The sequence below is a fragment of the Tasmannia lanceolata genome, unplaced genomic scaffold, assembly GCF_043159265.1.
Source record: "Tasmannia lanceolata isolate RefF3 unplaced genomic scaffold, GAP_Taslan_0.1 ptg000002l, whole genome shotgun sequence".
NCBI classification, from domain to species: domain Eukaryota; kingdom Viridiplantae; phylum Streptophyta; class Magnoliopsida; order Canellales; family Winteraceae; genus Tasmannia; species Tasmannia lanceolata.
This window is the reverse complement of record NW_027518679.1, coordinates 44,038,980-44,146,999: the sequence shown is the minus strand read 5'-3', so window position 1 is coordinate 44,146,999 and position 108,020 is coordinate 44,038,980. Positions and strand designations below refer to the sequence as shown.

Here is a 108,020-nt window from a genome sequence, read left to right as displayed (position 1 = left end):
ATTCGTGGTTAGATGTAATTCGAGTCCAATAACCAGTTTTAGACTCACAATCTGTTGTCAAAATTCAAAACAAACAGGCTTTGTTCATTTTCAATTTTGAAAACCAATTTTAGCTCCAAGACAGGTTATTTAACTCAAAATCACATTTAGGCCATGTTCGTTTCAGATCATGACCACTGTTTATGAGTCCAAAACCAATTATTGGACTCAAATTTATGTTTGATTTTGATTCCAATCATCGGTTTTGGACTCACAATCTGTGGTCATAATCTTAAACGAACGGGGCCTTAATTATGAGTTCAAATGTCTAATAATCAGTTTTGGACTAACAATCAGTTGTCAAAATCCACAACAAACATTTCCTTAGCAAGTTGCTAAGCATGGAAACATCAACTTCAAGCTAGTTGCGAAAGGTTTAATAGACCTCATACCACTTGCTAATGTGAAAGTTTCAAGGCCTTGCATGACCAATAGATTTCTAACAGTATCAATGCTATGGAAAGGGTGCCCTTACTAATTTTTCATGAGTAGAGGTTTTTCTTGGCATGCAAAATTAGAAAGAGTTGTTGGCTAACAGCTTTAGTCTTGGAGGAGCATGGTTTTAAATTTCGGCCGAAATTTAAATTCGACGAGATTCAAAATTTTGCAAAATACAAAATTTCGGAATTTCTGATAGAAAATGTCATTTTTTTTTTTAAAGTGTTACAAAATTACGGCCAAAATTTCAGAAATTTGGTCCGGAATTTCAAGTTGGATTACCAAATTTCGGCCTGAAATCGGTACCGAAACCGAAATTTAAAACCTTGTGTATTAGAGAATGAAATTAAATCAAGATCAAATATTCTGAGATTAGAAGATTTGGTTTGATTAGGGTATATTGGTTGGTTGGGTTTGATTAGGCAAGTGAGTTTGTGCAAAAGTTTGCTTTGTATAGCCTATAGCTCCATGTTGTATTTGGATAATAGCCTTAAATTAGGAATGACACCCTTTTTAGCTTGTCTTACGAAAAGCTAAAGCAAACAAAATAAAATAAGATAAACTGACATGTTGCAAACTGCCTAAATTTATGGGTGTCAGTACCAATGAACTCTAGTTAATTCTCAGTCACATCAGGGCAGATATCATTTATAGGGCAGTCATAACTAACAGAGTTCGTTAACTTTTATGCTTTTGGAGTCAAGGGTTGCTTCTCCACGCCTTCGTAAGTTAACGGAAACTGTTTTGTTAGGGGGGGGGGGGGGGGGGGGCGGGGGGGTGTGGAAAACCCAGTAAAATAGTTTGAAAAACATTCATTCAAGCCCCTCCCTTGTATTTCCTTTTCTTTATAAATGCTTTTCACCTAGACCAAACATCATCTTATATGCACCCACCTTCCTTTGCCAGAACTAAATTTTCCAGCCCAAAAAGAGCTAAAACCTGAAAAGGGTCTCTCTCTTTTACTCTTGTTTCTACAAAGTAAATAGTTCTTCCAATTCAGATCCTTGAAAATTCATCAAGAAAAAGCACCCCATAATGAATCTTCATGGTTGCCATGGTCTTCCTCTCTGTGTCATTTCTGGGATCACACATCGATTCCCACTCTCTAAGGAGTAACCATCTCTCTTTCTCTCTATTTGTTTCTCCCTCTCTCTCTCTCTCTCTCTCTGTTTGATATATTTTTTTTTTATGTTTTCATGTTGTGCAGGATTGCAGATCATGATAGAAGGAGAGAAGCCATGAAAAAGAGGAGATCTAGAGATAAGGTGTTAGAGAAGGAAAAGAAAGGGGGAGTAGAAGATCTGGAGGTGTATTATATTCTTTGTGCAAGGGCAGCTTAGGATATAGGAAAAATAGTGTGTAAATTTCTTGTCTCTTTCTAAATTTTTATTGGAAAATTAGAAGTGGGCTTTGTGGACTAAGATCTTCTCTTTTACAACCATACAACGAGGAAATTAGTATAGGTTATTGATATTTGCACTACTATGCTTGGATAATTGCACTAACTCAGCTTGTCTTTTCTTGCTTAATTTGTTTTTTTGAGCATTTTTGGAGAGGGGAGTGATAATCGACTCCCATATAACTTAAATCGACCCACCATGTGTCTATCTCTCTCCTCTTTCTCTCTCTAACCAGAGGAGAGAGAGAGAGAGAGAGAGTCGATTTAGGGAAATGATATTTTGGATAAAATCCATCCCCCTCCCTCCCCCCCCCCCCCCCCCCCCTCCTCCCCACAGGCAAAGAAAAACGTTAAAGGGGCTGAATTTATCCTCAAGCAGTGAACTACTCTCACAGAAACCGTTAAAGAGGGGGATGTTATCTGTTTAAGGGGATATCAGGGCCCTCGATTTATCACTGCCCTTTTGGAAATTCTGATTACCATTTGACAGCTGGTTAAGTAGTAAAAAGACAAGGTGAGTTAGTGGGAATATCAAAACATGGTATTGCCACTATCAATAGCCCTAATATATCCTTAATCGTTAATTTATCAAAAAGTATAAGAAGGGAGGTGTGCCATTATTAAAACAAGGGAGTGTAAAATCAAGCTTCTTCTTGTTATCTTGGTTGGCTGTGAAGTGTTCTTATAGCTCCTCTTCCAAAAAGGGAGGTGTGCCATTATTATGAAAGGGAAGGGGACCGAGATAGACCGCACCCAAAATTACACGGAAAGAAAAAGAAAAAAAAAAAAAAAAACGAAAACAAGGGAGGTGTGCCATTATTAAAACAAGGGAGTGTAATATCAAGCTTCTTCTTGTTGTCTTGGCTGGTTATGGAGTGTTCTTATAGCTCATCTTACAAATACAACATCACATGGACACAAAGGTTTACAATAAAACTATTTGCATGTAATAGAAGGGAAATATGATATTTTCACTCCTTTTCCAGCATTACCACATGCATTGCTTGTTTTTTCCTAAAATTGATGATACTGTAACCTCTTTTTCTTTGTATTATTGTCTTGGTTGGCTATGGAATGTTCTTATAATTCATCTTACAAAGAAAGGTTTTTGATGGGATTGAGCCTCTAGATCAATGGTTAAGGCTTAAAGGGGTGAGTTATAAAAAAAAAAAAAACAATGGTAAAGGCTTAAAGGCCTTCCACCTTGAGGTCGAAAGTTCGATCCCAGCTTACCTACTACAAAATAGAGAGAGGGGTGTGACAAAACTAAAACAAGGGTGTGTGATAACAAATTAGTTTTGTTGTCTTGGTTGGTTATGGAGTGTTCTTATAACTCATCCTATAAATACATCATAACATGTTCACAAAGGTGTTTTACATTAAAAACGATTTGCATTGGTTGGGAAATGGTATTTCCACCCCCTTCTCCTGTATTACTTGTTCTTTTTTCCTAAAAATGATGACCTTTTTCTTTGTCTTTTCCAGAAAATAAAATAATTTCTAGGAAAAGACAAACAAAAGGGGTGGAAATATAATCACCCATATATTTTCTTCAAATGGTTTTGGAGTTAAATATGATTATTTGCACATAATAGCTATAATATTCCTACAAATGATAGAGTGGATGGCTTTAAAGAGGCCTTAATTAGTGTCCTATTTACAAGTGAGATTAAATTAAAATAACTTTATTTGCAAATAATGACCAATTTTGATTGCATCCAAAGTGGCCCTAAGTTCATAGCTATCCACGCAAAAAAGGAGAAAGGTTACATTGAGAAGTCATATCTAGGTCCACCCATCCACTTTATAGTACCATGACATTGTTTCAAAGCTCTTTGATTCTCCCAAGTTATGACCGCATCAACTGACTACTCAGTTGTGTCGTGCTTAGTCGACTAGGATTTGCTTTGGCCGTATTTTAGGTTGCATCTGCATTTTAAAATACTGACTCTCTTGAATATGACCACATTAGCTGATTACTCAGCCAGGCTGTGCCGAGTTGACTAGGACTTGCTTTAAAGATATTTTTTGGCGTCCGTAAAAGGACTAAAACTTGGTTCTTTTGGGACAAAGTTTAGAGGAGTGCGCTTTTTTCTTTTTGGGTCTCTACAAAGACTAAAACTTAGTATTTTCGAGACAAAGTTGGAGGATAATTTTTATTTTTGGGCCTTTACAAGGACTAAAACTTATTATTTTCCAGAAAAAAGTTGGTTTTGATCTTTACGAGGACTAACTTTTTTTTTTTTTAGTTTTTTCCAGAAAAAAGTTGGTTTTGATCTTTACAAGGACTAACTTATTTTTTTCAAGACAAAGTTGGATGATAGTTTTTCTTTTGGGTATTTTCAAGGACTTCAATTTTCCCAGGCAAACTTGGATGTGAATTTTCCTTTTTGGGTCTTTAGACTCTTTACGAGGACTGGTTTTCTAATCCTGGTCTTAACAAAAGGGCAATAGACCTAGGGATGCATCTCAGGTCGGGTTCAACCCAACAGAAGTCAGGTTGGGTTGGGTTCAAGTCGGGTTCAGGTTGCGTTTTCCCAACCCGGGTTGAGTTCGGCTCAGATTTGGGTTGAGGGCAACCCGACCCGAGTGAAACCTGACATTTTTTTTATCATTTTTATAGTAACTGTAGGAATTTAACCGGGTAGAACTCGCCCCTAAAAGCTAGCTGTTAGAGGGAGGGTGCCCATTCCCTCATAACCCAACCCCATCCCCATCACTTTACCGATGTGGGACTATTTGCTTTTGCGTGGAACTCCAACAGTAAGGTTAAAATCCTCGGGTCGGGTTCAGGTTGGCCTCAACCCGAACCCGACCCGAGTTGCACCCCTTAATAGACCCTCCTTTACCTATCTGTGTAAGCCATTTTCCATATAAAAAAAACTAGTTTGTATGTGTGTCCATCAGGTGGGCTCCATCAGTTTGACAAAGAGAAAAGGCGATTTTCTTCGGAACAAAATTGAGAAGTATTAGGTGTGGCACTAATATCGTTTTCCAACGAACATATAACCTAGTTTTTATGGGTTTGAGTGTTGTGGAGCCAAAAGAGTAATGAAATTGAAGTCTCATCCTCCCAAATTTAGGAGTGGGCCGGGGGGAGCAGAAATCACTTAGAGCGACTCCGATTCGCTTCTAGAATTCAATGCAAAATTAGAATATATATTTTGCCAACATAAATCTTTCATTTTTGTTCCTCACTAAAGCGGAATAAGGGAAGAATCTAATCTTTTGAGGTTAAAGAACATTTAGAAGGGAGATTGTGATAGAGACAATTCCCTTTAAATTATTGTTGCTCTTCACGCGTGAAAAGGAAGGGAGATCGAATAAGATGTTGCCTTTCTAGGAACCATGTATCTAGACATTTTTTTTTCATTCAGAGGATCTTCACTATCCATCACATCCAAAACCATGTCCAATAGATGATCATATCCTTTTCATCAATCCATTTTTTGCCTCTCATGTACTTTTTTCTTATTTTTAGTCATAGTTTTATAATTTTTTGGCCACCTATATATCAAACAAAAACTTTAATCGTCTATAGGTAAATAAGGATTACATGACTTTTTTTCATAGTTGCAAAAAATTAAGGAAAATTTCTTCTTCTATTTTTTCCTTACCTCTAGATTCATGCAATGCATGACACCCATGTCTACGTGTGCCGTACGTTAAAAAGTAGAAATAAATTACATAAGATGAGATTTTATATATATATATATAAAATCCCTTGGGTACGCAAGCTGGGTTTGAACCCCGAACCTCTAGATCAAAGAACAAAAAGGCCCAGAGCACCGAAAAGCCCTTCGGGGAAGATCTCGGTAACCTCAATGTGCCTCCCGGGAAAATCCCTTGGGGAAAATCTCGTAGTTCCCATGTTGCTCCCGCGTAGAGGGGCGAGATTGTTCACATTGCTTCCGCGTGAGGGTGAGATTGTCAGGGTTCCAAGCAAAAGCAACTATCCTACATCGGAAAAAGTAAAAAGGATGTGGATGGGGCTATAAGGACTCGGGCACGTTCTACCGAGGTCCCAACATGCCCTTGATATTTGATCCAACAGCAGCTGAGTTTTATAAGAAGCTCATCGCATAATTTCTCACATAAGAAAGGTAGATGTGGTGGAAAAGGTAGATGTGGTGGAAAATGCCTAAAATTTATGGGTGCGTTCTAGGCTTACAAGAAAATGCTAAAATCCTGTTCATTTTAGATCCTAGAGGCCAAAAAAAAAAGGTTCCATGAATGAGAGACAGTGGTAAAAGGTGAAAAGAACAGGCAGAGAGAATCTAAGCGAGAATATGGACAAAGGCAGTATGAGAATATGAAGGTGGGTGCCGTTGTACTGTTTCCAGCTACAACTTTCTTTTTCCGTCCATGTCCAATCACTGCCTTATTCAGTGTATTTTCCCAAGGGAAATGATATATTTGCCCCCTTTTTTTTGTATTTGGGACACCCCTCCATCCACTGTGTAAGGGTAGTCATAATAAACACACACACACACCTACCAATCAAAAATAATAATAATAAATACACAAGATGGACACACACCTACCAATCGAAAATAAAAATAATAAATACACAAGATGGGGCTGTCCCGTGTTTAAAATGGGTGATTATATCACTTCTCAGGCTACGATGTCAAGTTCAATGGCGTGTCCGAAGTTATGATAATCGGATTGGAATGGAGATTGTTCGAAAATCTATCCGTTCGGGGAAAATAGACATGGCTTTTCACTTCCGTTTTTTAACCTTTCTTCATGTCTTTTGATTCCCAACAGTTATGGATGATTTTCAAACACAAGGGACACCTTGTGGATGATCCAAAACTTTTAAATCGCGAAGATGTGCAATCTAATGGCCATTGTTCAAACCAATCTGAAGGTACTTTGAAATGATGTTTTTAACATTCTAAAGGGTACTTTGAAGAGATAATTTTCACATTGAAAAGACATCTGTGGCTCTATAAAAAGAGCAGAAAATCTGTCTTTTAGAGGAAAAAATAATTATTGCTGCCCCACTCTTGTTTACTCTCTTGGTTTTTAAAGATTGAGTCTTATGAAAACAGTACACTAAAATCGTTTTACTGCAGAAACAGTTTTAGTGAATTTATCTAAGGCTGTCATTCTTAAAGGGATTTTGGGTTTGATTCCACTATTGCAAAGTGTTATCAAACATTTGTAGGATGGTCCTACAAGGCTTCATTGTATCTTGGAGACAATTCAATGATTCCTGTTGCACACTATTGGTGGGGGCGACTGTTGTCTTAAGGAAAGCGATTACGCGCTTTGAAGCATTACTACTTTTGATCTTAAATCTCCCATAAGCCAACGAATTCTACCAATGGAAACAACAAAAATATATCAGAAATAATCACGATTGGAAATTGAAAGGACAACAATCATTTGATGTTCGAGAAATTATATGATGCCCGACCGTCAAGTCACGTTATGGTGGTACTTCAAAAGTACCACCCTTGATATCTTATACAACAGCAGCCTCTTAAAAAGTGACGGTACTTGACGGTCGACCACCATATAAAAACTCTTGATGTTCTATGCGTTGTTTAAGAAAAGACAAACATGCTTCAGAAATAAATGTTTTACCTTCCAAAAAAAGCTAAATGGATGGATTTGTACGGGACTTGGAGGAATCCATTTCGGATTGGAAACACCCATGTCCATTCAAATCCCTTTTTGATTGGATTGGATTCGGAGCGTTCTTTAGATCCTACATATCATGTACATGTATAAATCACAATCCATTTTAAATCGGAGCGTCCATCAAAGTGTCCTAGTAGGTCTTTCTTACATTGTACAAAGTTAAAATCATAACAAGAGGGTGCGGGCAAGGGCAAGTGCAAGCTGCAACGTGGGATGCAGTTGGTTAGGGACAAGATCAATGATTATAAGAGGAAGAGAACAGGGTAACAACACTAGAGAGAGATGAATGACAAATATTGAAAATAAGATTCGTTCAAAAAAATGCATAGCTTTTTTTTAACTAAAATACCACTGAAATAATACTTATGGTAGGTTTACAAAATAGTGACCCGTAAGATTCCAGGTCATTTGTGATCTGGCCCGTACGACCCTGACCCGTACGGGTTGGGTGAAACCCAGCCCAGCCCCCGTTTGCGAGGTCTAATATTTTGATATCAGCACAACTATATTTTTTGATATTTCACAAACCTTCTTGTCTTTTAGTATTCAAAGAGCCATCAAAACTCAAAAGATTATTAGTTATTACATTGGGAAAATTACATTTACACCCCCATCTAGTTTCTGACACATCCACTTCTACCCCTTTAGTTTAAAACGTGACAAATACACTCCTGTAGTTTCAATTTGTATAAGCTAGGCCCCCTCAGTCGACAGTTCGTCCATAGATTGAAGGGTTAGGATAATCCGATGGAGCTGATTTTTTGGGCACACCCTATCTATGTCAAGGCCCATCAAATGAACGCTTTGGATAATCCAAATAATGTGGGTCCATACCTGAATCCAAACACTACCAAAAACACAGTGGGCCCACATTGTTTGGATGATCCAAAGAGTTCATTTGATGGGCCCTGACATAGATAGGGTGAGCCCAAAAAATCAGCTCCATCGGATTATCCTAACCCTTCAATCTGTGGACAAACCGTCGACTGAGGGGGCCTACCTTATACAAATTGAAACTACAGGGGTTTATTTGTCACGTTTTAAACTAAAGGGGTAGAAGTGGATGTGTCAGAAACTAGAGGGGGTGTAAATGTAATTTTCCCTATTACATTTCCCAAAAATCTTTGAGGAGGGGTTTGTGCAAATATCAAAATATGGTTCTGCCGTTAACATTTCCCAAAATTTAACCTTCTTGTCAAATCTAGGATTCAGATTTTGTGGTAACATCTGGTTCGCGATCCTAAATAATTTTGGACCATAGGATAAGGATCCAATGGACACAAATCGGATGCAAGTTTTGTGCCTAAATCCTATCCATTAGAGGATGGAGGTCGGGTTCGGGTCGGGCCAGGTTGCCAAGGCCTCAACGCTTACCCCAACCCTCGTGCTCCAACATATTGAACTAGGGCTGCCAATGGATCTACTTATTGCAAGGGACTTGCTAGGCAATTTTGCGGAAAGCCATATCGGGGCTGGCTTTTTAATGATAGAACAGAAACCGCGGATGAAATAAATGAATAAGACAAAATCCGCCTCTCACGATGCAAAAGCCAGCCAGGAAATAGCTTTCAGTGAAGCATATATATATAAGGCGAGTATTCAGAGATGCCCTTTGCAATTGAATAGGGCGATGATAAATTCGCACCCCGATGATTCGCACCAGCTTTTAACGTGAATTGAGGGCAGCTCCTCAAATTGAAGGGTATAGAATCATCCACTTGGGGTACTGCCTATCGTAGGCTCAAAAAATGAATGGTTTAGATCATCCAATAATGTGGGTCCGCGCGCCTTAACGCAAGAAACTTGATATTATTATAAAAGTCTTAATTAAATTTAATAACTATATGTAATGTCAAATAGAAATATATGTTTCTATACCATTGCCTGCCACCAGGGGAGGGGAGAGATAAAATGTAAAAAACCTGCACACAAACATATAAAAATGAGAAAAATATTAGAATAGAAAAATAAATAGCTAGCACCGGTGAGATATACGATAATTTAGCTAGCTAGCATAATATTAGAATAGAAAAATTAATACCTAGCAGAGCAAGGGTAGAGAACGTAATGAGAAACGTAACTGGCACTTATGATGATGCATCAATTATCAAATGACTATCTATATCCGCACTTCTAATGATGCATCAAAATATCAAATCCTATCATACCGATAGTAGAACTCCATATCAACATGTTGTACTGGATCCTCATCTTCCTCCAGTACCTCAATCTCTCCTTCTATGGGCTCATCTTCCTCTAGTTCTACAATCTCTCCATCTATGGGCTTTTCTTCCGGAGGCTCTTGTTCTACTTGATCCTCATCTTCCTCTAGTTCCTCACTCTCTCTGATGCTTCTGTGGGCTCTTCTGCAGGGGACTCTTGTATAGGGGGTGCGGGAGGAGGCCCTTCAATGCGGGCAGGAGTATGGAAGTGTAGATTGGATCCACCAGACTAATGATATGATGTATCAAATCTAGTAGAATTAAAAAGTATTGAATTAGTGAAGTGATGTGAAAAAGTAGAAAACAAATTCTGTGTTAGAAATATATGCCTAGGAAGGCCCTTAGCAAGACAGACTTGAAGAATCGCTTTGCGCACGTGAACTGGAAATAAACAGCAATTTTAGATTTGAAAAACATAGTTTATTTTTTTATTTTTTTAAATAGTAGAATATATTTAAAAAAGTTACCGTTTGTCCATTCGAATCGGGGATGAATTCCATAAGAAAGTGTTGGATTTTGTTCCAAGTAATAGTCTCAAATTATCAAATTAAACTTTAGGCTTTAATGGTGACTTTTCATATTCGTTGAAACTCCAAAAGTCATGACTTAGATAAGTGAATGAGTTGGAACAATGAATCTATTTAATGGTTCACATTCATAGATTCATGGTAGCTTTGAAAGCAATTCTTCATATTCCATGACTCTTTGGTTAACCGATTAAGGTGACTCTTGGTTTTGAGTGCTTTCATTAGTAATGACTTATTAAAGATTCATCCATAACACTTGGAATTTTATGATTCCATGAATAGTCACATTCAATGGGTGTCCCCCTTCAAGGAGTCTCTTGGTTTTCCAAGTAGACCTTTTGGTTGCTATTTGAACTCTATAAATAAAGGTCTCATTCCAACATCCAAATAGACAAAAAAAAAAAGACTACTCTAGAGCCTCAAAATAGTAGAAAGTGACTGATTTTACAGAGAACTTGCCTGATTGGATTGTTGAGCAGTGTATTACAACAATCTATTCTCCTGTTGTTTCTGGAGGTGGTCGGTCAAGTGACCCTTGCACTGGAGTTGGGCCGAATAACACTTTAAGATGGGCGTTCGAGGACGTACGGCAGTATCGCAATCAAATTTGTTTGACATCCTCTGCAATAATAAATACCTTTTTATTTGGCTTCCTCCGATATCTCATTTTTCATATAAACAAAATTTCAATAACAACCTGAGATATACATAAGAACACAAATAAAAAAGTTAGAACATTTTAGTGCTAATAATAAATCTATATAAGAATAGATTGTAAGTGTAAAATAACAAATATAATTTAAACTATTGATAGGTGTAATAGGAAAGACCTTATTTATCAAAGGGAAAGGTGTGCGTACTCGGTCGAGTAGATAAGCTTATCTACTCGGTCGGGTTAAAAACAGTGGGGGCCCACATTTTTGGGGTGATCCAAACCATTCATTTGAAAGGCCCTTACCTAGATAGGGTGTCCACAAAAAATCAACCTCATAGGATCATCCTAACCCATGCAACAGTGGAGGGAAAAATGGGGAAAAATGGACAAACACAGCTTGTCCACAAATCTGCCCATTTTTGTAATAATCGGTAAAATATATATATATATATATATATATATATATATATATATATATATATATACAAATAAATAAATAAAAAATGGCCTCATAGGTGGGTAATCATCGGCCATTACTCATTTTTCCCCGAGTTAATCGGGCATGAGGACATCTGGCATAATGGGGCGTACGCGATTCGAACCCAACGCTGAGCGAGGATTGAACGGCTTCCTACCACTAAACCACCATCCCAGATGTCAACTAAAAATGAGTAGATACGTACACATATTAAAAATTACCAATAGTCACTATTCACAATAGTCACTATGCAAGATTACTATGCAGAAATACTACGTAAGATTACTATGCAAGTTCACTATTGAGATAAACTATTCAAAATTACTATTCACAGTAGGACCCGCCGAGTACTATTCACAAGCGGGTCCCACCAACAGTGGGTCCCACATCAGCGGGCCCCACACAAGCGGGTTCCCTATCTTTTGATTCTCTTTTTGCTTAACTTGATGTAAGGGTTTTCTTCCATTGATTCTCTTTTGCTATATGTAAGGGTTTTCTTCCATTGATTCTCTTTTGCTATATGTAAGGGTTTTCTTCCATTGATTCTCTTTTGCTATATGTAAGAGTTTTCTCCATTGATTCTCTTTTGATATACTGGATGTGAATATTTCATATTCTTTTATTCTCTTTATACGCAATTGTTATAAGAGTTTTTATCCTTCTAAGATCCACAACTGATCTTATGATACCCTAATTCTGGATATGGACTGAGTTATGATATGATGACGGGTGGACGCGTTATAGTCCTCCATGTGCACGTGGGTAAAGACAACTCTAGAGAGTGTAAATCTAGAGGATTATGAGCCGAGGTATGGCTATGAATGGGCCGAGATATGGCTATGAACGAAAGCATCTATGCTTAATGAAGTCTATATATATAATTCTTGATATCAAGTTCTGTAAGTTTTCTCTATACGTTTGGAAAGTATGTTGTGCTTATTCTTTCTTTCCATGTTTATAATGTGAGATGTCCTATCTGCAAAATATCATGTTCTTATGAGCTTGACAATTCTACATCACTTGTTGTTTATACCCTACTGGGCTATTTGAGCTCACCCCTTTTTCCTTGTTTTATTGTTCCAACCCCAGGTGAAGTATAGATGAAAGATGAGGAATGCTAGAGTTGAATCCAGAACTGTTCTAAAGGACAAATATGTTTTAAATATGTATCAACTATGTCTTGAATTAAGATGTAATAAGTTAGACCTAATTTCTGTAAACCCTCTAAACGTAGTTGTTGTATTTGAGATCTTGGGAATAATGAAAGTTTTTGAGAAAGATGATGTAATATTCTTCTACGCACCGAGTTGGTATTTCCAAAAAAATCTGGGGCGTTACATTTGGTATCAAAGCGAAGTTTAGTCGGTTTTGGAAATTAGGATTCAAAAAGATATGATTAGAATTTACCCTATCTTAAGTTAGAATATGTTAACTATACCGCTAGTAGTTGGTTAATATAGAACTTATGTGCTATTTATAACTTCTGTGATACTTCTATAAATGCTTTTAAATATGAGTTATAATTTAGATTACTAACGTGATACTATGATATGAAGATGGCGGAGAATCAGGAACAGATTATTGCAATCGAGGCTGAGACAAGGAGGGGACGTGGCAGGCCACGCAAAGAAAGGCAAGCAAGAAACGAACAACCTACAGCCAACGCTAGAAACAACAACGCAGGAAATGATGCCATTGCCACTGCATTGGCACAGCTAGCCCAAGCAATGACAGCAAACATGAACCAACAACGAGCCCCATCTGCTCCACTTCAAAACGAAGGAGCTATACTGGAACAGTTTATAAGGCAACATCCTGCTGCCTTCTCGGGAACTACAGATCCCTTAGAAGCTGAAAGATGGATTCACTCCATCGAAAAGATCTTTTCGGTGATTGACTGCACCAGCCAACAACGTGTAAGATTGGCGACGTATAGATTGGACGGTGATGCGGATCAGTGGTGGAATTTAGTCCGAAATACAAAAACCGAAGAAGAAATGAACGCAATGTGTTGGAATGAATTCAAAAGAATCTTCCTCGAAAAATACTTCCCACGACCACTAAAAGCTCAGCTAGTGAGAGAATTTATTTCATTAAAGCAAGAAGAGGGAGAGACAGTCTCCCAATATGAAGCAAAATTCACAAGACTGGCTCGATATGCAACCCACCTAGTGACTGACGTTCAAAGTAAGGTGGTCAAATTCCAATACGGATTAAAGCCTAGTGTCAGGCGGGTATTAGCAGCTTTAGATTTTCAAAGCTACGAAGCCGTGGTGAGATGTGCTTTGAAAGTGGAAATTGAACATTTGGACTTTCAGCAGTCCAAAAACAAGTTGACCGGCGTAAAGAGAATGAATGAAAGCCAACCAGGAGGATCTGGAACAAAGAGACCTAATGTCAAGGAAGCAGGAGACCAGCAACATTGCTCAAAATGTGGAAAGAGATATGGAGGTGTCTGTTACGCGGGGACATGAAAATGCTTCCAATGCGGAATGGAATGACACGTGGCAAAGGACTGCAAGACGGTCCCAAAATGGGAACAAAATCCAACTTTGACTCGGAACAGTCAGCCAACCCTCAAGCAGACTCTGAATGCTCACCCAGACATCAAGTGTTTCAATTGTAACGAAATGGGACACTATTCAAATCAGTGCACCAAGTCTAGAGCAGTAGGAGGAGGTCGACAACAACAACAACAACAACAGCCAAGGGGACAGGCCCGTACTTTTGCTATCACAACTGCTGAAGTGGAGGCAACGAATGATGTGGTGACAGGTACTTTGTCTGTAAGTTCGAAGAATGCACATATATTATTTGATTCTGGCTCTACGCATTCTTTCGTTTCACCAAAGTTTGCCAAGCATTTGAGCATACCACTTTAGAAGTTAGATCTTGAACTTTCTGTTAAAACACCTGGTGGAAATTCTCTAGTTACATCAGGAGTTTATCGAGCATGCTCTGTTGATATTTGTGGTAGAAACTTATCGGTAGATCTTATCTCCTTACCTATTTTAGAATTCGATGTTATATTAGGAATGGATTGGTTGACTTTAAACCATGCCAACATAGACTGTTACAGGAAAGAAGTCAGGTTTACTATACCTGATCAACCCCAACTTGTATATAAAAGCCTTGACAGAAACAAAACTCCAGCACTAATATCATCGTTGCAGGCAAGACGATTATTAAAACAGGGCTGTGAAGGATATCTCGCTCAAGTTCAAGTTGTGGACACGAGTAAAAAGAAGATGAAAATGGAGGACGTGCCTATTGTGCAAAAGTACGTGGATGTATTCCCTGACGATCTACCAGGAACCCCACCGAATCGAGAACTGAAGTTCTCTATCGAGCTAGTACCGGGAGCAAATCCAATATCCAAAAGACCGTATCGAATGGTGCCGATAGAATTGGAGGAACTAAAGAAGCAACTGCAAGAACTATTAGACAAAGGATTCATCCGGCCCAGTGTATCACCCTGGGGAGCTCCCGTCCTGTTCGTAAAAAAAGAAGGATGGATCAATGAGGCTGTGCATTGATTATCGAGAATTGAACAATGTCACAATAAAGAACAAGTACCCGTTGCCCAGAATCGACGACTTGTTCGACCAACTTCAAGGTGCCATGTACTTCTCCAAGATCGATCTCAGATCTGGTTACCACCAACTGAAAGTAAAGAAGGAAGACGTTCCAAAGACGGCGTTCCGCACACGATACGGACATTATGAGTTCATTGTCATGCCATTCGGACTAACGAATGCCCCAGCCGTATTCATGGATCTAATGAACAGAGTATTTCACGACTATCTTGACAAGTTTATCGTGGTGTTTATCGACGACATTCTTGTCTATTCTAAGAGTCGCGAAGAACATGAGGAACATCTGAAGATTATTTTACAAACACTTCGACAGAAGAAGCTGTATGCCAAATTCAGTAAATGTGAATTCTGGTTGCAGTAAGTGGCGTTCTTGGGTCACACAGTCACCCGAGAAGGAATTTCTGTGGATCCAGCGAAGACTAAAGCCGTTGAAGAATGGCAAAGACCCACGACAGCAACAGAAATTCGGAGTTTCTTGGGACTTGCCGGCTATTATAGACGGTTCGTGGAAAACTTCGCTCGATTAGCAAATCCATTAACGAAATTAACTCGGAAAGGCATGAAGTTTATCTGGACCAAAGAATGCGAGGAAAGCTTCCAAACGTTAAAGAAGAGAGTCATCAGCGCACCTGTGCTATCATTACAACACCAACCGGAGGATTTGTGATCTACAGTGACGCATCAAAAGAAGGGCTCGGCTGCGTATTAATGCAAAATGATAAAGTTATAGCTTATGCATCACGCCAACTAAAATACCACGAGCAAAACTACCCCACGCATGATATGGAATTGGCGGCAGTAATCTTTGCACTGAAGATCTGACGACATTATCTCTACGGGGAAAAGTGTGAAATTTATACTGATCACAAGAGTCTCAAATACATATTTTCCAAGAAGGAGCTGAATATGAGACAAAGAAGGTGGCTAGAGTTACTAAAGGATTATGACTGCACCATTCATTATCATCCTGGAAAGGCGAATGTAGTGGCAGATGCATTGAGTAGAAAAACTTCCGGAACCTTGGCAAGAATGCTAACCACTCAAAAGCATTTACTCCAAGATCTGAGAAAACTGGATATGGAAATAGTAGAACCGCGAACCAAGGGCTACATAGCACAGATGGTTGCTCAACCATCACTATTGGAGAAAATCAAGGCCACTCAAGTCGACGATCCTGAATTACAAGGAAAGATCGAAGCAGTTCGGAAAGGCAAACTTTCCGAATTCAATGTTGATAAAGATGACATCTTAAGATTCAACACAAGACTGTGTGTGCCCTCCGATCCAGAATTAAGAAGGAAGTTGCTAACTGAGGCACATAGTTCGGCATTCTCCATACACCCAAGGAGTACGAAGATGTATCGAGATCTTCGGACCCATTATTGGTGGAATAATATGAAGAGAGAGATTGCTGAGTTCGTGTCTACATGCTTGGTTTGCCAACAAGTTAAAGCAGAACGACAGCTACCAAAGGGAGCCTTACAACCACTAGAGGTGCCTATATGGAAGTGGGATATGATAGCAATGGATTTCGTTACGGGACTACCGAGGACTACGAAAGGAAATGATGCAATATGGGTCATCATTGATCGACTGACGAAGGTAGCTCATTTTATCCCAATACGAGAAAAATTTTCCTTAGATCAATTGGCGAAGCTCTACATCAAAGAAGTAGTCCATTTACACGGCATACCAGCATCCATTGAGTCTGATCGTGACCCGCGCTTCACATCTAATTTTTGGAGGAGTATACAAAAGCATTGGGGGACAAAGTTGAACTTCAGCACTGCCTTTCATCCTCAAACAGATGGTCAATCCGAACGGACAATTCAGACACTGGAGGATATGCTTAGAGCTTGCATAATAGACTTCCAAGGTAATTGGGACCAACACTTACCATTGGTTGAATTTTCTTATAATAACAGTTATCACTCTAGTATAGAGAGTGCACCCTATGAAGCTCTCTATGGTAAGAGGTGTAGAACACCGACATGTTGGGATGAGGTCGGAGAAAGAAAACTTCTAGGCCCAGAGTTAGTACAAGAAACTACAGACAAAGTACATATGATCCAACAACATATGAGGACGGCTCAAAGCAGACAGAAGAGCTACGCCGATCATCGACGTCGAGACTTGGAGTTTGTAGTGAGTGACCGTGTATTCTTAAAAGTATCACCTTGGAAGGGTGTGATAAGGTTCGGAAAGAAAGGGAAGCTCAATCCCAGATATATTGGACCATACGAAATACTTGAACGAATTGGACCAGTAGCATACCGTGTAGCTTTGCCACCAGCCTTGTCACATGTTCACAATGTGTTTCACGTCTCACTTTTAAGGAAATACTTGGCGGACCCATCACATGTACTGCAAACAGAACCAATGCAGTTGGAACAAGATTTGTCTTATGAAGAGCAACCACTACAAATCCTTGATCGAAAGGAACAAATTCTTCGGACAAAAAGAATATCACTGGTGAAGATTCTGTGGAGGAGCCAAGCCACCGAGGAAGCAACATGGGAACCAGAGGAGGAGATGAAACAAAAGTATCCTCATCTATTTACTTCTTAAAGTATGTAAAATTTCGAGGACGAAATTTTTTTAAGGGGGGTAGAATGTAATAACCGGTAATATATATATATATATATATACAAATAAATAAATAAAAATGGCCTCATAGGTGGGTAATCATCGGCCATTACTCATTTTCCCAGAGTTAATCGGGCATGAGGACATCTGGCATAATGGGGCGTACGCGATTCGAACCCAACGCTGAGCGAGGATTGAACGGCTTCCTACCACTAAACCACCATCCCAGATGTCAACTAAAAATGAGTAGATACTTACACATATTAAAAATTACCAATAGTCACTATTCACAATAGTCACTATGCAAGATTACTATGCAGAAATACTACGTAAGATTACTATGCAAGTTCACTATTGAGATAAACTATTCAAAATTACTATTCACAGTAGGACCCGTCGAGTACTATTCACAAGCGGGTCCCACCAACAGTGGGTCCCACATCAGCGGGCCCCACACAAGCGGGTCCCACATCAGCAGGCCCCACACAAGCGGGTCCCACATCAGCGGGCCATACACAAGCAGGTTCCCTATCTTTTGATTCTCTTTTTGCTTAACTTGATGTAAGGGTTTTCTTCCATTGATTCTCTTTTGCTATATGTAAGGGTTTTCTTCCATTGATTCTCTTTTGCTATATGTAAGGGTTTTCTTCCATTGATTCTCTTTTGCTATATGTAAGAGTTTTCTCCATTGATTCTCTTTTGATATACTGGATGTGAATATTTCATATTCTTTTATTCTCTTTATACGCAATTGCTATAAGAGTTTCTATCATTCTAAGATCCACAATTGATCTTATGATACCCTAATTCTGGATATGGACTGAGTTATGATATGATGACGGGTGGACGCGTTATAGTCCTCCATGTGCACGTGGGTAAAGACGACTCTAGAGAGTGTAAATCTAGAGGATTATGAGCCGAGGTATGGCTATGAATGGGCCGAGATATGGCTATGAATGAAAGCATCTATGCTTAATGAAGTCTATATATATAATTCTTGATATCAAGTTCTGTAAGTTTTCTCTATACGTTTGGAAAGTATGTTGTGCTTATTCTTTCTTTCCATGTTTATAATGTGAGATGTCCTATCTGCAAAATATCATGTTCTTATGAGCTTGACAATTCTACATCACTTGTTGTTTATACCCTACTGGGCTATTTGAGCTCACCCCTTTTTCCTTGTTTTATTGTTCCAACCCCCAGGTGAAGTATAGATGAAAGATGAGGAATGCTGGAGTTGAATCCAGAACTGTTCTAAAGGACAAATATGTTTTAAATATGTATCAACTATGTCTTGAATTAAGATGTAATAAGTTAGACCTAATTTCTGTAAACCCTCTAAACGTAGTTGTTGTATTTGAGATCTTGGGAATAGTGAAAGTTTTTGAGAAAGATGATGTAATATTCTTCTACGCACCGAGTTGGTATTTCCAAAAAAATCCGGGGCGTTATAATTTTTTCCCCCACTGTTGGATGGGTTAGGATGATCCTATGGGGCTGATTTTTTGTGGACACCCTATCTAGGTAAGGGCCTTTCAAATGAATGGTTTGGATCACCCCAAAAATGTGGGCCCCCACTGTTTTTAACCCGACCGATTAGATAAGCTTATCTACTCGACCGAGTACGCACACCTTTCCCTTTATCAAATATATATATGAGGAAAATGATTGTGAGCTTGAAGCTCATATAGCTTATATGAGCTTGAGGGCCCAAACACATACGTCCCACATTGTCTGTGGTGATCCAAACCATTCATTTGCAAGGCCCCATCATAGATAGGGTGTGTACCAAAAATCATCCCCATTGGATAATCCTAACCCCTCCAAAAGTGGAGGGCAAAAATGGGCAGATTTGTGGCAAATGGTGTCTGTCCATTTTGCCCTCCACTTTTGGATGGGTTAGGATGATCCTATGGAGCCGATTTTTTGTACACACCCTATCTATGTAAGGGCCTTTCAAATGAATGCTTTGGATCATCCTAACAATGTGGACCCACATGTGTTTGGGCCTTCAAGCTCATATAAGCTATATGAGCTTCAAACTTATGGTGAGCTTAAGTGCCCCAATCACATGGGTCCCACATTTTCTGTGGTGATCCAAACCATTCATTTGCAAGGCCCTATCATAGATAGGGTGTGTACCAAAAATCAGCTCCATAGGATCATCCTAACCCCTCCATTTGTGGAGGACAAAAATGGGCAGATTTGTGGACAAATAATGTCTGTCCATTTTGACCTCCACAAATGGATAGGTTAGGATGATCCTATGGAGCTGATTTTTGGTACACACCCCATCTGTTTAAGGGCCTTTCAAATGAATGCTTTGGATCATCCTAACAAAGTAGGCCCCAATGTGATTGGACGCTTAAGCTCACCAACACTTTCCTCATATATATATATATATATATATATATATATATATATATATAATTTGTTTCTCATAAAAAATCACACTAATAAATTTGATAATGAGTCGCATCTAAACTATTATAAATTTTCTTGGAGCAAAGTAACTTACTTAAATTGTATTTATTATCAAGCATCATTCCACTTAGTGCTGCAACAGGGTCGGGTTTTTCAAAACCCTAGCCCAACCCTGGATCCCATTATCTCGGCCCTGACCCGCGTGACCCTGAGTCAGGGCCTAAAAATCTCAACCCATTGCCCGCCCTACAGGGCTCAGTGCTGGTCCTGGCCCGCCCTGATTGGCCCTTATTGGGCAGGGCCGGGCCGGCCCTACTTGACCCTAGTGCAAATACCTGTTAAGAGTGCCAAAAATAAAAGCAACCACTTATCATAGAGAACAAAATGATCAATAAACAGAGAAAGGGAACAAAATAAGACAATATGAATTCAACAACATGACGGGCAACAGAGACAATTAATAATAATAATCTAAAGAAACATCAATCCAAGATAATAGAAAACATTAGCAAAAGAAACATGCATAGATGGTTCAATTCTATAATAGAAAACTTAGGGTCGGGTCGGGCCGGGTCAGGGTACCCGAGGCATTAACCCAGAACCCGACCCGACCTGAGTCAGGGTCTTAAAAAATGAATCCTGACCCTGTTCGGGCTCAGGGCGGGTCAGGGCTGACAGGGCCAAACTTGCACCCCTAATTCCACTTCTTGTTACAACCTATGGGCAAGTAGCATATGTATAGATGGAATCACATTGAAAGAATGACTTTATTTCCTCACCACATTTTATGTGTGTTTTTAAAGTTTTTTTGGGGCCTATAACAAAAGTATCTTTTATCTGAGAATACTCGCCACATTTGATGCATTTTTTATGGTTTTTTAGAGGCCTGCAATAAAAGTAGCATTTAATTGAGAAGAATGAAAGAAATAAGTTGATTTACTCATCACACTTGTGTTTTGTATAGTTACTTGGAGGTGGTTACTATTAGCTAAACAAGTTTTTTCAAAGAGAGGGAGCCTTGTAATACTATTTTGTAGAAAAGAAGATATATAGTTGCGGAGTGATACCATTCCAAAAAGAAAGTTGCAAAATGATCAACAGAAAAATTATTAGTCAAGTCAGATTTTTACACTTGTACCGATAGAATTATGTATACCAGAGAGGATATATTGGGTGAGAGGCTCATTGCCATATAAGTGTTTAACTCTGGTGAAAAGTGCAATTTACTTCTTTTTTTCTTTGAAAAATCCAAATAAGGAATTTAGGCTTCAAAAATTGGATTTAGGGTTCAAAAATTGGATTTAGGCTTAAAAAAACCCAAAACTAACCAAAGAGGTTTTCCTAAAACCTTGCAATGCTGAAAAACTCAGCAAAGGAATTTTCGAAAACCCTGTTACGAAGAAATCCCAAAACAACGAGTAGAAGGCCGATAAAACAAGAAGAAAGCATGTGATGAAGCAAAATATCACTGAACAAAAAATCAAAAATAGAAAATGAGATTGGGCATACGTGAACAGTGCCTCTCGAAGATGAAAACCGGAAACCCTATTTTGATCGTCTAAAAATCAAAAAAAAAAAAAACCCTATTTTGATATTTTCGAAAACCCTATTTTGATCTTCTTGAAAACGAAAACAGAAAACGATATTTTCTTCTACTCAAAAAACGAAAACAAAAACCCTCATTTTTTATCTCGAAAATGAAAGCAGAAAAACCCTATTTTGATATTCTCCAAAGGAAAACTAAAAGCTCTATTTTAATCTTATAGAAAACCAAAACAGAAAACAAGAAAGAGAGGGAGAGGGAGAGTACCTTGAGGATTGAATCAAAACTTTAGGCTCGAGAGTTTGAAGACGATGGAGGTTGACGCACAAGCTTGGGCATAATGGGAGCGCCTCTCCAAAAGTTGGAAAAGTCTGGGAAGTAGATATTCTCGATTTCTGAGGAAATCAACAAAACAACCAAATTCGTATTTCTAAGAAAACTTTGGGCTACCTTTCCTTTCCTATCCGTCTCTTGGAAATCAAATGAACAGAGCCATATTGGAAATGATATTTCCACCGCCTTTTTTTTTATCTTGAAGTGAAAATGACTTCAGTTTTTGGAAAAAGCCAAACAAAAGGGTGTGAAAATGCATGAACATTTTAGTTTAAGGAATGTATACATACAATATAGTTATAAAAAAATAGGGCAATGATAAATCGACCCCCAAATATCTTAAATCAACCCCCTATGTGTCTTTCTCTCTCTTTCACTATCGAAGCGGGGCAAGAACCAAAGCTTTAGAGTTAGACCTATGGGCGGACGGATTGACATGGAGCAGCGACCTCTCGGTTGGGCTAGATTCTCGAAGTCAAGCAGGCAAATATCTTAAATCGACCCCCTATGTGTCTTTCTCTCTCCTCTGGGTTAGAGAGAGAGGAGAGAGATAGACACGTAGGGGGTCGATTTTTTACTACCCAAAAAAATATTAGAGGGTAGTTTTGTAAAATAGTATAATAAATCAAGATCTAGGACTGTCCCACATGCTTTTATTAGTTGTTTATATCCTATCCGAAATAATTTCAGATCCTATGATAAGGATCCGAAATGTGTCCATGGATCCTGGTAATGTGTTGCCTCTTGGACCATCTGGGTCCATATTGACACCGATCAATTCCCGTGTTCATTTGATTTGTAGCATCTAGATGCTACAAATTCAATAAGGCCTTTTTTGATCCACATGTAAAACATTTGTGAAGGAATTTTTTTTCTTGGGAAATTTCTTTCTTTCCATGATTTAGAGGATCAAGAATGATATCAAGGGATTTGTTAGGGACCATCACAGAAGGCATTTCGCGGACCGGCTGTTGGATGAGAGAGCAGACACATGGTCTCACTTTTCAACAGATGTTGGATGAGAGAGCAGACACATGGTCTCACTTTTCAACAGATGTTGGATGAGAGAGCAAACACATGGTCTCACTTTTCAACGGATGTTGTCTTATTCATTTAATTCATCCTATGTGGCTGCTCTCTCATGCAACAGCCGGTCCGCCAAATGCCTTCTGTGATGGTCCCTAACAAATCCCTTGATATTATTATGATTAATTTAGTGGTTTTTATCATAAATTGAAGGTCCCTCCATGTAAAAATTGATTAGGGTCAGTTCAAGTTATCTTTTCTTATATTGGCACTACCATGTTCTATTAATTGCACTAACTCACCATGTATTTTCCTTTTTAATTACCTTGTGAGACCTTTCTGGGAATTGTGATAACCTTTCACAGCTGGTTAAATATCAAAAGACAAGGAGATTTAGTGCAATTAATAAATCATGGTTGTGCCAATATCAGTAGCCGTTTCCTTTCAAAGCTTTTTCAGAAAATTCCTGCAATCGAATGGGCCTAGAAGTCCACTGATCCAACAGTTGAGGCCATTCATTATTATTGGGCCATCCATGGTAGGACCCACCATTTTAATGTTGTCGATCATCCGATCTGCTATCTGAGATGCACTTTACCCTCCTATAGAAGTAAAAAACGCCGGTGATTTATACGATGTAAGTCCGTATTATCCTGTATTTTTTTTTCAAAAGGTACTATACACACCCTACACCATAGGATGATCCAAACCATCTATTTGATAGGCCACAACGTAAATAGGCTGTGCTCCAAAATGTCATTTCCATAGGATGATCCTAGCCCCCATAGGATGATCCTAGCCCTCCTATCCACATAGGAACTGCCTATGGAAACCTCTATATAGGGGGGGGGGGGGGGGGGGGGGGGGCGGGGTGGTGCAAGCGGTATGCACTATTAGAAAAATACTGACCATACAGGCTCACACCATATAAAGGAAATGCATATTATGGAAACCTCTATAGACGGGGCGGGAGATTTTATATGGTGCAAGCACTTATAGTGGGGCCACACTATAAGATGATCCAAACCGTCCATTTGATGGGCCACAACGTAAATAGGTTATTTCCCAAAAATCATTTCCATAGGATGATCCTAGCCTTCCGATCTATAGAGGTTTTCATAATCAGTTCCTCTATAGATCAGAGGATTGGTATCATCTTATGGAAATGATTTTTTGACCATAACCTATTTTCGTTGTGGCCTATCACATGGACGGTTTGGATCATCCTATAGTGGGGTCCATACAGTACTTTTTAAAACATAAGGGACTACAAGGGCCCGCAAGGGGTATGATCATCCTTTGGAAATAATTTTTTGGGCACAACCTATTTATGTTATATAGCCCATCAAATGGACGGTTTGCATCATCCTATAGCTTGGCCCCTACAGTACTCTTAGAAAAAATACGGGACTATAAGGGCCCTCATATTTGTGTTCAAAGACTCAGAATCTGTTGTACGCGGCTGAAGGTTGAGCAATGGCGAGAGCTTCACTCTTTCACTTGCTTCGTGCACAGACGAGGCTTCTTACAATTAGAAACCCTAAAACAGGTTTTTCCTTTTCTTCTTCTTCTTTATAATCGATTTTCTTCTGCTTCGCATTCGCAGTGTTATTATGTTTCGATTAGGGTTTTGGCTGTGGTTTTTATGATAAAAGTGATTTTTTATGTGTTACTAATTTCTTTGGGTCTATGGGATAAGTTAGTTGCCCTTTATTTGATAGGATCTTATCATGCAGGTAGGATAAGAGTTTTTTCTGTTAGTCTTTAGAATTAGCACGAATCTTTGGATAAGGGTTAGTGGTTCTATTTTTTGAATTTTTATAAGATTAGGTCTCTTGGTTGTTAAGTGGGTTTATTTGATATAAATACGTATAATATGCTATTTTTTTTTTAAATCAATGAAGAAATTGTCCTAGAAATTGTGTCTTTGAGCACAAAGGAGGACGGACCCTTACCTCCAGGTGGGTCAAGAGGCTGATCTTCCCTCTAAGAAGATCAATCTCATTGCAAACCGATTTGGGTTCGTAACAATTGGTCAGGAAGCAAATCGGGTGAACAATGGATCATTAGGAGGAGACAATGAGAGAGATCAAAAGGCATCTAGCTTTCACTAAATTCCTGTTGCGATCAAATGGCATCATCATTTGGCCTAAAGCTAGAGGAACCTCCACGCCTGAAGAAGGTGAGTGAAGAGTTCAGCGGGAGTAGCATATGGAAGGAAGGCTTGCTTGCACAGAGAAAAAGAAATGATGAAACAGAAGATGGGGAAAAAAGAAGAGAAAGAAAGCAAATAGAAGAAAAGAAAAAAACACAGAAAAGTAAGGCATCGATTATTTTCATTGTTGTCGACTCCGACAAGGTCGTCGTCAGTAAATTTGTCATTCCTCTCAACTTGTCCAATGCCATCAAGAAGATCATCGCTCACAACCATCCGTGCATCAACATCCCAATCATTCCAAAAAACACAATGAAGGAGCTTTGATGAATAGATCGGTTTGAAAATGGAGCCGTCTCAACCCTCGATGATGATGTAAAGAATGACGAAGAGAAGAATAAGTGGAGAGAGGAGGAAAAAGAAAAAGAATTTAGAAAAAATAAGAAATAAAAATATTGTAAAAATATCATGATAATATCATGATATTTGACGTTAAACATGAAAATATCGCTATATTTTTAAAATACAGGGATTGTTTCGGGATATTGTCTTTTTATCAATATGCCGTGATAAAAACGCGATATTTTGAAAATATCAGAGATACTTGTGGCATAGTGACCCTGGATGGGATACGTTAGTTGCTTGTTATTTGATAGAATCTTACATGAAGTTAGGATAAGAGTTTTGTGTTAGTTTTTAGAATTGACTCTTTGGATAAGGGTTAGTGGTTCTATCGTTTTGAGTCTTATAAGATTAGGTCTCTTGGTTGTTAAGTGGGTTTATTTGATATAAATAACTTGTAAGTTGTAATCTGTCTTTTTTTGGAATCAATGAAGAATTTTTCCCAGAAATTGTGTCTTTGAGCACAAAGGAGGATGGACCCTTCCCTCGAAGTGGGTCAAGAGGCTGATCTTCCCTCTAAGAAGATCAATCTCGTTGCTAACCGATTTGGATTAGGTAACAGCTAAATATTGCGTTAATGAGGTTTTTAACCTCTTCTGGTCAAGTTCAAGCCTTCTCGGAAAGAAATACAGCTTATGTCTGCCCTATATGGCTATTACCATTCAAAAAAAAAAAAAAAAATGTCTGCCCTATATTTGTCTCCCACATCTCCCGATTCCAGTCAGATCCAATTGATTGATCTTTTGCCAAATACTAGGGTTTGCCACATTCAAGTATCAATCAATTGTTGCGGCACTATGCCGACTTTAGGGTGAAGAATGAGGTTTAAATGGATTGTTTTTGTATGGGAAATTAGACCATGGGTTGTATGGTGAAGGGGATTTTTTATTTGCAGCATGAAACTCTGCTACAAAAACTCATATAACGATGAATTGATAGACTGATAGTAATAATGGCATCTCTTAAGTAGATGTTTCCAATGGAAGAGGCCAAATGGAAACAAAAGACTATATTGTCAGCTAAAGAAGGAAGATACATGACTCTTTCTTCAAAACAAAAGAAAGAAAGAAAGAAGGGAGATCATATCTATCTTCTTTGATAACGTGGATGAGAGCCTATTAGGGTTCTTTGCAAAATGTGAATTAGGGGTTTTGATTTAGGGTTTTTATCAGGTTTACATCTTCTACAAATCCAGTTTCTTTCCATTCAAAAAAAAAAAAACACAAAAAAACTAAAAACAGAAAACAAATCCAGTTTCTAGTACAGCCTAGTGTTAGGGTTTGCATTTAGGGTTTTTATCGGGTTTGCATTTTCTATAAATCCAGTTTTTAGTGCAGCCTAGGGTTATGGTTTCTTCTTATCAGATTTTCCCTGTTCAACCGAATCTGATGTCTTCCTGTTTCAGCTCTGAGAAATTCCGATGGCCGGAATTTTGGGAGCTGGCACAAGAAGGGTTCAGATTGTTTTTCCGGTAATGGCGTCAATTTCCTTGCTCATTTTCATTGATTGGTTCTCTCTCTCTCTCTCTCTCTCTCTCTCTCTCTCTCTCTCTCTCTCTCTCTCTCTCTCCCCCCATTTTTTTATCAAGCTATTGTGCCTCCATTAATCCCAGATAAACTGTTTTTGGTGTTTATCTGATTCATGGGAGGCCAACACTAATCAAGGAAGTTTCGCTGATAATGCCTTCTTATTTTTCAGAAGGTGTTTTACTAGTAGCTGGCCTTACATTATATGGTCCATTTCGGATGATGCTTCATTGATGCTTATGTATGTAGCATTGGGATGGGTGATCCTTTATTTTTGGGAATGACAAAGCATTGGGTTGGTAATCTGTATTTTATAGAAAGTGCTCTTTCCGTCCAATGGTTTGCTTATTTTCTTTTTTTATTGGTGCACTTTTGAAGTGGTTTCTTGTCTTTCTTTGTTCTTGTTTTAGGTTATTTAGATTGAGTTTCAAAAAATAGTTTTTTTTTTTTTGATAATTGTGTTTTTTTTGCGGGGATCTTTTTCATCCCTACTGATCAGAAGGTAGTAGTTCTTGGACCTGATGCGAAAATTGAAGTGTGTTGGATATTGGGATTTGATTCTTTTGGTATAGATTTTTATGATATTTGTGGATGTGTTCTCTTTAAGTTCAATGTGTTGGTAGCTTTTAAATTTATTCTGAAGTTGATTTTTAGTTTTACCTTTTTAGTTCTTTTCCATTTTTCTGGAGTCTTACTATTGCAGGGAATACTCGATAGCAGGTTATGATATTTCCTACTGATAAAATACTGTTTTCAATGGATGTTGAGAAAAAACTGACTAAAAAAAACTTGATGGGTTGTAAGTTTATATGAAAGGACTTGGCTTATATTTTTTTAATGATTTTCCATTTTAACTGATTTTCTTCAAGTTTAACGGGTTGCTAGTTTTTAGGGTTTGCTAGGCCATTTTGCGGGAAACCATTTCACGGCTCACTTTTGCTGGAGGGAACAACCACCTCAGATGAATTAAATGAATACGACGAAATCTTCTTAAAAGTGAGTATGTGTGGCCCTTCTCTCCTGCAAAACTTAGATGCAAAATAGCTGTCCGTGAAATTGCCTAGCAAATCCCTAGTTTTTACAGTCTGTTTGGTTGCACAAAAGCCAGGATGGCTTAAGAGTTTTGCTTGGCATTTGGGTGCCACATCAGCAAAAGCCCTTGTTTGGTTGCCAATTTAGTATTGAAATCCCTAGAGACTAACATGGATGTTTCTTGGTTAATCATTGCTTGTCTACTGATGGGTCACCCTTGTCTCCTCCTATAAAATCCAAGCCAAGACCACATAAAGTGTTTTTTTCTTGGATTTCTTGGGAATGATGCTCTCTCTCTATTGGTAATAACACACCCTACCACTACGAGGTTGACAACCAAACACTATTTACCACTATTCTACGAGGTAAGTTCCAGTTAAATCCTATGCTTGCCTCCTCCCTATTGACTACTTACACTACTACTTTACGAGGTAAATACCTGCAACCAAACAGACTTAGTCTTTCAAAACTTGGCCTCAGATGAGAACTTGGTCAAGGTAAAAAGGAGTCGTCCTTGGTGAGTCAATAATTGACTGGGTCAAATATTCATTAACTTGGGCGAGTTAAAGGAATTTTGGTGACTTGGTAGGGAAAAACTCAAGACTTGGACGAAGACTCAGCCAAGGTAAAAGGGAGTCGAGTGTGGAAAATCGACAATTGACTTAGGCAATTTGGTAATAATATCTTCAAATCCTGCCGTATTAGATGAATATAATTCTTCATTTGTGCTCATTACTTTATTACTACTTCTAAGCTTTACTTATCTTCACTTCAATTGGGAGATAAATAGAAAAGAAAAGAACCATTGAACCTCTTAGAGCCATAACTATGTTTTTTATTTGATCGGTTCAGCCCTACCTATCTTCTCCTTTTTTTGTTATCTGTTGAATTTAGGTTATCAGTCAATTTATTCTTTACTAGCATTTATCCGTATTGACACATAGAGCATGTAACCTTATTTCCATAACCTTTGGCTATTTTACTTCATAGAAAATCATAACTCCCACCTAAGTCTCAAGACCTTATCATAACTCAGATATCCTGCCAATGATTCCATTCATACTTATATTTTTATTTATAAAGACCTGGAAAACATGCTCACATTGAAACCATATCAAATTTAAAATTCAATAGAATATTCTTCCCACTTTAGGGCCCATTTAAATATGTTTCTTGCACAATCGTCCTACAAAAGATACATCAAGATTCGTAGCAAGACTAAAGGTGTAGAAAACATTGGGGAGAATATAGGTCTACCACTTTCCTGGGTGAGAGGCACTTTAACCATTTCTTGAAACAACATGAATACCGTGCTTGGGGGCATGTTCAACTTTTTTAGAACTATCATTACTAGGATCCAGTTCAGTTAGTGTAACAACATTGGGACTGATTTTTATATCACTTCTTGATGATGAGGTTGCTTTGGAGGGTTATGCTCATATGGTAATAGCCCTTGCGATAGCGGCATTGAACTTGTGGCACATCCACATTCATTGAAACAACCTTTCCACCTTTAATATTCTTATTAAGTTGTGCAAAGAATGGTAACCCCCACCCCACTAACATGTATAATGTCATCAAGAACACTCAAATATGGTCTCTTCTGCTATCAACTCTGCTAGAGCTTCTCGTGGTTGGTTTGGGACGCTACGACAAAGAGGCTCGAACATTCTCAATCATAGCCTCATCGAGTCATCGATATTCATTAGACAATATTCATTAGACACTGGCGATTGCATTTCTTCAAATCAGAATGGGCAGCTTGCTTTGAGAATGCTGGATCCATCAATGACAATTCAGTCCATTCAAGATTGAGGTTCACAATAACATGATAACAATATTGACTTGAAATCTTGAATAGAATTTCCCATGTTTAGGAATCAAGTTGTATCGATAGCTCATCTTTAATCCATGAGAGCTATCGTACACGAATACTTGTGCAGGCGCAACGTATGGTGTTTGAAATGACACTAGTGATACTCATATTGGATACTTCATGGATACTACTGTTGGTCGGGATAACTGTCTTATTTCGAATATATGCATCTTTCTTCAAATTAACTATTATGGTTTTTGCTTGCTAATGTTGCAATATTTACGGTTATAGTTTTGAGTATGTGTCTTATAATTGTTATTAAGGTTTTAAATCTCGGTTTCGGTTTCGGTCATCAGCGAAACCGAAACGTTTCGGTTTCGGTACGAAATTTCGAACGAAATCTTGGAAATTTCCGGAACGTTTCACCGACATTTCGGGTGAAATTTTGTACTTCACTGAAACGTTGGAAATTTCGGTATTTCGCCGAAATTTCGGAAATTTCACCGAAACGAAACGTTTTTGCCGAAATTCCGAAACGTTTCGGCGAAGTTTGGTACTTTTCCGACTCACTGTGAATTTCGTTTTGTTTTCCACCGAAACCGAAATATTTCGGCCGAAATCTAAAACCATGTCAAGGTTTTAAATCTCGGTTTCGGTTTCGGTCATCAGTGAAACCGAAACGTTTCGGTACGAAATTTCGTACGAAATCTTGTAAAAATTTCACCAAAATGTTGGAAATTTCCAAAACGTTTCACCGAAATTTCAGGTGAAATTTTGTACTTCACTGAAACGTTTCACCGAAATTTTGGAATTTCACCGAAACGAAACGTTTTTGCCGAAATTTCCGAAACGTTTCGGCAAAGTTTGGTACTTTTCCGACTCACAGTGAATTTCGTTTCGTTTTCCACCGAAACCGAAATATTTCTGCTCGTTTCGGCCGAAATTTAAAAACATGATTGTTATTTTAAATTTATTATTAATTCTATCTTTGAAGTTAAATCTAGTTATTTGTATGTCTTGTGTCCTTATCTCAAGCTCATATCCGCATCTGTGTTCGAGATTTTGGAAAAATGTCAAGCAGTGCCTCCTTTCTGGCATCTGTATCCATTTTTGTATCTAGGTATCATAGGTGGAGAGTTATAAACCAAGAGAAAGCTTACTCAACTGCAATAGTGATAGTGTGATACTCATATTGGATACTTAATGGATAATTCTGTTGGTCAGGATAACTGTCTTATTTTGAATATATATGTATCTCTCTTCAAATTAACTATTATGGTTTTTTCTTGCTAATGTTGCAATATTTGCAGTTATAGTTTTGAGTATGTGTCTTATAAATGTCATTTTAAATTTATTATTGATTCTATCTTTGATTTTAACTCTAGTTATTTGTACATGTCTTGTGTCTTATCTCATGCTCGTATCTGCATCTGTGTTCGAGATTTTGGAAAAATGTCGAGTTGTATCTCCCATCTCGTATCTGTATCCATATTCGTATCTATTTATCATAGGTCGGGAATTATCAATCAAAGCTTACCCGTAGGATATATTTCTTTCCCCGTAAAATCCTTGTGAAACAAATACAAATTTATCAATGAAAAATAGATTTTGGGCAATCATTGGTTTTACGCTTGTGGGCTGTAAACAACTTGTGGACATCGAGTACAGAAAAAATTGTGCATAAAATTTTCGGGAGAGAGGGAAGTAGAAGGCGAAGGATGAGAAGGAGAAGAACAGGAAGAAGAAAGTTTAAACGTTGTCAAGGGATCTGAAGCAGAATTCTCTGCTTTAGTGGATTCATCTTTCAAGGAATCGATCATCTTCTGGCAAGATTCTTGTGAGATTCCGGTAGATCTCTACAAGAAAGCGGAATTGAGTTTAGCATCTCACCATATCTAAGAGGTGTCTAGAACATCGTCTCATTATTCCAGTCGAAAGGATGAATGAAGGATAGAAAATAGCGTATGTAAACACAACGATCAAAGGGGGAAAAAATTTACAACTACAAGAACAAAAAAGAGAGATAGCTAAACTAAAATGATTAATGGGATATAAGGATAAAGGGATTGAAAGATAGATGAGTTAGCGTCTAACTAACCTTCCCGAGGCATCTCACCAAGGGTTCCAAGCCGTCTCACCATGGATTCAAGTAGTCTCACCTTGAAGTTGTGGGAGTTCCTCATGATTTGCGCAAAATCAAATGAACCGAACTTTTATTCAATATTCTCTTCCTCAAGTTGATGGCGCTAGGCCTTCTTCAATATAAGGACTTTTCCCACAACTTCTAGAGACGTCTAAGCAACGGAAAACCCTACATGTGGGCTCTCTGTTACTTAAACAATTAAAATCCTATTTCTAGAAAGTTCTCATTTAAAACCACATGGAAATAAGAACTAGTAACAACGTACTAACATGCGGGTAAATGGTGAAACCCCAACTAAAGAAACTACTAACACTCCCATTTACATCAAAAATAAAACCCTACATGAAAACAATATGCCTACAAGAATAAGAAAGCACTAAAACACTTCTAACGGGCCCCACTAGTATGGATTCAAGTAGCCACATGTGTGGGAGTTCCCCATGATTTGCGCAAAATCAAATAAACCAAACTTTTATTCAATATTCTCTTCCTAAAATTGATGGCCCTAGGCCTTCGATATAAAGACTTTTCCCACAACTTCTAGAGACTTCTAAGCAACATGAAACCCTACATGTGCGCTCTCTATTACTTTTTTTTTGAATGGTAAAGAATATCATTAAAGGAAAACAGAGACGAAGAAGATTCATGGCAATACAAATCTAAACAGAGAACATGATAAAGAATACAACAAAGAAATGACTAGGGAGGGAGGAAATCAAAGAGCTTGGCACTCTCTTTCGTGACCGCCTTTCTAGCTAGCCTGTCTGCCTCACCATATGTTGATTGCCTCACATGGCAAAAAAATATGGATGCTCCGTCAATTCTATCCTGTATTTGAGCCTCTTAGCCATCTAATGACATTGATGGAATTTCCTTCCACTACCATCTTGTTGAGGTCCATGTTCTAAAGAAGCATTATTCCATAGTAAACTGCTCTTACTTCTTCCTCGCTTGCATCTGCCACCCCAATTGGTCCTCTAAAAGCCCAAATCACCTCCCCTCAAGGTGGCAAATGGACCGTGCCGGCACGGCACGATACTTCTCGGCCCAACGTGGCCCGTGGGCCAGGTACGGCACGTCACGATTTGGCCACAGGCCGTGCCGGCACGAATAAGATTGAGGTTAAGCACGGCACAGCCCGCGGGCCACGGGTCGTGTCGTGCCGGGCCGGGCCAGGACAACAATCATAGAGGCTCACTTTTTAACTGATTTTGCCGGGCCGGACCGGGCCGTTTGTTGTGCCGTGCCGTGCCGTTTCGTGCCGCATGCCTAAACCCACAGCCCGGCACGACCCACGTCACTGTAGCAATTCATGTCGTGCCGGCACTGCCCATGTTGCGTCGTGCTGGCCTCCTGCCGAGCCGTAGGCCGGCACGGCCCAATTGCCACCTTGAACCTCCGCCCCTTCATTCCTAAGGAGACCTCCAATACCGGAGGGGCCAGGGTTCCCCATACTTGATCCATCGAAATTCAACTTTAGGATACCTTGAGAGGGAGGCGACCATGCTTGATGAATTTAGGTCTTATACTAGTTTCTCCACTTATTTCTCTCCTCCCATGCCATAAATCAAACGCTAATACAAATCTAAAGTCTAGAAAAGTTTTCACTCAAGAAATGGTTAAAAAAAGGGCGGCCCAATGCACGAGGCTCCTGCCATTGCGGGGTCTGGGGAGGGCTAGAAATGGTTAAAGCAATCACTCTATTAAAGATGAACCGAGCACCCTTTGAGTATCCTTGAATGTCTTAGCATTTCTTTCTTTCCAAAGCACCCACATCGTAGCTAGGAAAGAGACATGCTACACCCACGGGCTCTCTGTTACTTAAACAAATAAAATCCTAGTTCTAGAAGGTTCTCATTTAAAACCACACGGAAATAAAAACTAGTAACATACTAACATGCAGGTAAATGATGAAACCCCAACTAAAGAAACTTCTTATACTCACATCAAAAATTAAAAAAAATCCTATATGATAACAATATCCCTACAAGAATAAGAGAGCCCTAAAACACTTTTAATGGGTCTCACTACCATATTTAGCCCCCTTCTATTTTTTGTGAAGGCTGTTCTCCGTCATTCTCTTCCGCTTGAGACGACTCAAATCCGTCGAGTGGAGGATCTGATCCATCATCATCGACACCTTGAGATCTCCGAGCAGTTCACCCCATTGATCAATAATGAACCTTTCCATAGTAATCTTGCTGTCTTGCATTGCCATCCTAGATCCTAACCAAAGCGCGCGATTAAATCCCATTTAGAAGAGTGTGTCACCGGTCTACAATTATTCTTGTTGAAGTTTTATAACCATACTTGAAAAGTTCTATACTTTAGAGAGAGAGAGAGAGAGAGAGAGAGAGAGAGAGAGAGAGAGAGAGAGAAACTTTTATAGCCAAAACAGGAGTAATTTTTTCATTTTCTTGAACAAACGGCATCCTTCCCATAGAAATCCTATTGTAGCATGTTGACATCTTGAACTCAGGCTTTGCTCTGATACCAAACTAATGTAGGACAGCTAGGGGAAGGAAGAGAAACTCAAGAAAACTATAGAAAAGCAGGGATTTTTTAGGTGTTACAAAATTTACGAAAAGTTGCAGATTTAAGGTTTTTTAATGACAAGATAACACAAATTGCTGAAAATCTGTCACGGGATTTTTAAAAATAAAAGGAAACAACCCTATATGATAATTCTCAGAGAAACAAGAAAATAAATAAAAGGGAATAGAGTGTAGCATCTCACCATGTCTAAAAGGTATCTAGAACAGCGCCTCACTATTCCAGATGAAAGGAGGAATGGAGGGTAGAAAACAATGGGTTGAAACACAAAATTGACAAAAGTGACAACATATTAAAGAGTGATGTTATTTGGGTCTATTCGGGATCAATTGACAGAACAGATTCTAATGAGGTGACGGTCCATTCGCTTCTCTTTGGAAGTCGTCTTCTTGATTTTCCTCAGTTGGACCACCTTATTGTTGAAGGAGATTCCCTCAACACTGTTAAATGGGTGTGGGACCGTGCCTATTATCCTTGGGCAGGTTCACGGATGTTGTTGAAGAAAGTCTTCTTTAAATTTGATGTCCATGACATTGAAATTCGGCACGTATGAGTGTATGACGCTCTGCCAGTAGTCCCTCTCGGTTTGGAGTTGATGGAGATGAGATTTTAACATTTGACACTCCTTCCTTGAGGAGCTTTGTTTTGTATATTTTTTTTTTCTGTTATTCATTGTTGTGGTGCTTTGCTCTTGTTTGTGTTTTTATTCGGATCATTCTCAGTCTTGCTTTTTTCTTTTCTTATTAATCTACATCATTAAAAAAATATATGTACAACTGCGAAATCAGAGACGATAGATAGCTAAACTTTATTTTAAAAAACGATTGATAACTGAGCCAGAAAGATTAATGGGATATATTGGATTGACAAATAGATGGGTTTTTATCTCACCAAACTTCCTAAGGCATCTTACCATGGGTTCCAAGGGAGTTCCTCATGATTTGCACAAGAGCAAAGATACTAAACTTTTAATCAATATTTCCTTCCTCAAGTCCATGGTCCTAGGCCTTACAATTTATATTCTTCCCACAACTTCTTGAGACTTCTCAATCACATAAAATATTAACATGTGGGCCCTATGTGACTAACAATAAAACCCTATTTCTAAAAGGATCTCAGTTAAAGCTCTACCAACAAAATACTAACATGTGGGTGGATGATGACACATAAATAGTGATACAAATAGTGAAACCCCATCTAAAACAAACTACTAACCCTTCTGATTACATTAAAAATAACAACCCCAATATGAAAATTATATACCTATGCAGATAAGAATAATCCTAAGACACTTTAAATGGGCCCACTATCACATTTAGCACCTTTCTATTTTTTGTGAAGGCTGTTCCTATCACAACATTATGTGCAAAATTTTCTACTTAAACTGTAATTTAGTCTAAGTTCAGATCTTCACCAACAAGCCCGACATTCTGCAGCTGTAATCGTGGATCTATGGCTCGAGTGTCTCTCTCTCGCCCGATTTCCATGAAATTCGGTTGAAAATATTTAAGTCCGTCTGCTTACATATTTCATATTTTTTCACTTTGATATATGTGAAATCTCAAGTCCAGAATCAGTGTGACTTATATGTAATCTCGGTCATGGTTTTAAATTTCGACCGAAATCCGAAATTTCAGATTTCGGTGGGGACCGGAGATTTCGGTGGGGACCGGAAATTTCGGTCCTAAATTTCGAAAAAATGCCATTTTTTTTTTTAACTGTTACAAAATTTCATCCGAAATTTTGGATTTCGGTGGGGTCCGAAACCGAAATTTAAAACCTTGATCTCGGTCCAGGAGAAGAGGATATCATATTGTGTGCAAATTGAGTCACTATGCCTTGTGATTTTCTCTAAAGAGGAACCAGATATGAATCTGCCAGGAGAATCTTCATATTCACTGGGAACTCTTTCATTAACTTTGCCTGTAAAATTAAATTGATTTTCTTTGAGTGTATAGTTTTTGTTCAGCAAATTCTCGTAAGTATTCCTTGTGATAATTTTAGTTGTACCCGGCATGCAAATACTTACCATTTTTTTTTCCTTTTCTCATTCTGCAAGTTCAGCATGAATCTTGAGAAAATTTGTGGCAGCTATATTGCACAGGCCAGCTAATTATGGTATACTTGGAATTTTTTTCTTCCTTCTCCCCCTCAGGTCTTCATCCTTGTAGGTTAGCCAGAACATGGGAACACTTTTCAACCGTTGAACTCCCAAATAATTATGCGAAATATGACTCCATGAACCAGGGTACTCAGATAAGATGGGCTTCTCATGCTGCACGAGGAAGAAGCTCAGAAAATGACAGCAAAATCAGCATCGGACCGTGTAGGACCGAAGAAAAAAATGATGATGATGGCAAAGACACTGGTGTCGTCTATTATGGGCCAATCTCTTCAACCATCAAGAAAGTAAAGCTACTCTCCCTCTCCACCTGCTGCTTATCAGTATCTCTAGGTCCCATCATAACATTCATGACGGGGCCCGACATGAACGTGATTCTTAAAGGCGCCGTTGCTTCTTCTGTCATATTCCTCAGTGCTTCTACCACTGCGGCTCTTCACTGGTTTGTTAGCCCCTATGTTCATAAGCTCAAATGGCAGCCTGGTTCGGATACTTTTGATGTTGAGATGCTGTCATGGTTGGCTACTTACATTCCAAAGACAATCAAGTTTTCTGACATTAGGGTGCCGAAGACCAACAGGCCTTTTGTTACGTTTAAGGCGAATGACAACTTTTATTTTATTGATTCAGAGCACTGTCATAACAAAGCTCTCTTGGCAAGGCTCACCCCCAAGGAACCAACTCATCAGTCTGCTTTGAAGAATGTATGATTTATCAGGAAGGGAACCAAGAAGTTATAATTGGCATCATTGTGATGCCCATCGTTCTTCTGCGGCCAAATCATGTGAGTTGTGGGGATGTGGAAGTTACTCAAATCCTGTTCGCAGCTTGAGAACTTTTAGTGAAGATAAACGCATCAAATTTTGGTCTTCTTTTTCCGGCTCAAACTATTGAAACATTGCTCTTTGTTTAAATAAGAGAATTACTTTAACTCTCCATGTATGGTTCCTTTTGATGATTAGAGGTATGTATATCAGGGATTTGTTTGTGTTCTTATCTATGCCTGTATGCTTCATGTTGCTTTTTATATCCAGGATTATCCAGGAAAAACTTCTTTAATGGCAAAACAGAAAAAAAATTGACTTCGAAATTTATTTTCAACCCATGAAAGTTGCACCTGTGTACTGATCATTCATGTATGTCATGGTTGTTGTGAAATAATGGCAAGTGGGGGTGTCAGTGGACCTAGACGGTCCGTTGGATTCGAATATTAATGAACAGGATTTGGGCACAACTGGATCCGACCATATCCTAAGGTCAGAAATTATTTCGGATCACGACCCAGATGTAGCTACAAAATCCGATGGAACATTCTAGGTCTGAGTAGAGGGTGCATATGTGCGAAAGTACCCTTCATATATTTTCATTCATTTGTCTATTTTGGGGAAGTGGTTGTGGAGGTGTTATGGGGAGGAGAAGAAAGCATTGTGGCATGTGATCGGTGACAAATATGGAAGAGGATGGGGGGACTGGGAATACAAGGACCCTACCGTAGGAAAAGGCTCGGGTGTATGGAAGTTGATTTGCGGCTCGTGACCTTTCTTCGAGCCTTGGGCGAGACTGCAAGTGGGAGGAGGAGGGCAAAGGGTTCGGTTTTGGCTTGTGCTATGGATAGGAGAGAGACGTCTTTGCAACTCTTATCCAGACTTATTTCTGCTTGCGCGGGATAGGCAGGCGTGAGTAGCAGATTATATGGAGAGGAAACCAAGGGGGAGTAGATAACAAGCCTAACCCACCTCCTCTCTATCCTTCAATTGCATTATTGCTCACCAGTTAGCTCCAATCAGAGAGTATGGTCTCTGGATATAGCGGGCTCTTTCTTGTTACGATCTTTCTTCCATTGTTTGATTAGTGGTGATGGGACAAACAAAGTTTTCATGCATATGGGGACCTAAAGCACCTCCTAGGGTGGCTGCCTTTGCATGGACAGTTACAAACAGAAGAATCAACAAAGGCAACAGACTCAAGATGTGGCACATCTCGTTGGCGACTCGTTGCATTCTTTGTAAGGCTGCTAAGGAATCCATCAATCATCTCTTCCTGCATTGCCCGTTCACCTATAAGGTATGGAAGGAGATTATGAGGAGCTTCGGCTATGCATGGGTATTTCATCGATCCATCAAGAAAACAATTTTACATTGGAGCAGTGGCCCTTTTAGAAAGTTCAGCTGCCTATTATGGAGTCTCGTCCCCTATGTTGTTACATGGCGTATGTGGCAAGTTAGGCCGCCTCTTATGGAGTCTCGTCCCCTGTGTTGTTACTTGGAATATATTGCAGGAAAGAAATTGCACAATATGAGAAAGATTAGTGATGGATATCGACGTGGATTTGGTGGTGTGAGCAAAATCAGTGCATGAGCTAGGCCCATACTCAACCGCGGTTATCATTCGGCGCTGGTGATCGATCATTTGGGAGAGAGAGATTAAAAATCACCCTGCTCCCAAATGGTCTCCACCCCATGTGATGGAGGGGGCGACAAGTTGTTATCTGGCGTCGTTACAGACAATGTACTGCTTGACCCTATTCCCTCTCCCTGTGTACCCTTCTGTCTGCTGCCCTGAATTCATGATTATGATTTCCATCTCATGTTTTTCCACCCCCTCACCAGGCTTATCCGCCTCCCCGTTAGCTGAACTAAGCATTAACTATGGCGTTTGATGAGTCACCTTCCACTACCAATGGATTGGACAAATTCGTCTTGAACCACTTTAGACCCCACAACAGGACCTTTGCCTCCGCCTCATTTTAGTCACATTTGAATAAGACATCAACATCCTACAGCCTGAATCGCGAATTAGCCCACCTATCCGCGGCGGCCCAAGTTTTCCTCTTGTGCTTCCCTCAAAGTTAAGTTTCAGCCAACCTATAGGAGAAATTAGCCCCCGTCGGATATTTAAAGCTAAATTTTGATGGCAGTATAAAAGGAAAACCTGGACCGGCAGGACTATGTGGGCTCATTCGTGACTCAAATGGCACGACGTGGATGTCTTTCTATTGGCATTTGTGAATAAAGAGGCGGAGGCTAGAGCATTGTTATAGGTTAAAGTGGTTCATGACGAAGCTTTCATATCTGTTCGTTCGTAGTAGAGGGAGACTCATTATAAGGCTCCAATCCTTTCGACCTATAAATGGACGTAAAATTTGTTTTGTGTTCATTTTTACAACATAAAATAAATTTTAGAATCCAAGTTTTTTAGTTTGAAAACAGTGTAAAAGAGGGTTTATGATCAAGCTGCTGCTGTATGCTGTCCTAACAGCGTTTCTTGGATTTTAAGTGAGAAAATCAGGCTTTAAAAATCAAAATCTCTCCTGCATGTGAGATTTTTAAAACTTGAAAATATGGGAAAATCTGCTACTCTCTTGCTGAGAGAAAGAATGGCGAGAAGAAAAAAAGGAGTCAAAAACGACAGCTAGCCCGCTTCTTCTCTTGTCTCTTAGACACGATTTTGAAGAAACCCCGGATTTTAACAAGGATAGGTAGTACCTTGCTTGTAAGGAAGCCAGCGCCTGCTCCCGATACATTAAAGATGTACTTACCTTCCGAATTTCAATACAAGTTACCTTGCTCTTGCTCCAAAAAAAAAAAAAAAAAAACCTTCCGAATATCAATAAAAGTTACCTTGCTAAAAAGAAATCAAAATAACAATCGTAAGGTTCAGTTCATTTTGGATTTTGCGAATTGGTTTTGTGTCCAAAACTGATAGTTGTACTGAGATTTTTAAACACATATTTAGTCAAATAATCAGTTTTTTTATCACAGCAAGTATGCAAAAAGAACCAGAAAAGGGGAGATGTAGTTCACAATCTTCGGAGAAATAACTGAATTGGATTCTCTCATTTGTTCAGAAACATACACAATCTCAAGAACCCCAACAATTAAGAAAGAAGGAAAACAAACATCTTCATGACAAGAATTCAACCCCAATAAATAACACAAACATCTCACCCCAAATCAATTCAATTACACGTAAGATAAAGCTTTACAAAAAGAAAAGGATCGCTCCTTTTTTCCTTAGAACTCTTGTATGTCTGCTCATGTACTCTTGTATGTCTGCTCCTTGGATTGGCTACCTGCTCCCTCCATTGCTAACATTGTGCAGAGAATGGACAAAGAAGTAATTCAAGAATGGGAAAAAAAAAGTCTTCATCGGTCACATCTCCAAAGATCAAAAGAAACCCATATGAAAAGAGAGTTCATAAGATAGAAAGAGTCATTGTAACAGACCCATCTGTAGAAACATGTTTTGTTTTCATTTGTTTTCTGAAAGCATGATTTGTTTATGAAAAAACTGTCTTCATTGTTCAACATTCCATAGGACCAAAGAGCAGAAATTCCAACAAACATTCAAAGAGAAACCCATCTGTAGAAACAGTTCATAAGATAGAACATGACATAATTCAATAACATATAAAAAAAAGCAGTAGTCTTCATCGTTCACAACTCCAAGCTCAAAAACCATTGAACAGAAATATCTCAACAAACACTCAAAAAAGAAACCCACATGAAAGAGTAATAGCAACTAATCAAAGCCCATGACCCTACAAACTAAGCAACAGTCTTGATAAGAGGACGCAGCCTTTCTCCCTTCAAGTCTGGGGTTTCAGGCCATGCAGGCAGGATAATAGACTCTCTCTGCGCCTCTACAAACTTCCTATACCTTTCCAAGCTCACATCGAAAGCTGCCGCCATCTCCGGCCCGCTCATAGTCCGCAAGACCGAGCTCGCACCAGCCAAGAACTGGGGCCGGTTCGTCCGCGAGGAGGTTGTGAAGCCGAAGAACTCGAATGCGCCGCTCCGCGAGGCAATCTGGCAGAAGGGGAAGTACCTTGGAATCCAGAAAGCATCCCCTTCGTGTACCTGTTTAAGTATAAATGATTAAATAACACCAACTCTAATAATAGCTTAAGCTTTGGGAGTAATTGGTTGTTTCAAATGGTATTAGAGAGCTATTTTTTTAATAGCTAAGCTAGGATTAAACCTGCAACCTCAAGGTTGAGCTACAGGCCCAACCCCCACATGGTATCACAGCTATTGCCAACCCAAAAAAGGAGCCACATGTGCCACGTGTATGGCCAACCCAAAAAAAGAGGGGTCATACGCGAGGGGAGTGTTGCAAGTATAAATGAATAAATAACACTAATAGCTTAAGCTTTGGAGTAATTGGTTGTTTCACACAGTACCTCAGTATTCATGGCCAAGCTGCCATTGGGGAACACCACCTGAATTGTCCCCACCCCACTAAGCACCACGCCATATTCAGTCGCCGTTGGATTCACATGTGGCGCCATCATAGATCCCTGAGAATGATCCCAACCATTGATTGTTACTCCATGCAAGAAATGCAAAAATTGGAAGTTAAAAAATTGGAAGTTACAACTCTTTGAACCTACTATGTCTAGGGGTGTCCAAGTCAACAGCTACAACTCTTTGAACCTACTTAACTTTTGCAGATTGAACATTGATCAATGCTAAATAAGCACAATTGTGTGAGATCCCAACCATCCAATCAGTTGCAGGCGATAATCGGACGGTTACTGCTGATCTTGGGTGGGGTCACAAGATGGATGGTCTAGATCAATGACCTGAAGCCCATCTCTTTAAATATGAATACGAAGAGTGGCCAAACAGCTATAACTGTTTTTGAACCCATTTTACTTTTGCAGATTTAAAATTGATCAATGCTAAATAAGCACAGTTGTGTGAGATCCTAAGCATCCAATCAGTTGCAAGGCGACAATGGGACTGTTGGATACAATCCTAAGTGGGGTCACAAGATGGATGAACTAGATCAATGAAATGTAGCCCATCTCTGTAAATATGAATCAAAAGACTGATCAAACAGCTATAACTGCATGAACCAATTAACTTTTGCAGATTGAATGTTGATCAATGCTAAATAATAGGTGACTACACAAAGGGTGCACCATTGTGTGAGATCCTAACCATCCAATCAGTTACTAGGGGATAATCGGACGGTCGGATGCTGCTAACCTAAGTGGGGTCACAAGATGAATGGTCTAGATGAATGCTAAATTATTGAATTAGAAGCGAAAGATTTACCGCGGTAAGATTAACATAGTAGACTCCAATGCCAGAGTGTCTAAGAGGTTTGTAATCATTCTCATCAATGGCGAGGCTCCATCCATAATTGTTCTTGAAATCAGGGCTTCTGTCATACAAATTGTATGAATCTGGATAACCAACTCCACTCTCTCTTCTCTTGTTCTCCTTTCCAATAAAAGATCTAAGGAACTTTCTCCATGTCCATTCCTTAACCTCTTCCTGTTCTCTGTCTTCACCATCTTCTTCAAATTGTCTCTGTTCTTCTCTTTCCTTCTGTTTCAATTTCATTAAAGAAGTCCATACATTCTTTTGATCTGATTCAGAGCCCCTCATAAAGACAATTGGACCTCCCTTTTGCCTCCCCAAGATTGTGGCCAATTCATCAGTAGAAACCTAAGAGAAACACAAGTTCAATGTTCAAATAACCAATAAAATTCCAACTTTATGATATAAATGACTACATTGTGAAACGACCAATTACTCCAAAAGCTTATCAAAGGTTCAAACCTCTTTGATATTAAAAATCAACATGTAATGGCCAAAAAGGGGCCACATGTGACAAGTATAGGCCAACCCTAAAAAGAGGGGCTACGCACGAGGAACAGTGTCAAAGTATAAAAGATTACATAACGCCTTTTCCAATGTATTAAGCTTTTGGAGTAATTGGTAGTTTCATATACATAACACCAACTCCAGCAGCTTAAGCTTTTTGAGTAATTGGTTGTTTCACATGTTATCAGAGCACGGCAGGTCCTAGGTTCAAGACCCAACAACTCCAACCCAAAAGAGGGGCCACATGTGCTAGGTTGAGGTATAAATGAATGATTAAATAACACCAACTCCAACATAGAAATTCCAATTTTCTAATAGAAAAGGGGAGGCCGGGTATTGAAGAAGATGGATCAAACAAAACATTGATAAAGTAAAAAATCCCATAAAGATTTCACTCTTACATTAAATGCAGTTGTGAGAGTCCTCATCTCGAAGCCAGCCAACACAGGAGTTGGATATGTTCCTCCTCCGATGTAGAAAGCCTGCAAACAAAAATATTAAAAAAAAAAAAAAAAAATCCAAACTCAATTGCACATATGGAACACGTGTGAGTGTAATGAGAAGCACATATGATAGTTACTGGGAAATTATCTTAAACCATATAAATCAAAAAATTATCTAAGCCATATAAATTGAAAATTAGTTTTTCCTATTAATTTACTATACACAAGAAAAAAAGATTTTCTTTGTTTATTTCTATTTGAGATCAAAGATACTGCCCTTCTCCAACAGCTTAAGCTTTTGGAGAAGTCAGTAAGTTTCTAACATAAGCCATATAAATCGGAAATTACATTTTTTCTTTTAATTTACAATACACTATGAATTTGATTTCTCATTTTGTTGGTTGAGTTTTTGGTTCACAGGTATGGTAACCAACTGAAATTCTATTTTATGGTAGAGTTAAGTCATGTAAATCAAGAATTAGTCGTTTCTATTTAAGCAATGAGAAAAATCAAAATTCAAGTAGTTGACATTGCAAAAAAAAAAAAGGAAACACACACACACACACACCTGGAAAGTATCATCTCCTAAGCTCTCAGATGTATCAACACTACAAATTATCTGGAGTCTCTGCCCTTTGCCTATGTTCACCATGTAAAACGCCGAGCCCGCGGGGATTCTATAAATATCTCCAGTTTTTAGATCCTTCTCCACCAGTTTATCTTCGTAGATCCACCCAATCCTCATTTCTCCTGTACAAAGATCATAGAAGAGAAAAAAAAAACCCAAAAAAAGGGAAAAAAAAAAAAAAAAGATCATAAGAGAGATAGAACCCAAAACCAAAAATAAAAGACCATAAACTCACTAGAAATTTTGAAAAAAAAAAAAAAGTTACCTCTCCTAACAAATAGAATCAAACTAGAATCAATATACTGAGGGATATAGAGAGTATTAGGTTCCATTAAAATGAAACCAATATGCATGGGAGTCCCAATTCCTCTTCCTCTATAACCTTTCAAGATTCTAACCTCTCCTCCCTCAGTTTTCACCACTTGCTTTGAATGTTCCAACATAAAAATCTTTCCTCTCCTTTCTCCACCACCACCACCACCACCATGATGATGTTCTTCTTCTTCTTCTTCATACCCATTAACTAAAATCATGGGAATTGAGAAAATGAGAAAGAGAATAAGGAATTTGTGCATGATTGAAGAACCCATTATTTTTGTTCTTTGTTTTTGTGAGGATTGTAGAAGTATGGACGTGAGTTTAAGAAGGGAAGAGGGAGTGAGACGTGGTGCACGGATTGTGGCACGTGTCAAACATGCAGGGAGGTTGGATGGTTTCGCTGGCAGTTAGAAGTGTGCCACCTTTGGGATTTAGCCAGCAATTTTAGATCTCTTTCTGACCAACACTCATTCCAACATGTGTAATATTTTTGAGTTTTTATATGGTGCAAGCCCGTACAGTCCAGTATTTTTAAAAAAGTATGGGCCACACCTTAGGATGATCCAAACCATCCATTTGATGGGAAACAACGTAAATAAGTCATGCAGACAAAATCATTTCCATAGGATGATCTTAGCCACACCTTGTAATGTGTAGTTTAACTAATGATTGGATGGCTAGGATCATCCTATGGAAATGATTTTGCCTGCGTGACGTAGTTACGTTGTGGCCCATTAAATGGACGGCTTGGATCATCCTATGTTTTTTTGAAAAATACTAGACATCGTATTCTGACCCAAAACTCTTCCAATATATGTGTAATGTTTTGAGTTTTTATATGGTGTAAGCCCGTATAGTCTGGTAGTTTTAAAAAAAGTATAGGACACAACATAGGACGTTCCAAACCATCCATTTGATGGGCCACAAAGTAAATAGGTTTTGCCTGAAAATTCATTTCCATAGGATAATCCTAGCCATTCGATCTGTATCGAAACTGCATATTATGGAAACCTCTGTAGATTGGAGGGTTGGGATCATCCTATGGAAATGATTTCTGGTGCACAACTTATCTACATCGTGGGCCATCAATGGACGGTTTGGATCATCCTATGATGTGGCCCGTGCAGTACTTTTTTGAAAAATACTGGACTATGAGGGCTTATTCCATAAAAAATTTTGTAATATTTAGGGGTGTCTGGATCTTCATTGGATCGGATCCACCATGTCGTAGTCACTATCCATTCAAATATCTTATCTGTTCAGATCGTATTTGAACCGGTCTTCATATTCTACTTCCTACGTCACGGTCATGATCTATTTCAAATTGGATCGTCCATCGGAGTGTCCTGGTATTTCCTACTTACATTTTACGTAGTTAAAAGTAAGATTGCAACTTGACCCGACCCACCTCGACTGGACCCAAAAATAACTTAGGTTGGGGTAGACCGCTCTTACCGCCTCATTGGAATCTGCGACCCCGATGGGGCCTGAGAATTCCCATATGGTCGATTTGCTATTATCCACCCCAATCCCTGACAGCCCTGGATTCACTAAACTTGAGCCATCGAAGTTGAGCTTGAGATATCCAGGTGCAAGGGGGCTCTGATCTTGAGTGATATTAACTCTTTGCTCACTTCCCCAACATATCTCCCTCCACCCATGCCGCAGTTCAAAAGTTGAGACTTACAAAACGGGGGAAGCATTCGTGCCCATGCAATAGTCAAGCCCAATAGTTAAGTTGAAAAACCCGACAAAATCTTGGGTAGGGTAGGGTTGAAGGAAAAAAAATCCGAAGGTGTACAATGACTTTCTTAAATATCTCTTGAATAACTTGACAAATTATTTTCTAATATATTGATATAATTATTTTCATTGGAGTGATCATGTTTGTGATATGAAAAAATAGATTCCTTCCTAAAATTTTACAGTGATTACATAAATTTAGAGGTTTTTGTTGTGAAAATTTGTTGTTTTCTACGAATTTTGAAATTAGTCACTATCCAACGCTAAAATATAAAGTGATAAAAAAAATTAGAGGGTATTTTTGTAAAATAATATAATAAAATCAGATTTAGGACCCTCCTACGAGCTTCTGTTAGTTGTGGATCGGTACTAATTTTGGATCCTACGATAGGGTTTCGAAATGTGTCCATGAGATGGTCCATCAGACCGTCGGGGTCCATGTAGCAATCTTAATCTGGAGAATTTAAAGGTGGTACCTCAGAAGTACCACCCTTGATACTTGATCCAACAGCAGCTCCGCAAAAAGTGAGCTGCTGTTGGATCAAATATCAAGTATGGGATGGTACATGTTTATACTGCCCTTCATCAGATAATTAATCTGGACTTGCTGACATGAGACTTCCCAACCCCTCTTCAACTGTTTAAGTTTAGAAGGGTGAATTTATCCTCAAACAGTGAACCATTATCACAGAAACCGTTAAAAGGGGGATAATGGGATATCATTTCCCTTAATATGTTGTGCCCGTCAAGCCCAGTGTTGTCAGATCAGCAATTCTATATGTTGTGTGCGTGTCAACTCCATTACTTTTCAAAATGTAGCGTGGGGCCCTCTTTCTAGGATGATCCTAGCCGTTCAAAGCATGACCCACGAATCGGAGGGTTGGGAATGTATATGATTTACGGGGTAAAGCCTATTTACACTGTGGCCCAGCAAATGGACGAGTTGGGTCATCCTAAGAACTGGGCCCCACAGTACCTTTTGAAACATATTGGACTTCACATTAGGGGTGCAGCTCGGGTTGGGTTGGGTTCGGGTTGAGTATGGTTTGGATAGGGTCATCTACGACCAAACATAAAAATACAAGAAAGAAGTACATAATCCTGAGAAAAATCATGATAAAATTAGAAGACGGAGGTCGGGTTCGGGTTGCCAAGGCCTTAACCCTAACCCAACCAGAATTTAAATCGGGTTGGCTTTTCACAACCCAACCCGAGAAAATGCCAACCCAACTCGAGCCAAAATTGGGTTGAAACCTTCGGGTTTGGGTTGAGCCCGACCCAAGTCGCACCCCTACTTCACATGCACACAACATACAAAATCTTATCTTTGGAAAAATACTGGACACCACGCGCACACATAATATAAAATCTTACTTCTTTTTTGAAGTCTTGTGATTAGCAATATGAAATTTCAGTATCAAATGAATTAAATGATGGGCATAAGGGTATCAATGGACGAAATGGGGATCCAAAGGTCCGAACGTTAGTGGACAGGATTTGGGCGCAACAGCTGGATCTGACCCTGCTAATTGGATCAATATCATAGTCCGAAATTATTTAGGATCATGAACCAGGTGTAGCCTTAAAATCCGATGGAACGTCCTATCCGAATGGAGGGGGCCACGAAAATACCATCCATATTTTAATTCAGGGAGATGATTTTTTCACCCCTGTAGGAGGGGATGCGCCCCCCTTTAACGTGAATTGTGGGCAACTTTAACACTTTTTGACGTCAAATAATTACTTGGGACACCCAGCTAGAGTGTATCTATGACTGCAAAGGGGAAGCGGATTGCCACTGACAATGCAGCTGGGTGTCCCAAGTGATGAAAAGGGACGCATTTATCATTTCCCTAAATAAAGGCTACTGATACTGTCACTACCATATTTTGATAATTACACGAACTCACCTTGTCTTTTACTATTTAACCAGCTCCAAATGTTATCACAATTTCCAAAAAAAAACTCTCGGAGACTAATTAAGAAAGAAAAGGTGAGTTAGTGCAATTATCAAAATACTGTAGTGCCAATATTAGTAGCCTAAATATATAGTGATACCTCGACCGCTGATATTTAGTAGCAGATTCTGGTGTTGGTAAAATGCCTGTGCTGGAAACAGATAAAAGAGATAAAGTGTCTCAAAGAATCATTATGTATTGCAATCTGAGACGTGTCTGACACAGGCACGTTGCCGCTTTGGATCCATGAGATAAAAAGGGATCAACACAATGTTTAAAAACACGGATGTAATGCGAAACACGGCCAAGAAAAATCCTATTCAACTCGGCGCAAATGCGGCCAAGAATGCGGTTGACGCGGTCGTAGCTCGGGAGAGTCAAAGGAGTTTTTATTGACTCTATAGGACAAAACGCGGAATGCAGATGTGGCGCAACACGGAACGCGGCCAAGAAAAATCCTTGTCGACTCAAGCGAGTTCCTTGTCGTGTCAACGAGTTTTTAAACACTAGATCAACATTCTTGCTCAATCTTCGTAACCGTAATCCTCTTCATAATCATACCCTTCCTGATTTCCATAATTCGAGTAATTGTCAAAGGCCCCGCTAGCATTTTCCTCTTCTCCAAATCCATCCTCTAGGCCATAGTCGTCATTTTCCACACCTTCTGATTGAAATGTTTCGTCGCCCACTTGGTTTTTGTGCTGCCCATTGGCAACATTGCCCAAATCTGATTCAACGCGTTGTTTTTTCAGATTTTCTTCATCATTCTGTAAGAACATCAAGAACAGAATCCCTAGGTTAAGTAGAAGATCATGAAAAAAAGGTTCCAGATTAAAATTACTATTGTAGTAATATGATGGCTGCAATGAACTTGCAATTGATGCTAAAAAACTTGGCCTAATTCGCAAATCAGTCTTTAGGTTTCGAGTTCTACTGATTTTATAAAATTTCAAGCCATAGTAATGCTTGACTCAAGTCAATTTCTTTTGTTATAAAACAAGGGGCTGAACATGGTATCACTTAAACACCTGCAAACTGAGTCAACAGAGTTGTACTGAGTTTCGAAACATTTAATTAAAAGTCATTTGAGAAATTTTGAAGTTGTTGCCAGTAAAGTAAATTTTCAGTCTAAGCATCGCAAATTGTTGAAAATGAATCCAGCTGAAAATGAATCCTGTATACATATGAGAAAAAGGAAAAGAATAGAAAAACATTATGACATTCCCTAAAGGGGGCAATTCACAACTTTTCTATCAAAAATAACTTTTACCAGTCACCAATTCCAAATGATTGGTGGAATTTGAGTAAAAGGATGATATCTATAAGTTAAAAAAAATCATTTAGATAAGAGAATGGTGCAAAAGCTGTGCATTGTGGTACAAAAGCTGTGCATTCTTCCTTTCATATTCCAAAAAGAATGGGTTATTTAGGAGGCCCAAATAATAGCAAAATTAATATGCCAAGAGTTCATGCTCAACAGGAAAAGATACCGAGTAGAAATGGTAATACAGCATATTTGAAATTTGAGCAATGGCCCCACCTTATGATCATTCTAAGCACCATACTCATGATATGTGTGCAATGGAGACTAGAGTGAAACCAACTTTGGCTGTCCGAGGACTCTTGCCCTTTTCCTCTTTAACTAACTTTGGAATGATTAATACCTATTGATCACCCTACAGAATTTCAGTGGAAACTCCAACCATTTCTTAAAAAGGCAGGTTCAATTTTATTGTTTTCTCCTTTGAACAAGTGGATGATAATATTTATTAAGAAAAAGAATCAACAACTCTAACAACCTAGAAAGAAAAATAACAAAAACAAGACAATATACCGGAAGAAAATGGTACAAAATTACTAAGTGCATGGCATGTGCTAGCTTGCCCATGATATGAGCGTAGCGCATCCACACGCGCGCACTATCTTTCTGATAATAGCATTACTATCAAACCCTTTTCTGATTGGTCATTGATACCCTTTTGGGAATTACATCAGTGTTGGGCAGCAAATTTACGCAAACAGAGAGGAGGCATTACTAAAACAGAGTATGGATATATCCACACTTCAACTATTTCTTAACAAAGCAGGTTCATTTTTATTGTTTTCTCCCTTGAACAAGTGGATGATAATATTTATTAAGAAAGAAAAAGAATCTACAAATCTAACAACCTTGAAAGAAAAATAACAAATTTAAAAAAAGACAATATACGGGAAGAAAATGGTACAAAATTACGAAGTGCATGGCATGTGCTAGCTTGCCCATGATGTGAGGGTAACAAATGCACGGGCGCGCACTATTTTTCTGATAATAGCACTGACTATCGAACCCTTTTCTGATTGATCATTGATACCCTTTTGGGAATTACATCAGTGTTGGACAGCAAATTAGAGAAGTGTAAGCAAACAGAGGAGGCATTACTAAAACAGAGTATGGATATATCCACACTCCCCTGTTTAAAATTGGATGTTGACAATTCCCAGTTTTAATTTCTTTAAGTGTGTGTGTGTGTGTGTGTGTGTGTGAGTGTGTTTGTGTGTGTGTGTGTGTGTGAGAGAGAGAGAGAGAGAGAGAGGTTTCACCCTAGGGCCGGCCAACCAAGAGGGGCGAAGGATGAAATCACACACACCTATTGATTCATTTTAACTTTGTCATAGAAGTAAGAAGAAGAAGAAGAAGAAGAAGAAAAGGAAGAGGAAGTGAGGGAGAAGATGGAGTTTCCTCAAGGAAATCCCATAAATAAGATGTTTATATATAAGTGGTGTTGAAAAATGACTATCAGGGATGTCTTTAGGAGTCATCGGAACATCCCCCCGGGCGGACCTCATTCGTTGGATTTCCACTGCACCTGTGGTGCAAACCTTGAGCGGCTTTCAGAACCTTACCTGTCATGCTTAGATGGAGGTTATTCCTCCATGGAAGTCTTTGATTCCCTCGAGATTTTTAATCTTTGCTGCAGAAGACTGTTATTCTCTTTTGGGCAAGGAGCTGGTGTGGACAGAACTCCACAGCATTCACAGGTCAGCTCTCTGGGGAGTTTGGAAGAGTGGGATACTAGGGGAGAAGGTTGGATTTTGGAGCAAGAAAAGCACCTGGCTGAAGAGCAGTGGAAGTCAATCGAAGACCAGTATCGAATGGGAGTGATTGGATGTGCACTAAATGCAGCTATAGAAATTTTGGTTCGCGCACCTCGTGCAGGAAATGTTCTGCACCACGACATAAAGAAAACTCTACGCTAGCCTGGAGACCTAAAAAGCTTTGAGTTGCAAATTGTAGCGATAATGACCAATGTTTAGAGGTTCCAGGCTCTGTGGTGGAAGAAAGAAAGAAAAACCTTAAGAGTTGTCTTATTAGAACTTTAAAATCTGGCTCCTGGCTTCTGGAAGACGTTTGGGCATGGGCTAAACATATATGGGGCCTTCCAAAGTTGGATAAGCCTTTCGCCATTAGTATCGTGGACATTTTATTCCGCTTTGATTCTGAATCTCAAGCCACCTCTATCCTCCGTTGTGGAGGTAAGGCTTTTGGAAGGTATCTTTCTTCCCTCCGACCCTGGTTCCCTGCCTACAACATGGGTGCCAGGCCGGTTCGGCTGATGTTTTATGATATCCCTCTCCATGTGTGGTCTGGTACCACGGTGGAGATCCTGGGGTCACATTTGGGCCAGGTCCTCGAAACCCAACTTTTTGGGAATCATTCTCATTGTCTAGCATTTGCCTCCGCCTTGGTTATATCCCCTTTGTGGAAATCAATTCCCCAGTTTATTAATTTAAAGGTGGACTCTAATATATTTTTGGTGGGAGTTAAGGTGGTCTCCGAGGCCAGTATAAATTCTCTAGCATTGTCAGTGGTGGGCGAGGTTAGTAGTAAAGACAATTTGCCACTTTTTGAGGGATCTGTCCAAATTCCTGATGATATAGGATCACCGGTGGCAGTTTTTCCACTGGAAAAGGTGGCAGAGGCCACTGGAGGTGGGTATGTCCCGGTGGTGGTCCCCAATTCAAATTTTGAATTCCCCACCTACCCACCTGTCCCCCCTGAGGCTGTCCCGTTTTCGTCGGAAAGTAGGGAGGCTAGGGTTACACGGTTTGTGGGTCCTCCATCTGCAAGGAAATCATCATCGGTGCCTCCACGTGGTAACAAAAGGAAAGCGGGTAGAAAAGAGGTTGTTGACTCCTTTGGCATAAAATCGGCAAAAGATTTGAAGACTTTGAAATTAAAAAATAGATTTCTTATGGTTGGGAAACGTGATGATGTGAAAGACTCTCGCCCTGAAAAAGGCAAACTCAGGAAAGGTCTTGGGAAGGATGCTTGTGTCTTGGCGACACGTGGAGGGTTATCTGCTCTCAATCGAAAGATCAAGAGCCTGTACAGAAAAAGGAAATCAGGAAAAAGAAGCGTGGCCTCGATAGTCTTCAATATTTTCGATCCCTTCAAAATTTGCCTCTTCCAAGTATGTCTAGCAGCGACCACTCTGAAACCCCAAGTAACAGCTACTGGGGAAATTACCCTGGTTAATGAAAATTTAGAGCTTCTGAAAAATCTCAAGTATAATGAAAAGTTGGCTAGGAAGGAATCGCCTACTCCAGCTGAGGTTTTGCTCTCCCCTTTGAAGAAACAATGGGTTAAAGAAAAGGCAGCAGGCACTCGAAATTCGGGGACGTCTCCCCCTCAGTCTACGGAACTTCATACCCCCATTCGCAACCTACCCATCTTTAATAAGTTACTTGATAAGGAGTGGAAAACTCGAAGGCGCCTATGGGAGGAGGAAAAGCAATCGGCTCTGGAAATTAGGCGTTAATCTCTAGAATCTGATCAGAATTGTGTGCAAAGGATCCCTGTAACGGAAGATACTCAGCGAATAAAACAGCTTAAAGATGATAGTGATAAGTGTAAAGGCCTTTCATCATCGCCAGGCGTTGACGTTCCTGGTCATCCCGAAATGGAGAGGTTTAACAATTTCTTAGAAATATTAGATGTTCATGGGTTCTCGTATCAGGAGAATCTTGATAAGACCAAGGAGATGTTCTTCGGATCGCAATCTAGAATCGTTGAAGATAGCATAGATAGAGAAAAGGTGGATGAATCAACCAAAATTGTGAAGGAATTAGAAGAGAAGGAGAGAACAGGGAAGGATTAGAGGAAGAGGAGAAGGAATGGTCTAGAGAGGATTAAGAAATATGAAATTGAGAGGAGTTAGTAGAAAATAACGAAAATATGATTCCATCATTTATGATAGGTTAGGGTGGATTTAATGGCTTCTGGAGATATCATGTAAATCAAAGGTTCCACTTTCGGGCTTAAGGATTGGAAGAACGCTTACCCTAGGACTTTACTAAACAGTATTGATCGGCTACATACCCAGAATTTAGTTTCTGTTTGCGGTGGACTCAGAGATTGCTCCATTTTGTCTGGTTGTTTTAGCTAGATTGTTCTTGGTGGGGGGGGGAGTTTGGAGGGGTGAAACTCAAAGGGGGCAATTCCATCTATATCCCTAGTCTTGCTAGTCAATGCTTTCAAGGATCTAGGATGTTGGCCAGCTAGTGAGTGGTGGCATATCTCACATAGGTGGTACATACTTGGTGGTTGGAAGATGATGCAAAGAATACAGTTTTGTGTAATTGCAGGGATGATAACAAAGCAATGAGAATGCTTCGCTTATCTTTTGGACTGGTGCTGGCATGTCGACCCAGTCCGCATTAATATTTTGTAACGCAGGATGGGACTACTGGTCCCGATTGCTATCTTAATATTAATGAAATATGTCAACTTAAAATAAAAAATTAACTTTGTCAGAAAAAACCTCTAAAATGGCTAGAACTACTTGTTGACACTATCTTCCTCAACGGGTGAGCCGTGGTAAGCATAGAAACGGCAGGTGGTGGTAGTTTTTTGTTTTTTTTTTTTTTTTCGGAGGCGCGAGAGAGGGGGGGGCATGGGTCAGATTTGAGAGGATCTGAGGGAGCGTGTATATATGTGTAATGAGAGAGACATTCTTGACAGCTTTAAGCACAGTAATAAAATTTGGAAGAAAATACCCTTCTAACAAGTGAATAGATGCAAGTAATTTTGTGAAAAAGGCTAAAAAAAAGTAATCAGGTGAAACGACAGGCATGGCAACAACCCTTGCTAAATGGACTGACAACTAAAATACCAACCCAAAATTTTGACCACAAAATACACCTGCAAAAAAACGCACACACAACAACAACAACTGCATACTTTTAACAGTGTCTCTCCTTTAGAAAGAAGTTGCTATTTTCATCTACATTTTATTAATCTAAGGCTTTTAACAGCCTTGGATTGGATGAAATTGAGAAAACCATGCCCGCACAAGCACACGTTGCAGTAAAAAAAACATCTTTTTAACAGTCTTCTTTAGAAAGCAGTAGCTATTTCAGTTACACATGCGCAGGTGCATACATATGCAAAATCACACCATTAGCTTACATGGAGGGAGGTTGACATTGTCCCTAATTTTTGGCCCAAAAATAAATTCATTTTTTACAAACGAAGAGGAGTGCTAAACTTATTCATCCAAAAGAGAATCCCCCTTCGTGTACGTAAGAAATGGGACCTATACCGACATCCAGCAACTTTGAAATGTCAATGATGGGTTCCAGCCTTGGGCCGGCCAACCAAGAGAGCAAAGGATGCTCTGCCCTCGGCAAATGACATTAGCACCTCCGTACGAAAAGAAAATGGTATTTTGGTCATTTTGCTGATATTATAAAATAAAAACAGGAAATCCGGCTGCTCAGCCTGTCTTGTCAGACTAGGGGAGCTTTTAGTGAAATGACCAATTTACCCTGATTTTCAGTTTGAAAATAGAAAAATTGGGGACGAAATAAGAAATACGTACAGATTCATCAAAGAGTTTCTCTAGTACATCATAGTTGATTTTTGAACTGAGTCTCTGCATCAAACAAAAATTGATTATCAGAAAATATGAAGAACAGAAGTTTATAAACAAGTTAAAAAAACCATTCAAAAAAAAAAAAAAACAAGTTATAAATACTTGTAGGACAAACAGAGCAGAACACAAACTATCTGATATAACCGACAAATTAGATATACTGCAAATAGTTGAATACTAATGATCGTGCTTCTGACATGGAAAGCACAGGATAATTTACAAGCACATATTCAGAAAAGAAAACTACAATGGATTGATAATTGATGAACTTTCAGAATTAATATTCCTTTGGCACCCATGCAAACAGGAAAGGTACAACTTTTAGCATTTATCTCTCTTTTGCGCACAGGTATACAGGAAGAGTACCTTTTACAAAAAAAAATGAATGGGATTACATAGTGGGCCCCACAGCCTAATTTCGCAACATAATACGGGAAGAGTACCTTCCTACTTAGCATTTGACGGGTTGCTTCAGCAGCCGTTTGAGCAGGAGTAATGTTCCTGGCTTCTTCAGCTCGTTTCTGTCGCTGTTCCTGCAAATTCAGATTTGAAGAGAAAAAAGATCAATTGGGACGATAATTTCAGCTAATCAAGAAACTGCAAACTAGCGAGAGGAGAACCATTATCAAAACAAGGGAGTGTGTGTGTATATAGGCACACACACATATGGGAAATGATATCGACACTTCCTTGTTTTGATAATGGTACTCATCACGTTATTAAACACTTCTTTGACTGACTCATTGTAGGTTTTTGGAAAGGCAAATGATATCAGCACAACCACGTTTTGATAACTACACTTACCCATCTTGTCTTTTATTATTTAAAAAGCTGTCAAGGGTTATAAGTTTAAAACAGTTCCCAGTACAAACCAATTAAGAAGGAAAAGGCAAACTATGTTTGTGAGATTATTAAAGTATGGTTGTGGTGATATCATTTCCCTTTTGAAAATTGTAACATCTTTTAACAGATAATTAGAAAAATTTATAATGAAAATTACACATTTAGATTGCTAAACATCTTCCTATGTATTCGAAAGCCTGATCGCCACATCAAAGAAAGACAAACGAGAAATCCCTAAAACTGCCCCCATTACGAACAACAAACTAGTTTCATATTAAGACAAGAATCATAATGAAGAGGCATGGGCATGTTGACATCTATGCTAGCATGTATTGCAGGCGTCCCAATTCTCTAGATTCTTAATGTAGGTAATCGGATAACTTGCCAGACATAGCAACTTTAAAAGAGAACATTACTAGTTTATGGTTTTTACATGGTTTCAAGAGGAGAAGAGATGAGGGAGAAGATGAGTGTCTCCTTAAGGGAGCTCCCATGTAAAATCACAAACACAAACACACACACACACACAAGAGAATAGGGTTACATAAATAAAGACCAAAATACCGTCTAACACTCCCCCCAGCTTGTTACAAATATCTTTCTACTTGGATTTTACCAATGGTTTAGTGTACACATCAGCCAGCCAACTGATCTGCAGACCTACTTAACCATGCTTTATCTAATTTGAAACTTTAAGTGATTTTTTTAATTATTGTTGATCACCTAGGAGATTGTTAACCCGAGAGTTAATTAATTAGTGATTTACTATGGTAACGAAGATTTGTTGATGGAGCAGTAGAAGCTTTGTTTTTTGGCCATTGGATCATAGGGACCATCTTCTCTGTATCTTGTATCTGATCTTTTGTATTCTGGAGCTTAGACCTTCCCGGTCTTCTCCTCTTTCTTAATGGAAGCTTTCACTATTGAAAAAAGAAGGGACCATCGTTGGATTGATGGATGATAACATGAATGATCATGGTTCATTTTGCTAAAAATGAGCTATGAAGGATTAATGATTATGGTTCATTTTGCTAAAACTAAAAGTGAGCCATGGAGGATTTTTATGACGGATCAGTTTGGAGTCCATGGTCACACCTAGAGGCATGTGCTGGAGTTCTGAGGAATGGGTCTTCCATTATTGATACTGGCCCTATCTATATATAGGGCCCAAGTTTCTTCCCCATTAAGTTTGCATTCCTAACGTTAGTGGATCCATCCCACTGTGAGAAGACAGAGTTGATGGTGATAAAACTACAAATTCGATCGCAACAGCAACCTTGATTATACACAAACAAAGTGTGGTTAGCAGCCTACATCTTTGCTTAGTCAAAGCAATTGTTCCCAATTTGTTTGATAATCTCCATCAGGTCTGCATGGGTCACATTAGAAGAGTAAAGTCCTATAGTTTCATATCTTATGTATGCACTTCCAAACTGTGTTTAAAAACGCGGATGCGGCGGAACACGGTCGAAGAAAATCCTAGTCGACTCGGCATGATGTAGTCGAGTACTCAGTTGATGCGGCTGAGTACTTGGTTGACACGGTCATAGTTCGGGAGAGTCAAAGGAGTTTTTACTGACTCTATAGAGCAAAACACGGAACGTGGATGCGGCGCAACGCGGAATGCAGCCAAGGTAAAAGGGAGTCAACCCAGGAGAGTTTTAAAACTATGCTTCCAAATACAGCACTTCTAATTATATATTAGACAACAAAATACAATTCATAACACAACTCCTGCAGATTTAAATGATTAATAGAACCCGAGAAGTTAACTAGTATGTACCCTTCTCGACTTTGCAACACCTTCCATGGTTGCTGCAAGAAGTTCCTTTGCAGAAAGCATCTCTGGCCCACAATTCTTTAAATTGGCTTCAAAAGCTTCTTTTGCTGCAGCTGCCGCAGCTTCCTTTGCTGCTTGTTCCTGTAAAATTGATCAGTTAACCCACACTCTAATATATATTTTTTTTAAAGAAAAAAGAAGAAGAAGAAGTTAACCCACACTCTAGGTTGCCCTACAAGAATTAAGACTGATCGATGGTTATTAAAAGTCAAGACAAGGGCTACTTACCTCAAGGTACTCTTTGTTTAATTCTTCCCAAATGATCGTTTTATACCGCTTCCCTTCCTCGTCATGAAGGTATCCATCAACCTATAAAGTCATGAATAAAGTATTTTAAGGAAATAACCCAGATAAAAGTCTAAGCATGCATGTATAAGTATGGGGATGCTGATCCAATATATCAATATTCAGTTCAGTGCACAATGTTCAAGAAGAATATCATGAAAGAGAATAAAAGAAAGAATAAGATGGAATAATCAGGATTTTTTTTCTCATAAAAGGAGGCATTTGGGGCTTTTATAATGAGACTTGGAATGAAATGATAGCCCACGTAAGTCATGAGATTCACTAGGAGCTACAAGGATCTATCAAAACCATTATCATGGAATGGAGTGGTGGTCCTTTTGGGGAAGTGGGTCAATCATTTTGGCGTCTAGTGCCATAACCAATAATATGGCACATTTGGAAGGAGAGAAATAATAGAATATTCCATGAAAGATCTAGACGGCGGGGAAGGACTTTCCTTGATATCAAAACTGATATTATAGTGTGGAGTAGAGCAGGATCGAAACCTTGTAGGACTATTCCGGGATTCAAATGGTCTAGTAGTGTTGGTATTGCTCCCCATCAAGAGTTTCAGAAATGGCCCTGGTGGTTGGTATTGCTCCCCTTGCAAATACTTTAATTTCAGATGGCGAGATAAATGCCGTTGGTGCCAACGGTCTGAAATCCCCTCAAAATGGGTTGCCCGTAGTTTTGAGGATAACGGTGAGGTGGATAGCCGATGGCCTGATTCAGGTAAAATCTCTCCTCTTGAGAGTAATGGGAGTCCAGTCTTCTCAATTTCAGGACAGGAAGTGCTTACTCGTATGGACACTCTTAAAGCTTGTCTTATAGGGAAAAAGAAAGACAGTTCTATTGGATTTGGGGGCAAAAAACCTGGGACTCTCCATCCCTTCCCTTGTTCCCTAGCGGAGGATGAGGTCCTTTTTATGTTTGAATCTGAATCTTTGGCGTTAAAGATCCTGGCCATGGGATCTGAAGCCCATGGTAATCATTTAGCTTCTCTCTCACCGTGGAATAGGGATTTCATTCAGGGAGAGGAAGCCCTATGGGTTAATTTTTATGGTATCCCTTCACATGCATGGGCTATTTCAACAGTGGAAGCTTTAGGGAACCTATTTGGCAAAGTTCTGGAAACCAAAATGGAAGGAAATCACTAGAACTGTATGAGTTTTGTTTCAGCTAAAATTCTAGCCCCCTGGTGGCTTTTCCATGGCTCTTGCGTTCGAATCAGAATTCTTGACAAGGTTTATTCCATTGGGATTTATCTTCAGAGACAACAAGTTATTAAAAATGGTGTTTCCGAATCCCTTATTGCCCAGGGCTGTGCCGATTCGAGTATCTCACCGCGGTTGGGGGATCTCTCGTCGGCTGAAGGCAGATTCTTTGAAGAGCTGTTGTGTTCAAATTTCAAATTCAAAGTTGGTGCTGACAACAACCTTGAGAAAGTACCGATGGGGCCTCCATTGAGTATTGGCCAGGAGTAAGGCCTTTGACCATGCTGCCCCTAGGAAAAAAGTTTCCTGGTTGGACCCTCTTGAAAAGTCTAAGGCTAGGAATTTTCTCAGGCGTAAAGGGGATTTCTTGAGCGCGAATTCCAAGTCGGTAGGTCTCCATTCAAAGCTTAGGAAATTGATTGACTATGGGGGATTTGACGGAATGAAGGCGGCAACCAAAGGGCACAAATCTCACCGAAGTGCAATGATGATGTTGGAGGTAGCACTGGATTTGATTCCGGGATCTAGGAAGAGTGGGATGCTAAAGATCTTAAAATCTCTTGTCAACAGAGGGAGGATTTGATTGGTACGGCGGTCCATTCCCCCCTAGACCCTAAGGGATGGTGTAGGGGGGTAATTTTCTTCTGTGACTTAAAAGTCAGAAAATTTTGTATGCTTTCGATGCTGTCTGCAATGCCTACCTGGGGAGGTGAATCAGCTTTCCTGGATGGGATGGCTTGCTTTCACGGTGTATTTAGTACTAATGAGCAGTAATGTGCAGTAGTTGCTAAAGTTTCTTTTGGATCCTGGGGTACGTTCGGATGGAACTGTTAAATAGGTAAGCTTTCAAGGTTTTCTTTCGAAAGTAGAAATGGATGATCAGGAGCTTCAAGAATCTTCTTCTTGCCCAGGAGGTCGAAAGCGCAACCTCTTCATAGAAATCATGGTGTTGAATACGATTCTTGGTAAAATAAGAGGAATGGTTTATGTTGACGAGTTAGCAGTTGCAGATGCTTTCCTCGTTAGATCTGGAAACCGGCTAGAGGATAGGAGGCATCGAAGTAATGTTTGGCATGTTTCTATGGATATGGCTATTTCAGTCTTGGAAGAAGAAATTGAATCTCGATCCTCCCCTGGCTTTATGGAAAGGTCTCTGGGAGAGCCTGGAGAGGGTCTGCCGGTTTCCCTTCTCCAAAATTTCCTGGACGAGATTGGGAAATGTTCGTATTAATTCTTGATAGATTAGAGGTAAGATGGTGCGACAGGTTTTCTATTTGTGCTTTGGTGATCATGTTGCAGACATGGATCTTCAATGTAATCTATTGAGGAGGTATGGTTTTGGGATTATTTGCTCCATGGTTGAAGGAAATAGCACGGAAAAGACTTATGGGGATCTAGTTAAGGCCTTCTGGTGATGTTAGAAGAGGTCGACTTCACAAAGGAATAGGCACGGCTAATTAGTGTGGATAAGGTGATCTAGACTTTGACCCTGAAGAACCTACTTGGCCTCTCGGCTCAGGAATATAATCCTGGCTACTACTTATTGACTCTATGTAAAGCATGCTGGGACTGCTGGTCCCCAATGTAATTTTCATAGTTTCAATAAAATTATCATCTTTAAAAAAAAAATGGTCTAGAAGTGTAGTCTTTGTCTGGATTGGCCGGCATTTGTGACTCAAATGAAGCGGAAGCAAGGGTGTTGTAATGGGGTCTGAAATGGTTCGCAGCCAATAAATCTGTCCCTCTCATAGTTGAGGGAGATTCCTCAAATGGCATATCATGGGCTTGCGGTAAACCCAGGGTCCATGGGTCCTAGCGGATATTATTGCGGAAATTCGAGATCTTGTGACTGTGATCAACCCCAAAATCCAACACATGCGGCGGTCAGCGAATGAAGAGGCTAATAAACTTGCAAAGGACAGGACTGATAGGAATGGCATAGCAACTATACATGTTACCTCTTCAAACATCCTGTAATATGTATATTGCTGGCCCTTTTTGCACATTACCTTGTCTCGTTGGGTGCATTCCTTTTGGAGCTGACCTCACTGGTGGTATCTTGTGCATCCGAGAAGACTTGGGAGTCGTCTTGTTTCAGTGAATACAGTGTTAGGACATAGTAGTTGAGTAGGGAGCGACTGTTGTGTGGGGCTCCTAGGTACTATATATAGGTGGTCTTGTATGTGTTTGTATGGGGGGACATCTTGTCCCAGCCTTGTACGCCGATGTACTTGAACTTCTCTTACTAATGAAAGTTACTTTTAAAAAAAAAAAAAAAAAAACATAAGTAATAGGAGCATTTTAATTAGTCACCAGAAATGCCCCTGAAAGGTGGAAGTGCACTTCCGGGGAATCACGCTTCCAAAGCAAAAAAACATAGCACTCCCCAAAAACTGGGGATGCGAATTTTCTGTTCATGGGAATCATGTATCCTCATTTTGAAAAGATTGTTTCCCTTCTTTGGGAAATTGCATTTCCTGTTTGTGGGTAGATCATTTCCTAATACCTTAAAATGAGATTCACGAAATGAAAATCACATATTTGATATCATGAAGTGTGTTTCCTGGGATCAAAATTCGTGATTTCAATTTAATATATAAATTTACCTCAAGTGTATGATATTTACAAAAAAAACTACCTGATTTAATTGAAAATAACTTTAGTTAGAAGGGTATTTTTGTATTTTGGAAAAATCCTAAACCTGGCTTATAAGAAAATTTCCCCATTTGTCTCTCTGTGCACGCTCGTCCCTCCATCTCTCATTCTCTCCTTTGCGACTCCGACATGGTCCGTTAACCTTTCTCCCTTTACTATGGCCTGACGGCCTTTCCCCTTCACAATGGTCTGACAACGCCAGCCTTTCTACCTTCTTGAATCGGGTCGAAGAAGTAAAAAGAAGAAAGAAAAAGAAAAAAAAAAGAAGAAAGAAGAGAAAGAAGAGAAAGTAAAAGAAAGAAGAAAGAAGAAAGAAGAAAGAAGAAAGAAGAAAATGCATGCTTTTTTGAAAGGTAAAGGTGTGCTTTTTCCCCCTTTTTTTGTGAAATATGTGCAAGACAGTCGTCCATAATGACATGACAATATTGGACACCTAGTGACATGCGCGACAACACATATCTAAAATTCTATATATACCACATTTCACATGTAATTCATATAAATATTTATGCATGATACATACACCACCTTCCACATGAAATTCATATAATATAGTTACATAACGCATACAGATGCAATATATTACTAATACACTACGGTTTTGAGTTCGGTAAGCATTTTGATTTCGATGTACGCTTCGGTGGGATGGAAACGGAAATATTTCGATTGTTTAGTGTCGGTTTTGGTGGAACTTTAAAGCCATAGGCCTAGCAACTGCCTTGTTTAAATCACATGCCTCTCAATTCGAATTAAGTATCATGTTTTTTTGCTTCTAATTGTCTAATATTTGCAATTATGTCTTTGAGTATGCGTCTCATAAATTCTAACTTAAATTTATTATTAATTACATCATCTAAGTGAAATCCAGTAAAGTTCAATGATATTTTATTCATGGATGTCTTGCATCTTATCAAGTGTCTCAAAACGTGGATGTGTGACAAAACACGGCCAAAACAAATCTTAGTAGACTTGGAAACCACGGTCGAGTACTCAGATGACGCGGTTGAGTACTCGGTTGACGCGATAGTGTATATGCCCTAAAAGCCGGTACATTTGTTGTATTGAATTTCGTTTATTCATAAAGGTTATTTCACCACATCAATTGGGTATTTATATATTGAATACGTGTGATGTGCTTGCTATTGACACATGTTCTTCCATAGGCAGCTACACAGCCAGCATCAGCCCTGCCTCCATACACGAATTGAGGTGGCATATCTCGACCGCTGGGGTAGTGGACCCTAAGCAAGCAGAATGGGCCCAGTGAATGGTTCACGCTGTGGGCTGGAATAAAAATAAGGCTATTCTGCCCAGACATGACCCTTTATATGTCCTTCGACCAGAGAGATAATGTTGGTTTGTGGGTCTGCACTATGGCTTTGCTCTAGGTTCGAGGTCACATTCGGGTAGTACTGGTACCTAGGGTAATCCATGAGGTCAATCGGGATGCTCGGCATGGAATCCTCCACCTCTGATCAAGGAAAAGTCTATCTACAATTTCAGTCACAACAGGGACCTTTAAAAGTGTTTGGACAGGCGATTTTATAAAAGGTTTATCAAAGAATCTCTAAAATACTTGTGTTTTTGAAAGGTTTTTGCAAATGCATTTGCGGGCCCGGCTGTATGATTGAAAGGTATACCTTTGGGTGGGCCCAGGGCGTAGTGAGTGTCCAGCCCACCCCCACCCCAGCCCCGGCAGCCTGGAGGAGGGACATACACATACGATGTGATTAGGGGTATTGGATGATCATACAATCATGGTTTTAAATTTCGACCGAAATCCGAAATTTCGGATTTCCGTCAAGACCGAAACCGAAATTTCGATAAAATGCTTACTTTTTATTTTTTACCAAATTTCGGCCCAATTTTCGGCCCAAAAAACTGAAATTTCGTATCTTTGTACCGAATTTTCGGTTTCAGCCGAAACCGAAACCGAAATTTAAAACCATGCATACAGTCATCTTCAGGGTTATGTCCTGGTAGGGGCCAATTGCCCAATGCGACCGTAGTGTGACTACAGAGCGAGGTCGCTGTGGGGCCCATCTTGGGCTTTGCAGGATTAACCGTCAAATCCCTGCAAGGATCCCACTCACAACTCACTTGCCCCGTTATGATCCTTGGAGGATTAAGGTCCCGAATTTATAGATTACACGGACAGATGAGATTTGTCGTATAAGATATAGGAGGATTTAAAACATATATGTGGTGTATGCACTTTGGTGCATATACGGTGGATATTAGTTAATTAATTAATATGATTACTTAATTAACTTAAAGGGATAAATGGGTTTCTTGAATCTTATTGGCTGGTTGGAACAGTTTTGATGCAAATAAGGAGAAAGAGAGAAAAAGGCTAAAAACACTTAAAGATGAATATGGATTTTATTTTATAAAAATAAAAAATTCCAAAGCGAATAAAAAGGGGAAGAGTTGGAGGTCCAATATACTTTTTGGCAAAAATGTTTTGGCCTTCGACGTCCAACCCTCTATTCCCTTCTTTTCTCAGTTTCACAGAAATCCCTCCCTCCCTCCCTCTCCCTCCTTAGTAGTATAGATCTCCTCCCATAATCCTTATTCTAGTTTAAAACTAGAAGAGAAGAAAAGTTCTTCTCTAATCCTCTTGTCTGTGGCAATCAAAGGAAGCCACTGATTCAATTGCAGGGGTGTCTACCTTAGAAGGCAAGAAGTCAGGCGAGGAGTAGATCAAGCAGAGGTTATCAGTCGGATAACCAATCTGGTATAATTTCTGATCTTTATGTTTTATTTTCATCACCATTAGCACATCTAGTCTCTAGGGATCTTGGGTTAAGGCTGTTGCAAGAGAAATTAGAGAGAAAGAGAAAACTGAGTTGGGCATCTCCCCCTCACTCATTTATTAATAATAATGAAAAGAGAAGTACAATGACCAAACTGCCCATAGACTTATAGTCTTATTCTAACGCTCCCTCTCAAGCTGGAATGTATAAATCATACATTCCTAGCTTGTTACATATATCGCTCAGCTTGGATTTATTCAATGGTTTTGTGAACATATCTGCCAACTGTTCTACAGAACGAGTGAATACAACGCGTATCTCCCATTTCTGAATCCTCTGACGAATGAAATGACAGTCGACTTCGATATGTTTAGTTCTCTCATGGAAGATAGGATTTATCGCAATATAGATGGCTGCCCTGTTATCACAATATAACTATGAAGGAGAGGAACCAATCTCAGTTAAGAGTGACTTCAACCAAATAATCGCAGTCATAGTATACGCCATGGCTCTATATTCTGCCTCTGCACTTGATTTCGCAATGACATCCTTTTTCTTACTTTTCCACGAAACCAGGTTACCTCCAACAAAAATACAATACCCGGTAGTCGATCTCCTATCAGCAGGAGATCCAGCCCAATCAGTATCTGAGAACCCCTCAATCCGTGTATGACCATGCCGTTTGAATAGTAATCCTTTCCCTGGAGCACCCTTCAGATACTTGAGAATTTGAACCACTGCGTTCCAATGAGATGTGCGAGGAGAGGTCATGTACTGGCTAACTACCCCAACGGTATAAGATATATCAGGATGAGTAACAGTAAGGTATATGAGCTTGCCCACAAGTCTTCTTTACCTACCAGAATCTGTCAACAAATCACCCTCTTTTGGAACCAGTTTCACATTTGGATCCGTGGGTGCAGCTACTGGTCGAGCGCCGGCAAATAGAGAGACAAGATCCCATGTGTTGTTGGACTGAAGAGCGCCTATTTCAAGGTCCATTGCAGCTCGCCAGCCTGAGTGTAGGAGAGCCTCATCCAAAGACTGTGGTAACACAACAGAAGACATAGACAAGACAAAGCTTTTGAATGGGAGAGTTAGACGATCATAAGAAACGAAATTAGAAAGCGGGTGAGCAGTAGAATGGTAATGAGTACGGAAAGCAATAGGAGAGTCAGATACTTGATGAGGGGGTAAGAAGATCTCTGCCTGTGAGGACGATTTCTCAGTGTGCGAGGGACGTGCATGCTGTGGACGATGTTTATATTGGACTGTAGTAGGTGGATGATCCACCTGGGAGCACACGAGTCGACCTGTCCATGAGGGCAAGCAGGACGATGTGCAATAGGAGTAATAGGAATGAGAGAAAGCTCAGGAAGAGAAAGTCACCTCAGGTTCTGATCTGACATGGGAAGGACCAGAGGAAGAGCCAAAGAATGGTTCTGATTCGAAAAATGTGACGTCAGCTGATACATACCATCGGCGCAGACGTGGACTGTAACAACGGTATCCTTTCTGGGTGCGAGAGTAACCCAAAAAAACACACAGTTCTGAACGAGGATCCAGCTTATCACGGCCAGGACCCAAATAATGAATAAAGCATACGCAGCCAAAGACACGCGGCGTAAGTGGGAATGGGTCTTGATGTGGATAAACTATGTGAAATGGAGAATCACCATGAAGCACCGAAGACAGAAGACTGTTGAACAGGAAACAAGCAGTGAGAATGGCGTCAGACCAAAAGGATTTAGGAACCTGCATCTGAAAGAGGAATGTGCAAGCCACCTCAAGTAGATATCGCAGTTTCCTTTTAGCGACACCATCCTGCTGCGAAGTGTATGCACATGATGATTGATGAAGGATGCCATGAGAGGAAAGATGGTCCTGAAAGCCATCAGCAGTAGAGAAAAACTCACGAGCATTATCAGTACGTAGGCATTTAAGATTAATACTAAATTGATTTTTTATTTCATCATGGAAATTTTTAAAAGCAAAGAAGACCAATGAGCGGTCTTTCAGAAGATACAACCAAGTCATGCGTGAGTAATCATCAATAAAAACCACAAAGTACTGGAATCCATTATTTGACGCGACTCGAGAAGGTCCCCATACATCGCAATGAACTAACTAAAATAAACTATCAACCCTAATGACGACTCGGGAAGGGAAAGACACTCTATGATGCTTCTCGAGTTCACAAGACTGACAATGAAAATGAGAAATAGAACTAGGAACTAAAGATGTCTGCCGGAGACGCTAAAGGGAGAGGTGACCCAGTCGACAGTGCCACTGAAAGGCATCCACGGAACTGTGTAAGGCTGACGAAGAAGGGCTGCAGTCAAGACGGTACAGGCCATCCACCTCACGACTCGATCCAATCGTCCTCCCAGTCGAAAGATCCTGAAAAAGACGACAGATTTTTCGTAATTTGGCTAACAGATAATAAACTAAAAGGAGACTTAGGTACACATAAACCTGCAGATAGAGGGAGATTAGGTGAAGGACGGGAGGTACCAATACCAATAATTGGGGTAGTGGAACCATCAGTTAAAGTAATAGACTGAAAATCAGATGGAAATGAGCGAAAAAAAGAGAGCTATGATGAGTTACCAGTCATATGGTTTGAAGCTCCTGAGTCAATAATCCAGGACCCAGAGCTAGAGAGTAACGTAGTGTGTGAACTACCTGGCTGGGCAAAGCCTGCAGTGGCCTAGGAGGCACTCTGTCGAAGATGCTGGAGCTCCTCATAGTCTGCCCTCGTGAAGGAGAATGAGTCATCAGAAGGAGTAGAGACAGGAGCAGAGGCTACTGTGTCAGGAAGAACCAGAGGCACTGAGGTGAGCTGATCGGGACAGGCGAAGCTCTGGATGCAGCGTATAACAAGTCTCAATGACATGCCCATCGCGCCAGCAGTGGGTGCAATAAGGACGACCACGCCCACTGCCAACACAGCCACCACCACGGCCACCTCGTCCACAAGCCCGGGAAAAAGAACCACCACCCCGGGAAGGACAAGTACCACCACCTCCATCATATGCGGCAAGAGCCGAACTATCAGAAGTAGGACGGGAGGGGGTCTCACAAACACACTGTTGGGCGCGGAAATAGACCTCGCGCAACATAGGAATATCGCCAGAACCAAGAATCTGATGGCGCAGATGTGTAAACTCTGGGCCTAGGCTCTCAAGATAGTGTACGACACGAATATGTTCCCGTCGACGCCGGAGAACATGAACATCAGAGGTGAGGGGCATGAAGACATCAAGCTGCTGGCATAATAAAATGAACTTCCCATAATGGGCTTCAAGTGACATGTCGCCACGACGGAGCCGCATCCACTCAGAGTAAGTAGAGCAGATGCGAGTCAGGTTCTCAGCCCCAGAATACGTCACGGCCGTGTGATCCAAGACCTCCTTCGCAGTTGAAAGAAGAATCATAGTAGAATAAATGTCTGGAGTCATACTCTAACATAGGAGACTCTGAATCAGCACATCTTCAGGTTCCCAACGTGTATACAGAGGATCTTTTAGCGAGGGAGGATCCTCGCGAAGAAAGCGTACTTTACCTCGGCCAAGAAGGTATGTCTCAATCGCAACCTTCCGGGGTAAGTAGTTGGTTCCATCAAACTTGGCAATATTCAACTGTGGATAGGAATTTTCCACAGGTGCCAATTGAGAAGATGAAGAAGAAGCCGAGGGTGTGGATGAAGCACTGACCTCAGTGGTCATGCCAATATACGAATCAACAATGACGAGAAGATTCATAACGACAGGAAATCTAGACAAACAGAGAAACCACTACCCACAGCAAAAAAAGATGAGAGGCGAATAGACAAAACCAACTAATCCGGAGAGATGATCATATGACAATATCCCAAGTGAAGGACAAGAAACCAAAGAAGCCCATGAACGAAAAGGACGAGGTGTAGAAAAAAAAATTTCCCGGAAAGTTATTTTGGGGGGGGGGCAAATCAGAGTGGGAGGGTTGCGGGGGTGTGGTTGGGGGATCGCGGCCAAGGAGGCTGCAAAGAGGGTAGGGTTGGGGCGGGACTGAGAGAGAGAGGGATAGGATTAGGGTTTGGGTTTTCCGGGGAAGATGACGGAGAGAAGACGAGGGTTAGGGTTAGGGCTTTCAGGGAGATGGAGAAGATGGAGGCTGTAGATTTTCCCTAGGGATCAGAAACCCTAGGGCTCTGATACCATGTTGCAAGAGAAATTAGAGAGGGAGAAAAGTGAGTTGGGCATCTCCCCCTCACTCATTTATTAATAATAATGAAAAGAGAAGTACAATGACCAAACTGCCCATAGACTTATAGGCTTATTCTAACAAAGGCAAATGATTAAAGGAAGTTTTTTGTTTATATACTTTTGGGCCTTTCCGCTGCACCTAAATCCCTTGTCTGAGCGGCCTTCGTTCGATCCTCAACTAACAATCATAACTCAAGAGAGCCAAAGGAGTTTTGATTGACTTTGTAAGGAAAAATGCGGAGTCGGACAATAACGGAACCAAGGTGAAACAGAGTAAGACTCGAGGGAGTCCACGATGACGCAGAGGAGTTTTGAAACTACATTCGTATCTCATGGAATGGGATTCTTGTACCCGTATCCATTTCCTAAATTTTAAAAAATGCAGAGTTGTATCTCAGTTCTTGTATCTGTGTCTGTATCCCTATCCATATCTGAGTATCGTAGGATGGGATCTGCAGAAGTGGGTGGTGACTGGTATGAGATAGTCTCGTCTTAATCTATACGTAAGTTTCTTGGTTTCCATGATTTCAATGAAGTTAATCTTAAGAGATTAGTATTGGAGTGATTCGGACTACAAGAATTTTAATCATTACAAAGTTTAGACACTTTGGATACCTTTCTCATTTCTGCTATTTCAGAATTTTAGAGATTATGGATGAAGGCATGATAGGACTTTTGTTTAGTTTAGTGTTTAAGTATTATATATACTATACATATGTAGATATGTATGTAATTAAATAAAGTAGTTTTGATAAATGAATAAGAGTTCTTACCTACTTTAGGAGTGATGCTAGAGGAGCCCTTATGGGGTGATTCCACACTTTTACACAAGATTTCACGGATCAGAACATATCATATACAGCTTTCCACGGGTAAGAGTCACAAATTTAATATTTTAAGCCAAATAAACCAAATAAAACTGCAAGCATGCAATGTTAACTACGGGCGGAATGCAAGAAAATAACATCCGAACATATCTTAGTTGACAGTCTCCATCATTACCCAGATAAAGGGGGCAATTTTGTAGTCCTTGATACAAAGTAACCATACAAAAAGTAGATGAAATTTGATTTCACACCTCAGCATCATCAATATCAGAAAAGCTTTCTGATTCATCAACTTCTACGTTCGTTGTGTCCTGATATCTGAATGATTGATCAGTGGCAGACTCATCAACTGCTTGACGTCTAGTAGCAAACCCTGAAATGGGATGTTTGGTCCTCAATAAAATTTCCACTATTCATACTATAAAATAACAGAAACCTTTATAATATAATTTCCTTCATGAGCTATAGAGCAATGTAGCATACCAGTATTTTCGGACTCTCTAGAGGTGTCTGATTCATTTTCGGTCACCTCTGAGTTAATATTAGAAGAAGATTCCACTTCTTTCCCATTCTAACACAGGAAGCCAACAAAAGAGAGTAATGGTTAGAAGCAAGGTTCTAAATTTCGGTTTCGGACCTTGCTGAAACCGAAATTTTGGCCGAAATTCTGTAAAAAGTCTTGAAAGGTGGATGTTTTGGGCCAAAATTCTGTAAAACAGTAAAAAAATATTATTTTATCAAAATTTTAGCCGAAATCTCCGACATTTCGGAAGTTTCGGTTTCAGTACATTTCGGTTTCGGTCTCAACCAAAATCCAAAATTTCGGATTTCGGCTGAAATTTAAATCCATGGTTATAAATAGGTGACATTCAAATCATAATGTTTATCCCTTTGCCATTCAAAAATAAATAAATAATGTTATCCCTTTATATGCAGCAACATACATGAACAGGTATAAAAGCATACTAAAATGCCTGGCATTATGAAGCAATGTATATGACCAAATCTGAAAGCACATTAAATACATGTCATGATGAGAATTCAGCATTCTCCTAATTTTACGTATTATGCCTTTGTGTGATTGTACTGCAGGTTTAGCCCCCATTGGTTTTGCAAAAGATGACCTAAGACTAGTATTTGCATGAAGGAGCTTATTTATTTATTTTGAATGGTATCATGAAGGAGCTTATTTGATATAATTTAACATCAAGTCAACCAAGATATAACCTTTGTGCAACCGGGAGCTCTAATCTTTCAGTGTGTCCCATCCCTTTGTTAATGTACAACATCTCAATTTCTTCTTTGCCACAAGTTTGTATTAAAACCATGGAAAAATATTGGGAAACCAAGAAAGTCGTTGCAGTATATTAGTATGATATAAAATTTTGTCAGGAGTTTAATATTTACGTGTGGATGACTGCTGTCGTTCACGCAAGACATAGTATCAAGGCAAGGCTCTTCTGTCTTTTCTTCAGATGATTCTTTGGCCATTCTCTGCTTTTCAGCACGCTGGAAAGCTGGAGGTTCTGATCCTCCTTCAAGCCCTCCTGAAAGTTCAATGAACTGCACCAACCAATCCAAGCATGGAACACACAAAATAAGAGAAATTCATGGAAACAGACAACATAAAGGAAAGGAAAAAGGAGTTACATCATCATAACATTTTTTGCAAAGGCCAAGCGCAAAATGAGGTTCTCGACGATCCTTGTGTTCACATAGCACTTCCGTCATTCCAGATGTTTTAGACCCAACAGGTTGTTGTCTTGAATGAGGTTCTCCTTCCAGCTCATTTGCTTTGGTAATAAACTCCTCAATCTGGGGAGGGATGTGAATTTGGTGACAACACTTAAATCTAATCACGTGTAACAGTCAGAAAGAGACTTGCTGATACATGATATAATGCATAAAAATTAAGACCAGCAACCAGTTCTACAAACTTAAATGATATGCTAATGCTCTTGAATGCAAACGAACAACCTCATCCAACATGATTGTATGTAATGTAATCATAATGGAAAAACCTATCTCGAGATATTAAGATTATGGCCAGTTGGTTGTGTTAGAGGGTATTTTGGTCTTAGTTCATGTAACCCTATTTGCACATGTGTGTATATATATATACACACATGTGCAAATAGGGTTACATGAACTAAGACCAAAATACCCTCTAACAGGTGGAAACCAATTTCATCTTTTAAGACTCATTCTTACTTCTTGTAATGATTAATTGTGCCTAAGTGGTCATTCGTCAACCATTAATAGCATGCTCCAGTTACTTCCAAGGTATTCCAAGTTCATGACATCAAATTAATAGGAATAAAAAATGCAACCAAGGGGGCACATGATGACCAGGGTACAATGCTACTCCTTTTAGCAGCACTGATGAGATAGCACAATGGAACTCTACAACAGTAAGTAGATGGCTGGAAGTCTTCCTCATCAAATTTTGGTGAAATTTCCCTCAATTGTCAATCAGTGACAAGCAGAAAAATCTCCTATGCAAGTTGAAGGTCCTCTAACTCACACATGGAAGTAACACAGGTCTAAAAAATGGTATAAGAATTTTTAAGATACTGCCAATTCTATTAGGGAACCCAAAATTCTCAGCAAAGTCAGCTGTTTCCCAGAGATGGAATATTACCGTTAGGCTGCCTGACTCCGTGTTCTCGAACTCAATCAGCCGTTTTGTCAATGTTGCTTCACAGATGTGAACAATACTTACCTGGTTAAAATTAGAACACTCATAAGGCATCAACAAGTTGAAGCTGTCATTGCATAACTTTCAAATAAGAATATTCACGAATGTGTTGCTACAATTGACAAGACATGAATGAATTGAATATTGACAAATTGAAGCTCAAAATTTATACTATACATTCGGCTCTGGCAAGTATACACATATTTTAGCTTCTTCCCACCAAAAAAAAAAAAACAGATTCATGTCTATGAAACTATAAAAGAAATGGTGTCTTTATCAATGGAGACAAAAATCAAATGACACTCCCTCGGCATGGCTCACTGGGTTATGACAGAAGATTCCGCAGACTTTCCACAAAGGTCATTAATCTTTCTATGACAGTAATGCGTCTTCTAGTGTTTCTGCTGGCAGAGAAGCCATAACAACGGAAGGTTCTAGATAGAGGTGCAAGGATTACCATATAGTGCGGATGCAGCCACTTCAACCATGGTATCTTATGTCAATATAGTTTTTGGATTTTACGCATTGTAGAATTGTCCTTCGTGGTTTAAAAATTAGTACCAGAAATTTCCTGCAGAAGGTGTGGTTCACAATATGAAATCCCTCAAATGGCTTTGACCTTCTCTCATTCCCTCTACAAGCAACAGCAACAATTACTCCATGAAATTCATCTTAGCTCCATTTTTTAACATTTTGTCAATAATGACAACGGGGTAAATCTAGTTGTCATTAAAAATCCGTGCCCAAATGAACTCATCCCTAGCTATTATAATTTGTTATATTCTAATATTTGATATTGGCCACTCATAGGCACTCCCATTTACCGAAAATTTTGAGAAACCCACTAATTTATGTTCAATATACATTATTAGAAATCGATCAATTTTCTGAATTACATTTAAACAAACATTCACTGATGTATTGCGTCACCTAAAAATCAACTTAGTAAGAATGGTTTCTAAATCTTTCTCATGCGATAGATATTTAGCATTAATAATAGAACTAGTATCACAGTCTTTATCTTTCTAATCAAAAGCATTCTCACTATATATGAACTTCATTGTGTTATCACTTATTCCATAACTCTGCATGCAAAATGACACAAATGTAGAGCAAGGCCCTCACATGAATGCCAAAAACTATGAAAGGCAATGATATAAAAGTAAAAATTTGGTAGGATTCATGACTTAGCTGTTACTTAGAAACTTCATGTTTTCCTGGGGAGAATCTTTTTTATTATTGTAATAAGAAGTAAACTGCTTCCCTTTCCTGACCAGACACCATCTAAATGCTCTGCTGGCAGTGAACTGGTTCTCTTAATTATACTGGCAAATGCGATACCAGTTAGGATAAAGAGCTGACCCCAACCCATAGTTAGCAAAACGAGATTCAGCAAAAAAACAGGATGGGAAAAATTCAAGTTTAATACGGTATTGGTTAAAAAAATGTAGTAAAAAAATGGAAACACAAAAAAATGCATTTAAAATTTGGTCATTTACAAAATATGATGGGTGTAAAATTGGAAAGTAGGCCAAAAAACGTATTTAAAACACATTTAAAACAAGTTTAAAACGTTTTCCTAAAAAAAGGAGTTTTTTTAACCATAAAAGTTTTAAACGGAGTATTAAACGGCACACCAATAAAACAAGTGTTTTTAAAAAAAAAAACGCCGTTTAAAACAGAGTTTTGCTAACAATGCCCCAACCTCAAATCCAGGACTGAATCAAAGTTCTCCATAAATCATCTATATAAAATAGAAATCTTCCAGCCTTCCACAGAATGGTGAAGAGAGCAGAAACATCATACCGACATACTGTCAACAGCCCAAAAAAATGAAGGGAATAATGTAATATACAAAAGTGGATATATATTCAATGGGATTCTTTTTTCTTTTTTCTTTTTTGAATGGTATATACGATAGGATTCATTCACTTACAATATCTGTCTTGGAATATTTTAGTCCATGAGAAAGTGCGGAAATGTACAGGGCTGCTCCACATAAACCACTAGGTTTTCTTCCTGTCTGTAGATTCAGAGTAAATAGGTAGCATGAAATAATCTAGTGCCAAAGTACCTATCCTGATTCCTGACACCCAAATATTGACAAAAAGTTAAGAAAACAAAAGTATCCACCTGCATCCAGTCACGCTTCATGCTAGCTATAATGCGCATAGCAGTCCTAGAAACAGCAAAGTCTTTCTGACCAAGTAAGCCTACAAGCAAACAAAAAATCACATTTTTTAGCGAGTAAGTCTATATGTCAGATAGATCCACATATGTGCTATCTTGCATAAGTTAATTATAACACTTCGTCAAGAAACCAATCGATAACAAGAGCTCCATAATATTTACAGTCATAGAAATTCCACTTGATGAGTAAATACAAACAACTCTTCCATTCATTTCGATTCAGATCAATAAATGTCACTATTTTTTTGTCTTTTTAGCAATATCAGTAATAATTACTATTACTAGAAATGATATTTCCGCCCCCTTTGTTAGCTGTGTGCTCTTCCCTCCCTGTATATAAACTTGTGAAAGCGAGGAAATAAGAGTGACAAGGGGTATTTTTGACATCTAGAAAAAACACATTAAATAGAAAAAAAAAAAGGCAGTGGATATATCAGTTCCCTTTTACCATTCAAAAAAAAAAATCAGTGCCCTTTTCAGAATTAGCTTTATCCCAGTATTTTAGGCGAAGAATGAGTGTGTACTCATGGAACCATGAAATCTCAAGTATCAGAATATGAGTTATAAATTTCTTCCATTCGATGACTAAGTGGAGCAATAACCTAGTGTAGGAGTTAACTGCTTCACTCACGGTTGCAGAGAGAACCTGGTGCAATAATTTCTAGGAGACGTAACTTTGCATGCTTGAGCGTCCACGATTAGCAAGGGTTTATACTTGGGTACCAAAGGTGCATCTCGCCAACATATTGATCCAAAAATTTCTAGGAGACGTAACTTTGCATGCTTGAGTGCCCACTATTAGCAAGGATTTATACTTGGGTATCAGAGGTACATCTTGGACATAAGCCAAAATATATATTATCAACTATCAATTTTATTGGTCAATTTATCAGTAATCGTTCTATTCCTAGGCACGCACACGGTCCAAACTCTCAAAAATCATACTGTAACAAAATAGAAGACAAAATGCCTAAAGAAATCCATATACGCACGGGTTTAGTCGAAAGATTTGTGAGAATAAAACTATTATGGAAGAAAATCTGCATATCTCTCCGTTTAACAATCAGCCTTATTGAAGCATCTTTAGCCGACTTCCAGTTCTGCATTTTCAAATTTTGGGTGAAATTGCAAAGAGATAAGAAAGAATATGATACAGTGCCAACATGGCAGCCATGTCACACTTAGGTGGCTTGGGTGGAGTGTCCAAGGTGCATTCCAGCCATAATGCAGCAGCCAGATTTTGAACTTGATTTTTGGACTTCTAGATGGCAAAATCTCGAAAAGTGGTAAACTAGGAAGTTGTAGATCTTTTTGTGATCTTTCCAAGGAGTATAGGCACTCATAAATCGGACAAGTGGTTAGAGAGTTATGACTGTTTTAGTAGACTGTGTCTGTGGGATCCCAAACAAGTCAAGATTTGTGAGTTCCAAATCAATTTATGATATGTAAGTCCCTAAGCTAGTTAGTGGAGGAGCTTGAACGAATTTTCTCTTAGTCTTTCATTTAAAGGGATAGAAACCATCTGTAGAAGGGGATTTTGGATTTTGATAAACTTATGTAATTGATAATATATCAATTGAGTTGAGCATTGCTCCCATTTTCTTCTTCTTCTCTTAGTTGTGTTCTTGTGTTGTAATTTTTTTCTTCTTCCCTCTTAAGCAACCGCATTAGAATCCAATTGTGTTTACTTTGGGAAACACCACATCAGTTGAGAGGAGGTATCCAAACCAAACAAGAACAGAGATATCGGCATCAGCAACTTCAAGTTGAGAAACAAATCACGGCTCTAAATAATTGGACAAGGATGTGAGGCGCTACGGCACAATATCATAGTTCACAAGTATGGGAAAATTGGGGAGTTGGGAATGTTGCTGCTAGTCTCTCCTAGCTCTTCTGGTAGGTGCCCGAAGGAGAAATCCTAGAATCCCATCTGTTTTCTAGATATGGAAAAGTGTTGATTTTCAAGAACGATAATCTTATGATGTGTTGGGAATCTCTTACGAAAATGATACATGCCTGAAACATCTCTTGATGCCTAAAAGTCGGATAGGCTGGCCCCTACTAAGTGCCATACATAATGATGTGCCACGTGTATCACACATCTCTCAGGCAATGGAATATGCAAGGATAAGGTTTCTTAAAGCTCTTTTTTTTCCTCATTTCCCTTTGATTCGTTTAGGGAAGGCTCCTAAATAAAAATCCATCGCGGGCATTTTTTATTTTTGCGGTAAATGCTTAACCTTTTCCCCTTTATTAACTAATATGGTATCTAGTGCCTGGTAAGCGTTGATAAAACTTAAAACACAGTTTCAAACGAGTTTACAAGTTTGGCTAGATAAATGAATATGCTAGAGCTGGTGTGCTTTTTTATCTTCTCTTTCAAAATTCTTTGAATTTTTTCTCTAAAATGATAAAATCTAAATAGACTTCAATTGTTAATTTTGTAGGGCTAGATCTATGCATGTATGTGCAAGATTTTACATTGCCAGTAATGAATAAATTAAAAACTAGGTTTATCGCTCAAAAGAATATGAAAACAATATAACAATAGCGATTTACAGAATTCAGCAGGTTATCAGTATGTTATCACAAGTTATATAATAGCTTTCTTATATGTTAGTCGTTACACTAATTCATTTACTATTTTTTCTGAGTTTTGGATTTTTCTCGCCATATCAGATGTGTATCAGGCGTATTTGCAAATGGCAATATTTATTGCATATCTACTAGATTTTGAGGTGTGAAATGCACAGGCACCTCCTATAACCGAAACAAAATGCCATGCAAGTAGCCCATCAGGCCCTAAAGTCAAAAATGAGTTCTAAGCTTGTGAATGGAGTATGATTGGGGCCCCAAAGAACAAATGCAGATAACTATAACAGTTATTTCCAAGCTAAGATGTTCACATGGATGTATTGCAAATAGGAAAGATCATTCTATGAAATGAGCTCTGGTATTACATCTAACAGCCTATAGAGGCCCTTCAAATTGAATTGCAACTTGCCTCTCAGTTCAATTATTTAAGGAAAATATGCACAAAAGAATTCAAGTAGAATTAAAGCAGGTTTTCTAGTGAAAACAACCAAGTGAACGAATAAGAAAAAGTTAAGCATTAATAGGTGCTTACGCTCTGTGAACCGATGGATAAAAAGGCTAGGATCAATAGGTTTTTGAACAATGGGATGTTCTTCAAGCCGTAGCAGTTTGCAAAGCTGCAAAAATACAGCGCCTAGGATGTAACTGAAAAAAGTTTTCCACATCAAAATATAGTAAATCATGTACAAAAGCATGCAACTGAAAAAGACTAAAAATTATTTATCACATTAATAACCATGAATTTAAATTTTGGTTTCAAGCCCTACCGAAACTGAATTTTTCTTTCAAATTTCGGTCATTTCGGCTGAAATTTTTACAATTTCGGTCAAAATGACCAAATTTCGGCCGAAATCCAATCTGAAATTTAAAACAATGTTAATAACCAATATACTTTTATAGGAGCCTTGTAAGGAAAAAAGAACCAGTATCCTCACACATTTATCTGCAAGTACTCTGAAAAATCAATTAGAAGAAATGGCTTCGAATTTTGCCTACAGAACAGCATTAGAAAACTAGTATTAGAAACTTGCTTTTGATTCTTACTAAATACAAACATATACCATCTAAAAATTTACTCGTGATTATATCTCTAATTCAGTATGACTTAAGTCAGCAATGTCATGCATCGCTTTACCAAATTGGAATCCCAAACCTAATTATGTGCTTTATGAGCAACCTTGTCAATGAATTGATGAAAAGAAAAATGCATGTATGGCAAACCATACATTTCAGTCTTTCATAATAAAATCAAGCCTTTTCCCAGAAACAAATGTAACAAGGATAAATATGTATAGGCAGACAAAATACCCAGATTTTGTTCAACTAAACTTAATGTTTTCTATGAAACTAATATATGGTACTATAATTCTATAACAAATGCGAAAAAAATACATATAACACCATTTAGCAACTTAAAACTTGGAGCACACCACATATCTGAAGAGATAGGTGCATGAACAAATTCATAATAAATAATGCCAGCTAATCAATTGCAAAACTAAAATAGATGAAGCAAAAAGAACCTAGTAGAATTACTCAATGTCCTGGATTTTGTATTCCATATCAGATCAATTCAGGCATAGACAGTAATAGGCTCACCACTATTCTATTCATGGCACCACTATTCTATTCATGGAGCTATGTATACTTATTTACGTCTTGTGGACCCAAACTCGGACAAGAATGCGGCCAAGGTAAAAGGGAGTCAACTCACGGGAGTCCACGATGACATGGGGGAGTTTTGAAACTATGGTATGTAGTTTCCATTAGAATCTTCACAGTGGTTCCTCTAAATGTTGGAGGCTACAGTCATAGTTCTTTCGTCATAGAGATTCAAAGACAAATCATTGAGACGATGTATTTATTGCACTTCGGGCCCATGAATAATTATTTGGTGTATTGTTTCCAATTGAGAACCCTTTATACACACAATAAGGACCATCGCCACTATGACTTGGGATTCATCCGTCCACAATTCCACGTATTCAAAAGTACTTACTTCCCATATAAAGTTGAGCTGAAAGAATCCATTCGAGGTATTTTAGTCTATCTGGTTTAAGACACAATAAAACTACTAAGGTTGCCAATTGTCATCGGGAGTTAAACTAGAAGCCAGCAGTTTCCATTCAAAACTCTAGTCATCTTTAAAGAACCAGAAAATTGAATGTTCCAATTCCAGATCTACAATAAAAGCTTGTTGAGAATTATGCACGCTAGTCATACATAAAGCACATAGAGGAAAGAAGTAGGTTATTGCATTGATACAGCCCATTGTGGAGAGAAAATAGATCACTAGACTTTGCATGTTTGAAATTACTAAAAACTAGGTTAGTAGAATATTCCATTGAGAGATGTGCATCCTGATTATTTTTGAGAGATGTATAGTGCTTAAAAAACAAAAATACATATAAAAAGAAGAGAATGTTCCCGACTATAGCTCCAAAACCAAAACCAAGAAGAATCTGCCCCCTAAATGGAACGGTTTAGTAACAACTAAAATATGTTGTTGATATTCAAAAACTCATCCACTTGATGAAAACTTCGCATAGGTTTCAAGACAAAAGCAAGTCGATGATTTGGTTGGAAAAGTTTCAGTTTCAACAAAAAGGCTATGACGTCAGAGTCAGAAGGCCCGAACCTGGTTAACTCGATCAAGTTCTGAATTGACATGGTTTTAAACATTACTAAAGGTTTGAGTTAATGCAAAATGAGCTAGAAAGCTTCTTCTTTTTTCTTTTTCTTTTTTAAGTATTTGGCATTAATAAGGGTAAAACTCAAGCTAGAAACCAGATAACAGGCCAATTGCACCCCTATTAGATCTATGACCTAGGTTTAGGTCTAGTGCAGATTGAAGAATAAAGAAAACAATGGAAATAAATTGGTAAAAGCAATATGAAAACCACAATTGGTGAGCAAAATAATAATAATTCATTGCCAACAAAATAGCCAGAATATAATTGGAAGTTTTAAGTCCTGATAAACCTTCTCATTATCTAAATATACATCAAAAGGGCACATGCAGTGTTCGAGGTCTGCAAAACTAGATATGAAGAGCAATATAACAACCATTTAAAAGCATATGTTGGTACTATTTGAGGGCAAAACCATTTAAAAGAATATGTTGATACTATTTTGAGGGCAATCCTTACCGACAAGCAATGTAAAGGCAAGCAGCTGAAACTTGTGATGTTCTACGACCCCTGGTAAAATTTCGCTCAACTGCAATCTTAAAAAATGACATTTTCAGAAATTAGAAAATTTAGAAAACAATTGTGCTGATTAACATAGGCAAGAGTGAAATGAAAGAAACATACTGTGTAAAAAGCATGAGCCTGGTTGATTATAGAATCCCCGCCACCCACACATAAACCCACAACCATATCACTAATTTCGTCTCTTCCTAAAATAAAGAAGAGTAAAGGGATGTGAGAAATAAGAACTTGGAAATTTTATATGAAAAAACTCATTGCAATCTACCCTAGTCCCTAAAAATAAAAAAGGACAAATATAAATCCACAGCATTGCACATTCAGAAGGGCAATGAAAACATAAAGGTACCATGAAAAAAATAATGAAATATTTCCATTAGATCATTACAACTTCCAACTTTATGAAATAAAAAGGATATAAATGTAGGATATTGTGGGTCTACAAGCCATTTTCCCATGATACCCAAGCACTTGTGTAGGGCTAGCATATTTAGTCTAGCACAATGCTTGTATTGGATAAGTCATGATGTGATGTTGGTCAAGATAACTATCATGTTTCTAAACATATGTCACCCTCTTCAAATTAACTATCATTTTTTTGCTCGTAAGCATACTTGCAATTATAATTTTGAAGATGTGTCGTACAGAGGTTATTTTAAAAATATTATTAATTCCAAAGTCAGTTGAAGATATAGATGTAGTTTTTGCACAGGAATTTTTAATGGTACACATACTAGAGTTAAGGTCTATGTTGCATGGATTATTTGCCCCCTATGCTGAATCCATGTCGACACGTCTACACATCCGAATCGGACATGGATTCACATGGGACACACCTGGATTCTTGTTGTAGCCGTATCCTGCACAAATCCTTTTTTTTCAAGCGAATCTGATTCATCATTGTCTCTTTTGAAATGCGAATTCTGTATATTTTCCCTTTAAACGTATTTTCTTCTTAACTTTTTTTATATGAAAGCATAACCCGTACTCTTTTAATAAAAACCATAGCGCCTCGACCCTCGAACATCGACCCCCTTCCTCCTTCAACTCTGTTAATACAAAACTCGCCCCAACCCTCTACCCTCAATTTTTTCATGAATATATATATAGAGAGAGAAAAATGATTGTACGGTCGACCGCACCAAGCTTAGGTGCGATCGAGGGCCCCAAACTCATGTGGGCCCACTTTGTTAGGATGATCCAAAGCATTCATTTGAAAGGCCCTTACATAGATGGGGTATGTACTAAAAATCAGCTCCAATGGACCTGATTTTGTGTACACACCCTATTTATGATGGGGCCTTGCAAATGAATGGTTTTGATCAGCACAAAAAAAGTGGGACCCATGTGTTTGGGCCCTCGACCGCACCTAAGCTTAGGTGCGGTCGACCGCACAATCTTATTCCTCATATATATATATATATATATATATATATATATATATATGAGGAAAAGGATTGTACGCTCAAGCGTACCAAGCTTATGGTACGCTCGAGTGTCCCAATCACATGGGTCCCACATTTTTTGTGGTGATCCAAAGCATTCATTTGCAAGGCCCTATCATAGATAGGGTGTGTACCAAAAATCAGCTCCGTTGAATCATCCTAACCCCTCCAAAAGTGGAGGGCAAAAATGGGCAGATTTGTGGTCTGTCTATTTTGCCCTCCACAAATGAATGGGTTAGGATGATCATATGGAGTTGATTTTTGGTACACACCCCATCTATGTAAGGGCCTTTCAAATGAATGGTTTGGATCATCCTAACAAAGCGGGCCCACATGTGATTGGGCACTCGAGCGTACCATAAGCTTGGTACGCTCGAGCGTACAATCCTTTTCCTCTATATATATATATATATATATATATATATATAGAGAGAGAGAGAGAGAGAGGAATTCTAGACTGAAGGGCGCCCTTGTAATGCATGATGGTGATGTGCTCCCCCATTGGCTGCACATCACCATCATGTTTGACTTTTCAACCATTATTAATGCATGATGGTGATGTGTAGCCAATAGGAGAGCCCTTTTACCTCTTTTTTGCAAGGGCTCCCTTCAGTTTAGACTTCCTCACACACACACACACACACACACACACACACACATATATATATATATATAATAGAGTTCCTAAGGGTGCCCTCATATAGCTTATATGAGGTGGCTCTCACAAAACATAAGGGGCCCACATTGTTAGGATGATCCGAAGCATTCATTTGAAAGGCCCCATCATAGATAGGGTGTGTACAAAAAATCAACTCCATTGGATCATCCTAACCCCTCCAAAAGTGGGGGCAAAAATGGATAGACACATTTTGTCCACAAATCTGCCCATTTTTTCCCCCACTTTTGGAGGGGTTAGGATGATCCAATGGAGCTGATTTTTTGTACACACCCTATCTATGATGGGGCCTTTCAAATGAATGCTTCGGATCATCCTAACAATGTGGGCCCCTTATGTTTTGTGAGTGCCACCTCATATAAGCTTATATGAGGGCACCCTTAGGAACTCTATACTCTCTCTCTCTCTCTCTCTCTCTCTCTCTCTCTCTCTCTCTCTCTCTATATATATATATATATATATATATATATATATATATATATAGAGGAAAATGATTGTGAGCTTGAAGCTCATATTGCTTATATGAGCTTGAGGGCCCAAACACATGTGGGCCCACATTGTTAGGATGATCTAAAGCATTCATTTGAAAGGTCCTTACATAGATAGCATGTGTACAAAAAATCAGCTCCATAGGATCATCCTAACCCATCCAAAAGTGGAGGGCAAAATGGACAGACACTGTTTGCCACAAATCTGCCCATTTTTGCCCTCTGCTTTTGGACGGGTTAGAATGATCCAATGGAGCTGATTTTTGGTACACGCTCTATCTATGATGGGGCCTTGCAAATGAATGGCTTGGATCACCACAAAAATGTGGGACCCATGTGTTTGGGCCCTCAAGCTCATATAAGCTATATGAGCTTCAAGCTCACAATCATTTTCCTCATATATATATATATATATATATATATATATATATATATATATATATATATATATATATATGCCCGCGCACATATTTAAATTTTAAATTTTGAAATTTTTATTTGATTTAAAAATTACCGAATCTGAATCCTACTTTTGGGGGTTTGCCGAATCCGACACCTCGAATCCGTGTCAGATCCCGACACGCGAATCCGAATCCATGCAACACTGGTTAAGGTTCATTTGCTTCAAGTTTCTGTAGAAGGAATTAGGAAATACAACATTATTAATGATGATGACAATGATATGTGTGTGTGTGCGTGTCATTAAGGAGATGATGGACTGGGAGAAAATAGGAAAAAAAATGCTACAATCATATGGTGATATGACTAATATTCCTTTGCTTACATCTAATTCTCAACTCAACTAAGCCTTTGTCCCAAACTAGTTAGGGTGGGCTAATGAATCGTTTAGAAAATTTTCATGAAGAATGTGAAAGAATCTACCCGGCTCAAATTGACTAAGCCTAAACCTGACACTAGTTGGGTTCGTCTACATGGATCATCTTTCTTCCATTCTCTCCTATCCATCTATTATTGAAGCAAAAAAAGAGGGCGGGCGGGGGGGGTGGGGGGGGTGGTTAGAAAGCTCTCTCAAATCTTCCAATCCACTTTCTTTAAGTGATTTCTAACAACCCTCTTTGTCAGTCAAAAGAGCAAATCACCAAATATTTTCATGAAGAATGTGAAAGAATCTACCCGGCTCAAATTGACTAAGCCTAATCCTGACACTAGTTGGGTTCGTCTACATGGATCATCTTTCTTCCATTCTCTCCTATCCATCTATTATTGAAGCAAAAAAAAAAGGGGGGGGGGGGGGGGGGGGGCGTAGAAAGCTCTCTCAAATCTTCCAATCCACTTTCTTTAAGTGATTTCTAACAACCCTCTTTGTCAGTCAAAAGAGCAAATCACCAAATATTTGTTCTTCATTATTGACTTTGGTACCATTGTTGGTATTTTCATCGTAAGCTCAAAATCTATAATCTATTGGTAAGTCATAATTTTGTGTTTGATAGTTGCACTGTCAAGTAAGAATTCCGGCCCTTGCTATGACCATCTAGGTGTCAGCACGTTGTTTCCCTACGCCTAATCCATGCATACAATAAAATAGAGATTGTCTAAGAAATGTGAAGTCTCGCAAGATATTTTAACTTTTTCAATAAATGGAAACAGAAGAATATTTATAGAATATCAAGAAACCAGAATATTTAGTTATAAAGGGGGACTATTCTACTATCCATGCATACAATAAAATAGAGATTGCCTAAGAAATGTGCAGTTTCGCAAGATATTTTAACTTTTTTAATAAATGGAAACAGAGAAAAATATTAACTAATACCCTTGGGTAGTTTGTAGAATTTCAAGAAACCGGAATATTTAGTTATAAAGGGGGACTATTCTACCCAAATCTAAAGTATTTAAAATCAGTATAGTCCAACTCAGTTTCTACAATTGCTACTTAGTAATTACTAGTAGAAGCATAATAACCAAACCAAATTTACAAACTGAGGACATTATCCTTTGAAATGAGACACAATTGTCACCTATGATTTAGCCGACACTTTCAATTTATTGCTGAGACACGTGTCCTGCCGTGTCAGACACAGCACACATGTCCACACGTTTCGACACTCCTTTGGACACTGTTAAATGTATTGATAGAAGTGCTAAGGTTAATGTGGGCGTGTGGACACGTGTTTGTGTGATAATCAATATTATGTGTATGTATGTGTCACCATTTCTAGATTTTTAAATGTTGCCATGGTAGAAAACTCATATCCGTGCCGAAACTTGACACACGAATCCATGTCAACTAATTATGATTATATATACTTTTTATTTTAGCCGTGTCCCCGTTTCTAAATTTTGGGGGTTTAGACACTCTGTATCAATGTCGGCACACGACACTCGTGTCCGTGTCCACAAATCATAGATTGTCACTGTCTTGAATTTTCCACTAGATAATCAGATCTATAGAATATAACCTTAGCATATGAAAAAACAAACATAATGCATCTCCAACGGTAACATTGCTCCATTGTGACCTGGTGGTCACGGGTTCGAGTCACGGAGACGGCCTCTCTGCAAAAGCAGGGGTAAGGCCGCGTACATCTAGCCCTCCCCAGACCCTGCAATGGCGGGAGCCTCGTGCACTGGGCCGCCCTTTTTAATGCATCTCCAACAATTGCAATTTCATCATCACATTATTAATGTTAACCAAGACATATTAGAGATATGGCCATATTTGAATGCAGCAAGCATATAGCATCTTCTGAACAAGCCAGCATATTTCAGCAAAATGAGGACATAAAAAGTATTCCGTTCCATATATTAGATTTATAACAAACTGAGTAACTAGATACATACCCTTTAACAAAGTCCTTTCATGTGATGCAGAATAGTCACTCTGAACACTCCTTATAAAACTTCCTGACAATTGGCTCTGCATAAATTAAAAAAGAAATAGATGACGACCAGAAATACATGGACAATAGCTCATCTTATCCAGTGTAACAGTAAAAATCCAAGATTCCAGTGTGTGTGCTATTGGATTTTGAAAGCATTAATTCAGCTTGTATTAAAATATAATTAAAACAGCGTATGTTAGTGGGATATACAGCACATAGAGATAAGGATTTTTTTTTTCTTGCCTAATGTTAGATAGTGAACTGTTGGATTGTTGACTAGAACACATTTGAGAAGCAAATATTTTAACAAAAGGACCAAACCTGTCCCCCGGCAGATTTTACAAAGGTAACTTCAGTAGCGTAGATGTCCTGATCGATAACCCTTCCGCAATCAGCGCAACATCTGAGAGGCAAACCAGAGAAATAGACAATCAGTTGCACCCGAAAGTTGCACAAATCCGTTTTGCAAAGCGGAATTTCCCATTAAAGTTTTAAATTTCGGTTTCAGTCATCAGCAAAACGGAAACATTTCGGTTTCGATACAAAATTTAGGCCGAAATCTCATAAAATCACTGAAACAAATCAATACGAAATCACGGCCATGTGGTGTTTCTTTTTTATTTTAAGTCTTTTTTTTTTAAATATCTTAAAGGAATCTCGTTGTTCTTCATTTTTGTCAGGGTTTCTGTCGAAATGTCGATTTCGATAAAATAAAATAAAAAAAAATTTATCTGAAAAAGTTACATGTTCCTCGTATTTCTAACAAAACATTAACGAAATCCCGAAATTTCGGGCAAAATCGTTCCGAAACCAAGTGGGTTTGACATGTTTCCCATGTTGGTTTGACATCATTTTATGTTAAATTGAGCACAGATTATATCTTCTGCCACAATTATACAGAAACTACAATTACAGAGCACCCATGTACTAATAAATAAGGAATATGCAGACATGGAAATAGCTATTCAGGACTACATATACCATATAAAGAATTGTTAAAAAAAAAAGGAGCCATGTAACATGAATGAGGTAGAAATCAACTTACACATAACCACCATTGTCATTATCACGCTCTGTGGCACAATCCTTTGCACAATGCTTACACCAAGTCATCTTTCAAGTGTTAATGGTAGGGTATGAATTCTAACCCTAAGTTCCACAACTACCTTGGCCTGATTTTCCTTTTTGAAACCCTAGATTTTGAGTTCTCTTCTTTGTGATACGCCTAAGAAAGCACATAAGGAAAGAATTCTTGTTCAGTTAATATGACCGCTATGTGCCCTAACTAAATTAATACTTACAATGGACTGAAGGAGAGCCCTCTGATGTGCGTGGGAGATTTTATACGGTGTGCGCACGTGAAGTCCAGTATTTTTCGTAAAATATGGGGCCGACTGAATCATTTCCATTGAATCATCCTAACCATCTATTGCAAGAAACCTATGTCGATCGTGTCCCCACAATGGTCATAAATATAGACCGTTGTTTTTGTTTCCTCGCCGTTCATTCAATATAGAGGTTTTGAATCGTCTAATACGTCTGACGGTTGAATGGTTTCAACAGGAGTGCAACTCGGGTCGGGTTCGACCCAAAGAGAAGTCGCGGGTTCGGGTTCGGGTTGAGTTTTCCAGGTCAGATTCTGGTTGAGGGTTTGGGCAACCCGACCCTAGTGAAACCTGACATTTTTTCTTAAGGTTAGAAACTTGGGTTAGATCGTGTTGAACTCGGCCAGGCCGGGTTCACAATGGAAAAAAAGGTTTCTACGAGTTGCACCCCTATAAATTAACACCGACCTTTATTCTGGAATTAAAAACACGAGATTGTATATGGTGTAAGCCCTTGTAGTCTTGTATTTTTCAAAAAGTATTGTACGGACCACATCATAGGATGATCCAAACCGTCCATGTGATGGAACGCAGCGTAAATAGGTTGGTCCCAAAAAATCATTTCCATAGGATGATCTTAGCCCTCCGATCTACAGAGGTTTCCATAATATGCAGTTTCTCTAAAGATTGGACGGTTGGGATCATCCTATAGAAATGATTTTTAGGGCCAACCTATTTACGCTGTGCCCCATCACGTGGACAGTTTGGATCATCCTATAGTGTGGTGCTCTGTTATGTTGCTCATTTTGTGGGGATTGTAGGAGTTTCAAATGCTTGAATTCTTCCAAAGATTTCCCCATAGCATATTTGGTTGTCATTTAGACCTTTCACCACTAGACAACTTCAAAAAATCACTATTGCTTTTTATACTAGGTGGTGCCTACGTGGCGGAGATGTTTCCCCCATAATTTTTTTCCTTTTTCACCAACATTTGTGTAGGGAATTAGGAGAAGATTCTTGTCTTACTCTTATACTCTCTGTCTCTCTACCCTTTCTCTCTCTTCCACGCTAATCTTCTCATGTAACCAAGCACTACTCACAAATCTTCCTCCCAATCTTCTCCCCATCATCCATGCTTATCAATTCTCTCTTATTTTTTGTTCTCCTAATCTCCCAGCAATCGACAAGGGCTGTTTGGTAACTTACTGATAGGCCAAAAGCTCCTGTGTTGATAGAACGCATTAGGCAAAGCCCTTTAAATCTGTCTCATACTATGCTGGGTCCCACTCAGTCCCATACCTAGGCGGCCCCCACTTAGGCGTTTGGATGTTAGAATTTTTTTGGTTCTTGGGACTTTTGTGGAATTTCCGCAGGAAACCCACATTTGGTTGCTAGTTATATAGTGGGCAAAAAAGAATCCCACAAACCAAAATAACCCCGCACGAAACCCAAAGCTGGGAAAAAAAAATCCCAGGAACCAAAATAAACAAAAGAAGAACTTTTTTCTTCCCAACAGTTCAAGCAACCAAACAAAGCACCGAATTTTTATTTTACCGGAATTTTTTTCCCCACCATAGTCCGGTCAACCAAACATGGGATTTTTATTTTACCGGATACTTTTTCGGAGTTTTTTTTTCCCACCAATCTCCCATAAATTTTTTTTTTCTACAGGAAGTCCCAAGAACCAAAATAATTATGGCATCCAAACGGAGCCAATGGAGGACGCCAAAAAATAGGAATTGTGAAACGGGGGACACACTTTTGAAAAATTGTCAGAGAGATCAACGGTCTCGATTTCAGGTCCATGCGTAATGGGACCCATCAAAAAGTCCCAGCCAGCATTCATATCGACACTCACATTCCACCTCCTTCTCCAACAAGTTTGTTTATTTTTCTTCTTCTTACCCAACAGAATATCAAAGAAAAGGATACCCAGTCTTCCTTGCACGTTGTTGTGGGTAATGGTATTGCCCGAGATCTATGGAAGAGACACATTCAAAATCAAAATCTTCAAACGAAGAAACCCACTTTATTCCAATCGAAATTGTGAGCGAAGAAGAGATGGGTTTCATTGAAGCTGCACTTTCTTCTGTTACTCGATCATCTATCTCATCATTTCCTTTACAAAAGGGGGTAAAAACCCTAGAAAGTACAATCCTTCTTAGATCTCAACGAACATTAGCAAGTTGTTCGATTGGCCGTAGGTCCTCCGACATTGAAGACTCTGGTGGGTCCCACGGGAAGAAGCTTCAAGTAACAGAGTCTCTCTTGAATCGATTTCGGAACAAGAGGGGACTTTCTGTTACTGATGTCACGACTTCGGTAATAATAATATTTTGTTTTTGTTTTGAATGAGATTAGTTTAGATTCTATTCCTTTTTAAGTGATGGGTTTGTATTTTGACTGTTTTTTAGATGTCTGTAATTCTGGTTTTGGTTTTTTATGAGATTAGATTCTAATCCTCTTTTAAGAGATGGGTTTGAATTTTGACTGTTTTTTTAGATGTCTGTAATTCTGGTTTTGGTTTCTTTTCTTTTTTTAATGAGATTAGATTAGATTAGATTCTACTCCCTTTTAAGAGATGGGTTTGAATTCTGACTGTTTTTTGAGATGTCTGTAATTCTGGTTTTGATTTCTTTCTTTTCTTTTAATGAGATTAGATTAGATTATACTCCCTTTTAAGAGATGGGTTTGAATTTTGACTGTTTTTTAAGATGTCCGTAAGTCTGGTTTTGTTTTTTTATGAGATTAGATTAGACCAAAAACAACTTGGGTAGAAACAGCGAGGAAAGACTTGATGGCTAGGAGCATACCAGAGAACATGACCTTGGATAGGAGAGAATGGAATGAAATGATCCATGTAGACGAACCTAACTAGTGTTAGGATTAGACTTAGTCAATTTGAGCCGGTAAGTTTCTTTCACCTTCTTCATGAAATTTTTCTTAAGGATTCAGTAGCCGACTTCGACTAGTCTGGGACAAAGGCTTAGTTGAGTTGAGTTGATGAGATTAGATTAGAGTACATTCTACTCCCTTTTAAGAGATGGGTTTGAATTTTGGCTGGTTTTGAGATGCGGGTCGCCTGGAATTTGAGCCAAATCCACGAGTACAAATCATACCTTTTGAATATTGAAACAATGTATTTTGTTTTTAAATGAATTGAAGCAGTCGTATTTAAATAAAGAAGAGTTCATTTAAAACTTGAAAACCATTACCATTCGGAAAAATACCTTGAAAACCATCTTAAGTTTCAAATGAAAATTATGATAATCTTTTTTCCAAAAACTTAATATTAAATATCCGTGAATGAAAATTGTAATTCTAATTAGTCGCAAAGTCTTTTTGTCAACTTGTAATCCTTACATATATTGTCTACTCTATGTACTTCTTATTTGCTTACAATGAGGCTTATCACATGATTCACGTTGACTTTCAATGACAATTCCCACACATTTTCTTTACTTTCTTTAGGGGCGGTTTGTATACCTGAATTTTAGAATCCAGGTTTTAGTATGAAAGTCATGGCAGTCCTTTGCACTCTTAGTTTCTCTTATCTTTAGAATCCTAGATGTTAAGTAAGAAATTCAAGTTTTAGAAATCTCTCTCTCATCCTAAGGGGCCGTTTGGATACACAGATTTTAGGATCTTGGATCTCCTCAAAATCGTAGATGGGAGACGAGGGAGGAAGGAGACCCACTTTCCTTTTCTAATTTATCGCCCTTATTTTCCGTCAGCAAGAGAGGAGGAGATCATCCCATGTTTCCAGGTTTTTGAAATCTCAGGATGGGGGAAGAGATTTCTAAGAAATCTGGATTTACTTAAAATCCAGGATTCTAGAGAGAAGCGAAACGGACGGTCTTCTTTTTCTCTTGTCTCCCATCTAGGATTTTGAGGAAATCCAAGATTCTAAAATCCGCGTATCCAAACGGCCCTTGAGATTTCTAAAACCTGGAAACATGACGATCTCCTACTTAAAATCTAGGATGGGAGATAGATTTCTAAAACATGGATTTCTTACTTAAAATCTAGGATTCTAAAGAGAAGCGAAACTAAGAGTGTAGAGGACTGCCATGGCTTTCAAACTAAAACCTGGATTCTAAAATCCACGTATCCAAACAGCCCCTTAAAGTTTTCCGCTTCCCGCATCTCTTCTCGCACTCACTTCCCACTCTGACAACTATGGTTTCACCTGCACAATGTCAAGTCATACCAATTGTTTTTGTTCCCTTGTTGGTGGATCCTTTTTGTTCCTTGCCAGTGGGTAGCCTTTTAAAATGTGTGATGGAAAGATGTCTCTTAATCAATGTTCAAAGTATCAGCACTGTTCATCATATTGGCCAGTGGCGGAAACAATATGCATTGGCTGTATCCACAATATGCCTGTGAATAAGGTGATACAAACACCGATCAAAAAAAATAATAAGGTGATACAAATTCTCATGGCCCCAGAAATAGTGTGATCTGGAATTTTGAGAACTTTAGATTACATATTTATGTTGTACCTTTATATGAATGATTTTTGACATATTTACTTCAACTAAAAATTACCATTCGATAATTGTAGCTTGATTTATTAGATATTTATTGTGTTGGGGAGAGTATCTGCCACCTATTTGTCACTTAAACTAAAGTGTAAAAAATTATTTTAACTAAATAAATGACCAAATAAACACTAAGAATAGGTAAACCCTAATACCAATACACGGTACACCATTATATGAGTGCCAAGACCAAGAGTAATTTGGTCTCTGGCTAGTAGGCATTGGGCACAATCTAGACCGCAAATGATATTGCATGAAATGAAGATAAATATTCAAATTTCAAAGCACTAATCTATTATACATTTTGGTTATTTACCTCAAAACATCATCAATACCAGATTGAGGCATGAGGGGGCTGATAGTCTCTTTGATGATCATCATTATTTTTCAAATACATGGCCCTGACAAGGAAAGTAGTAATAGTAGTGCACCCTAACACATGATAAGACATTGAAGGATCACATCCATAGGTTCCATATCCACAACGGACATATATTTTCTCTCTATGTGCAATCAACAGCCTCTGAAGGCGTCCATTGGTCCTACCCTAAACATGATCACCATTGTCATCACTATGAGGGATGCAACGACGTCTACCAAAACCATAATATATTTATACAATCTTCGTCATAATTGAAAATAACTACATGCACCCTGACATAATCACTGCCATCATATGGTGGACCATTAGATGGAATTGCAGTTGGGGAAGAACTACTAACTACTACTAACTTTGGCTACTTGTGCTTCATTGTCCCCATGAATTGGCTCTGCTGAGGTTATGGGACTTGTTGTCATGCTTCCGATTCTTCCATTCCAATATCTAACCATTCATTTTTATGATCCTCTAGAACTCCTCTTCCACCATTCAATTTCTAAAAATTATGGATTTCTTCCTCAAATATGTAGTCCACTTAGTTATCAATTCCGTTCCGTTCTGGCCAGAATGGACCGGAATTCAGGTTCCGGCTCGGAATCCGGAACTGTTTGGGCATATTTTCCATTCCGGTCAGAATTCCGGTCCATTCCGGTCATTCCGGCCCATTCCGGCAGAATGCCCTGTTTCGCCCAGAATCGACTGAAAGTGTACAATTTTTTTGAAAAAAATACGACAATGCCATTATAGCCGTTGGGATTGCTTTTTGACCCTTTTACCCTCATTTTATGACCGTTTATGACCATTTTATGGCTGTTGGAATGCACCGGAATGACAGAAACCCACCGAAATTTTGAGAAAGGGGATTTGTGTGACCGAAAAGTTTCGATCGGAATGCACCGGAATGACTGAAATCCCACCCGAATTCCGTTTCGGTGGCCAAAACGGAATGGCCACCAGAACGGAATTTACAACTAAGAATCCAAGTCAATGGGTGTGAAGTTTTCATCATTTCCTGATCATCTTCTAAAGAGTTTGACCCTCAACCTCATGTTGTGGTACCTGAAAACCAATATCTCCAACCTTATGGAGCTTAATTTATTCCTTGGTTTCATATGTGAGGGTAAATTTGCTTAATTCGTCCCACAATTTGATGAAGTGTTTGACTGAGGATTCCGACTAATTATGTGTGGTTAGAAAGGGAAAAAAACAATTGTGGTTGCTCGTTTCCGTGCTAAGCAAAATATAAAACCGTGGCAGTTACTAGTTGTGAGATAGTGTGGTTGAGAACAATCTCTGGAGAATTGGGGATTGGAGTTCATATCCCTATGCATATGTTCTATGATAATGAAGCTGCTATTAGTACTGAGGGGAAGTGTCGATGTCAGTGACATATGAGTAATAAGAGTTTAGCTGCACATAAGTAGGTAATCTTACTTTATGCCTTCTCTTTTATTTCATTAGTATTGCTTATGTAATTACTTGTCTCCGGTTAATATAAAGGTCAACTCTATGTCCTGTGGGAGTGACTTTTCTCTTCCTCCCACACTTCTGTTTTTTTTTTTCTTCTCTTCTCATCACTTCAACAAGTTTGCTTTGTCATATGTATTGCTGTAGTTTTATTATCAGTCAGTTAGCCTATAAGATGCATGTTTTGTTATAAGTAGGAGACCTTGAAATTTTGTAACAACTGTTCGCCCTTTATTTTGGTTCACTAGGCTCTCTAAAACTATTATGCTGACATCATATACTTGAATCTTGCTCATATACATTATACCAATGAATATAGTATTGCTTGGTGTTATGGGTACCTTTTCTTTTTTAGTTTAGGAAAGTTAAAATAATCACAAAATCTTTCTTTGTTTTAAATTATTTGCAATTTCTATGGACTTATACTATCTTTTATTGACACTAGGAATGGTGTGAAAGGCAAATGGAATTCATTCTTCTCCATGGCAAGCCTAAAAGGACTAATGCTATGAAAGCAGGTAGTACTCGCCATGCAGAACTTGAAGAAGAGGTAAGTTCGAGAACTCTGCATAAATTTTGATCATTTTGATGCCATTTTATCATTCTCTTGTGAATATGATCCCTTTTTAGTTTTTTCATTCTATAATAAAACTTTATTAGAAAAAAAGAAAGAATCGTCACTGCCAATGGTGGCTCAACAATGCTCTCATTTCTAAGAGTCAAACATATGATCTATGTGTGTTGTATGATACCAATATTGCTTTTGATACCGTTCCTTTCCTCATAATTCATATTTCTAGAAAGTGATGTATGATACTAATATTGCATCGTCTATTTCAAAAAAGATACTAATATTGCTTCTTATTGGACGGCAGGTTATAAAAAGGGTAGAAATTTCTATCCAGTCAGTTGAAGAATCATGGGCTATAAAACTCATGAACTTTGTTGTTGGTACAAATCAATTACTATTTGAAGGATTAACCCGCGAGGTTCCAGTGTAAGTTTGGTTATTCATGTTGTCAATTTTCATCTTTGATCCCCTTATGATGTATGTACTTTTCCAATTTCCGTATTGTTAAAGTATAAAAGATAAATAACGCCTTTCTCCAAAAGCTTAATCTTTTGGAGAAGTTGGTAAGTTAACATGGTATCAGAGCCAAAGGTCTCGAGTTCAAACCTCCCGGATAGCAAAAATCCACATGCGATGGTCGGCCCAAAGTGGGACCACATGTGCCACGTGTTTGCCAAGTGGGCCACACGTGCGGGGGAGTGTTAAAGTATAAAAGATAAATAACGCCTTTCTCCAAAAGCTTAATCTTTTGGAGAAGTTGGTAAGTTAACACGTATGTTTAACTTCAATTGTAAATTATTACTAAGTAAAATTCAGTAAATTTCATGGTTTTGGACTCGTCCTCATTGTTAAGGTTACAGTAATACTCTATAACACGTGATTAACTACAATCATGTGATTATGTTGGAAAGTTATTACTCTTCCTTTTTGTATGCTTATTTTGACAGTTCCCTTGGAAAGCTGAACGACTGGATACTAGAAATCTGCTGTCATATGTTTTTGGTTTTAGTACGGTTCTCACATGCATGGCTTTAAATTTTGGCCGAAATACTGAAATTTTGGATTTCGGCCGAGATTTCGGTACATTAATGAAATTTATTTATTTATACCGAATTTTGGCTGAAATTTCGGTTTCGGCTATGTCAGAAACCAAAACTGAAATTTAAATCCTTGCTCACATGTATTCGTTATCAGTGGCATTTCATAAAATTTGCTAATTTGAGAGGTGCTTGATAAGTTTTCATTACATTTTCTTTGCTTTATAGTTTATACTAATGCTGATGCCAATGTGCTTTGATTTGCCTTGGTGTCAAACATGATTTCTTTGCAGAGTTGATAGTCAGCTATTATTCACAGTAGGAGTTTAAACCCTTAGATTGTAGCTTCTGGCTCGAAGTTGATATCTTATTAGTATGACTGTATGAGATCCAGCCATATCAGCATTATTGAGGGTTAAAATTTAAAATGCCCATGATTGCTAGGTAAATGTCTTTGTGTAGGCTTGGATTTGAGCTATTTCAAAATCCTGTGCACTGCATATATGTATGCTTTTGCCTAAACTAATTAAAACCCTCAAAAGATAAGCTCAGATCCTTCGTGAAATAAGTCAATGGTCTCACCAGTCTCTGGTATATACTTGGGTCTTCTAGTGAGTTCTTTTATATGCTCCCAATTCATGATTAGGATACATAGGTATCTATAGCTTTTGCACTCAAATTCATAGATTCCTTCTGTTGATGTGGAATATTTATGTAACTTCTATGTAACTTATAAGAAATTTAAATGTCCATAGGACTTTAAGTCCATATGGTAGCCCATGATATTGCCGACTTTTTTTCTCTCTCGAAAAAGTATGTATTAATATAAATAAAAACAGTTGGAGCTGATACAAAAGAAAGGAATTAGGGAAGCAATCCTAACAAAACAAGGCAAAATTACATTAATTCATTGCAACTTTCCCATGATTAGCTAACCTACCAGTTAAACTATTTCCCTTCCTTGTGTATGAGATCATGGCCAGTATGATATCCTAGACATAATATCATGCATTTCCAAAACGGGCCTTCTGAATCTCCAGGGCTGTGAGATCTCTTATTAAGCCAATGGATCACATTGAGGGCCTTGAGGAGGGATCTCTTCTCTTCAGTCTAAAAAACCCCTTCTTATCCTCTGAGCTCTCTTGTATCTGCCATTTACTTTTCTTGAGAGAGAAAGAGAGGAAGAAACTCGTGGAATTGGGGATATACTTCCTTCGTGAGGCATCCTTATTTTTTTCTCTTAAGCTAAAGTGACTGCAAATGAAATGGCATAAATGCTCACAACGTCTAAAGTAGAATTAGTAATGAACATAAAAGCAATGCATTTCTCATCAAGAAGCAGGGGCAATCACACTGATCAATATAAAAGCCACTTCTCATCTACGGTCAATGTTCAGCTTAACTGTTAAAGGAGTTTAATTTCAAAATTATCTTCTGATTCGACGTGTAAGAGTTCAATCATCAAAATTATGTGCAACTCTGGGAGTCCACTTTGTGAGGCTCTGGTAAGAGTTCAAAATTGTATATTTTTTACAACTCTAACAGTCTCCTATGGGCTGACTCTTGTAAGAGGTTAGAATTCAAGGTTCCTTATAGCTCTTACAGTTCCTCTTTTAGGAGGACTCTTGTAAGAGTTGAAATGTCAAAACTATTACAATTCTAAGAGTCTTTATGAGAGGACTCTTAGAAGAGTTGAAGTTCAAAATTAGCTACAACTCTAAGTCTCACTTTTGGGAGAATTCTTGTGTGAGTTCACACTTTAACGCTTCTTTCAATTCTACGATTTCTACTTCAAGGACTAAAAGGGTTAAGATTCAAACCATCCATAGTATAATAATGAGAGATGCATGACGAAAAACATTTAATATGATTTTTCTCCTATTTTATAAATTATTTATGTTACGAAAAATCTTGATCAATAATCATAGATGCTTTCTTTTACAAAGCAATTTAATTGACAATTACTAGGACCAAAAGTGAAAAATTGCCTCAAATTAATGAAACCTTTTCTTGTGAGAGGAAAATTTGATCTCAATATTTTTGTGTATCTTTTTCGTGCATTAATTTCTTGAATACCTTCAAATGATAAGACCACACTTCCACTGTGCCCTTTTCAGAAGGAGCAATTTTTTTAAGCAATAGCATCCATTTTATTACGCAATGAGAAACATTAGTGTACAAGAAAAGAAGCACAAATTTGCTAAGGACGAGCTGTCCCAATAAAAATAAAGAAATTTTTATAATAAAACAACTTATAATGGGAATGAATCCCCATTTTTAAGCTCAGTACTTTTCTCTCTTCCCCTCTCCATCCCGTCATCATTCATTTTATCTGTGGATCTTGGTATGTGCTTGAAGGATGGATTTATATCTCTTCAAACTTTCAAAGGTCCGTGACTTCAAGGATAAAGCAAGCCAGTCTCCATGGACCGGGTAAGTTCTTTAGAACACAAGAGAAAGCACTCCTAATTAGATGACCGAGCAACTTTGGAATTTCTACTAAATACTTTAAGGAGTGAAAATCCTTTGGAATTTCCATCCGAAACTGAAATATTTCCATTTCTGTCACGACAGAAACACATACATAAACCGAAAGATGAAACCTTGAATAGACAATAATAAAGATTTATAGAAGGGAGGCAGGTACTCGTAGGAAACAAAGCTAGTGGTAGGGTCCCCTTTCGTAAGGCAATGAGTAAATTAAAAGATCAATCAACAATAGATGAATTAATCTGAACGATGCTTGTGTCCAGGGACTCTGGTTGATGGTGATCCCCTGTGGTTCTGGATGGCTTATCTCCTCTCTTATTACGAATTTAGAATTTGAGTTGATATGTAGAATCACGGGGAGATATCAGATTTGAGGAGAGAGCCATCAACATCAATAATCAGAGGAAGAGGTATTGTTTTGAAAATCTTACGATTTACGATTCAAATTTTATGATTCAATCTAATTTTATGGATTTCAGATAGGACTTTCTTTTGGAAGACATCATTTCCCTTCTGCATTAGAAAAAGCCTTTGAAAACTCTTTTGTGAGAAGGAAGAAGATAGAGGAGTTCGAACAAATCGAACAAATTTGAACTACTCAAGCACAATGTATGTGCTTGAGGGCGATACTTACATTGAAGAGAGACACAACTATAATGAGAACAACATCGGCGACTTACTAGTATTTTATAATTGATATTTATCATTTGATTTTTGAGAGTTTGAGATTGGTATGATCTTATGTCTTTTATAATTTTTACGTTTATTATCTAATATGCATGGGTTTGGATGGGAAATAGATGATTAGCATGTGACATGTTTGTTAAAAAACAATTCGCATTATGACATTAAGTAACTAATCATGGTAGTTTCTATTTAAATTAATGTATTTGTATGAAAAATGAATAATTGAATCTATATATATATATATATATATATATATATATATATATATATAATTCTGAATGATTCTTACGATTTACGATACGATTTACGATCGGATACGATTCAATCCCTATTACGATTTACGATTCGATTCCAATTTTCAAAACATTTGGAAGAGGTATTCATTTACTAGTGCAGTTCTTTTCAGGAATTAGAGTTTGAAAAGGGTTTCCAAGGGATGAGAAGTAGGGAATACCCTCATGAAAAGTTACGTTACTGAAAGCAGATCATTTTCTTGTCTCTGGACAATAACATTTGTATCCCTTGTAAGAGCTAGAATAACCCAACAAATCACAGATAACAACTTGGGCTCATATTTTATCTATGCCTTGGCCAGCAATAGGAAAAAAACAGTCACATCCTTCTAATAAAAAAAGACAGTCACATCCTAATGCCTTAGGACGGATGAAAAAATCGCTCATGGGATTAAGAATATGAAAGGGGGATTTACCATTAAGGACCCTGAAAGGCATTCAATTTATCAAGTATGATGCTGTTTAGACTTTAGACAACATCGCAGTCTGTTTTGGGGACACTTATTCACCAAGGTAGTTGCTCGCTACCAACTTCGAGATCTTCTTCACAAGCTGGACCTTTTTGATATCTATGTTGTAGCTTGAGCGGGAGTGTTGAAACATGTTTGCTTTATGGGTGTTTTAGTGTATTAGAGACTATTCTTATGTTCACTGGCATTTTGGTCTTTCATGCTTTTTTATGTTAAGAGAGCCTACTCACTGGAGTTGACTTTCAATTACCACAAAATTCATCTTTTCTCTTTTTTCTCCTTCTCTTCTTCTTCTTTCTACTTCTCTACACAAACTTGTTATTGCACTTCTAGAACTGTTTTCTCTTGTTGAAGGAATCCATTAAGAAATTGAAAACGCCATATATATTGGTTGTAATGCAAGTTTATACAGTTAGGAGTTCCATTTGTAACATGATCTCATTTCTGCTTATTGGTTACATACAAGTTATACACTTTAGTTTTCCCTTGAGTAGCAATCTCTATTTTGTGCTTGTTTAAGACTTTAAGAACCTTTTTTTTTTTTGAATGGCAAGACTTTAAGAACCTTTATGCTAAGTTCTTTGTGGTGGATGATATTTTGCTTATTATTTTCAGAATAGGCCTTGTAGAAGGTGTATGGATGACTGGAGTCATTGATGAAATCCGGATTCCTATGAAAGAGGCTGTTAGAAACCCTTCATTGATAGACACAAAAACTCGTTCTAAAGCTACACTTCCCTCTGAAGCACAAAAGAGAAATGCAAGGTAAGCGTCTTCTGTTTTGGTGCCCCTACGACACGTTCAAAATGTTTTCTAATGTTCATATGTAATAAATTAGTTTCTACACTATGAAGCTGCATTTATACAAGCAACTTTGAAATATATAAAGTTTTTTCAAATTCCTTTTAATGGTATAGATCACCTCTTTGCACTCAAGTAGGAGTGAAGGTGTGTTTTTTTTAATGGCTGTAGTGAAGCTGTGTGCTGTTATCTATTTTCATGTATCCTGATATTCATTGAATCTTATGGCTTTATTTGTTCGTATAAGATGGGTTGCATGTTCTCCATTGTTCTGCTTGATTCAAATCATAAGCATTTTTTGAGAAACGGATTGCATGTTCTCCATTTTTCAGTTTGATTCGAATCATAAGCATTTTTGAGAAACCTTTCCTATGAAAGAAGTACTACTTGAATGCAATATTCTGATATAGAACACATTAAATCTTGGCAAACATTATAGCCCACCAAAGAAGGGAGAAAAATGAAATGAAAATCCCTTTATTAGTTATTATAGAGATTAGATTTGTTTCCAAGTTTATATATTTAGGTTATTTGTATTATTAGAGTAGTTGTTGTTGGAGTTTATTATGCATTAGTTTTTGTTACTTGAATGGTTTGATTAGAAGTTCTTAAGAATAGAAATAGGAGATAATGTAGGGGTTTTGGGGTCGTTACAAAACGGGATGAACAAAAGAACGTGAGGTAACTTCTGATATTGGAATAGAAAAATAGTGTAGACGAGATTTTTTTTTTTTTTTTTGGGGGGGGGGGGGGGGGGGGGGGGTATTATTATTTGAACTGTCTGTTTGAGAGAGTCCTAACCATAGAAGGATTCCTTGGCCGAGGGAGGGTTCTCTTTCACATTTTTCCAAGATTCTCTTTTTTGGGTGGAGGAATGGATATTTATAAAGGGGAGATTGTTTTAAGTTGTGGGTCATATTGTTGGTCAATAGGATATAAGTTAGTTCACTTAATGGGTTGGGGTTTTAGCTGATGCAAAGTGAGATCAGTAGGCCATGGGGAAAAGGGATATGGTGGGCAATAGGCTGATGTGGATACTCCCAGATATAAGCTAAATAAAAATGTGAATAAATTAAATAAATACTACCTAAAGGGAAAATAACACATGTCCAAAGTCAAAATAAAATTAAAAAAAAACTAAATTTAATGACTGAATTGCATCAAATGTGCACTTGTTGTGATCTGTAGGATCTCTGCACCCTGGAGTGACCCTCCCTTTTGCCAATTGGTTCACCTTGTTTATTGGTAACACCATTAATCGTTGAGATAATTATACCATGGGGAAAATGGATATGGTGGGCCATAGGCTGACGTGGATCTCTGAGATCTAAGCTAAATAAAAATGCTAATAAATCAAATAAAATACTACCAAAACAGCACAAAAACACATGTCCAAAGTCAAATAGAAAAACTAAATTTAACGACTAAGGTGACTGAATTGGATCAAATGTGCACTTGTTGTGGTTTGTAGGATCTCTGTACCGTGGAGTGACCCTCCCTTTGCTAATTGGTTCGCCTTGTTTATTGTTAGCACTTCATCAATTGTTTAGTTTATTTCTTTTATTAATTTGATCAAAGAGGGAATAGAGTGTGGGAGCTATAAACTAACTTTCCTTGTATGTTTTACTTCGTTGCCAACATGTATATAGAACAATAATTTATATTTACCTATTTTCTCTGGAGCTAGTTTTGTCCAGGTTTAAATAGTATCACATGGTTAACATTGTTACAGTGTTTCAAAATAAGGCTGTACTTCTATGGTTGTATTCACTGGAGTTTTTCCAATCAAGAAGGAAATACATTCATGACATACACTCATAATTATCATCTTAGAGTTGTTCTGGTAATATCATGCCAACTTTGGATACACTGATTGTTCTAGACTGTTGAACATTACTTGTGGGCTGTGTCAACTCAAAATATGCCGGAAGGTTTTTCTTTTCTTCTTTTTTTTTTTTTCCGTATAGTAGTAGCCCGACACATTTATTGATGATGAAGAGTATTGTCTTTTTCCTTGCAGGCTTCAGTTAATGTGCTACAAGTATTTATGGGACGGCATGGTTGCCGATAACTTTCCCTCAAGCAACTTCTTTGAATTTTTCAGATTGAATCCTCAATATGTTTTATCTGAAGATGTCAAAAAGTATATTGCTAGCTCAGGTTTTCATGCTGAGGTAACACAGTTCTCTCCTCTATCCTTATGATCTTTGGGCCAGCAGTAGTGTATGACTAGGTAGTTTTTTTTTTTGGATGTCTTTGTATATTTTCTGTTTTTCTTCACATTTTGGAAAGTAAGTCAGAAGCGGCTTCCTAACTGCAAATGGCTAAATATGTGTTGGGAAGCATTTTTTTTTTCATTAACATTTTCGGGCAGAAAATGCACATCAAGTGCCTGTTCATCGTGCTCATCACAGATGCGCAAACAGATCGGCTCCTCCATTCCAAGTGTCCTCGTCCAAAAATTTTGTTGTCATTCAATCATATTTATGTGGAACTTATATCCATCTTCCTTGTGAGACCCTTTAAATAAGTTTATAGGATCCCATTTATTAGGTGTGGTACTAAATGTAATATTTCCGTCGCCAATTGTTCTATGAATTTACATTCCAGATATCCTTTTACATGTGCAGACATTTGGAGAAATGGTGACATATTTTAGAAATGTATGCTGCTTGCTACCGCCAGCTCATGAGCAGCTTCTCTTGAGGTGATAACAGTATTAGCTATTATAACGTCTCTTATAGTAATGACAATCAATGTGCAATATTTCTAGACAGTTGCAATTAATACAGTGAGAGCCGGTGCAGGTATGAATTCCAAGGAGACCATTCATTACTGGACGAATATCAGTTTCCATATGACGTAAATTGGGTCAAGAGCCATATCCAGTGGTGCCTCAAGTTTTGGAAAGGAGAACGAGAAGCCAGTTATGTTTCAGAGGATGAGCAATGGAAATGCCGATTTTGTTCTTTTGCTGCCATGTGTCCGATGACTGATGACAAGCACGTCAACTAGAAAATGAGTAACCACAAAGTCAATTAATCTGTCTTCGATAAGCATGAATATTTTTTGAAGCGTCGATGCCTCGATCATTCAGGAATCTAATTCATGCTAGCTTATGTTGAAAGATGCATTAGCGATGAGGAACAACTCTGCATTGAAGAAGCCTGATTTACTGGAGAGTAATGGCATCACGGGCGAGTGGTAGAATATGGTCCGAAGAATGATCCCCCTTAATCCTCCTAGCCCTTGTGGAAGTGGATGAATGAAAGTGGTTTGGTCCACCCAAAAGAGCAGAGAAACGATTGTCTGAGCAAGGAATGCATTTTTATTTCCTAGCTATTGTGGTGAACTCCAATCACAACTGATGTTTTGTGGCTTTGTTTCCCAATAACAATTAAATGAGTTATTTATTCAGTGTGGCCCAATTGGACTGAAACCAGTTGATTTGAAGTGTTCTTATGTATCTATCTATCTATATCTCTATCTATCTATCTACACACACATATGGCAGAAATGATATCCACACGCCTCCATGTTAGTTTTCTGACAGACTGTTGATAGCTTGTTGGGAATTGTAGGCAATCTTTGACAGCTAATTAGGAAGTGTAAATAGAGAAGGTTCATTATTAAACAAGGGATATATATATATATATATATATATATATATATATATATATATATATATATATATATATATATATATATAAAGATTTTATATGGTGTGTACAGGCGTACACCTGCTCGTTATTAAGGTGCTTCCCTTGATATTTGATCCAACAGCAGCCGACTTTATAATAGGCTGCTGTTGGATCAAATATTAAGGGCGGCACTTTTGTCGTACCCCAATTACACGCAGGCACACACGTACACCATATAATCTCTCTCTCTCTCTCTCTCTCTCTCTCTCTCTCTCTGTGTGTGTGTGTATGTTTTGAAACAAGTCCTTTTTCTCATTCTGGAGACAAGAAAACCCTCTCTCCATTTTCATTTTTGAAGATAGTAGCTGACCTAAAAACCCATATCCATGTTCTTTATACCCTCTGCCCTTCCTCTTTGTCTCGTTCTGCCTCAAACAATGGTGTGAAATTTGACTCTCTCTCTCTCTCTCTCTAACTAACCAACTAACTATGTGTGTGTGTATATATATATATATAACAAACTGTTATGTATTAATTTTTTTTTGCTTGTCTTCAGGTTTCTGGGGATTCAACGATCAAAAGAAAACTATTTTTGGGAGTTTGGGTCTTCTTTCTAAGGAAAATGCATTCTTTTCATCCATCAGACAACCACAATCTTTTCATTACATCTCTAGGACATCTGCACGCAAACTGGTACATTATTGCTGTTATTATTATTGGATTTTTAAATAAAAATATCCCTCCATAGCTCTCCATTTATCTATCTAAATGTATCAAATAATTCTTTCTCCTTCTATTTTGTATAATAATCATTCTTTTAAACGGTTGACTTCTGCAACTGAAAGATAGATTTGTGCTTATACAACATTGTTTCAGGATTTAACAGGTGATCCTGAAATTAGATTGGGCATTTGAATACATTCCTGGGCGCCTAATGAATTTTCTGTCTGACTCATCCTTCTTACTTCCTTCTGAGTTTTCCATGCACCCTTCTAGAAATTTAGATTGTAATGTTGAGCCTTGAAGTAGAAATCAAGAAATTTTGTCTGCCCACTTGTTTCTCTCTATGACGGGCGTCTTTCTTCTTGCTTATGTTTTCGAGATTCTTTCTTTGCTGATGCCTGCAAGTTTCTATTGCAGGCTAATGAAGATCAACATGTCAATCTCCACGACAATCACAATGCTTTAACTATGGAGAACTCCGTAGTGCGTTAAACGCATTAACACAGGTAAGACCATTTTTTTCTTTTTTCTTTTTAAAAAGATCCGCAGACAGAACAAGCAGCTATGTAGCATCAGGCTTTCTTAAGATGCTTCACCAAATGTGTAGCATATCATATTTTTTGCAGTTGGGTTACTACCAATACATAGTCCCGCGGAGAGGGTCTCCATCTCTCATGATGTTTGATTTGCATTCTTTGGTCAATTAGATGAATGCTCGCCAAATATGTATCCAAAGTTTCATACTTTAGAACCAGTTTGAGTCCTAAAAACGGGGCAGAAAGTTCACCAAAGAGTCCTAAATCATCCATCCGTGCTACATAGAAGACTGCAAGCTCTGTCTATCTTGTATTAGCCAATGAAGAAGACAAGTGGCGTTGCCACCCCCGAGATTATCCAGAGAGGAGCCATCCAAATTTAGTTTGATCCGCTAATCGGAGATGGATTGGACACTAATGCAGGTGAAAACCACCAAGAACGTGCGGCGTGGAACAAGTCCATTATTCTTGAACTTCTATTTGTGGACTGCATATTTATGTCAGTTTGTTTTTCAGATAGATGGGTAGTAAAGATTGTCACTGGAAATAGCGAAATGACAAGACACATTTGATTTAGAATTGTTCCTAACTGAAGCTCAAATGTCGCCATGTGTACCAAAGTAGGGGTATGTTTGTCATTTTATAAAAAACTTGAGGTATTTTTGCCATGAAATAACAGTTATTAATGTGATCTTGTCTTGGATATTTCTTCTTGATGGTGGAAAGATTATATACTGAAGTCTTGTTTTGCACAACTTTGAAAAGAAAAATGCCAGTTTGGCTTAATCTCCTAACAGCCAATTTTTGGGGCCACTTGTGCTACATGAACATGATCAGGTCCGTTGATCTGACCAGCAGACACAAGTCTGGCCTATTGCCACTGACCTCACCTTGATCAGATGATCCTAACCCCGTCGATCTATTAAGCCTCGATTAAGTAGGAGAAACTGAAGTGTTGTTTTTTGTGGGAAATCGACTACAGAGAATGAGAGAAAGACACTTTTATGATCAATGGTAAAAGGCAATTTTTGGTCTTTACTAGCTACAAGGGCATGGGGGGTCCGTTTATATGAAATCAAGACCGTTGATATTGTAGAACATCATGAGGAAATCAGAATGGCCTTGATCCTATCCCAAACGGACATCTTATACGTAGGATAAAGAACCACAAAGATCAATGGTTTAGCTTCTCTTGGCATAACCCTAAATGAAGCTTGAAGAATCAATGGCTTGGGATCATTTTCATTTATTTGTTGGTCTTAATCTTCCAACGGATTGGATGTTCGCTCAAATGGGGCCAGTACCATGTAGGCTGCCAATCAATGGTCCAGATTATACGCAAATGCCCTTGTGTGGGACCTTATGTTGATCAAGAAAAGGGAAATGATATTTCCAACCCCCCTTTTTCATTATGAAAACACTCTTTTCTACTAAGATAACTCATGTTGCCTAAGAATGGCCGAGATTAGTCTAACTGAAAACCAGGTTTTTTAATCTCTGCCATTCACGGAAAAGTGAATGAACTGATTTCACGGACGGGATGGAGGTGAAATCCAATCTGTGTTTCCTAACAATAAAATGCTCGTTTTTAGGGTTTATTTTTGTTTTTGTTTGTCTTGTTCATAGATTTTTAGGGATAGTTTTTTTTATTTTTTTTTGTCATTTGCCTATTTTTATTCTTCCACCCCAAGTTTTAGGGACATTTCAGTTATTCTTTCCATTTTTTCTATTTTTAGGATTCATTTTGCTTATTTATTTTTTTCTAGTTTCTTCTTCTCCCCCAACCTGCTCCATAATAATAATAATAATAAAAATCTTAAAATGCTGCACTTGACCCTGTTCAACCCCTGGACTTTCTGATCCTAAGCCTTGAAAATCTTCATCCAGATTTGTTCGCTTTGATTCCAAATTTGCAATCGTTGATTGTTTTTCCTTCTCCCATAACCGTCTTCGCATTCGTCTTTCTTTTTCCGGCAACTTTTTGCAGATGGTCAGATTACGTAGGGGTGTATGAAGTTCCTCCTCAGTAGTCATGGTGAGATAGGAAAAGGGAGCACCCATACTTTGAATTGCTTCCCGATCTTTTAAGTATTTTAATTGCTTTGGTCATGTAGAGCAAGTCTTGATATTTCTCATTGTGGAGCAATTACATATAAAACTATCTGCAAATAAGATTCTTTGCAAATAATATTTAGAGGTATCAAAAGAGGCGCCAAATTACTTGCGGTATAAAACACACAAAAAAATTTTAGGAGCCATTTGGATACGCAGATTTTAGAATCCAGGCTTTCGTTTGAAAACAGTGTAAGGTTCATGATGAAGCTTATGTATGCTGTCCTGACAGCGATCCAGGCTTTCGTTTGAAAACAGTGTAAAAAATATTTTCTTTCATGATTTGGAGGGAAATGATATGATTATGATTGATTTAGAAGCATGTCATCATAAAATGAAGGTCTCTCTAAATAAAAATTGATTAGGGTTAGTTCAAGTTATCTTTTTCCATGTGTTAGAAAAAACAATCAACCTATTGATATTGGAAAATGACGCGGGCGGATAGCGGAAGTGACAATGCAGAAGCTTAGATATAAGGGAAGGTTTATCGGGGGTTTTGGGTTAATTCAAGAACTTATGGGGCTGTTAAATAAATATGGGCTTACTATTAACAAAGCTGCAAACGAGATTCGTTCTATATTCAAAAAGCACTAAATACGATTAGTGGTCTTTTATAAACTTTTGTAGAAGTTACCTATTCTAACAAGGTATCCGGCTAGTAAGGAAACTCTAACGTTGTGCGTTAAAATAGACGTTTGAAGGGGCGAATGGGTATGGGGGGGGGGGGGGGGGGGGGGGCGAATCTATCAGCCCATTATGCAAATAAAGGAGTGCAAATAAACTAGAATACAAAAGAAGGAATGTGTTACCTAATCTCCCATGGTAGTGGACCCAACGATGATCTTCTA

The 108,020-nt window shown here is 38.5% G+C and overlaps 5 protein-coding genes, 3 long non-coding RNA genes and 1 other non-coding gene across 17 annotated transcripts; 5 read left to right on the top strand and 4 right to left on the bottom strand.

Moving 5' to 3' along the window:
• Positions 1 to 1,180: 1,180 nt before the first annotated feature.
• LOC143885310 (uncharacterized) lies at positions 1,181 to 1,959 on the top strand. Its single transcript, XR_013253198.1, has 2 exons — positions 1,181 to 1,589; positions 1,685 to 1,959. It is a non-coding gene; the product is annotated as an uncharacterized LOC143885310 (long non-coding RNA).
• A 5,521-nt stretch (positions 1,960 to 7,480) lies between these two features.
• Positions 7,481 to 22,012, bottom strand: LOC143885294 (uncharacterized). Of its 6 annotated transcripts, XR_013253196.1 has the most exons (5): positions 21,827 to 22,012; positions 20,111 to 20,351; positions 10,737 to 10,974; positions 9,697 to 10,001; positions 9,304 to 9,450 (listed from the first exon to the last, which is right to left on the bottom strand). It is a non-coding gene; the product is annotated as an uncharacterized LOC143885294 (long non-coding RNA). The 6 variants fall into 6 exon arrangements; XR_013253195.1 differs by lacking the exons at positions 10,737 to 10,974; positions 20,111 to 20,351 and adding an exon at positions 7,481 to 7,595 and having other exon boundaries at positions 9,407 to 9,450; positions 9,570 to 10,001; XR_013253194.1 differs by lacking the exons at positions 10,737 to 10,974; positions 20,111 to 20,351 and adding an exon at positions 7,481 to 7,595 and having other exon boundaries at positions 9,407 to 9,450.
• Positions 22,013 to 24,301: 2,289 nt separating this feature from the next.
• On the top strand, positions 24,302 to 37,661 carry LOC143874413 (uncharacterized). Its single transcript, XM_077376889.1, has 2 exons — positions 24,302 to 24,467; positions 36,701 to 37,661. The coding sequence occupies exons 1-2, from the start codon at positions 24,395 to 24,397 to the stop codon at positions 37,375 to 37,377; spliced, it is 750 nt and encodes a 249-aa protein (XP_077233004.1). The 5' UTR covers positions 24,302 to 24,394; the 3' UTR covers positions 37,378 to 37,661.
• LOC143845817 (small nucleolar RNA snoR83) lies at positions 27,081 to 27,205 on the top strand. The gene has a single exon (XR_013234538.1). It is a non-coding gene; the product is annotated as a small nucleolar RNA snoR83 (small nucleolar RNA).
• A 3,369-nt stretch (positions 37,662 to 41,030) lies between the features above and the next one.
• LOC143874397 (vicilin-like seed storage protein At2g28490) lies at positions 41,031 to 44,979 on the bottom strand. Its single transcript, XM_077376888.1, has 6 exons — positions 44,621 to 44,979; positions 44,296 to 44,477; positions 43,686 to 43,766; positions 42,730 to 43,125; positions 41,850 to 41,966; positions 41,031 to 41,526 (listed from the first exon to the last, which is right to left on the bottom strand). The coding sequence occupies exons 1-6, from the start codon at positions 44,943 to 44,945 to the stop codon at positions 41,215 to 41,217; spliced, it is 1,413 nt and encodes a 470-aa protein (XP_077233003.1). The 5' UTR covers positions 44,946 to 44,979; the 3' UTR covers positions 41,031 to 41,214.
• Positions 44,980 to 48,550: 3,571 nt separating this feature from the next.
• On the bottom strand, positions 48,551 to 87,417 carry LOC143874351 (Cyclin/Brf1-like TBP-binding protein). Of its 4 annotated transcripts, XM_077376884.1 has the most exons (20): positions 87,145 to 87,417; positions 86,421 to 86,502; positions 86,059 to 86,134; positions 80,753 to 80,838; positions 80,588 to 80,664; positions 78,374 to 78,430; positions 77,971 to 78,083; positions 74,787 to 74,866; positions 74,590 to 74,676; positions 72,597 to 72,677; positions 71,606 to 71,770; positions 71,363 to 71,518; positions 70,439 to 70,526; positions 70,207 to 70,328; positions 58,200 to 58,280; positions 57,915 to 58,052; positions 55,732 to 55,821; positions 55,235 to 55,288; positions 49,915 to 50,038; positions 49,004 to 49,141 (listed from the first exon to the last, which is right to left on the bottom strand). In XM_077376884.1, the coding sequence occupies exons 1-19, from the start codon at positions 87,210 to 87,212 to the stop codon at positions 49,940 to 49,942; spliced, it is 1,800 nt and encodes a 599-aa protein (XP_077232999.1). In that variant the 5' UTR covers positions 87,213 to 87,417; the 3' UTR covers positions 49,004 to 49,141; positions 49,915 to 49,939. The 4 variants fall into 4 exon arrangements, with proteins under 4 accessions (XP_077232998.1, XP_077233002.1, XP_077233001.1 ...); XM_077376883.1 differs by lacking the exon at positions 49,915 to 50,038 and having other exon boundaries at positions 48,551 to 49,141; positions 87,145 to 87,416; XM_077376887.1 differs by lacking the exons at positions 49,915 to 50,038; positions 87,145 to 87,417 and having other exon boundaries at positions 48,551 to 49,141; positions 80,588 to 80,657; positions 86,421 to 86,485.
• Positions 64,993 to 67,277, bottom strand: LOC143885286 (uncharacterized). Its single transcript, XM_077389384.1, has 3 exons — positions 66,667 to 67,277; positions 66,271 to 66,580; positions 64,993 to 66,174 (listed from the first exon to the last, which is right to left on the bottom strand). Exons 1-3 carry the CDS (start codon positions 66,801 to 66,803, stop codon positions 65,734 to 65,736), a joined length of 888 nt encoding a protein of 295 aa, XP_077245499.1. The 5' UTR covers positions 66,804 to 67,277; the 3' UTR covers positions 64,993 to 65,733.
• A 1,775-nt stretch (positions 87,418 to 89,192) lies between the features above and the next one.
• Positions 89,193 to 103,577, top strand: LOC143874335 (exonuclease V, chloroplastic-like). The gene is made up of 7 exons (XM_077376882.1): positions 89,193 to 89,746; positions 94,257 to 94,361; positions 94,687 to 94,808; positions 99,975 to 100,124; positions 102,181 to 102,334; positions 102,791 to 102,867; positions 102,968 to 103,577. Exons 1-7 carry the CDS (start codon positions 89,405 to 89,407, stop codon positions 103,173 to 103,175), a joined length of 1,158 nt encoding a protein of 385 aa, XP_077232997.1. The 5' UTR covers positions 89,193 to 89,404; the 3' UTR covers positions 103,176 to 103,577.
• Positions 103,578 to 103,897: 320 nt separating this feature from the next.
• On the top strand, positions 103,898 to 105,763 carry LOC143885281 (uncharacterized). Its single transcript, XR_013253184.1, has 3 exons — positions 103,898 to 104,494; positions 104,942 to 105,030; positions 105,151 to 105,763. It is a non-coding gene; the product is annotated as an uncharacterized LOC143885281 (long non-coding RNA).
• The last annotated feature ends 2,257 nt before the right edge of the window (positions 105,764 to 108,020 follow it).

Bases quoted from the DNA above. Each gene is read 5' to 3' on its own strand.
- LOC143874413 (XM_077376889.1), top strand. From the start codon at position 24,395: ATGGCGAGAGCTTCACTCTTTCACTTGCTTCGTGCACAGACGAGGCTT. The intron at 24,468-36,700 runs GTTTTTCCTTTT...TCTCCCCCTCAG, and splicing joins AATTAGAAACCCTAAAACAG to GTCTTCATCCTTGTAGGTTA.
- LOC143874397 (XM_077376888.1), bottom strand. From the start codon at position 44,945: ATGGGTTCTTCAATCATGCACAAATTCCTTATTCTCTTTCTCATTTTC. The intron at 43,126-43,685 runs GTAAGAGTGAAA...TGTTTCTCTTAG, and splicing joins CTCTCACAACTGCATTTAAT to GTTTCTACTGATGAATTGGC. The intron at 41,527-41,849 runs GTACTGTGTGAA...ATACTTAAACAG, and splicing joins GCTTGGCCATGAATACTGAG to GTACACGAAGGGGATGCTTT.
- LOC143885286 (XM_077389384.1), bottom strand. From the start codon at position 66,803: ATGCTCGTGAGTTTTTCTCTACTGCTGATGGCTTTCAGGACCATCTTT. The intron at 66,581-66,666 runs GTGGCTTGCACA...CCTGTTCAACAG, and splicing joins AACTGCGATATCTACTTGAG to TCTTCTGTCTTCGGTGCTTC. The intron at 66,175-66,270 runs GTGACTTTCTCT...GTGTGCTCCCAG, and splicing joins ATGTCAGATCAGAACCTGAG to GTGGATCATCCACCTACTAC.
- LOC143874351 (XM_077376883.1), bottom strand. From the start codon at position 87,212: ATGACTTGGTGTAAGCATTGTGCAAAGGATTGTGCCACAGAGCGTGAT. The intron at 80,839-86,058 runs GTATGTATCTAG...TCTTTATTTTAG, and splicing joins TGAAAGGACTTTGTTAAAGG to GAAGAGACGAAATTAGTGAT. The intron at 78,431-80,587 runs GTAAGGATTGCC...GCTGTTCTGTAG, and splicing joins TGCCTTTACATTGCTTGTCG to GCAAAATTCGAAGCCATTTC.
- LOC143874335 (XM_077376882.1), top strand. From the start codon at position 89,405: ATGGAAGAGACACATTCAAAATCAAAATCTTCAAACGAAGAAACCCAC. The intron at 100,125-102,180 runs GTAAGCGTCTTC...TTTTCCTTGCAG, and splicing joins GCACAAAAGAGAAATGCAAG to GCTTCAGTTAATGTGCTACA. The intron at 102,868-102,967 runs GTGATAACAGTA...GAGCCGGTGCAG, and splicing joins CATGAGCAGCTTCTCTTGAG to GTATGAATTCCAAGGAGACC.